This window comes from Clytia hemisphaerica, unplaced genomic scaffold (genome assembly GCF_902728285.1).
Source record: "Clytia hemisphaerica strain Z4C2 unplaced genomic scaffold, Clytia hemisphaerica genome assembly, whole genome shotgun sequence".
Classification (NCBI taxonomy): domain Eukaryota; kingdom Metazoa; phylum Cnidaria; class Hydrozoa; order Leptothecata; family Clytiidae; genus Clytia; species Clytia hemisphaerica.
The window spans coordinates 131,498-273,304 of record NW_027103497.1 but is presented as its reverse complement, the minus strand read 5'-3'; the positions used below and the strand labels follow the sequence as shown (position 1 = coordinate 273,304).

The following is a 141,807-nucleotide window of genomic DNA, read 5'->3' as shown; positions in this document are numbered from 1 at the left end:
TCTCAAATGAATGACCTGTCTGGTCATTAAAATACAACTACGCAGCTCCACTTGCAGCTCTACTCTACCCTTTTTGTTTTCATTCAACTTTGTATTTTAATGACCAGCCAGATCATTCATTTGAGGGTTATGCTTGTTAGCCTCCACTGATGCTAGTTACCCAATCTCACGGGGGGTCGCTTATTCAAATAATTTTATTGATTGAATAAGATATTGAGTAGATACTTGTGTCTTAAAAAGAAAGAAAGCGATTAAGAATAAAATGATAGAAATTGTCAGTTGGACTTTTCCAATTTTCTTTTATTCATCCTTTTTTGAAAAATAAACCCTTTGAAACATTAAGTTTTTAAAGCAGATTCCGAATTTGCTGATATATAAATTTCTGCAATAAAAAAATAAGCACCCTGCTCGAATAAGCGCCCCCCTTAGAGCCTGAAAAATTAAATAAGCGCCCGGGTGCTTATTCGAGGATTTACAATAGTTGTATTTAGTTGGAAAATATGCAAAACATATGCAAGTTTACACAAAGATTAAAAAGAAAACAAAGCATCTTATAAAGAAATATTATAATCATTAGAACAATAAAAGATAGAATTTCTTAATCCAAAAAGAAATATTTACAGAACAACAAAAGCCTTTTAGAAATATGTTTTTGAAGACATTGCGTCTTGAAGACTCGTTTTCATGCCATTAAAAAATTCCACCAAGACAGAGTACACACATCAAACTTTCAAAACACGCAAACTGAAAGCAGTAATTATGACGTCACACTCAGCGGGTTCAGATCAATGTTTTGATTTGATCATTTGGCGGTTCTATTCCCAGGAGAATAATTTACCATCAGCCAAATAAGGATTATTTTTGTACCTTCTTTAAGGTACTGTGAGTGGTCCTAAATCCGTCAGCCCTGCCTAAATCCGACCCCCCAAATAACTGCTATGAAAAAAAATTCTATGTTTACAAACATTCCCTCTCCAAGTTGAACAATAAACTATATTGCAAGAACTCTTGCTCCAAACAAAACATCTAACAAGATGACTAAAATGTCAAGATGTCAATTTGATGTGATCAAAAAAGTGCGAGTTGTAAAAATAATTACCTCTATAATTCTGAATCCATTGCTCGTATTTAAAACGTTAACAATTTTGTAATAAAAAGTTATATTTTGTATACAGTAAGAAGCAATTATTGTTTTGGTTCAATTGGTTCAGTGTATCAAATTTCTCAGTTTTGACACTTTGCAATGAAGATGCATCACCACAGCAAAAGGTTTGTTTTTATTTTAGTTTGTATCTTTGAAAGACCCCATCGGATTTAGGCAGGGCTGTCGGATTTAGGACCACTCACGGTACATCAAACTTTCCAAACATGCAAACTGAAAGTAGGGAGGTCGGGCCTTACGCGTGCGGCAGTAACAAAACATAGATTTTCGAAAAAAAATATTCAAGCTTACATATCTCAAGGAAGGAAACCTCTTTTAACATAAGTATTTTTTCCAAAGTGTAGAGAATTTATTCAGCTTTCTTTTGCAGAAAAAATCAGCACATCATGTCTTCATGCATAGCTTCAGCCAGGTTTCTAGCTCCCCCCAACAAAGTAAGGTCCCCCCAACAATTTAGCTCCCCCCAAAAAATTGCATTGTGCTAGGTCCCCTAATACTTCAGGTCCCAAGATAAACAAAAACAAAAACATTGTTCTCCCGCCCCCGTAGAGAGAAGTCAATAAAAAATATATGCGAGTACTGATAAATGAAAACTAAATTTTACTTGTTTTAATATTTATGTTTACAAGTCTTTTGCTTTTTATATTTGATTTAATAGTAAGATAAGATATCTTTTGAATTTAGCTGAACAGCCCCCAGAGTCTCAGTCAGATCATCTAGGCTCCCCCCAACAATCTAGGTCCCCCCAAATGTTTTGGTAATTTTAGCCCCCAGGCTCTTTAAAGGCCAAAATATTTCTTAGCCCCCCCCCCTGCATGAGTTTTTTCAAACTTCTTGTTCGCGGCACGGCAAAATATTTTATCCGGGGGTTCTAAAATCCAAAGCGCTAGCCGCCCGAAACAGCTATCGACCTGGAATTTTTTGCATCGTTCCCTGCAATAGTTTAGCTTTTGAGATGTACCACGTTCGTTGGTTGGAGCAATGTATATTTTTCAGGAAGTCAAATTATGTACTTAAAATGCGTTTTTTTTCATTGAAAAAATCAAATTTTTTTATCGAACATGAATTTTTTAGAAAGAACAATGTTTTTTCTTTCCAAATGTGAAAAAAGTAAGAATCAAGCTGTTTCCGGTGGCAAGCGCTAAGGGAAAGATTATGGTGTAATTACCCCCGTTTCAGCTACATCTACGGAAAATAAAACTCGCACCAAACCTCTCGCGCGGAATTTTTCATAAAACACTTTCGCTTTTGGTGCTGTAATGAAGGTACAAAATGGCTGGCGATGCGTGCACGAAAATGCTTGAAAAATTGAACTTCAAAATGTAATATCTTTGGAACTTTAAAGAATTGGAAGGTAAATGACCCCTCATTTTTCTTCTGATGGTTATGGCTTTCCATTAAACTTGGTTTGGTATTCTGCAAGTAAGTTTGAAATTTCCTCTGACCACCCTACTGAAAGCAGTAATCATGACGTCACACTCAGCGGGTTCAGAACAATGTTTTGATTTGATCATTTGGCGGTTCCAGTCAGGACCTCATTTCACTTTATCAATATTACGCAAACGGCAGTTTGCGCTAAATTATTTTGGTTTCACTTTCGATTTCAAGCAAAGGTCTTAGCAACAGGGCGCGTACATAGCAACGGGGCTAGGTAGAAAAATCTAAACATAGTATTTAAAAAAATACCGATCATCGTATAGAGCAGTAAAAAATACCCCCTTTCTATGTTTAGTTTGTTCTACCTTGGATTATAACTGAAAATATCTTCAAATAACCTTTGCCCGCTATCAGCCCGCACGGTAATCTTTGCCCGCTCCAATTCTTAGATAATGAATAAGAGAGGTATATACGCTTAGTTAAGCCATGCGGGCGATAAATTTATGTTTACTTTGCTTGTATATTTTAGTGGTATTTATCCAATGAAAAGGATGTTAACATAATATGCACGGCGCTGACAAAATATGCACGGCATTGATTATGACATCATTACATATGTCAATATCGATTCAACGCCCGTTAAAGAAAATAATTTGTAAATAGTTCTTTTTATCGTAAAATTTAGAAATACAAGCAAAAAAAGAGTCAAATTTAATATTTGTTTCCTATCTAGATTATATTAGCATTAAAATACGATAAATTTTCACGAAAAATATTTCGCGATGGTGGTACGCTCAATCGCGCCCACGGGAAAGTTCCAATTTTTAATTATCGGGAAATCGGGGAAACCGGTTCACCACGTGGATAAAAAACGCACAGAATGAAACCTGACAGAAGGTTTTTAAACAGATTTATTCAAATAAAGCTATAAGAGGTTCATTACTTGTGGATCTTAAAACCTACATAAGCAAAAACGAAAGTTGTTGGGAAGGAAAGAGTAAACGCAAGACAGAAGGTTTGGTTGTGTTGATCAGGTATGTTTTTATTCTATCCGAGCTAATGTTATAAAAGACCAAAGAGGCCCTGACTGGGCGGTTCTATTCCCAGGAGAATAATTTACTGTCGGCCGAATAAGGATTATTTTTGTACCTTCCCGGGTGATTTTTCAGCTTGAGTTTGTGTCTAATGTTATGGTTTTTTGAAGTGCTTGTTCCAAGAGATGAGCGAATTTGATTATTTCTAGTTTGTTTTCAAAAGAAGCAAATTTTAATATCTTTCTTCTACAAGATTACACTTTAAATATAATAATAATGTTTTACAGATTTCCAGGCCACCGTGCATGCACATGGGCCTCTATAAATCGCTCATACATTGGTTTGGTTTATTACAAAGGTTACTAAACCGATCTTGTTTTACAAAATATCTTTTTTAAATATAATCCTCCTTGAGGACTTCCTCGCACTCTCCATTTGTAATCGCTCTGCGGCATTGCTCGATTTCTCTCGTTTGCTTTACTTCTCCATTCTTTTACTTGGTCTCTTTCCATTATTGTTAAATCGTCTGTGATGCTCATGTTGGCGTACTTGTCGTACTGCTTCAATTCCCTTAAGTTTCTCATAAATTTGTATTTTACATGCCCGCCATTAAATACAACTTTGATTGGTCGTGTACGATTTGATTCTTTACCAATACGGGAGACGTAAGTTGGCTCTGTGTTTATTTTAACGTCGTTTAGGAGTTCGTTTACGAAATCATTTTCATCTCTATTGCCATTCTCTTCCACTCCATGGATGATGATGTTAGCTTCCCTTGATTGCTTTCTCTGTTCTTCCATTTGTTCTTCGACCTTTTCGCTGCGAAGTATTTGTTTCATGCTGGATATATTTAACTCGTCATTGGTTTTCGTGATTTTCGGCAAAACTTTTCTTTGAATTTGTTTTCGTTTTTGTTATCTGTAGGTTTCGCATTCATTGTATCTTCGATTTTAGTGGTAAGTTTAGTTTCCAGCGCTAAAAATTGAGCTTGAATTGTATCGGCAACATGGTTCCTTTCTTTAACGTATCCCTGACATCTAGCTTGTAATTCTTTAACCGCAACATTCAACTTCCTTTCATTCTCGTTTTTCACCTTGATAATATTTTCGCACGCTTCAATTTCTTTACGGCTATGTGTGCAGCTTTTGATTTTCTCTGATTGGTCCAAGATTTTTCGGTGTAGCTCTTGATCGATGGAACAGCAATTTATGCATTGGTATTTTCGATAGCCTTTATTCAGGAACATTTGTATTTGGTAAGATGGTAGTCCTGTGCATGCATAATGCAGTGTTCGTTGACATTTATGACATTCTAATCTCATTTTGTCGTCATCTTTTATGCAATTTTGTTCTGTACATCCATTTGCAACATTTTCGATTTCATCTCTTGTTGAAATTCTGCTAGGCGATACCGTTTTTTGTTGAAATTTGGTCGTTTTTTTCATGTTTTTGTATTTTATTAAAAATTCTCCATTTATAAAAAAAACGAAGAGCACGACTGATCTGTTCTGACGTCAAATTTATTTTTGATATATAATGCCAATTATGCATGTAACTTTCTTTTTGCATATGTTTTGCATGCTTTCTAAGGGAATTTCACCACCATTTCGGCCACCATAATTTTTGCATACAATTCAATATGGCGGATGGAAAGGCAAAAAGGTCTATATAGGAAACGACTGGAACATAATGCATAAAATATAATGCATATTGCATAATGCATAATGCATAATATTTGAAAAATGTCAATTTTAGACAGTTTTAGAGGCTATAATAAGGAGACTTTGAAAGATAATACTTTCAACAAAACAAATATACCATTTTCTACCAGAAAATAAAAGTTAGAAAGCTGTAAATTTGAATTTTGGATGATGAAGAAAATCCATGATCGACTGAAAATGCTTGTCGCCATTTTGATTTTCATAGTTGTATTTTACAGAACGTAGTATAGTGTAGAAAAAACACAAAAATATCTCCTCCGTAGTTTACTTTTCTAACTCGAAAACGTAAATTTCATAGCATAAGATCTTTATTCTGGGTTTTCTCAGAGATCTTTTCGAACAATTGCTAATAAATTTCAACGGGTTTTCCCTCTTACAAAGCATAAACCATGTGAATGCTTTTTGTAAGATAAGCCAATAACCAGCCAATATAAATTAAAGAGCTTCATGCGAAAGCTAAATCAAAGAAAATAAACTTCGAATCTTTTTACATTCGAATGTTTATGTGTTTACCTTTGTTAGAGAAAGAAGAAGGGGAAAAACCTTTCTGATCTGTTGCATCTTCTTATTATTTATGCTTAGGAAAACCCTTTGTTGTTATGATTCGAATGTTTTCTCTTTAGGGGTCACTCACAAATCGATTTTAGGTTTGAAGAACGCCAATTGACGTATATGGGTAGGTGGGTTACAGGTTTTTGACATTTTTGGTCAAATCCAGGAACATCGATTTTTCATTCCATGCCAAACATTACTTCTCGCCATGTTTCTGTTTGATCGCACCGTTTGTTTTGAAAACCAAAACAAACGGCCCGATGTTTATGTCTTTTCTTTGTTTGACGGCCCGAACGGCCCTTGAGTTTTTGCAGATGGCCGCTCTTTCTGTTGCTACCTACTACGGAGATAATTAATAACGGGAATTTTGTGAACAAGTTTAGAAATTATCTCCATTTCTTTTTTTTCAAATATAAAATATGCGTGCCGTATTGAAAATCAAGATAACTGACGAAACAGCGATGAAGGCAGTTTTTATAGATTTTCGGGGATATCAAGGTGTTTGACGTTTCTGGGTGTGGGTGGGTGGGTCAGCTTTTAAAACGTCAATTGACGTTCTTCTAACCTAAAATCGATTTGTGAGTGACACCTTATCGTTCGGATTCGAAAAGTAAATTATTTACTTTTCGAATCCGAACGATAAGGTGTTTACTAAATATCATGTCTGGGGAAATCCCTCTGATTGGAATGTTTACTTAAGAAACTCTTCTATAAAGAGGATTTCGCGGTTTTAGCCTCTACAGTACAAAGGAGAGTTTTAGAAAATATAAAATCGTTCTGTAAATTAGGCCGATGGAATTTAATGTTATGTTTACCGTAAGCCGCCCGCGTGTTCAAAAACCTGCCGCATCAAGTTGTCATTATTTGCCATTTTCTCGAAAAGTTGTTATTATTTTTCCTCCCACTTGAGCAGAGAACAAAAATTTTCGAAGTTGATATCAAAACAAACGGCCCGTGGCTTTTTTAGATTGTTAACGACCCGAACGGCCCACGACCCTCGACATGGCCCGAGAATTCTAGGGCCCTCTTCGGGCAATGTTCGGGCCGAGAGACCCTATCAATTCTTTTGGCCCGAACATGACCCGAGTCATTCGGGCCATGTTCGGGCCATGTCAGAAGATTCCATATTTAAATTGATTCAGCATGTCCAGTCAAACAAAATAGTACAAAATAAGATTTGTCTGTTTTGTTTATATCTCTAAAAAAACTTTACGAGCTTCCCGTGGACACGCTTCAGTCTAAAACCATGACCAGTTTACTAGCAAATATTTCCACCCTAAGTAAATTTATAACTATGTTTTCATATCAAATAAGACATTTAATATTTATATGAATTTACAACATTCATATGTTTAATATAATTAAGAGAAACCAAGTTTTTCTCAAAGAAAATGTTAAAAAAATTCAGTCCTGAAATTACACGCCTGTTTAAATCATGTTTTTAAAAATTGGCCCGAGTGTGGCCCGTGCGTGGCTCGCGTGTGGCCCGTGCGTGGCCCGCGTGTGGCCCGAATTCTCGGGCCAGCTCGGGCCATACTCGGGCTTTACGCGAATTCCAATAAAAGTTTTTGCCTGAGAATTTTCGGGCCATGTCGAGGGTCGTAACGGCCCTCTAGTAGTCTTTACCGTGTTAATTTAATTTTGTCATATTGTGGAGATAACATTATATAATTCTCTAGCGGGAAGAAAAAGATTTATCTCTTTAAGCTCGTACAAACGGGAACCAAAAGAATCAATAAAAACAGGAGAGTTCCGGAGACACAAGAGGAGACTGTGTATCTATAAGGAAAAACGAAAAATCTGGTAAAAATAAATGTTTATGGGAAAATAATGAATAATGAATAATGAAAACTTGGCCGCATCGAATTCTGAAAATTGTCATTACGGTAAACATATCATTAATTTCCATCAGCCTTACACAATACTATTATGCATTATGCATTATTATGCATTATGTTTTATGCATTTTGTACCCGTCGATATAGGAAAACTCACATTTTTTAAAATTTATTGTTAATTGATAGGTAAGTGGTTGTTCAATTACTTTGATCATTATTGATTACTTCCATAACCAAATTCATTGATTAGTACGTCTGGATTAGTTTGAAAACAATCACAATCATCTGGATCTCAGACCTCAGTCAGGTTGTCTGGAGCTGAATAGCTGGATGAAAAGTGTATGATAGAAAGGCTCGTCTTTTGAAAGTAGTCTCAAACAAAGTTCCTTGCCTTACCTGTGTAATCTTAGAAAAATAAGGTAAAAAACAAAACATTGTCAAAAAGTCCTCGAAGATTTAAATCTGTCTCGTGATGTCGCTGCTGAGATACCATCATGGGTCGAATCTATGGCGCGCCAAAAGGCTTTTTAATACTAACTTTTTTTTATAATATCAACTTTCTTTTATAATACTAAATTTTTTTTATAATACCAACTTTCACTTTTATAATACCAACTTTCATTTTTATAGTATCAACTTTTTTTTATAATACCAACTTTTTATTATAATACAAACTTTCATTTTTATAATATCAGATTTTTTTTTTAAATAGCAACTTTTTTTTTTTAATACCAACTTTTTTTATAATATCAACTTTTTTTTATAACACTAACTTTCATTTTTATAATATCAATTTTTTTGGTCTCGCTTAGTCAATTTTCTTTTTTCACCATGTAGACGGGCCTTTACAGTTCTTCACTGGAAAATCTACATGAGGCACATGGTCATGGATGTCCTGTCCTTGACTTGGCTGTTGGCTGCTTGGGTAAAGGTCCAAAGACTGCTGGTAGTTCAGCTTATTTTTATCATTTGTGTTGTTTGTTCTCTCTCTGGCTGGTGGATTGATTCTTCAGACCAATCAAATTTTGTTGCAACTTTTGTTTGGTTAGGTATAGATATAAGTGAGGTTAAGTATACCGGGATAATCACGACGACGGACGAAAAATGTAATAGGCTAGTGGAAATACAAAATTTGATTGGTTGAAACTCACTAGCCTGTTAAATTTTCGTTCGTCGTCGTGATTTTACCAATTTACTTAACCTCACTATACAGTATTATGCAATATGTTATAATTATATCCATATGGTTGTTAGATCTATATGGCCTTATACGAATATAATGTTCGTTTTATGTCCTCTGTATCAAAATTTTCAGGCATCAGGATTAGAGTCATGAAAAGGCACCAACGTAAAACCCAATTAACGCAATCGAACACAATAGAATATTACCCAGAAATATCAGCCGTTCGATTGAGGCTAGGTGTAATCGCGCTAAGACTCTTTCTACACTTGATCGATTATACACGCATAGTAAGCGAGACAAAAATTGGTGTTATGAAAACTAAAAAAAAAGTTGGTACTATAAAAAAAAAGTTGGTATTATAGTAAAAAAAGTTGGTATTATAAAAAAAAGTTGGTATTATAAAAAAAAAGTTGGTATTATAAAAAAAAAGTTGGTATTATAAAAAAAAAGTTGATATTATAAAAAAAAGTTGATATTATAAAAAAAAGTTGGTATTATAAAAAAAAGTTGGTATTATAAAAAAAAGTTAGTATTAAAAAGCCTTTTGGCGCGCCATACGAATCTGTCAACAAGTCAAATCTACAATTTAAGGAACGATAAAATTTTTTTTTTTTTTTTTTTTTTTTTTTTTGATAAAAAGGTCCAAAGGTGCAATATTATATTATGCATTATATACAAATTTTACCTCATAAATAACTTCCAAGATGTTTAAAAAATAAGAGAAACTTTATGTAAAAAAAATACTAGTCCGGAGCCAGTCCCGGTATGGATCTTGATATTATCTCAAACATAAGTAGTCAATAGTAATAATTTAGAAATTTTTCAATAAAGGAATTAAAAAGCGCAAATAACCTCACAGTCACTCGAACTTTTCGTGAGTGAAGAGGAGAGGTGGTCTTTGTTCCATGGAGTTCTGCTGCCGCATAAAATTGCAGTCTCATAGCGTTCACGCACACGTTCGGTGAAATGCTTATTCCAGAGATGTTAAACCAACAAGAGCCGCAGTGATGCAGAAATAAATTTCTTTTTCGCCAAGCCAAAAAGCCAAAAACACTTGAAACGTTGGTTGAAGTCTTGTCTCAAAAGGGCCTCAAACAGGTATGTTTTGTGTTTTTAAGGGCCCTGACCAATGAAGTATAAGCCCGAAGGGCTAGAAGTCAATCTCCTTGGTAGGATTTGAAGCCGACAAATCCTACCAAAGTTGCGCGGCCTTGAGCGGCTCGCCTGGTTTTTACACAAATGACAGATTGAAACTAAAATTTACCGCTAAATTTCGAAAAAATATCAATCGTAAACAAAGGGATTGCTAGATTCTATCTGTCGTCAAAAATTTTTTAAGGCTTCACTTTTTCTTGCCTGAGAAAGGTTAGAGATTGAACTCTAGCCCTTCGGGCTTTAAACTCAATGGCCCTGACCATAGCGAATGTTTTATATTTGCCACTTAAAAAATATAAAGTTCTACTTGGTGTAACCCAAAAAACTGTTGCAATTTACATATATTCTGTTACGAGGCAAATTATTCGTGAGTCTGAAAATTTAAGAATCGCAATGAAAAAAATTGATGAAGAAGAAAAATGAAGACTTTTGCGAAGAAGAGTATTTCAACTTTGAAGAGCTTAGTTTCGGCGAGGAAAAAACATTTTGAAAAGTTTTTTGCGGTGTGCTTTTTGACCAATTTTTCATCCTAATTTTTCATAGAAAAACAGCCATAACTTTTGATGCATTAATTTAGAAAATTTTTCCGAAAAATTTAAAACTTAGTAATTTTTATAAAAGAAGGTGATGCAACATATTAGTTAAAATAAAAGTGTTAAAGAACCTAAAACATAACTTTTATGTTCAAATACTAAAATCAATTTTCCGACTATGGTCAGAGCCCTTAACTATCTACTAAGAAATTCGAGTTATCTCAAATTGATATACTGGTCACAAATTGAAAAATTTTGATTTGGTTCCTGTGGAAACAAAAGTTCAAGAATTTAAGAGAACATTATACCATCGCGTGAGTATTGCAGCTCGATAATAAATACAATATTTTTTCTCTGAAAACTTTAACCTTCTTACACTAGTACACAAAACAGGGTGATATGTATTGTAAATTTGTATATCTTGATTGATAGGATAAACCCTACAACACCAATCACAGATGTGAATTGCTTTTCGCTGAAGTGAAAGCAAAAAACAAGAAGGAAAAAAATTCCGATAAATGCCAAATTGGTAACTCTCCCATTTTCTTTATTACACCATTAATCAATATATTTTCCAATATACCTTTTCATAAATTACTTCAAGAGTAACGCTTACCTCTTTTTCAAAATATCGCTTTAGTAATTGACTCCAAAAGGAGTTCATAAGAAGTTTATTCTTTTAAAAGTAACACTTGAAGACTCAAGCAGTCAAGGGATTTATTCATCACCTTGGTTTCAAAAGGAGGCAGTCGTTGCACTCAAAACAATTTATGAAAAGGCTTCTTTTACGAAATGCTGGATTTGTTTGTGCCGACCTTAGCTTACAAATAAGCAGAGATTGCTGGTGTGGGTAAATTAGAATAAAAATGAAAATATTTAAATTTATGTGTTAAAATCCATAAAATTAAAAAAAAGCTCTGATATAAGAGGTATAATGTGACCATGACAAGATTGATATTATGGATGGAGAAAATTAGAGGAGGTAGTATGGTAAAAACAAAATTACGAGATTAGACCTAACATTGCATTAAAAGAGCGAAAAATGTTGTAGCCTTGGGATTCGTTGTTAAGTAGTGTTAGGAAAATCCTAATACTTTATTGTGCCCATGCTCCGGTGGAACTTTTTTCCCGCTGTTGCCGGTTGCTGGTTTTTAGGGGGGGTTCAGGGGGTACCCCATTCCGCAATTCCGCCAATTTTTTCTCCGATTTCCGTCAAACCGTCTTAAATTGAACCAAAATTCCGTCACCGAAAATTCCTTTGAAATTCAATATTTTTGTCGAAAATTCCGCAAATTTTGAATATCTTTTACCAATTCCGAAATTCCGCAAATTTTTTTGCTAAATTCCGTTTTTCCGCACTAAAATTGTCTAATTTTCCGTCTCCGTCAGAGAACCCAATTTCCGTAATTCCGTCTAAATTTTCCCCAAATTCCGCCACTCCGTCCGAAAAAAGGGCCGATTCCGCTCCTCCGCCAACCATGAAACCCCCCCCGACAAGGTCTATCCGGCGTTTGTGTTCAAAAAATGTATTAACGATCTGTTAGAATTATAAGTCGTTTCAAGTATGGATCTAATCTATTCAAAACCTGCTCCAATGCCTTTCAGTGCAGTCACTGTCCTTTCAAAACTTTTTAAAAAGTTTAGAAAAGTGAACTGAGTAATTTCATTCAAACCTCAGCCAATCTTCGAGAAGCAGGGTGTTGCTACATGTAAAAGAAATAGAATGGTAAACCAAATTAAGACCAAACGGTTTGGAACATATGACAACCTCAAACAAAAAGAAAATTCAATCAGAATTCACTCGATTGAAAAACTCATTACAAAACAAAATCTGTACTAAGATTTCCATGGAACAGTCTTGAATAGAGCTTATTCAGACAGTCTGGTATACAAACGAAGACGAAGACGAAGTAAAATTTGTGAGTATAACACGATGTATCAAGCTATCGACAGCTACTTATTGGAAGGGTGAGCAGATATTGATTTCATGTAATAACAGTAAAAGCTAGTAGTCTAATGACATCCCTGTGTTACAGATCCGGTGGGACCCCTGTCCCACTGGTAAATTTGTCCAACAATTCAAGAATCCCTATTTGAAAATCAATGTAAAAAATCAAAAAAGTCAATTTTCAAATCAACTCTATATCTATATATCTAATACAATAATGACCGGTTAGTGAGGGCTGTACTGAGAAATATTGCCCGAGGTCAAGTAACGACCGAGCTTACGAGGTTGTTGCGTTGACTGAAAAAAAAAACCGAAAAGGACAAGAAAACTTGTTCGAATTAAGGAGACATTCGGGTAGTAGATGTTCGAATTCTGGAGACTCCGGTGTATTCTTATTAATACAGATAGTTTACGTAGAAATGAATTTTTTTTGTTCGTTCGGCGCTTCTTAGTCACGTGATATAAACTATAAGGGCTGTAGGATTTTAAGATTACTCACACGTCGATAGATGAGCTTTTAAACTTACTCTACTAATGTATAAGGGGATAAGAAGAAGAAGTGAAATAATTGCCCCCGCAGGAGCGTAGCGACGAGGAGGCACTCATAGTTTCACGCATAGATATTGGACTGGAATCTCGAAATTTTGTTGTTTTTTTGTTTTGTCGCCCAAGCATCCCCGTAGTTAGTCTCTTCCGTAAATGTTCGGTTTTTTTCCGAGACGGTAGTATACATATTTTCATATTACGTTATATGCTATTACCTTTATTACATATTACAATTTTAGTTTTGATTTAGCTTTGAAAAGCTGAAGCGAGTGTTATAAATGCAAATCATAACAGTGTATGATATAACACGAATTACAATATTACTTGTGCAAATCAAAACAAACAAAATGGCAGACTGGTTATGATGATGATGAGCTGATTCATTGACTGGAAAAAGTGTTTTGTATGTCAAATTTTGTTTCTTGTCTTTAAAACTGAATACTAACTACTGTAATTTAGTCAGAAGTTCACTTCAGCAATGATTTCAATTCTTTTTCCGGAATCTTTAAAGAAATTTGCTCAAGTTTTCAAATGTATATTTGATATTTTTGTTCAAACTCTAATTTATCTTTGTCTTTTATTTTACTAATAACTACCTTTATTGTTTATAGAGCTTCTCGAGCTTTAAATACCATCATATGGACCCATATGGTCGTAACTCGAGAAAGTCCTTCTTAACTTAGTAAAGCAAGATACCGGCAAAGTACAAAAAAGTTGAATGTATGCATATGTAAAGTTGAATCCAAAGCAAAAGTGGTTGAATGAATGTTGAATGTCAATCAATGTAAACAAACTTTTTCTTTTGGTCTTCAAAATAGATTTACCTCACTTAGAGTTTTTTCACTGTTTTTTCAGTGTGGTAAATTTATTTCAAAAACCTGCAAAAAGTTTGTTTACATTCGTTTAACTTTACATGCGGACCTTCCCGAAGGCATTTAACGCTGGTCAGACTAGGTACACAGACAGTCATACAGAAACACCATAAAGCGAAAGTATATATAGCTATAAACTCAAAAAGTCTAGCTTCCTGAAGGCACGCCTCTTCATTGTCTGCGCTGTATGGAGAAAAGATTGCATCATGAAAAAGTACTATGCACTTAAAAAAAAATTTAGGCGCATTTCAACTTTTCTCGACTGTACGTCTGAATGGACCACAATGGCATTCCTTTATTTTTCTTTTGACCAATAAAATAGAAGATTTTGTTTGAGAAGTGCAATCACAGCGTACGCAAGTGGAGGCCGGGCCTTAACTAGGATTGGTTTCTATGTCGCCCTATTTAAGATGACGCAGAACTTTTTGATAAATTTCATACGCAGTATCCTCTTGACTATTGTTTATTAGGCAAAGTTGCAATAGAGAATTGTTGAAATATAGCAGCCAATGAAAAAAACAAGCTATTTCTGATTGGTTACCTTGTTGATTTATTCACCACTATATATTTTGCCTACAAATCTAAGATGTCTGCGGCATTATCAGAAAAGGTCTATTTAGTGAATAATAATCACGATATATATTGTTGTAAGAAAGAAACTAGGAGAAAAAAACAAACAGGAGATGTGAAAACCTGTAAGCTAATGATACCATAATTTTTGAAATATATTTTTGAGAAGCTTTTCCAGCTTTTCCTTAAATTTTATTAAATTATCAAGCTGCGAATTCTTCAAGTATTTTGTTAATGGAATATAATTTTTTTTTTTCAAGCAAATGCCTCAATCAATCAATCAATCAATAATTAAATCAATCAATTATTCCTGATTATTTTTTAATGTTTTAATCTTTAATGCATTAAAGCTTTATAAGTGCTTGACATGATCTTTATGTGGGGGCATTTAGTGAAAGCTATGACTAGTAAATTAAGTTACGAGTTAGAAAATAAATGTCACGATGATTCTGATATGAGTTCTACGAGTGGTTATGTTTGCCTTGACAACACCTTCATCTCGCCCCTATATTAACAGGGGTCTTTATTGATCAGCTCTATAGGTTATTCAAGAATTTTTAAGAAAAAAAGTAGGTCGATCTAAACGATTAAAAGAATAGGTTTCGAAGTTAATTTTAGACTCTAATCTTGAAATCTTGAAGAAAAGGAAATCTTTGAATCTTTATATAACGACTAAATTAAGGATGTCGAAGCGTTTACCTGATGAAATTTTTTTTGCTAAAATTAATGAAATCTCTTTGAAGATGACCGACTTTTGCATAATTCGAGTAGCCTGCAAAGCTGGAGTTCTTTTTTATTGGAATAATATAAAAGATGAAATCTGAATGAAATGAAAAAATTTCCTGATGATTCCCTTATAATAGAAAATTAATCAAGAACCTTTTGAAACTGGTGTCAATTTAACAAACGTCTGCGGGATGACCTAGAATTATATCATGGTCCCAAAAAAAGCGCCAAAGTTTTATGTAAGGGAATTTCAATCATTTTACTAGCAACTTCTTTCCTCAGGGGGATGTTCCAAGGTTAAAAGATCCAGTGGAGATGGTTTTGGACTGTAACTTTAAGCATTGAATTTCGAATGGGGATGAAATCGAAGTCAATTTCCCAGTGGGGACAAAATCTTTGCCAAATTTTCTAGTTGGGCTGGGGTTCCAGCGGGTCTGTGACACAGGGGTGTCGTACGGGAATTTACCACCCAAAATGCAGGAGAGTTTAAGGCTATGACCTATGTCTGAAGAGCTTCAGGATACTTGCGCCAAAGACTAGTCTAAATCGCAGACCTCTACAAAACCACTGGAAGTAAAAGAAAGAATGAATCCGTTAGTGGATGCCAGCAAGCATGAAAGATAAATTTGATAGAAAAATCAAGATGTCGTGACATTGAAGAAAATATTATTATTATTAATATTAAGTATTAATAATACGTCCAATGAAAGAAAATGGAAAAAGGAAAAAAGGAATTAGTCTTCATTAAGAATCACTAATAAGAGTAGAGAGGGCCTAATTGACATAAAATATAGTTATCATGCGGAGAAAGACTCTGGGGAGAGGGACGAAAAGACGTTTTAGTTAATTCCTCGTTAAGAGAAAGAGACTCGAGGAGAAGTTTTTGTAGTAAAAGATTGGAGTGATGAGGGTGACTTTCGTAATCTTCATTCTCCTTTTGAAATATAGACAAATTGATGGCTCTACGACGCCGGCGACGCAAAATGGGTCCGTTATCCAACAAGTACTCCAACTTTGCACCATCAGGTAAAATAATCTACTCTATTAAAATAGAATGACCCAAGTATGAGTGTTAGAGCCAATCTTTAAATATACAGTGTGCCCCAAAAAAAGCGGCCGAATTCTTTTATAAAGTAAAATCCTCATAAATTACAAATCAACAATTAATTTATGCGTTTGATAAATTTTCACCAATGGTATTTTTGGCATGTGGAGCTTTTAAAAACCCAATAGCGCGAGTAATGATTATGTCAAGTTCAGCATGGTACGATTAATATTAAAAAAATCATTTACAGACTAAAACTTGCATGATCGTAGAGTTTATTCTAACTGAGACAATTAAGCAAAAATCTGAATACGCTATATCTATATAACAATCAAACCATCCACCCAACATTATAAAACAAATCCCATCAATGATCTCAGACAGAATCAACAAGATTTCCTCTAACAAATCGATATTTAAACGAGCTTCTGCACTTTATAACGACGCACTAAGTAGCAGCGGGTACACGTCAAAACTCGAATTCAAGAAGAAAACAATCAACAAAAAGAAGAAAAACCGAAAACGTAAAATCATCTGGTTTAATCCGCCATTCAATCTCAACGTCAGAACCGATGTCGCAAAACGTTTCCTATCAATCGTGAGCAAAAACTTTCCAAAAACGCACAGGTTACACAAGCTGTTCAATAGAAATAACCTCAAGGTCAGCTACAGCTGCCTCCCAAATGTCTCGAGCATTATTTCATCCCATAATAGAAAAGTTCTCAACCGCAAAACAGCCAATGATACCACCCATGAAACCTGCAACTGTCGTGCAAAAAATGAATGTCCTCTAAACGGAGACTGTCTGGATAAGCATTTAATATACCAATGCACGGTAAAATCCGCCCCAGACGACGAGGGTGTCAACTACATCGGCCTTACCGAAAATACATTCAAAACGAGATGGAACCAACACAAACATACTTTTAGGTATGAGGAAAAAGAGAATTCCACTGAACTTTCAAAGCACGTATGGAAACTACAGCGCAAAAACATTTCGCCCCTGTTATCCTGGAAAGTCATCGATCATGCAAAACCCTATTCAAATGGGGGCAAATCGTGCAACCTTTGCATGACCGAAAAGTACCACATAATTACCTCCAAAGACAAACTTATAAACAAAAGAACCGAACTAATCTCCACGTGCCGTCATATGAGCAAATTCTTTTTAAAAAACTTTAAAGACGTCCCTCCGGACACATTTGATGTCCTTCGTGACAATTCATAGTTTTACGATTTTATCACTTTTTTACGACTTTTTAATCAGCATTTTACCAACTTTGTAACATATGTTTTCACACAGCTTTTTAATTTTTTAGTTACATCTGATGATTGCTTAGAGCATGAAACTCCGAGTTATGGATTTTTAAATTTTTTGGTTTTGAAATATATTTTTGAATACGCTATATATATAAGATACTTTATAGGATAAAACCATTTTTTTGGTTAAAAACTAAAGCTGTATAACACTGCTTTCTTTTATTTTAAACCAAGAAGTTGCAGCTACTTAGTATCTGTGTAGCTGCTTTTCAGTAAAAACTTTGCATACAGCACCTGACCCCGAGAATGTAGGTGAAATTTGAATCAGACCTGAGAGATGTAGATTTGCATTCAAAAAAATATTGAATAGTTCAAACGAAATTTTGAACTTCCAAAATCCTTTACCAGGGGTTAGTTTCATTACCTTTTGATAGATAGGCTAATTTTTTTGGTCCTTGAAGTTGAGTCCCATTTTCGTTATAACCCCCAGATTGTAGGTTTGGTTTTATGGCTTTGAATCTAGTAATAGTAAAATGTTGATATTTTTTCGATTGAATTAATTATAACAGGAAATTTTAGAAATATTTTATGCCAAAACAATATTCTAAAGAGCTTTTGTTATTCTGAAAATTGGATTTTTTCGCTTTTTAACCCCCAGAATGTAGGTGAAAAGATTCGGTTGCTGAGAGCGAAATTTCAGTATTCATCGGAAATTTTTGTTCTCTAAGTGAAATTCATACTTTAGAAATATACTCTGACAAAAAATTAACAAAGATATTAATTTTATCGTGCTACAAATGATGAAAAGTAAAAGAAAGGACGAAAAGAAGAGAAAAGAAAGTTGTTTTTATTTTGTAGGTTGAAGATTCTATGTTAAAATATGTGAATAATGTAACAACACCCCTGCCTCACAGCCCCTTTTCCCACATCGGGTCAAAAATTTCTACAAAATTCCCAATTGGGATAGAAATTCTATTGTTTCAAACTTAGGCAAATTTTCTGATTGGGCTGGGGTCCCAGTGGGTCTGGGACACGTCGTAAAAGCTTAAAATGCCAACATTAATCATCTCTCAGGTAATACTTTCATGTTATGAAAGTACAACAAAAAAGTTTTATATAATTTGACAGACTTTTTATGTCGGTTTATGAAGGCTCCCAAATTGTAGGTCACATTTAACCCCAAAAGGTAGGTCAAACATTTTCGTTAAAATATCTAACTTAGAACAATAAATATTGAAAAGGACTATTTTCCCCATTTCCTTAGTTCATCAGGAATAAGAAAATACCCTATCATCATAACTTAATTCCAATAGATTTCGATTTAGAGAGGATTTATTTAAAAAATGTCTCAATTCGAGTAGTATCCAATCAACTTCGATTCAGATTTTTGCCTGAAAAAATCAATTCAAGTTAAAATTTTATGTCTAGAAATAATCAGTTAATTGTAACATTTTGCTCTGAAACAACTATTTATGAAGTTGAACTATCGTTAGGGCTACAATGCTAAAAAATGAGAAACCTACATTCTCGGGGTTTACTACATTCTCGGGGTCAGGTGCTGTACACTACCCTGTGAACCTTTTTTCCCAAAAAAACATGGTCCAAAATGAAAATAATTTATTCATAGGTATTCGATGCTTTCCCAATTCAAGGATTTGGTTGGATGTGACGAAGTGAGAACATTGAATCCACTGTGTGGAAGAAACCTAACAGTCGCTTCATCGTTTATGCCTCCGTACGTTTACCAGGATAATGAAAAGATTAGCGGTATCTTACCAGGTATCTATTAATGATCTGATAGAACGGAGAAAAAATAAAATATTCATTTCTCCATAGGCCCCTAATTGGAAAAGGTGAAAAATCGTAGACCTATTGGCATTTCTTTCTCTAATAAAAATATAAAAGATTCTCCTTAAAAGGAAGAGTAGAAATAAGGAATACAGAAAGATATTAACTCCAACTCCTACTCCTACTTATAAAATGAGTGAATTTTAAACTCCACATATCAAACGGAACGGTGTCGAGGAAAAGCCAGGGTCGTCTGGTACAGGCAAAATCACTTGTGCCATTGATAGCTAGCCTTACTGAGAAGCATAAAACATACCTTGAGTCAGGTACGATAGGAGAATTGGTCAATGAGGAATATGAAGAAAATTTACGAATGATGAATGAGCTTTTACAAAAATTTACCGTGGCCGTTGAAGTAAAATATCTTTCTACACACTTCTGTCTCACAGCCCCGGTGGGACTGTTTTCCTGTTCCCAGTGAGACTGAAATTTCAGGGCATTTTCCCACTGGGGACGAAATTTTTGACAATTTCCCAGCGGGTCTGTGACAGAGCAGTATTTTTTAAATCTTTACAACCATTCATTTATAGCACTGCTGAAAGAGATCATAGTCGACGTGTGTTGCTTAGGGTGTAACACTCTTCACTATCTACCACAAAAAGGCTTCATAGAGAAATACGCTGAGCAGGTGAACAAACCGGTTGATATTGTGATTCCGGTACAGAATCATATCAACCGGAAAACATTCTTCAATGCGCCATACCAAACACTAATGTTTGTACGAGATATTTCAATGTTTGGAAAGAAAGTTCATAATCCACCAAAAGATATCATGTCATCTTTGTTTTGGAGTATGTTAAGAACATGGCCTTTGTTGCTAATGGCGTTGTCAATGGCAATGGCTGCTGGATGTATCATTTGGCTACTGGTAAGTTGTGTGTTGAAATCTAATGGTTACTTTTGACGTAGGCCGGGGCTCGTACAAACCCAACCAAAAGTTCTCAAAATTGACCTATTAAAACATCGACAGACCTGTCAATCAAAAGATTTTCTACAAGACCTCATCAATTCGAAATTTAAAGGTTTCGTTTTTAAATAAGAGTGATATCGTTTGCTTACTCATCAATTTAAATTCACCAGCTTTTTCACATTGAATTGAGAGACAGATGTGGAGCAAGATTGGTCAGAAAGATGAAAAGAAAAACATTTTTTGCCTATGTAACCATGATATAACAATAGATAGACACTGTCCTGATATGAAATATGTGTCAGATATGAAACGAGAACACTTATGTATAAATAAAACCTTTAAGAGTCGAGTTATTGTTTAAACCATTGAGTTTCAAGCCCGAAGGGCTAGAGGTCAATCTCTAACCTTTCTCAGGCAAGAAAAATTGAAGCCTTAAAATATGCGCTGTAAAAACCTCACTTTTTACAGTTATTTTTTCTTATAAATAATTTTCTACTTTTTCTTTATTTTTGGCACGCGCCGTAAGCGCTCGCTTCGATGTACTTAATTTTCTTATTATTTGATTGGTAGTTTATCACGTGACTTTTGTGACTTATTTTTATTGGCTAATTTTTCACTTATAACGGCTGTGTCTTTTGTAAAAAGAGTCACAGCTCTGCTAAATGTCGAAAGGTCACAAATACACAGTCACGTCGGGATATTCTAATTAGAGAAAAGAGGTGTTTTGTTTGTTTGGCTCGTGGACATCGTTCCAATGCTTGTAGAGATAAGTACTCATGTAATAGGTGTAACAAGAGGCATCACATTTCTATTTGCGATGAAGGTAGACAAAGATCTGAAGCTGATAACATTTCTAACAATCAGATCTCGATCTTGACCGATGCAAATAGTGAGTCTCAGTCTGAATCCAAAGCTCCTTGTAGTTGTAGTTGCAACTCTGTTCCTACTCCTGTTTCTCAAAATTGTGCTCAAGTTTCTTCACGTAGCGTTTTGTTGCAGACTGCAACTAGTGAGATCTTTGGTTCCAGTTGTCACAACAGTGTGAAAACAAGATTGTTGTTCGACACTGGAAGCCAAAGAAGCTACATTACGACAGAGTTAAAAGACCGTTTAAAATTAAAGTGCGTGAGAAAAGAGAATGTAGTGATTAAGACTTTTGGGAATTTGAATAATGCGGAAATCAAACGTTTGGAAGTTGTTCAGTTCAAAGTGAAACATCGGAAGTCTTCTAAATACGTTTTAGTTGGAGCTCTTTGTGTTCCAGACATTTGTAGCCCGATTGCAAACCAGAAGTTGGATTGTACAAAGAAGTTGAATGAATTCTCTGATTTGGTGTTTGCAGATGTTTCCGAGGAGTTTGACTTGAGTATAGGTGTATTGGTTGGTATCGATTTTTATTTTCGCTTTTTTACTGGTAAGAGACGTGAGAGCAAGGAAGGTGTTGTGGCTTGTGAATCTTTACTTGGTTGGATTTTGAGTGGATCTGTTGTTTTCAAAGGTTTGACTGAAGTGACTTATAGTCATCAAATGAGAGTTGAGGTACAAACTGTTGATCCACTTGATGCCAAGCTCCATAAGTTTTGGCAGATAGAGGAGGCAGAGAGTGCCGAGGATAACTCAGTGATTAACCAATTTACCAAAGACATTTACCATGATGGTACTAGGTATGTCGCGAAACTGCCTTTCAAGCCTGACCACGAGAGTGTGCCTGACAACTTTTCGACCTGTGTGAAACGTCTGGAATCCCTTAATTCGCGTCTCGATCGTCTTGGTATCAATGCTGACTACGAGAAAATTTTTTATTGATTATGAGAAAGACGGAATTATCGAACGTGTGCCTGAGGCGCAGATTGCGAAAGAGGAGGGTACCGTTCATTACATTCCCCATAGACCAGTTATCCGTGAAGACAAGGTCACCACTAAGATAAGGCCCGTGTTTGATGCTTCTTGTTCTGTCAATGGTGTATCTTTGAATGATTGCCTTTATCCTGGTCCAAATTTACTTGCTAAGATTTTTGACATTTTACTACGTTTTAGAATGAACAAGATTGGTATTTTAGCTGATATTAAGCAAGCTTTCTTGAATATCAGCATCCATCCTGATCATAGAGACTTTTTGAGATTTCTCTGGAGAGACCCTTCGTCCTCTGATAGAGAAGTCGTTGTCTATCGTTTTTTGAGAGTTGTTTTTGGTTTGACGTCTAGTCCTTTTTTACTCAATGGTACGATTCGTCAACACATGTCGAAGTACCTCGAGTCTGACAAAGCTTTTGTTGAACAATTTTTATCTGATTTGTATGTCGATGACATAACCACTGGTACTGATACCGTGGAAAGTGGTAAGATTTTCTGTGAAAAAGCACTTTCTAGTATGTCTGATGCAGGACTTCAGTTAAGGAAATGGACTTCCAATGACGCTGAACTGCAAGAATTTTTCTCATCTAAAGAACCACCGTTACAACCCAAGTGTATTGAAGATGATAGCTATTTTGCTCAATCCCAATTTCAATCTCAGGATGAATGCAAAAGGGTACTTGGTGTTGAGTGGGACACTTCCAAAGATGTATTTGTCTTTAGGTTTGATTCATTTCTGGAAAAGGGTCGAACGATAACCTTGACTAAGAGAACCATTTTGAGTCTTGCTGCTTCTATTTACGACCCTTTAGGAATTTTGACTCCTATCACTGCTAGAGTGAAGACTATTTTTCAGCTTGTTTGCAAAGTTAAGTGTTGTTGGGACGACAAGGTTCCACCAGACATAGCTTGTGCTTGGTATGGTTTTTTAGACGCTTTGGAAAGTGTGAAGATTGTTGAAATTGATAGATTTGCTTTTGTTTCCTGCAACAGTGATACTTTAAGAGTTGAGTTGCATGGATTTTGTGATAGTTCTGAGATTCTTTATTGTAGTGTTATTTATTTGAGAGTGATTTCCGAGACTGGGATCAGTGTTTTCTTTTTGAGTTCGAAAAGTAAGGTTGCTCCTTTGAAAAAGGTGACGATTCCTAGACTTGAACTTCTTAGTTGTGTGTTGTTGAGTGATTTGTTGAATAATGTTAGATCTGCTCTCTCCGGTCGTATTTCTGTTGATGCTACTCGATGTTGGTCTGATTCGAAGGTTGCCTTGTGCTGGATAAAAGGGAATAGAAAGACTTGGAAGCCTTGGGTTGAGAACCGTGTAGTGTCTGCAAGAAAGGTTGTTCAGAAGGAGGATTGGCATCACATCCCTGGAAAGGATAATCCTGCGGATATCCCTACAAGGATGGTTCCTCAGTTTAAAGACGCTTTTTGTGAGAAATGGTTTAAAGGACCGGAGATACTCTTTGACGAAGATAAGCTTTCTTCTTTTCTTTCTAACGAATCTTCTCTTCTCGACACTGATAAGTCTGACGTTCTTTCTGAAGCTCGAAATCGTTTTGTTGACTTTGATGGTCGTTCTTCTTATGATCCTTTTGAGTGCAAGGATGAAGTTTTGAGTAGCGTTTCTTTTCTTTTTACGACTGACAAATCTGACAATGACATCGGCCTGAGCAAAATCATTGATGTTGGTAGATACAGCACCTTACAAAAATTGATTAAAGTTACCGCACTTGTATACCGCTTCGTCTCCAACATCAAAGCTAAACGCAACAATGGTCATGTTATCAAAGATGTCATTTCATCTGAAGAACAAGAAGCTGCTCTTACCAACTGGATCAAGGAGGAACAACGCCTAATGAAGTCCATCCCAACATATCGAAAGCTGACGAAATCACTTGGTGTCTTCGAGAAAGACGATTTATTACGTGTCCGTGGTCGTTTTGACAATGCTGATATCACCACAGACCAAAAGCATCCAATATTGATTCGCAACGCCACCAGCCCGTTCACGAAGCTTGTCATTTGGAATTCACACGAACGGACAAAGCATCAGGGGATTGATTCAACACTGGCCGACGTTCGAAGAAGATATTGGATTGTGCAAGGAAGAAAAGCCGTGAAGAACACCATCAGACAATGTGTCGTATGTATTCGTTTTCAAGGTAGAACATTGCGTTCACCTCCAACACCGGACTTACCCGATTTTAGGGTTGATTTCCACGAACGTTCATTTAATTCTGTTGGCATGGATTTTGCAGGTCCCCTTTATTTTAGAAATTTTTTAGATAATGATAAAACCAAAAAGGACAGTCTTAAATGTTACATTCTTCTCCTTACGTGTGCTACTTCTCGAGCAGTCCATTTAGAGTTGGTACCGGACTTGTCAAAAGAATCGTTCATCCGTGCATTCAAACGTTTCGTCGCCCGAAGGGGTACGCCTTCGCTTGTTATTAGTGACAATGCAAAAACATTCCGTTCGTCCACCGTCAAAAGATTTATGACATCGCTCAACATTAAACAACGTTTTATTCTTCCAGCTTCTCCTTGGTGGGGAGGGTTTTATGAGAGACTGGTGAGATCTGTTAAATCCTCACTTAAAAAGATTTTAGGACTTTCTTTCCTTACTTATGAAGAACTTGAGACCGTGCTGATTGAAATTGAAAGTTCCATCAACACACGGCCACTAACCTACGTTAACGAGGATGATACCGAAACCATCATCACTCCTAATCATCTTATTTTTGGAACTGACATTCATGATAATTTTTCTTTTGTTTCTGCGAACACTTTCGTTCCAGTTAAACGTCTTCGTCACTTACATAAAATTTTAGAACATTTCCGTAACCGTTTTTCGTCGATTTATATAAATGAACTCCGTCAATCACATATGTACAGAGAGATCAACAAACCGGATAAACGTAAACTCGTCGTCGGAGACATAGTTTTGGTCAAAGACGACACACACCTTCCGAGATCAAGATGGCCCATCGCTAAAGTTGAAGAACTTGTCAGTGGAAAAGATGGCAACATCCGTGGTGCAAAGTTATCTACCGTCACCAAAAATGGAAAACGAGGATCCATTCACCGCCCACTGGCCAAAATCATTCCTTTTGAAATCGTCGATAACCATCAACAGACGCCTGAGACACCTGTTTCACCCACCGCTACCGAACCAGCTCAAATGGTTGAAAACTGTGAGAAAGTAGTACATAATCGGGGGAGAACCAGTACGAGAAAGGCTGCAATCGAGGGACAGAACCTGCGAAGATTACGAAATCAATATCATATCAATTTTTCATGAACTTTTATTTCTTTGGTCGCTGAGGATGTAAAAACCTCACTTTTTACAGTTATTTTTTCTTATAAATAATTTTCTACTTTTTCTTTATTTTTGGCACGCGCCGTAAGCGCTCGCTTCGATGTACTTAATTTTCTTATTATTTGATTGGTAGTTTATCACGTGACTTTTGTGACTTATTTTTATTGGCTAATTTTTCACTTATAACGGCCTCGTGTTTAGAAGGTCGCTCTCTTATTTCAGTATTTTATAGAAGATAAGGTGCATCATGAAATTTATTGAAGATATTGTTTGAAGTGACTATCCTGATTTTCCTGAAAGGAATTAACATAAATTTCCGTTTTTACATGCGCCGTATTTTTGATGACGGATTGAATCTAGCAATTCCTTTGTCTTCGAGTGATATATTTTTCGAAATTAAGCGGTAAATTTTAGTTTCAATCTGTCATTTGTGTAAAAACCAGGCGGGTCGCTCAAGGCCGCGCAACTTTGGTAGGATTTGTTGGCTTCAAATCCTACCAAAGAGATTGACCTCTAGCCTTCGGCTTGAAACTCAATGTTTAAACCAGCTTCAAGCTTTTAGCTATACTACAAAGACTCCTTACAATTACTTAAATACAATCGTATCATTGCAAAGATATATTATTAATTCCTTGTACTTATTTTAAGGACACATGGACAAACAAAAGACAATTTCCAAGAACACTTCCATACGGTCCGTTCGAAGGCTTATGGTGGTCGTTTGTTAGCATGACAACCGTTGGGTAAGGAAATAGTCAATCATGGTTATTTATTTATCAAATTTAAATCAAGCTTTCAAATCAGTGGTTTTAAGTGAAATTGTCAGAACTTGCCAATTTTTCGTTTTATCTCACAATTCTCAACACAAAAAATCTTTGAGTGAAGGTAGATATGTATATCACCATGTTTCCTTAACACCCTGACTGGAAGTGCTTGGGATATCATTCTCTCTCAATCCGGCTAACAATCGAAGTATCGATTGACGTCAAATGAGCGTAGTAAAGATCAAATTACAGATGTAGAACGATAAACTTGGTATACAAAAAAAAATAGTCTACTACAGTGCCGTAGGAAGCATTTTCATATTGAGGGGGCTGAAGTTTAGTGACACCGCAAGGGCCAACCATGGTTTGGCCCGAGGGGGGAAATTTTGAAAATTTGAGCTCTAGATTGCTTGAAAATGCACTCAATTGTGACAATTATGACAAATTACAAAAGAAAAACTTTGCATTTTGCAAAATAACCATTTTTGAAAAAATTATTGGGGGGGGGCACTGTACTAAACTAAAAACTCATTCGTCGAAACATTCAAATACATAAATATGTTATTTTCCTTTCAGCTATGGTGACCGTACACCAACATCAACCTTGGCTCGTTCCTTTGCAATTCTATGGATCTTCGTTGGTATTTCATTATTCAATATGTACACTGGTACTATAACCTCTGTTATCACGTCTGAACTTCAAAAGACTATCCCCTTCAGTGTGTATGGACACAGGGTAGGTATTATTATTCTTGCAACTTCTTCTTCAGTTAAAGGTTGTTTTTGTTTTATAAAAGTGATATCGTTTGCTTCCTCATCAATTTTAATTCAAAAGCTTTTTCATATTGGATTGACACGGATGTAGAGCAGGATTGGCCAAAAGAAGAAAAGAAAAACATTTTTTGCTTATATCAGCATACTACTTATAGTATAGTATTGTTATAACAATAGGGAGACGCTGTCCTGATATGAAATATGTGTCTGATATGAAACGGGAACACTTCTTTCAAAATAAAACCTTTAATGGATAGAATTTAATAGTGGAGAATTGAAAAAGATTCCATAAAGACGAACGGTGAATCTTATTTTTTCGAATTATTGAGAGACCAGTAAAGAACATCAGACTGAAAGAAAAAGTACGAACAGTAGCATGTTGACTAGAAATTTACAGGTTAAAAGGCTTTCTATGCAGAGTTTACTTATAAAGATTATGATATTTTTCGTATTTTTACAAAGATTGGTGTATTGGAAAATGTGACGGCGCCGAATTCAACAACGATCATGGCTGGTGGAAATCCAATCGGTAAGACACCTTCAACAATGAATGGAATTCTCCACAATACTTTAATCGGATTAACTTTCGCAAATTTTTGCCATTTTCACGAAATTAATACTCATGAAAACACGTGAGATTTCTGACACGCGAAATTAAATCCACCACAAAATTTTTAAAATCACATTTTCGGCGGAGAAACCAGTCCAAAGTCTCCATTTGTGGATTGACTATTTTTCAGCTGTTTTCAGGCCCCTTTCAGGCTTATTCGCGAAATTAAATCCATTCGAAATTTTTCAAAACACTGACTCGCGAAATTTAATCCGATTAAAGCGAAACGAGTTAAAATTTTGAAAGAAGGTCATATAAAATGAAAAGACAAAAATTCAAAGTTGTAAATAGAGGTTAACCATCGACGACTATTTCAAATACTTTCATATTTAGTTACTTTATTCACCTTTAGTGTACAAGAATATCACTTCTCTAAAGAACGCCCTACAAAACGAAGAAATCAAAGGTAAGGCGCAAAATACCAAAATGGTGTTGAAGGCGGAAACATTATTGATCTCTTCTCGTCAAGAAATTAGATACCCGTTCTGATTAGAAGTTGGAAATAATGGGTCTAGTACAGATACTCTCGGGTACCTAGTAGCGGGGGGCGGGGGTCTGGGAATAAAAAATGTCCTGGGTGGAAAAAATTTGAAAAGGAAGCTAATACAGCAGAATTAGGACAAAAGAGGGAACTTTCAAAAACATAATTAGCGGGGGGGGCGGCTATTAGGTACCCGAGAGTAGTTGCACTTTTGGTCTAACAAATGTGACAAGAAGAGAAATCGGAAGATGTTCTCTTTAAAATCTTTAGTGAATCAAGGCGCAAAATAAAAGCAAATCCAAAATCATTTTGACTTTACTGCTGGACGTTGGTACAACCTTTCATTTCATGAACGTTATCAGAATCAGAAAAAAAGGAAACAAAGAAACCAAAATATTCCTACATTCTATTCACAATTCTAGCTATCGCAATGGAATCCTCCATGATGCAATACTACCAGAAAGACTTGGATGATCTCGGTTCCGAATATTTTGTTCAGCTGAAACTAGAAGCATCGGAAAACGGTATAGGATTTATGGCACTCGATCCACAACTTGCCAAAATGACTCGAAATTTCTATGAGGAAAATCAGGATAATATATACACGTTTTGGCATGAATCTCATAAAAGATATCTCGGAATAGAAAGTGTAAGAACCATTGTCATTTCTTTTAATAATCAAGAACTACCTTTCCTTCAAAGTCTGGTCACCTCCGAAGTAATTTTTTTATTGCCTCACTTTTTAAAGAACATCATTGAACGTATCTCCTACCATTTGCTTACACAGCATTTTCAAGCAAAAAAAAAGAACTTCTCCTTTCCCACGCCGCGCGAGCACAAAATTTGTGTTTATTCTACTTTAATTTATAGAAGTGTATTTCTCAGGACCTCTATGAAACAATCTTACATCTTACTGTTAGCATCAGAAGCACACTTCATCCTATACCATAGATTATGATTTTTAACTATTCATGATATTCATGACGTAATGTTTTCTACGGAAATACCCCAGTTTTAACCAGTAGTGGCAAATTTAAACTAGACAAAAAAAAAATATAGAATTTTCCACTAATGACAAAAACTGGGGTATTCCGTAGGGAAAATTACATCATGAACATCATGAATCACACGTTATGACGATCCAAAACTTTCAAAACATTTCATTTAGACGCTGGATTTCCACGAAGAAAATTCAGAATCAACACAGACGACAATACACGGTAAAGAAATCTTCACTCCTAATCACATTACATTCCCTATAACCATCGCTTTTACCGTCGTGGTATCTTTAGCTTGTATTGTGGTTGCACAACTGACAGACCGTCGTGTACAACAACGTAAAAAATCGATGACCTCTCAACAGAGCTCACAACGCAGTCGCAATGGATTCCCTCCAAAAGAAACAGAGAACTGCAACAACTGCAAAGAAATGACCGTTCAATATAAGATATAGTTAAACATAAACACAAATTCGTAGTTATTTATAAAAAGAAACCCATTCACCGTTCACATACTCAAACCATACACACCCAGAAAGCGTCAATAAACATTTTATCACGGTTTTGTCAATGGAGTCCTAAAAATAATATACCCAACTACTTGGAAAATTTGTACCTAATTTTACTCACTAAAACCTATGGTGCTAAATATAAGAAATAAACGTTCATCCGTCATTAACATCCATGGAGTGTTAAATGAATGTTAAAAAACGCTACGTGGAAAAAGTTAAGAATTCAAACCTGTGTTTAAAGTCGATCGTCTTTCAGTATGCATGAAACCAGGTTCCTGCAAGTAATAGTTTGACATATTAATTGGAATAGAATTCCTTAATTGATGTAAAGATCTGTAAATTTCTATACGAAAGACGAGCTGTATACAACAACCGATGAAATCAAATATGAGCTCCTAATAATAGATCTTATCGGAGTTTTTTATTTTTCTAAAAAAGCGATGCATTGTGAGATTGTTTTGAGGGTATTACAATAGAAGTCTCTAAGGAATTCCTCGAGGGAATTCTATTGTAATACCCCGAAACAATCCCACAATGCATCGCTGTTTTAGAAAAATCAAAAACTCCGATAAGGTCTATTCAGAATGAACACTTCACGACTAAAATTTTGAACTTCTTGGATTTACGGCTTACTCTTCCCTTTATATTTTATATAATAATTACATTGTCACCATTAACTCTAATTTTCCGAAATTTTAATGATGGTAAATTCAAACCCATTTCATTTACATCTGGTACGGCTGACTATAAAGAATATTTCAGGTATACCAAAGTCTTAGTGGGGGAACACGAAAAACTTTTCACAAGTGTAAAATTCATTTATAAAAAAGTTAAGATGTGATTTCTTTTCTTTTTGAATAGAAGATTTCATACAAATTCATGTCTACTCTGGATTAGATATTACTTTATTCTGCTCAAGCAATGTTATAACAAAATCTCCATTGGTAAAAACAATATTTACAGTTTCTGTGATCTGTGATCTTTGCCAGTTAAAATTTGAGATTGAACCCATGTCCTTTAGCAGAAGGTCCTTTTGTTGTTCCACCCATGTGAAAACCACCTTCGTTTCCGCCCTGAAACAAAATTGAGCATGATAAGCCAGTACCAGAACCTTGATGTTCATTAAGTATATCATTGATTCATGCAACTGTATTTTTCTATCAATTGGAAAGTGATCAATTCAGAAACTGATAGGAATCGGTTCGCAGCAAATGTATCTTTTGAAAATGGGCTATTAAGGGGTATTCCAGAAATAGTCTGTACCCACTATGTTGAGGAGGTGTGACGTCCAGGGTGGTCTGGTTTTTCGAGTGTAAAAATTCAGTATGGTCAGTAAAATGAGGTGGAAAATCCAGGATGGTAAGTAAAACGGGGTCAAATATCCAGGGTGGTCCAAAAAAGGAGAAAAGAAATCCAAAAGGTTCTGAAAAATTGAAACAAGAATCCAGGGGGTCACCTTTCCCAAAAACGTAGGGGTAACGTACCTCAACATAGAGGTTACAATTTTTTCATGGAATAGCCCAATACGGTTAAAGATCAATGTGAGAAAATAATCAAGTCGAAAAAATGAAAAATTTAATCAACTCAACTTTTCAAAAAGGAGATGAAAAGTGCTAAATATAAAAAATCCCAAACAGTATACCATGAGAGCGTTTGACTGGCCACCGCCTTCAGGTGCTTTAGGACTTGCATTCCTCTTAGTTTTGTGACCGAGTTCACTTTTGGCTGGCCAGGTTGGAAACATCGAAGGATGCACAGGACGCGGCGCTTCCTGAGGAAAATATTCAATAGACATAATTAGTCGAGGGGGTTTATCTAAAGAATCCTTCATTTACTAAAAATAGACAAAAATAACGACAAATTTCATAAAAAACGACAATTAATGTCGTCATCCACAACCCCGACCGAAAATGACTGTCTAAATAAATAAATGACTAAAACCCCTATGTTTTCATTTGATTATCACGGAAATTAACTACATATGGTTTCAAGAACGACAAATTACGCATGAGTGTTACAATGCAGGATTCTTTAGAGGAACAGACTTGTCTCCGTCTATTCGTTAAAAAACTATGCATATTTGGGCAGGGCCGTCTCAAATCAAATACCTAGAGCTTATAAGAGCTTATCATAAATTGAGCAGTCTATCAGCGTGACATACAACTGCAATATTTCCTACAATAGTTTTCAGAAAAAGGTAAATTCCCCATCGGTAAAAAAAGGTAACTATATACTGACTTTCTCTATTTCGATATTCAAGGGATAAAGCATCTTTAGTTCGAACTGAAGAAGATAAATTTTATGAAGCATTTGAAAAACTGTAAACCGGATGGACAAGCATTATAACATTCTAACCTCAAAATAACCATGCTTCAATGCGTCTTCAGCGGTAATTCGTTTGGATGGATCATATGTCAACAAACTAAAGAATGAAAAATCACTACATGATGAAACACAAATTTTATTTTTGACTGTAAAACAGCCCGCCAGATTTTCGTTGTTTTTGCCAGGTAAAAGGAGAATGAAGCAATGTTTTTATTTGAAAATAAGGGATTCAAAATCTATCATTGATGTTTGTTTGTCATTCTTAATTATATTTGTCAGCTTCATGTAGCTTTTTTGTTATTTGGATTTTAAACATTTTCTTTCAAAATGGCGACCTCGTCAAATGCTCCTATTCTACTTCACTGGACTCAAAATCATTAGAAAGCAAAATTCAGCCAGAAGTAGACTCTAGTTATACCTAAATTCTAGTTTTTTGTAGGTACTTCCATATTTAAAACATCACGTCATAACATAAATACGATACGATAAATATATATATATTTTTAAATTACCTGTTGAGAAGGTCGAAACCAACGTCGGTTAAATTGGCACCAAATCTCTTTCGCAAGTTATTGTATGGATGTTGTGCGATATTCATCTTAAAAGAGAGCGGTTGATAAAATGAAATCAAATTATCAAATTACGAATCAAACTATTCGGACAAAGAGGAAAGTGAGTAGGGAAGCCACAGTTGGGATGGGAACGGGAAAGGTGGGTGTGGTTCTTAGCCTAAAAGTAAATGTTTGGTGGACAATTAATTTTTGGCAGAATTTCTTACCTTTTTAACTTGTGGTAGTTCTGAATATGCAGGTGGACCAGGCCATATTTTGTCGTTCGGTGTTCCCAGTTCCTAAAAATATAGTAATGAAAATTCATCAACATAAAATTAAAAAAAAATAAAACCAATTGAATAAAAAGAGTTGTCAGATCCGTTTACTACTTGTAAGGATATCTGAGAGCTTTCCCGGGGTCATGAAGTGATAGGGAATAAAATCAATATCTCAAGAGAGACTTGTGCCACAAATTTCTCATTTTTTCTGTTAGGAGCAATTCAATAAACAGATGACTGTCTCTAATTCGAACTTCAAGGAACAAGGATTTTCTTCGAATTAGAGAAAGTATTTTATACTTATTTTAGTTCGCATCGTAGATAGACTAGTAAACCACGTCGTTGTATTTCGCTGCAGATTAAACTTGCAATAGGATCCATTTTTCTATATGTTCACTGAATACAACGACTAGTTCCAAGAGGCGCTTTTTACTAAATAAACGGTGGAGTGCTTTTTATATCGCGGCGGAGTGCTCACTAAAAACAGCGCACTCACTCTCGCGGATTGGAATAAAAAAGTAAGACAAAACTCTGTGCTTTTTATGCTTTATTATTATTATTATTTTTTAACTAAATTCAATTCACTCAAATCAAAACAAACTCACATCCTGATTATTTTTGGATTTTAATGTATTACTCTCGGGTACCTAATAGCCGGGGGGTTTGGAATAAGCAGGGGGGTTGGAAAAAATCTCAAAATTTAATAAGCGGGGGGGACTGGAATAAAAATGTCCTGGGTGGAAAATGTTCGAAAAGGAGGCTGATATAGCAGAATTAGGGCAAAAGAGGTAACTTTCAAAAAAAAAAATTCCCAAAAATCAATAAGCGGGGGGGGGGGGTTGGAATAAGAATGTCCTGGGTGGAAAATTTTCGAAAAATTAATTAGCGGGCCCCCCCGGCTATTAGGTACCCGAGAGTATAAAAGAAGGTGAGTACAATGTACAATGGAATATCAGTCAATTTAGAAGCTTTTTTTTGAAAAAATTGAAAGTTCTTTCTTCCATAATTCATGCATAAATGCACTAATAAGATACCAACAACAAGACAAGGAGTTAAAACTATTCACAAAAAGTATGATATTTTTGTGAATGAAAAGAATATGAACTGGACTGTACCTACCAGCTAGGTACCCCAAAACAAAAATATTCATACCGTGAGATTGGGTAACTTGCATCAGTGGAGGCTAACATGCATAGCCCTCAAATGAATGACCTGGCTGGTCATTAAAATACAACTAAGCAGCTCCGCTTGCATCTTTACTCTACCATTTTTGTTTTGATTTAACTTTTTATTTTAAAGACCAGCCAGGTCTTTCATTTGAGGGCTATGCATGTTAGCCTCCACTGATGCAAGTTACCCAATCTCACGGTATATATAAGGAGAAAAATCTTTTTCAAATGAAAAAGATGAAAATATTTTAGAAAAACGGCATCAAAAATATATAGATCAGGCCACTGCAGGCATAAGAAAACTTTTTTTTTTGTAGAAGCCAAAAAGAAAAATGTTTTCAAAAAAGCAACAATTTTTACTAAACATTAAATTATATGTATTTGTTCATATTGATCTTTAATTTTGCTATAACAATTATATAAAGTACCTACATAAAATTACTTCCAAATCCAAGTAGATTTTTTTAAATTGGCAAAAATCCAATCAAAATTTTCATAAATTTTCAAACTGTAGGTTTGAAAGACTTTCACGTATAAATTTCAGTCTGAACTTGTTCAACAACACCAGGGGACAACACAAAATTACAAGGTAGAAGTCTGCCGGGGGCACCTTGGCGAATAACCGGGACGTGCCACGCTGGAGTTTGAAAAGTGGACCCTGTGAGATATGAATGTTTGTTAAATTTGGGACCCTTTCAGAACGAAAAATGATTCGATCGAAAAAAATCAAAATATTTTCCCACTTTAACCCTGTAAATTGGCAAAAGTGACTTAAAGTAGACGAAAAATTCAAATATTTTTAAATTTCCACCCTAAAAATTGTCTACATCTTGAAAATTTTAGTAAATTTTGGGACCATATCAGATATCTCAAGAGTCTGAAAAAGGGACCCTGGTCAGCGGCATGTCCCCGTACTTAATTTTGCCTAAGTGCCCCCCCTGGAAGTCTGTCAGTAGTGAAAACCCAAAACATCCTCGTACATCTACCATTTAGAGTCAAAGGTAGTGAAATCCAGCTAAACGAAAGCCCAGGAAACCAGTCATCTCAATGTAAAATGTTGTTATTTTCATTCACAAATAGAACCAAGATGTGTCTCAGTGGTCAGCTTGTCAGAATATTGTTTCCACGTAAAAAGCATTCAATTTTTAAATTCCAAATTATCACTTCACTTTTCATCATTTCTACACCATATTGCACCACCAAAAATGTTATATAAATACCATACTTTCCATCTTAATTTTTGAGGATTTCTGTAGCCATTTCGGAGTTACATTCTCTGGGATAAGGTTATCAGGTTTAACTTGTACCCATAGAAAAAAGCAGTGATCTGTTACCCAATGAATGTGAGCATATTAACATATTGAACATTCCCTGCAAATAGTATCCTGCATGCAGTCAATCTCAGCTGTGTCATAATGTCATAAATATTGCACTTGTACTATAGATTTACCAACGTACCAAGCTGACAAAATTTCAAAGATCACAGTGTTAAAAGATGTCATGAATGTTTATAACCATACATAATCAAAAAATCTTTCAATCACAACAATCACATGAAAAAGTGAAAGTATGATCATATATGCAGATATGAGTTTGTTTGTTTTTGTGAATAAATCAACGTCCCAACCAAGCCTGCCAGAAACAATGTATGAATAAATTATCTCAGATAGAGAATGCCAAGACAGTTTAAATCTGTGTTTATAAACATTTAAAAGCATTAAAAAATTTCTCTAGCAAAAAAGTTGGAGAAGTCCTCTGAAGTCCTCGCCACGTTTTTCTGTTTTTGTGTTTATATCTTTTTTCTCATCCATAACTCCGAGAAACTCAAATATTGCGATGAGAATAGAAGAAAAAATAAGCCGTGTCCATTCATTTTATCTTCCCTCTTTTTCGAGGGAACGTTGCCTGAGATTAGATTGAAGCAAAATCCCGTATTGCACCACTTGGAACTAGTCTGTCTTTCCAATCCACTCTCCCGCGACAATTTCTATTTTTTATAAGAACTCTTTATTATAAGCACTATTCCCGCGTTCCTGTGTCCAAGGAAAGACAGACGCTTGCTAGTCTACATCGTAGAAAGATTGGAATAAAAGAGATTCGAATTAGAGAGAGTTGACTTTACTTCGAAAGGTTGGTATTCGTCTAAAAGATGGCGGACGAGATATGGAGTTTTTACAAGCTCTTATTTGATTTGGTTGGTCGTTAACCAGTAATAAAACAATTTAAAGAACGCGTCATTCTTACCTCAAATAACCAATTATTAAAGTATCTTATAAAAACTCCATCTCATCTGGAAAAGATCTGTAATGATAGAATATCAAAAGAAAAATCAGAAATCGAAATATCTAACCTTGAATATCTTGTTAATTTGATCGATCTCAGATTTTCCAGGAAACAGCGGTTTCATCGTTAACAGCTCAGCAAACACGCAACCAACACTCCATACATCAATCGGACAACTATATTCCTGAAAAACAACAAACACTATGGAAAAGCCTTGTGAGAATCATGTTAAAGTGAAGACAAAAGAAAGGAATATGGGAAGGTTTTACGTTAAAAACGATAAAGAACTAGTTCTTGAATTGTCATACTTCAGATGAGTATGTATTGAATCATTAATGTACGTTCAAATAGTCATTCTTCATATAAATTTTATTTCAAACAATATTTCGACCTCCTTAGTGGATTTCTTCATCAGGTTTATAAACGTTCAGTTGAGAGTATTGTTTTGACGTCAGATGACATCAATGCATTATAAAGAATTAGTTGGTAAAAGATTTCATCACCAAGCGAATGTCAAGGAGAAGAGACAAAAAATACCATTGATTAAAGAGAATCCCTGAAATAATAGACGAAAAATTTAGATTCCTAGTGTGCAGAAAGGTTAGACTCCGTCATTTAAAGAAAAAATTAAAAAAGCCTTACTTTTTGACCGAGTAACAGTTCTGGCGCACGATACCATAACGTGACGACAATAGACGTATACTTTTTTAGAGGTGACCCATATTCTCGTGCTAGACCGAAATCCCCAATCTAGAATAAGGATGAATATTTACTATTATAAAACAAGTGATACTTTTACGGACCTACTAGATTATAAAATCAATAATTGACAATTTGTCTGGAACAAAAGAAAAAACAACAAATATTTTTCTCGGGATTGGCTCGTTAGATTTTTTGCACACTGATGCATCAGTTGACCCCCCCCAGACATTCAAAATTACCCCTAAACAGAGCAAATTTGCCCCCAAAACAAGGCAAATTTGGCAGCTTTTTAATTACTCCCCGGATAAAATATCTAATATATCCTCTTGATTTGGAAGAAGAAATTCGGTCCTTACTTTTAATATACCCTTGTGATTGAGGAGTAGATTGGAAGCTTTGATATCTCGATGTAAGATCCAGTTATCGTGCATGTGTTGAACACCCTTCAGCAATTGAATCATCAGTGTCTTCACTTCACCTGTTAACACAGATTAAGGAGATAACAAAATATTGTATCAACTTTGACTAGGCATGCATACGGCATAAACGAAATATTATACACCGCAATTTACTTAAAGTTGTTGTAAAAAATAACCCAGGAAGGCAAAAATAACTTTGACCACTCTAACTAAATTTTACTTTAACTCTGATTAAATTCAATCCTATTTCTGGAACCTTGATCCAAAAATTCTACAGTCAAATGTTCATTGGCTCCATTTTTTCACTTGTACAAGCTTTGAGGAATGTGAAGGAAGCTAGTCAGTCAAATCCTGGATTACATTTTAAACATAATCTGGAAAATGTTTTTATTTACAGACCTGCATTGACATGATGCGATAGATTAAAAAATCAGATCTTAAGAATAAAATTGGGAACAGGAAAAACTCACCGACAAGAAAAGGTTCTTTCATGGTTTCCATAAGCGATTTCAAATCATGCTCAAGATAATCCATGACAATGTAAATTTTATCCATGTTATTACCAACTACTATTTCCTGCAAATAAATAAGAAACTAAATTTACGAATCGACACATATGAGACACCAAACTTTCAGACCCACAGAAATACTGAGCTTAGCTGAGCTTAGTCAAACAATTAATTGCGTAAACTGAAATTTTCCCGAAATGTAATATTTTTTTTCAGAGGCACAAATTTCACTGAAAAAGGCCAAAATTCGAAAATCATGAAATTTCTACAGGCAAAATGTTTGCATACCTAGGCAACATTTATCACATGTACATTTTGCATCGATTAATTTGACAACACTTTCAATGATGAAACACAGAAAAAGAATGACAAATTATTGTTTTGATATATTGAAAAATGACTTACCCTAACTGTGACGATATTAGGATGTTGTGCTTTCAACAGAGTATTGATTTCACGTAAAGAAGTGATAGGAAAGCCTTCTTTTTCTTTTTCCATTTTCAACCGTTTCAACGCCACAATCTCGTCTGAAAAATTCAAAGGGAATTCCTAAAGCCCTTGGGTTGAAACGTAAGATTTCATCAACCGATACAATAACTATTTGATGGTAAATATATTTAGCAAGAAGTCAGGCGAGTCAATGATCGAATTTTAAAAAACTATTCAAATAGTAGATTCTTTGTAAAGAAATGGAGGCATGCTAGCTTGGCAAGGCGAGGCGAGGGTGAATGGGATGAATTTTAGAGCATCACGCCTATAATCTTAAATTATTTGATTCGCCAAAAACTCGTGCAATGTAACCTCTAGACGTGATTCATACCACTGAGCCAGTCAATCCACGCATAATAAGGGTGTTTTGTAAACTTTGGCCGGTAACATAAAGAAAGAGTTTTATTCATTTGTCAATAGAAAGTACAAAGATACCTGTCCGCTTATCTTTTGCTCGATACACTACACCATAAGTTCCTTCCTCAATTCGATTCAACCATGAGAACTCTTCCACACTTCTACATCCTTCGATAGCTGGATAGTACGTCCGCTTGCGTACAGGCGTAGGCGAGCGTTCAGGTGTTGGCGATCGTGAAGGCGTCATTTCTACTGAAGAGGGTGGTGTGGGTGGTTCCGAATCTGAAGTGGCGTCTTTAGAGTCGGGTTTTAAAATGGGCGGGCTCTTTTTAAATTCAGGTGATGATATGTCATCATAACTGGGCTCTCTTACTCGTTTTCGTTTCTTAGATTCTTCGGCGTCCGGCGATTTTTTCAGTTTCACTTCGTCTTGTGTTGGTGTGTCTCCTTTAGCGTCCGCACTATCACTTTCCTTGTGTTTACGTTTTTTCTTCTTTTTGTTCGATTTGTCTTTATCTCTTTCTTTTTCGTCACGCTCACGTTTTTTATCTTTCTTTTTGTCCTTTCTATCTGACGCAGAATTTTCAGTTCTAGATTTAGTAGAAGTGTCTCTATTCACATCTTTATTAATTACGCTCCTTGGTTTCTGATTGGAGCTTTCCTCCTCTTTACGTCTACGATCATTACGATCTGACGATGATTGTTTGTCTTTAAGAGCACGCTCACGATTACGATCAATCGTACGATCCTCTCTTTGCCGATCAACGAGTCGATCGTCTTTTTGTCGTTCGGTAGAAGATTTTTCATCCTTTGTGACTTTAATCGGTCGATTTTTGTCGTCCCGCTCCCGCCTCGAATCTCGTTCCCGAGATCGTTCATCTTTCATTTTATTCGATGATTCTCGGCCTAATTTCATCAACAATTGTTTGCGAATATCCTCAGCTTCGTTTGCCGACGACTTTTTGCTTGCTCGTTTTCGGTCTTCATTGTCGTTATCCGAGGTTCTCCGACTATCATCTTCGTGTCCTCGCTTTCGACCGGTGTCAATCGGACTGATTTTACCACTCGTTCGACCGTCCTTTGATTTACTTGGACTGTTCTTCTCCTAAAAAGAAGAATTTAAGTTGCAGGGAAGACTAATTTTCTTCAGGGTCCTACAAATTAATAGTAAAAATTTTAACGATAACAACTGATTCTAAGATGGAAATTTAAGAGAAGGTATTCGAAAACCTTTGATTTTGATAATTTGGCTTTAGATTTTCCTTGAAGTGGAGCAAGAATTTCCAAATGGTCCATTTCAATATCTTCATCAACTTCCCTTACAGCTCCAACTAGTTTCTGTGTGGGAAGGCGAGGCGGTTGACTGCTGCCGCTTGAACTCGATCTAGATGATGACTTGTCTTCACGTTTGTCTGGTCTACTACTGCTACTACTTTTCTCTGATTTACTGGTGCTTTTCTCCTGTTTGTTGCTGCTTTCTTCTTTTCTTGGGGGAGGTGTGACATCCTTCTTTACTGTTAGTAGAGAGAGAAGGTAAGGATTAATATTTGGAAAAGTACTTTTCAGAGCAAGATCAGTAAAAACATAAAATTCCAACTCTTAAAGCAATTTAAACCAAGTTAATGGGGTTGTCTAATGCTGAGTACACTGTTATGTTAAGGTCATTTTCAGATATAGGAAAAAGAAAAAAGATGCAGAGATTTCTAGAATTCTCTTTGCTTAACGAACAGCGGAAAGTAAGAGTAGGGGGGATGTTATTTTGCAAAACTGGCATAAATTCTTAGCCCATTTCTCAAAAGTTGCCTTTGGGTATAAAAAGAAGAAAAAATCATGCTAAAACTTGTTAGCTTGTTAGAGTGTTTTTCACCCTTACAATATTGATTTTCTTAACCAGCATGAAAATACCTTTCAAATGAGGGGTCACTTCACTATGTTTTAAAAATTTTTGAAATCAGATTTTACTGGCAGAGCGGCGGTGGCACCCTACCCGTGGCAGCCTTGAAAAAAGTGCCACAGGGTTTTTACATGAATTTTTCTTCTTTTTATACCCAAAGGCAACTTTTGACAAATGGGCTTAAAAAATTAGTCCTAACATTTCCCCTAGTAAGAGCAAGTAGCCAACATTAAAATGACCCCAAGGTATTTAGTTCATTAGTAGTCAATCAGACCTTTAGGAGGAGAATCTCCACCGAGCAGATCTTCATCTGATGAGATACCAGTATCAGCATGTAGAGTGATTTCGACTGCATCTGCCACATCAGGACTTGACAGAATTTCACCGTCTTCTGCCATTTTGTTTGGCAAGGCTTTTTTCACAACCAAAGACTTGATACGATCTAGTGAAAAAGAAACAGGTGATAATTTGCACTACCTTAATATTGTTTAAAAATGTTTTGACTGGAAGAAATTTAAAGTTATAAAGTATTATCAGATTCCATCTCCTGTATTAGAAGTGGAGTATAGCTGCAAGAATTTATACATTTGGATTGAAATGATAGTACTTTTGATCGAATATTCAAATCAAAGAAAAGCACTAACGGGAAAAAAATTAAATATTTTATCAAGTTTTAAAGTTCGAAAAACAAAAAAACATACTTATGAGAGAGTCTTCTTTTGTTGGTGTTTCAGGGTCCAAATTGATTATCCTTTTCTAAAAAAGAGGTGAGAAAAAAAGACTCTTTCTTTAAACTTAATAGTTATGGTATAGTAATCAATTTTTGCAAACAACAATATCATCTAATTAAGAAATGCTACTACTACTTTATAATGCTCGTTAATCGAGTTAGAAATATTATCATTATTTTTTAGACAAAATTAGAAAAATATAAACTCACCTGGGAGCCAACAATTACAACATCTTCACTATCACTACTTCCAGAAAGTACTTCAATAGTCGAATCCAGATCTCTTTCCCTTCGCTCAACTCTTCTTTCAGCCATCCACCATTACCGTGTGCATATGTAGTGAAGGACTTAACTTAATCTAAAGTTCTTTAGATGTATTAAAAATCTAAAAAATAATAAGGTTAAATGTGTTAAAAATTGCCTTATAAAAATCAAAAATGTTATTTAAATCTACTCATCAAAAAGACTTTAAATTTTCACCTAAAAATTGTATTCATTAAGTGTTTTGATTGAAATTATCATCAGAAATCCTAATTATTCTTTTTTGAATTTTTTTGCTGATAACATCTCAAAAATTTTATTTAGGCAGGCTGAAAAGCAAAATATGCACATAATCGACTTAACATTAAACATCAATAAAAAACTAAAAATCTCTTGAGACCAGACTTTTTTCTTTAGTGATTTATCGAGTACCAGACATACCAGACCGATAACACCATAGTGTCAGTCTGGGTTTAGGTCCCAGGAAAAAATTAGGTTCCCCTGAGTTTTAAGTCCTCCCAAAGACTTGAATTTTTTGGTAGCCCCCAGAGTTTTTGACCCTCGGCACTTTCAAAAATTTGTTTTTCAATGTAAACTGTGTTGCAGTTCAAAGCGTAAGATAAAATTTGTTGCTCATTTTATATAAAGATCTTGCACCAATTTTTCAGCTTCATGAGCTTTGAAGCCAATCATTAAAACTGAAGTATTCAGCCCTACATTAAATGATGAGATTTCAGCTCCCCCAAGTGCATTAGCTCCCCTAAAAAAGTGGTGTACTTCCAGCCCCCTCCATTTTATGGAAAATTTTAGGTCGTAACTCCCCCCTCCCACTTTCGAAGGGGTGCTGATGCTTGGGACTCAACTGCGGTTCGAGCATTGATGAATGATGATGATGCTTGGGACACCTTGTTTGGTGCTTGCATTGGCTTGTGGAAAAAAGTCTAATTTAGCTACCCAAATTGGTTACCCTGCTTTTTAGACCAGCCCCTTGCCAGTAAATTCAAGAAAATGACAGTTTCAATTCGATTTGCTTTTAAAAAAAACCCAAATATTTTTTACATTTTTTTTCCTGTACAAACCAAAATATGGCTTTGTTGGAATACCGGTTGAAACACTTGTGCCAGAGGCATCAACATCAGGCCGTTTATTTTAGTTTTCAAAACAGCTGAAGCCATCAGAAAGAAACTCTCGCGAGTAACACTTGGCATGGAATAAACTTCTCTAAAATCAATATTTCTGCCTGCCTGTGGTTGGTCAAAATTTCTTTGCCACAAAGTAAAGTAAACACCACAACACCACAAGCTTCTATCTGACCACTCCCCTCCTCCATGTATACTTTTATACGTTTTTGATTGTGCATCTACCCTCCCCCTCCCCCTCAGAGCAGAGATGTACGTACTTTTTGAATGTAGCCCCTCCCCCCTTGCAATTATAATTGATGCCAAAATCCATAGCAAAACGATGGTATCTACCAGACCCGATCAATCGCACTTATCGAACCAATCGAACAATCTAACTAATCGAACTTCATCGAACGATTAAAGTTCGATTAAAAAAATTAATCGAACTATAAGATTTTTTAAAAGATTGCGAGTGTTCGATTAAGTTTGATCAATGGGTCTCGGTTCGATCAGTTTGATATACCAATTTTGTTCAACAAGTTTTTGTGCTGCTCCCCCACTGTATATCAGCTTCTTTTCAAAGCCAAATTCAGAATGTAAATCGGGAAATTACTTCCAATAACGGATTACACACTTTTCCTGTATCCTGTATTCCTCCACTTGGCTGCGCGCGAAATCGCAACAGAGGGGCTACAGACTTTATTCCCCAGTATGGATTTCACGAAATCTCGCGCCAAAGATATTTTTCCGTACAGCAAGCCTCACATCCAGCAAAATTTCTTTTGTACCAACATTCAATTTTTCAATATGGGTGCAAGATGGGAAAAGAGGCGCATGCGCCAACATGATTAATAAATTAACGCGAGCTTAAGCTAAAAATCGATGGATTATGGAGTCATTCACGCCGAGCTGGAATTATTACTTTACGCCAACTGAAAATCAAACAATCTTTGTAAGTACCCTGTCACAAGTGTTGCGCGTAAGCCAAATCACGTATTACGAACAACCTCTAAATTGCCGAGTACGGGAGAAAAAAAATCGAAATTCAAAATGGCAGCCAAACCCACGCTGATAACTATCAAAAATCTTCGTTTTTCAATCAGCTATTGCAGCTCAATAAACCAATGAAATAATTTGAAATAAAAAGTAAACAAACCTTGAACCTTTCATGAATCCAAATGAATAAAAGTATTCATCTAAAGTGAAGATTACATTTCAAAATAAAACGATTTCCAAACCAACCTAAAGTCAGTGTCTGCCAACTAAAAATTTCTCTACGGGGTCACTGGCAAGGAGTTACGACTTCAGACCTTAGATTCCAATTCTTGTATAGGCTGCAACTACACTGCCAAATGATCTGTATTACAAAGACTTCCAAATGGGTCCAAAAGTTAAGAAAATGAGATTATCATGTAGCACGGGGTTTTGTTTTTAAAAACAGCCGTGGCTGCAATGTTTTGCTTTAGTGAGATTGACCATTTTGTTGTGATGATTTGAGCGGGCAAAATTTCTGTACAAACCAAAATATGGCTTCGTTGGAATACCAGTTGAAACACTTGTGCTGTGCGCCAAAAACGTTTCAGTTGTACCCCGAAGATCTTTGGCGTTAGTCACACAAAATCCATACTGGTTTATTCCGAATAGACAAATATCAGGGTATATCTGGGTATATACAATAATAAACGTCAAGCTGTCAAGTCTGGGAACTGCCGAAATGTCAATCACGTGCCAGGACAAAGTTTTTGCAAGCGAGGGAAGATATGAGGATTTAATATCATCAAACTAATCAAACTGCTATTGCTTCAAAAATTGTGAGTGTTCTATTAGGTTAGATTAATTTTTTTAATCGAATTTTAATCGTTCGATGGGGTTCAATTAGTTCGATTGTTTGATTGGTTTGACAAAGTTGGATTGATTGGGTCGGTGAAGGCTTCTTCATAAAGACGAAAGACATGTATCTATTTTTCGGATCCGGTATGCGGGAATAGTGTCAGGACCTGCAGGCGACCTGGTAGGGTTGGGTATGGGTGTGGTTTGGGTGTGGTTACGTATCAGATTGGTTAGGAATTGGGTTATTATCAGTTAGGGTTAGGGTTGGAGCTCGAAACAAGCACTCTTTTGTGATTTTCTCTTAATACAGTCTGGTCTGCAGTTTGTACAATATAAATAGCCGTCAGAAGCGCTATTCTGGCATGAATCTGTGGCGCAGTGGATAAGGCAATGGGTTTCAAAACATCGGAACTTTGCATTTAGTGGGTTCAAATCCCGCCAGTGGCGATCTGTCGGTAAGTCAGTCGGTAAGTTAGAAAACATAAAAAATAGCTCACAAACCAGAAAGTCAGAAAAACTACGAACAAGAGACTGGAAAGTACGAAATAAGTCCAGATCTGTCTTTCGTCTTTGTGAAGAAGCCACGACCGATCGGGTCTGGTATCTATTTTCAGGCAGTTACCTGCAGTTACATCAATACAATACGGCAGGTCTAAAATGCATAAAACATAATGCATAATGCATAATATTTGAAAAATGTCAATTTTGGAGCTATAATATACCGTAGAGTCGTTTAATATCGACATACGTCTTGCAATCTCGACATAGCTGTAGGCTGGTCTTCGAAATAAAAAATCAAACATAAACAAATACATACCAAAGTTAATAAATCAATCACTAAATTGTTCTCTCTCTCTATCCACGTCACAGATTGTTAATATAATATGAGAAATGTGAACTGTTATTACTTATATTTGAAAAGAACACTTTAACGATGTAGTAATCACTAAAAACTAATTAGCATGCTTTCAACGAAGATGCCCAAATCACAACAACATTTTGTACGCGAGGAATTTTTTAGTAGACCTTTTTACCGTGAACCGAAAATAATTAAAATAACCCGGTTTCCTTATGAATTTGAAAAGGGACCGGGTGTGCTAGGTGCGGCGCCTAGAAGTTTAATGCGGCCTCCTAGCGCCTAGAGCGTGTGCTTGCAATAAATAAAAAGGAAATGGAAACCAGGTCGACTAAGCGCGCAAATTATTTTTATCACGTGACTTGAAGCGTAATAAAGTTGTAAAATTTTAATGATGGACACGAGAAAGTTACGAGGAAGTTTGCATGCGTTTCGTGTGTTGTGTAAAACTGCTTATAATTTGGCTGTTTTTTAATTGAAAGGATTGCAATGTTTACTGAACTTCTAGTTTGATGGATGAACTTGTTCGATAAGAATGATACCAAGAATTTCATTCAAGGTTTGTTTTGATTATTTTACAGATCCGGTGTCCAGATTGCAAGACGTATGTCGAGATTAGACGACTCTACCAGTTAGTCACACTAGGAAATCTAGCTTTCAGAAAAAACAACATCAGTCATCTACAGGATGTATTTGCACAACAAGGATGAGAGTTACCTGAATGAAGTTCGCAAGACAATTAATTAAAACTTGAAAGTTTGAAACAAAATAAAATGTGCAGCAGCCAAAATCAACCAACCAAAATTTGTCATTCAATTCCCGAGACAGCGCTTCGATTTTTAAGGCCTTGTTTATACGCTAAAGTAAAAATAATTCCGCACATGTAAATGGGTCATTGTTTGAGGTCCGGCAAAATTTCCGGGAAATAGCCTATACGGTGGTGCGCGGATCTAGGTGGGTTCCGCCTCCCCCGTAGATCTTTTTCTTGTGAAGTTGATCTTCAAATTAGTTTTCAAGGTTGGCTTGGCTCAAATTTTTTCAGCTATGGCTCAAGTTTTAGGCAATTTCTCAAAGTTTTTGGAAATGGTAATTTCATTAAAATGCGCCGGGTTATTTTTTCATGAATCCCTTTAGAAGTTTTGCGGCGCATTTTTTTGCTTGAGAGTCAAGTAAACGATATAGCGCTTTCGCAGCATTAATCTTTGATATGCATTTTGGCGGGACGCTAGTGTGGCTAACTGTCTACGGTAGAGAGTTTGAAAGATAATACTTTCAACAAAACAAATATACTATTTTCTACCAGAAAATAAAGGGTAGAAAGCTGTAAATTTGAATTTTGAATGATGAAGAAAATCCATGACCCACTGAAAATGCTTGTCGCCATTTTGATTTTCATAGTTGTATTTTACAGAACGTAGTATAGTGTAGAAAAAACACGAAAATATCTCCTCCTTCTACAGTAATTTCGTAAATTTTATAGCAAGATCTTTATTCTGGGTTTTCTCAGAGATCTTTTCGAACAATTGCTAATAAATTTCAATGGGTTTTCTTTCTTACAAAGCATTAACCATGTGAATGCTTTTTGTTAGATTAAGCGAATATCCAGCCAATATAAATTAAAGAGCTTCTTGCGAAAGCTAGATCAAAGAAAATAGACTTCGAATCTTTTTACAATCGAATGTTTGTGTTTACCTTTGTTTGAGAAAGAAGAAGGGGAAACCTTTCTGATCTGTTGCATCTTCTTATTATTTATGCTGACGGAAAACCCTTTGTTGTTATGATTCGAATGTTTTCTCTTTCGCTCGAATTCGAAAAGTAAATTATGTCTGGGGAAATCCCTCCCGGAACCCCTCTAAAGAGGTTTTCGCAATTTAGCCTCTACAAAGGAGAGTTTTAGAGAATGTAAAATCGTTCTGTTAATTACACAATACTATAATGCATTATGCAATATGCATTATGTTTTATGCATTTTGTACCTGCCGCACAATACAATATGCCAAAAACAATTTTTGTTTCCAGACGATGTCATGTCAATCGAACGAATCGAACGCCGAATCAATTGAACGCAATCGAACGCAATCGAATGATTGAAATTCGATTGCCGAACGCAATCGAATGCCAATCGAATATTACCGCGATTTTCTCGATTGATTCGATTGCGTTCGATTAGTGCCTGGATTCGATTGATTCGATTGATTCGATTGCGTTCGATTAGCTTATGCATTCGACTGGTTCGACTAATTGATTCTGTTGATTAACATTGATTCTCGTTCAACATTTGAATAGTTAAACGAGATGATATGAATCATTTTAGCCTGGATTCTAGAAAATGCAGATCATGCAGGCCCACATGTTTACTGCAAGTTGTGTGTCAAAGCCCGTTCGTTGCGTTGATTTATCTATCGTATCGCGATACTTAACCTCCCTAATAAGAGGCGCTCGAAATTGAAAGGAATTGAGGTAAATTGGAATCTAATTTAATCGACCACCCGTCGAATGCAGTCGAACGTAATCGAACATCAATCGAACGTAATCGAATATCAATCGAACGTAATCGAATATCAATCGAATCAATCGAATTTTACCCAGAATTTTACGTTCGATTGATATTAGATTGCGTTCGGCAATCGAATCGCAATCATTCGATTGCGTTCGATTGCGTTCGATTGATTCGATTGGAATTTTCGTTCGATTCCGTTCGATTGACATCGTCTGGTTGTTTAACTTGGTCATTAGTCAAAAAAGTCATTAAAATTGATTAGCCTCTGCGATGGAGTGCAAGGCTGAAAGCCACATGAATATGGTTCATCGTATAAAAGGAAGTAAGTTCATTCTATGGTGGCCTATCTTGAAGTGAAGGTGGTTGAACAAAATGTTTTTGGCATATTATTGATGTAACTGTCAGGTCCTTTCCCGATGTTGATTAAACTGAAAAAGTGATTAAAGGGGAAAGAAACACTTCAAAAGTCTCAGGAGTAGGCGATCTTATTAAAAAGAACAAGCTTCTATTCGATCCAAAGACGAATTTCTTCTCAGTATTCTACATTTTCTTCGTCATTCTTCTTCTTCCCGCTTTTCTCGCCGCCATCTTGAACTTCAGAAACGTTCTTCAAAACTATTTCCAATCTCTTTGAAGTACATCGCGGAGGGCGGTTAGTTTAGGCGGGGGCAGGTGTGTACTGCATTATGCCATAGATATTTTATAAAAAGCCAGCCCTAAGGGCGAGACGTATGAATCTCCTGCTATCTCTTACATGCCCCCTCCCCTGATCAAATCGATGGCTATGCTAATAAGTTCGAAAAGTTCAGACAGCCGACTTTCCACCCTCTTTCCTATATCTCTCTAATGCTTACTTACTTATGCTATATTATGGCATGGTGTGGGTGTCAGACACAGGTCGAGATATCAGCAGATCACAATCAATCAGCATATGGTTATCATCCAGGATCCAGAGAAGCCGTACTCCATCAGTGACAAAATACTTGGCACAAAAGGGAAATTTACCGGGGTGTTTTGAAACCACAATCGATTTGAAAGTGCTCTAACTAAAGTAAGTTGGAAGGGTAGAGTTTTAACTCTGAGTTTTAACTTGAGACTTAAGACTTCTGAGGATCCAAAAGTTCAAAAATGGTCCAGTAGCGCTTGAAATATAGCCAGTAGGTCCACATCAGTTTTTTACTGCCAATATGTACAGAATTGTGTATAATTGTATATAGTTTTGTATATAGAACCTGACCTGCTTTACCAAATAAATTAACTAGTACACATAGCTTACACTAACATGCCACCGCAGCAATATAATATTTAAAAAATTCTATAATAAATTGTATAATCATAACAATGTCAATTGCAAGATTATAAGAAATGCATGGGGACAAAAAAATAGTAAGTAACTACACGTTTGGTTAAACGAAGAAATAAAAGATTTTCTTTTTTCCTGAAAATAATAACAATAACACTCCATCTAAATAAATAAAAACGATGGCCTAGTTATAATTAAGGTTTCGACGAAGACATGAAAAAATCTAATTAAAAAGAAATGACTCTTATGTTTTGCAAGCTAAAGTTTATTCCACTTAAATTGGCATTCATTTTTGCTATCATGTGGAAACCATATCAGAGTAATTAGACTACTCGAGTACCTAATAACGTACAGTAGCGAATAAACGTACAGGGTCGAAAATGGAGGCATGCAAACCTAATTGAAGGATCTTTTTAATGAGGTTAGGGGGTAAATATTGGGTAATTTGCTTTCTTTTGACGAGTAGAACAAACCTCAAAAGTCAAAGATGGATATTTATCATTAGAAACAAAAGTAGGCACTTGAAATTGAGGAAAATTTTTTGTTAAAATTAATAAACGTACATGTACGTTTATTAGATACCCGAGAGTATCTTCCTTGAGAGTGGTTTGTACATGGTAGCAAAACAAACTTCCAATTTACATGAAATAGATTTTAAATGTAAGACGGGTTCAAGAAACGAGCTTGTCGGAACAGGTTGACGAGATAAAGCTTTTAATGCTTTAAAGATTGAAACATAAAAAATAATCAGGAATAATAATTGATTTGATTATTGATTGATTTAATTACTGATTGATTGATTGATTGATTCTCTATTGCTACTTTGCCTAATAAACAATAGTCAAGAGGATACTGCGGATAAAATTTATCAAAAAAGTTCTGCGCCATCTTAAATAGGGCGAATAGAAACCAATCCTAGCTAAGGCCCGGACTCCACTCGCCTACGCTTTGATTGTACTTCTCAAGCAAAATCTTTTATGTTGTTGGTCAAAAGAAAAATAAAGATATGCCATTGTGGTCCATTCAGACGTACAGTCGAGAAAAGTTGAAATGCGCCTAATTTTTTTTAAAGTGCATAGTACTTTTTCATGATGCAATCTTTTCTCCAAACTAAAAGCTGATTGAATCCATTAAGATGATCGCAGCGCAGACAATGAAGAGATGTGCCTTCAGGAAGCTAGACTTTTTGAGTTTATAGCTATATACTTTCACTTTATGGTGTTTCTGTATGACTGTCTGTGTGCCTAGTCTAACCACCGTTAAATGCCTTCGGGAAGGTCCCTCCTAACTTGGAAAGCCAGAATTGGAGCTATTTCAACCAAACTACTGGAGCGCAAGTTTATTACGTAGGCTATCACAACTGAAAAAGTTGAATGTATGCGCCTATACAAACTTTTTTCAGGTTTTCCAAATAGATTTACCACACTGAACAAACAGTGAAAACACTCTAAGTGAGGTAAATCTATTTTGAAGACCAAAAAAAAAGTTTGTTTACATCGATTCACATTCAATTTTGGATTCATATGCTACATTCTACTTTTTTGTACTTTGCCGGTATCTTGTTTTACCGTTTCTGTATGACTGTCTGTGTGCCTAGTCTAACCACCGTTAAATGTCTTCGGGAAGGTCCCTCCTAACTTGGAAAGCCAGAATTGGAGCTATTTCACCAAACTACTGGAGCGCAAGTTATTACGTAGGCTATCACAACTGAAAAAGTTGAATGTATGCGCCTATACAAACTTTTTTCAGGTTTTCCAAATAGATTTACCACACTGAACAAACAGTGAAAACACTCTAAGTGAGGTAAAAATCTATTTTGAAGACCAAAAAAAAAAGTTTGTTTAGATCGATTCACATTCAATTTTGGATTCATATGCTACATTCTACTTTTTTGTACTTTGCCGGTATCTTGTTTTACCGAGTTAAGAAAGATATTCCCGAGTTACGACCATATAATGGTCTTTAAAGCTTAAGAAGCTCTATAAACAATAAAGGTAGTTATTAATAAAATAACAGACAATATAAATTACAGTTTGATAAGTTTGAACAAAAATATCAACAAAATGTACATTTGAAAACTTGAGCAAATTTCTTTAAAGATTCCCGAAAAAGAATTGAAATCATTGCTGAAATGAACTTCTGACTAAATTACAGTATTTATTCAGTTTTAAAGACAAGAAACAAAATTAGACATACAAAACACTTTTTCCATTCAATGAATCGAATCAGCTCATCATCATAACCAGTCTGCCATTTTGTTTGATTTGATTTGCAAAAGTAATATTGTAATCCTTGTTATGGTGATGTTATATACTTTTTCTATAATTTGCATTTATAACACTCGCTTCAGCTTTTCAATCCTAAATCAAAACTAATGAAATGCAATATATAATAATGGTAATAGCATATAACGTAATATGAAAATGTGTATAACATTTACCGCTTTATAATTTACCGCCATATTTTTGCGGAACACTTAATTGGCCGGAGCATACAATACGAACAAACGCGCGCAAAGATTCGAGATTCCTGTCCAATATCCTTGCGTGAAGCTATGAAGGCCTCCTCACTCGCTACGCTCGTTGCTATTTCTGTTCCGGCCAATTAAGTGTTCCGCAAAAATATGGCGGTAAATTATACAGCGGTAAATGTTATACACATTTTCATATTACGTTATATGCTATTACCATTATTATATATTGCATTTCATTAGTTTTGATTTAGGATTGAAAAGCTGAAGCGAGTGTTATAAATGCAAATTATAGAAAAAGTATATAACTACACCATAACAAGGATTACAATATTACTTTTGCAAATCAAAACAAACAAAATGGCAGACTGGTTATGATGATGAGCTGCTTCGATTCATTGAATGGAAAAAGTGTTTTGTATGTCTAATTTTGTTTCTTGTCTTTAAAACTGAATTTAGTCAGAAGTTCATTCGCCAGTTGTTGTTTATTTTATTTGTTATTTTGGTGCTTTCGCGCCCCATTCGTAAACTCCTTCGTGGATTACCTTTTGTTAACATTTATTCGTGCGCTTTACGCGCCCCATTATGAACTCCTCCTGCGAGATGAGTCTCGCTTATTTTATTGTTTATAGTTTTTTTTTTTTTTTTCAAATCTCTTTAATCACCAAAATACTTGGTATAATAAAATATAAAATATAAAATATCTCTGTTTTGTTTACAATGTTAACAGGTTATACATTTTTCTTTCTTTTTTTTTTATATATACATATGGGTGTTGTGTGCGACAGTGTGTATCGGAAAGAGGGACCAATCTTAAACAAGCGGGGCCTATCCGGATGGAAAGAGTGGTCTCTCCCTCGTAAAACCCACAGACGCCACAACGCCCTATAGGAAAATCACTGAGCGGATGTGGATATCAGGGGAATCCCCTTCGAAAAAAGAAAAAAAAAATAAATAAATTGTAAGCGGACCTAGATGGAAGCATAAGAGAATAATATAAGGACGTAAACAAATCAAGGTTGATGAAAATCAAAGAGTTGCAAAGTTGACAAAATGGCACTGGAGGGATAACTAGTTTAGGCACGTAATTTTAGTGAAAATAGGATTAAAGAGGCTTACAAGAAATTTTGATATCTAAAGTAATCTATAGAAAACATCTTATAATCATTATTTACTAAAATATAAAAAGGAGATCAGACATTCCTTTGGATTTTTGCCTCAAGCAGTGATTTAAAGGCTGCTCTGTGTTCTAGGATGTGCCAGTTCTGTAAATAAAGTTTACATTGGGATATTTCAGGTTCCTCAACTTCCACAGGACTGATGGTTGAGTACGTAGTGATGTTTCCGAGCAGACCATTTGTTATGTCTAAGTCGTTTAAAATGTACTGCTGGAAAAAAGTGTTCAAAATGGAAAACGATCTTTGTTCTGAGTTCAGCGATGCGATATACAGGAGATGTTGTCGTAATGTATGATTCTTCAAAAGTTGATTTATGAGCAATATCTGACGTTTTCGAATGATTGACTCTATGTCTGGAATTCTGCAAATTTTATTCATCAAGTTGCGACTGTGTTTCGACACTCCAAGTAGAGACTTGAGGCTAGAACGTGCCTGGGCTTCCAGTTGGATTTTATCAGAAGCTGTAAGATCTAAAATTTCCATACCGTACAATAATTTGGGTACTACAATCGTCTGGAATAGGTTTGTGATGATGTTTGGATGAGTGTTCCTTACGCCAGCTGAAATCAGTGATGACGTGACTGCCCACATCTCTGCTAGTCGTGTGTCCTTGTGAGCTTTAAGTTGGAGCAGACTGTTTTTTGTTTCCCACTTGAATCCAAGATGTTCGAGAGTTTTCTTTGGATAGACTTTTTGTCCGTACAATTCAAGATGTGGGGACATGATCTGATAATTCCCTGATGTACAGAATTGGGTTTTTCGGTGGTTGAATTTAAGACCGTGTGCTTGTCCGTATTCTACGCATTCATCTACCAATGCTTGAAGCGATTTTAAAGTTGGACTAATGAGAATGATGTCATCAGCATACACGATCATGGAGGTGTTGATGTTGCCCAGAAAAGTTCCAATTTCGAGAGATTTAACACTTTTCAGTAATCCATCTGTGTAATAGTTGTACAGGTATGGCGAAAGAAGAGAGCCTTGTTTAACTCCCTGGCTAAGTTTAAAAGGATCTGATCTGTGATCTCTGTACAAAACTGAAGATTCGCTGTTGAGGTAGAGTTGAATTAATACCTTAAGCACTGTGGGTGGAATGTCAACTCTTGAGCATAATTTTTCAAATAGTTTCCCCCAATTACAACAGTCAAATGCCTTCTCCGCGTCAAGGCTGCATAAGTATATCGATGATCCATTCTTGTTGTAGTGTTTAATCGTGTCCTGTATAAGTATTTCCGCATGAATTGATGAGGATCCGGAAGCGAATCCAAATTGTGATGTATCGTGATCCTTGATCGTAGGACACTTTTGCAGAATGATGATTTCGATAATCTTTGTGAGAATGGGAATGATAGATATCCCACGGTAGTTATTCGGGTCATTTAACGATTTCTTGTGTGATTTCACTAGGGGTATAATCAAGGATGTACACAGACTTCTAGGTAGTTCCTGTGATTGGAAAATTTTATTGATAAGGTTGGTAGTGTATTGCAATGAAATGCTGTCAAGGGCGTGAATAAAGTGCTCAGATTTCAAGTGAAACGGATCACGCGTTTTGTCCTTTGATAACGTGTTAATTGCTTTTTCAACCTCGCATTCAGATATGTAGAAGTCTTGCGAAGAAGTGTTTTGAAGGTGACTTAACAGCTGTATTAGATGGGTTTCGGTCTCTTTATTATTGATGCCTGGTGTCCTTGGTTCGTTTAAAAGACTTTTAAAGTGGTCATGAAACTCGGAGGTAATCTCTGATGTGGAAGTTTTCCCTTTAATGGTGAAAAGTTTTTGTGTTGGGTTACTATTCATTTTGATATTTTTCCAGTATGTTCTTGGATTAGATTTTCGTATTTTTTCTGTGTTAATATAGTGTTCAAAGTTGGATTGATTTTTGCAACGTTTGGCCATGGTTCTAAAACTCTTTCTAGCGTACAGATATCTTTGGTACGTGACATCATTCTGGCAACGAGGGAAATTCTTGTCTCTCCAGAGGTTAAACATTTGGTTTAGTTTGGTACGTGCCTTGGTGAGATCTGGGTTCCACCATTTCTTAGCTGGAAATTGGAAAGCTGTGGTATTAAATTGATGGTAACTTTCTGAGGCACATTGGAGGAAAAGATTGTTAAGATTGTTTATGTCAGTCTGTAGATTTGTTGTGTCGGGTTGGAGTTGAATGGAAGCTGAGACTTTGTGCTTGTAGATAGAGAGAAATTGCTCATTTCGCCAGACATAATTTGGAATGTGTACTAGTTCGTGTGGTTCTTCATTCTGTATGCGTGGTTCTATTGAGGTAGAATTGCGAGGTAAGTCTAGGATTGCGGTGACTGGCAGGTGGTCACTGGTATTTGTGGCTGATGGATTTAGCACTGCAGAGTCGACTGTTAGATTTGTGAGTCCATTGGAAATGAGGATGTGGTCAATGTAAGAGTGATTGGGTAGCGATAAGTGTTGGTACGTATACTTTGGTCCATTTCCAATTGTCATATCGATAGGGGTTAGATTGTGTTCTTCTATGAATTCTGTGAGGCATTTCGAGAGTCTATTTTGTTGGGCCATGCGGGAGGTGACTGGTACTATAGGACAGGATTGGAAATCGCCAAGTATTAACGATTCACAGGAGTCCATGAATTGTTCTGTTATGCCAGAAAGTGCTGCTAATTGTGATTTATATATGTCGATGCAATCTGGGTTTGCCGATAATGACTGCAGGTAAACTCCTGAAATTAGCATATGAGAGTCATTTGGTGATGTTGCTTTTACTGTAGTTAAGAAGTCTTCTTGAATGATAGTTGTGATGGTTTTGAATGAATGTTTTCTAAGCAGTAGAGCGGAGCCTCCGTATGGTCTTCCGGTGCAGTTTTTTTTAGCCGGTTGGAATATGATTTTAAAGTTATTCTTGTAACATTGGAGGAGATGCTCCTCAGCTTTGGTTATCCATAGTTCATTTAAGTAAATACAGTCGAATTTGTGTGATAAGTTGTCAACGTATAGACTATTTGCTTTGTAACCGCCACAGTTAAGAGTTATGAAGCGATGTTTAACAGTGGCGGAAAGTTCTTGTTTATTGCCATCCATCATTAAAAGAGTCCCAGTTATTTTGATGAGTATATTGATCCCTATGATTATATCTGTAGTGTTGAATGTATTCCTGGTTGGGGTCTTGGTATGAGTTGCTGTGAGAATTGGTGTTTGAGTGAGTTGTACGGTTTCCTCCTAATCTCTGCGGTTGAGGGTTACCTTTCATGAATGTGGTTTTTTGTCTCCTAAATGGTTTTACGACAAGTCCTTGGAACCAGTTGGCTGGATCTAAAGCTCTCTCTTTATCGTTTAAATCAACATCGATACGTACTGATTTGTTGAATTTATTTTGTCTATTCAGTTCAATGTCAATGACATGTACTCTTGCTTCTTTTTCGACTGAATTTTTTATATCTGATAGGTTTGCTGATGGATGATAGCCTCCTACAAATATTGAGAATGGTTTGGGGTTGCCTATGATGGTATTGGAGATTTGGTTTGTTTTCTTTCCCCCAAATATAACTGTGTTTTTGCTTGGGTTGGTTGAATCCTTTTGGTGTGGTTCTGATTCTGATGCAACTGAGTGGTTTAGCGGAATGTCTCTTATGGCCTGTGAGTAGGTACTACGAGGGTATTGGTTCAAAGGCGGTGTCCTGCTATTTTGGTGATGTTGTTTACTGCTGAAGCTTCCAGTGGAGTTCTTTGTTGGGCTTGAGTACTTTGTTGGACTTGGGGCATTGTGTTTAATGGTATCGGGGATATTGGAAACGATCCGGTTTGGTATTTGTTTAATGTTTAATAGTTTCTCCAATTTCTCTTCGAGGTTCTTCATTCTGGAAATTGCTGTATCTGACTTTTGTTCCAGTTTGGCGAGATAGGATCTTAGATTTTTGTTGTCTTCGTGTAAGTTTTTTTTTTGTCTCTATCAACTCATGCATTTTATCAATAATTTTCGAGCTAAGATTGTCTGTAATGGCAGGGTACTTGACATATGTTGGTTTAAGGATATCGGAAGCAAGTTTTGGGGTGATATTATTTTCAAATATGCACAATCCAATATTGTAGATATCATGACATACGTTTGTTTGCTTCTTTCGTGACTTCAGATGAGTTTTGGGGTCTCTTTCGCTTAGGTTGAATCCATTTTCTATGAGAAAGTCATTTTCAAAGTTTGCAATAAACATGTCGAAAAGTTGCTCTCTCAATTTTTCGACTGTCGCGGTATTTATCTCGTCAAGCAATTTAATCAATGTTTGTTTTGGTGTCCTGTAGATAGACTGCAGCTTATTTATGAAAATAGTGGACGGTTCTTCTCCATTTTCTCCGATGGAGTGGATAATGAAGTTGGTTTATCGAGACATGTTTTTATCACTTTCGTTTTGTCGCAGTCTCGTGTTTCATATGCTATTAGGTTCTTATCGAGTTAAGACTTCCATTATCTCTTATAAGCTGTCTTACTTTAATTACGTGGTGATAGGTTCTAGAACGAACTTGGCTACAAGAAGAATAATTGCTGATACATTTATTCTGATCAAGACACCTTGAAGAAATGGCAACCTCGAGAGCTCCAAAGCAGTGGACTCTAACGAAAACTGAGACTCTTAATTCTTTTACAAATTGGAAAGAGAATTTGATATACATATTATCACTTGACAACAACTTTGCTCCTTTCCTTGAGGAAGGAATCAGTTGGCAGAAAAAGTCAACTGCCACTCCCACTCGTGGTTTCACTAATGATGGAGAAAACATCCCAGAAGCTCGTCGTCGCACAGCTGCTCAGAAATGTGCCCACTTGGAACTCATGCTTGGACAAATTGCAAATTATGCAACCATAATCTCTCGTAACACCATTGTTAAAAGTTCCACTTCATTGAACAACATTTGGACCAAAATCAGAGAACACTATGGATTTCAAACTACAGGCTCACGTTTTCTTGACTTAACCCAAATTCGTTTACAAACCGATGAACGACCAGAAGACCTTTACCAACGTATCGTATCTTTCTTCGACGATAATCTAGTCACAGAAGACACTGGTTTGACCCATCATGGCATCGCTATCGACGTCGACGAGGAGATCACACCTTCAATCGAAAATGTTATTGTTTTGCTATGGTTGGAACGCATAAACCCAGGACTTCCGGCACTTATAAAACAACGATATGGAGCTGAGTTGAGAAATAAAACACTCGCTTCAATTAAACCTGAAATATCACAGGCTTTAGATGCTTTGTTAAGTGAACTTCAAACTGTAGAAGAATCACGGGTTATGCGCTCTCAAATGAACACTCGTAGACCAAATTACCAGCAATCATCCAACAAAAAGTACTGCGTTTTATGTCGAACCGCTAACAGACCATCTGACACACACTATCTTTCACAATGCAGATTTTTACCCGAGGCTGACCGTCGTCGCATGAGCAGAGTTAGACAAGTTGAAATTGAGGACCCAACAATGTTCGACCCACAAACTGACGAATTTCAGCCAGAAGAAAATTCTTCACAAATTATCCAACGATCACATGTCATTCAACGTCGTGTTAGTACCAGTAGCTCCCCTCACATGCAATGTTTTTACAAACAATTTCCAGCAACTGTTTGTCTTGACACAGGTGCTGAATCAAGCCTTGTCAGTGAACGTTTCGCTAAATCTGTAGGCTTAGACATTCAAACAACTGTCCAAGGAGCTGTCCAAGCTGATGTAACAACACCTTTAAACACACTTGGTGAAATTAAAAACGTTTCCATAACTCGGGGTTCACATACATTCAAACTTGATGCCCTTGTTATTAAAGGTGATATAGGATCTGATATCATTGCTGGTGAACCTTTCCTTGAATTCAATGACATTGCTATTCGATCTGCAAAGAAACACATCATAATTAAGGACAAAGACGTAGTCCCTTACGCATGTTCTCCCACCACTGATCACCCATCTATGCGCAGAATTCAAACGTTTGTTTGCCGTACTCAACGACCTAGTACCGTCCTCCCTGGTGAAAGTATCATGCTTGATATTCCAAAATTTATGGATGAGAAATTTGTCGCTTTAGAACCTCGTACAGACTCAAAAACTTATGATACATCGAGATGGCCCCGACCCCAAATCACTCCTGTTGTTGATGGTAAGATAAGTCTTACAAATTACACAAATTCTGCTATTCGTTTGAAAAATAGTGATCATTTTTGCCAGATTAGAAATACGTCCGAAATCGAGCCAACCATCTGCCAGCCAATTGGGAAATTACCTAATCCAACAATCAACCATCAACCGTCAACCAGTTCTCTCCACAACATCACGATTGACAAACAGCTGTCCAATGAATGGAATGACCACTTCGATACCCTTCATGAAAAGTATTCCTCAGTTTTCGATCCTACCATTGGTCGCTACAATGACACCTTCGGTAAAGTGAGAGCCAGAGTTAACATCGGTCCAGTATCACCACCGAATCGGAAACTTCGTGTACCGTCGTACTCACCTGAAAACAAACAACTTCTTCAATCAAAGTTTGACGAATTAGAACAGCAAGGAGTCTTCGTTCGCCCTGAAGATGTTGATGTTGCTGTTGAACATGTTAGTCCCTCATTTCTTGTTAAAAAGCCCAGTGGCGGCTATCGTTTAGTAACCGCATTTACCACTATAGGAGAGTACAGTAAAACTTTACCAACTATCATGCCAACTGTTGATGAAACTTTACGAACGATATCTACATGGAATTACATTATTGCCACTGATCTCCGTGATGCGTTCTACCAAATCCCTCTTGAAAAGGGATCCATGAAATGGTGTGCCACACCTACACCTTTCAAAGGCTTACGTATTTACGCTGTATCCGCCCAGGGAATGCCAGGATCTTCGGAAACTCTCGAAGAAACAATGTGTGCTGTTCTTGGTCCCCTTATACAAGAAGGATGTGTGGCAAAGATAGCAGATGATTTGTATGTTGGGGGTAAAGATATTCCAACTTTATTTTCCAACTGGTCCAAAACCCTTGAAAGGATTCGCTCAAGTAACTTGACCCTCAAAGCAAACAAAACCGTTGTCGCTCCAACACGTTTACAGATTCTTGGTTGGGACTGGCACAATGGGACAATTTCTGCTTCTCAACATAAAATCACACCGTTAGCATCCTGTGATCCACCTAAAACTGTAACTGCGCTCCGCTCATTCATTGGCTCCTACAAAGTATTCAATCGTGTCATCAGAGGCTGTTCTCGTTATTTAGAAGACCTTGAAAATGCCATCGCTGGCAAGGCAAAAACTGATGCCATATTGTGGACTGACAATCTTCTTCTGTCGTTCAAGACGCTCCAAGAAACCTTATTATCAGCAGAACACATTACCCTTCCTCGACCATCGGATCAATTAATCCTCGTTCATGATGGATCCAAGGTTGGTATCGGCTCCGTACTTTACCTAATGAGAGACAACAATATCAAATTGGGTGGATTTTTCAGTGCTAAACTGAAAGGCCACCAGTCATCATGGTGCCCCTGCGAAATTGAGGCACTCAGTATTGCTTCATCCGTCAAACATTTTGGACCATTTATTAGACAATCTCCGCATACATCCCAGATTTTGACTGATAACAGACCATGTGTACAAGCCTGGTCCAAGATGATCCGTGGTGAATTTTCAGCTAGCGCACGTGTAGCTACCTTTATGTCTGTACTCTCTGATTACAAAGTAGATGTACAACATATAAAAGGATCCGACAATCTTCCTAGTGACTTCCAATCGCGTAACCCACCCGAATGTCATTCACCATCCTGTCAAATTTGCAAGTTTGTTGCTGAATGCTGTGACATTTCAGTAAGAAATGTGTCTGCTGAGCAAATTTTATCCGGTACCCATGCTATGCCATTCTTTAACCGTCCTGCCATCAAGCAACTTCAAATGGACTGTCCAGACCTCCGCCGCGTCCATGCCCACCTTTCACAAGGTACCAGACCAACGTCAAAGAAGAAGAAGCAGACCGCAGTCAAACGTTATTTGCAAAAAGCAACTATCAGTCGTGATGGGTTGCTTGTTGTTCGACATGCTGAACCTTTCCAACCAGAAAAGGAATTGCTTATTATTCCCGCACATGTTCTTTCAGGTATTATCACAGCCATCCACCTACGTCTGAACCATCCGACCAACCACCAATTGAAACGTATCTTCCACCGTTTCTTCTTCGCCTTGAATGCTGATGATGTAATCTCTCACGTTTCAAACACATGTACGGAATGTCGAGCTCTACAATCAGTTCCGAAAGAGCTTCACCAACAATCGTCATCGCAACTACCTGCTACCCCTGGCACCGACTTCGCTGCTGATGTCGTCCGTCGAGCCAAACAGATTATCTTTGTCCTACGCGATACCCTTTCGTCCTACACCATAGCCACCTTATACACAGACGAAAACCAAGACACCATGCTTGAAGCTTTGATTACATCAGTGTCACTTCTGCGTCCAACACCTCAAACAGCCGCTATTGTTCGAGTCGACAATGCACCTGGACTTTACGCCCTTCGTGATAATCTTGTCCTTCAACAACATCAAATAACCCTTGACTACGGAAGAGTTAAGAATCCAAACAAGAACCCAGTTGCAGAAAAAGCCATCAACGAGCTCCACAAAGAAATTGTTCGCCAAATGCCTGACGGTGGACCAATGTCGTCCATTTCACTAGCCAATGTTGTTTCTCTCAGCTTAATTCCAGATTACGCATGCCTGGTTTGTCGGCTTGGGAAATCTTTCACCAACGAGATCAGTTCTCCGGCAAAGCCATCTACACACCAGACGAAGTTATTTGTGAGACGAAAAACTAACTCACGAAAAGCCAATCATGCGTCAAGTGCTAAACACAAAAGCACGTGGCGGACACTTAGCATCCATCGCTGATGTCAAAGTTGGCTCCCTTGTTTATATCAAATCGGAACGAGACAAACCAAACCAACCACGTGATCGATATATCATCGTTTCCATCGAGGGCGATTCTTGCTTGCTACAAAAACTCGTAAAATCACAACTTCGTTCCAAACGATACCTCCTTAAACTCACCGAGATCATCCCAGTTGTTCCATTATCTGACGGTTCGCAAAGCTACCGGTTACCATCTATGGAGGACAGTGACTCAGATACTGAAACTATTCATGAGTCTGAATTATCTACTCAACAACCTGTCGCTAATGAACAACCCGCGTCGCCCTACGCGTAATCGCAACCAACCATTATGGATGCGATCTGGTGAATTTGAACTAGGTCATGAAGAATCGGAGAATGAAGAATGAAGAAGTGACCACGCCAGTTGTTGTTTATTTTATTTGTTATTTTGGTGCTTTCGCGCCCCATTCGTAAACTCCTTCGTGGATTACCTTTTGTTAACATTTATTCGTGCGCTTTACGCGCCCCATTATGAACTCCTCCTGCGAGATGAGTCTCGCTTATTTTATTGTTTATAGTGTTGAGTATATATTTTATGTTAGGTTTATCGAGACATGTTTTTATCACTTTCGTTTTGTCGCAGTCTCGTGTTTCATATGCTATTAGGTTCTTATCGAGTTAAGACTTCCATTATCTCTTATAAGCTGTCTTACTTTAATTACGATTTCAGCAATGATTTCAATTCTTTTTCGGGAATCTTTAAAGAAATTTGCTCAAGTTTTCAAATGTACATTTTGTTGATATTTTTGTTCAAACTTATCAAACTGTAATTTATATTGTCTGTTATTTTATTAATAACTACCTTTATTGTTTATAGAGCTTCTTAAGCTTTAAAGACCATTATATGGTCGTAACTCGGGAATATCTTTCTTAACTCCGTAAAACAAGATACCGGCAAAGTACAAAAAAGTAGAATGTAGCATATGAATCCAAAATTGAATGTGAATCGATGTAAACAAACTTTTTTTTTGGTCTTCAAAATAGATTTACCTCACTTAGAGTGTTTTCACTGTTTGTTCAATGTGGTAAATCTATTTGGAAAACCTGAAAAAAGTTTGTATAGGCGCATACATTCAACTTTTTCAGTTGTGATAGCCTACGTAATAACTTGCGCTCCAGTACTCTCGGGTACCTAATAGCCGTCCCCCCCCCCCGCTAATTAATTTTTCGAAAATTTTCCACCCAGGACATTCTTATTCCAACCCCCCCGCTTATTGATTTTTGGGAAAATGTTTTTGAAAGTTCCCTTTTTTGTCTTAATTCTGCTGTATTAGCCTCCTTTTCAAACATTTTCCACCCAGGACATTTTTATTCCAACCCCCCCGCTTATAAAATTTTGAAATTTTTTCCAACCCCCCTGCTTATTCCAACCCCCCGGCTATTAGGTACCCGAGAGTAGTTTGGTGAAATAGCTCCAATTCTGGCTTTCCAAGTTAGGAGGGACCTTCCCGAAGGCATTTAACGGTGGTTAGACTAGGCACACAGACAGTCATACAGAAACACCATAAAGTGAAAGTATATAGCTATAAACTCAAAAAGTCTAGCTTCCTGAAGGCACGTCTCTTCATTGTCTGCGCTGCGATCATCTTAATGGATTCAATCAGCTTTTAGTTTGGAGAAAAGATTGCATCATGAAAAAGTACTATGCACTTTAAAAAAAATTAGGCGCATTTCAACTTTTCTCGACTGAACGTCTGAATGGACCACAATGGCATATCTTTATTTTTCTTTTGACCAACAACATAAAAGATTTTGCTTGAGAAGTACAATCAAAGCGTAGGCGAGTGGAGTCCGGGCCTTAGCTAGGATTGGTTTCTATTTCGCCCTATTTAAGATGGCGCAGAACTTTTTGATAAATTTTATCCGCAGTATCCTCTTGACTATTGTTTATTAGGCAAAGTAGCAATAGAGAATCAATCAATCAATCAATCAGTAATTAAATCAATCAATAATCAAATCAATTAAATTATTCCTGATTATTTTTTATGTTTCAATCTTTAAAGCATTAAAAGCTTTATCTCGTCAACCTGTTCCGACAAGCTCGTTTCTTGAACCCGTCTTACATTTAAAATCTATTCCATGTAAATTGGAAGTTTGTTTTGCTACCATGTACAAACCACTCTCAAGGAAGATACTCTCGGGTATCTAATAAACGTACATGTACGTTTATTAATTTTAACAAAAATTTTCCTCAATTTCAAGTGCCTACTTTTGTTTCTAATGATAAATATCCATCTTTGACTTTTGAGGTTTGTTCTACTCGTCAAAAGAAAGCAAATTACCCAATATTTACCCCCTAACCTCATTAAAAAGATCCTACAATTAGGTTTGCATGCCTCCATTTTCGACCCTGTACGTTTATTCTCTACTGTACGTTTATTAGGTACTCGAGTAGTCTAATTACTCTGATTTATGGTTTCCACATGATAGCAAAAATGAATGCCAATTTAAGTGGAATAAACTTTAGCTTGCAAAACATAAGAGTCATTTCTTTTTAATTAGATTTTTTCATGTCTTCGTCGAAACCTTAATTATAACTAGGCCATCGTTTTTATTTATTTAGATGGAGTGTTATTGTTTTTACCCTGTTATTATTTTCAGGAAAAAAGAAAATCTTTTATTTCTTCGTTTAACCAAACGTGTAGTTACTTACTATTTTTTTGTCCCCATGCATTTCTTATAATCTTGCAATTGACATTGTTATGATTATACAATTTATTATAGAATTCTTTAAATATTATATTGCTGCGGTGGCATGTTAGTGTAAGCTATGTACTAGTAATAAGAATAATAATTGCCCCCGCAGGAGCGTAGCGACGAGGAGGCACTCATAGTTTCACGCATAGATATTGGACTGGAATCTCAAAATTTTGCGAATTGTTTTGTTGTTGTCGTTGTTGTCGCGTAAGCATATCCGTAGTTAGTCTCTTCCGTAAATGTTCGGTTTTTTTTCGATTTTCATATTACGTTATATAGTATTATCATTATTACATATTACAATTTTAGTTTTGATTTAGCTTTTAAAAGCTGAAGCGAGTGTTATAAATGCAAATCAAAACAGTGTATGATATAACACGTTTTACAATATTACTTGTGCAAATCAAAACAAACAAAATGGCAGACTGGTTATGATGATGATGAGCTGATTCATTGACTAGAAAAAGTGTTTTGTATGTCAAATTTTGTTTCTTGTCTTTGAAACTGAATACTAACTACTGTAATTTAGTCAGAAGTTCACTTCAGCGATGATTTCAATTGTTTTTTTCAGAAACTTTTTCTTTTGGTCTTCAAAATAATTTATCTCACTTAGAGTGTTTTTACGTCTTTTCAGTGTGGTAAATCTTTTTCAAAAACCTGAAAAAAGTTTGTTTACTCGTTAAACTTTACATGCGCACGTTAAACTTTTTCATGCAGTTGTGATATAGCCTAAATAACTTACGCTCCAGTGGTTTGGTGAAATAGCTCCAAATTCTGGCTTTCTAAGTTATAGGAGAGACCTTCCAGAAGGCATTTAACGGTGGTTAGACTAGGTACACAGACAGTCATACAGAAACACCATAAAGGGAAAGTATATCGCTAGCTATAAACTCAAAAGTCTAGCTTCCTGAAGGCATGTCTCTTCATTGTCTGCGCTGCGATCAGCTTGGAGAAAAGATTGCATCATGAAAAAGGACTATGCACTTGAAAAGAAATTTAGGCGCATTTTAACTTTTCTCGACTGTACGTCTGAATGAACCACAATGGCATTCCTTTTCTTTTCTTTTGACCAAGAACATAGAAGATTTTGCTTGAGAAGTGCAATCACAGCGTACGCTAGTGGAGCCCGGGTCTTAACTAGGATAAGTGAGTTTCTATTTCACCCAACTTAAGGTGGCGCAGAACTTTTTGATAAATTTTATACGCAGTATCCTCTTGACTATTGTTTATTAGGCAAAGTAGCAATAGAGAAATGTTGAAATATAGCAGCCAATGAAAAAAAAAACAAGCTATTTCTGATTGGTTACCTTGTGGATTTATTCACTGCGTATGTCCATATATTTTGCCTACAATCTAAGATGTCTACGACATTATTAGAAAAGGTCTATTTAGTGAATAATAATCATGACATATATCGCTATAAGAAAGAAACTAGGAGAAAAAACAAACAAACAGGAGATGTGAAAATCAGTAAGATAATGATACCATAACTTTTTAAATATATTTTTGAGAGGCTTTTCCAGCTTTTCCTTAAATTTTATTAAGTTATCAAGCTGCGTGAATTCTTCAAGTATGTATTTTTCATAATGGAATATAATTTTTTTTTCAAGCAAACGCCTCAATCAATCAATCAATCAATCAATCAACCAATCAATCAATAATTAAATCAATCAATTATTCCTGATTATTTTTTAATGTTTAATCTTCAAAGCATTAAAGCTTTATAAGTGCATGACATGATCTTTATGTGGAGGCATTTAGTGAAAGCTATGACTAGTAATAATATAGCCTAGAAATCCCTCCCAGATCGAAATAATCGATGAAATCAAGTTGAGGGCCTGAATTTGACATTCTCGCTCGATGAACTTCAATTTTCGAAAAATGGTAAATTAGCCAAAAGTGCAAATATATTATTGCACGGATTTTAAGGGATTACTAATAACGAAATAAAAACGTCAAAGATTCAATAAAAAAGAGAGACATCTCAAAACACAACATACAGGGTGTCCCTTAAAAAAGTCCTGTGTTAGAACATAACTACTACAAGTAGATAGATTTAGATAGAAAATGTTTTGTGTGTCTATGTCAGGAATTATATAGTACTCCTGATCAGGTATGTACCGCCCTTAAGAGGGTACCTTTTTGGACTTCTTATGTCCCACTAAGGGTCGGAAAAAGGGCGGAAAAATTAAATCAAATTTAAGTCCCAATAAGGGTCGGAAAATAGAAAAATTTCAACTTTTTACCCCCTGAAAGATCGAAATTTTGTCAAAATTGGTCAAATTTGTCCCACTAAGGGTCGTAAAATTACCAAAATTTTCCTTCATTTTTTCCTTTTTAGTCCCGGTAAGGGTCAAAAGTTCGAAAGTCGGGCGGTACCCCCCCCCCCCGTCAGCTTGCAACCCTAGAATCCCCCCCCCAGGCATACCACCAACCTGAAACGCTTTATCGTGTTTCCACTTCATTTTTCTTTTAATAACTTTTGTGTTTCTCTCACTTTCGTCCCTGGGACAATGGAGCAAAATTGCTTCGAATCAATATTGCTCCATTGTCCCAGAGACAAAATCAGCGTTTCTTTTGGGTATTTCCCTCACTTCACCCATAAAATAAAAAAAGAAACCATGAGACACACTCTTTTTTTCTTGCGGTTGGTAGGATGGAGCATGTTGCATTGCACCAACGCTAAAAGAACTTTTCGTGATTAGTACCCCAGATATTTTCGCTTTCGTTTTAAGAAAAAAGCAACACGGTTTATGTATTTTTGGCTGAACTCGGGCTGAGCAACCAGGTGAGTGAGCTGGGTGTGTGCTGCAGAATGGATTGTCTTTTTTTAGATGAAATTGTACCTTAAGGGGATTAATTTTCGCGGGGATTATATTTCGCGAATTTCGCGAGTTTTTCCGAAATTCGCGAAATATAATCCCCGCGAAAATTTTAAAAACCTTTGGATTCGCGAAATTCGCAAAATATAATCCTCGCGAAAATTAAGTTTTTTTAGACATCATTTCCCTTTGTTTTCAGAAAAATTATACCTATTAAAGACATATCAATCGGTACGACAAAGAGTTTTCATGAACAAAGCCTGTTATATCTTGAGACAAAAGAAAGTTTTTTATTGGTCTACTGTTCGATTTTTTAGTTTTAAACTTTCGAAAAAGCCCACTTCTCGCGAAACTCGCGAAATTTAATCCTCGCGAAAATTTAGAATTCCCTTCTTCGCGAAAATAAGTCCCGCGAAAATTTAATTATTTCGCGAAAAAATTGTCTCGCGAAAATAAGTTACCGCGAAAATTAATCCCCTTAAGGTATATGAGCGAGTCAACAATATTTCAGGAATTAATCTTTTAGCAATAATTTCTGAAGCGGGTTTGTTTTGGCTCGCAATCGAAAAAGAATATAGCTATTTTGAGGCAACTTTTAAAATTAGGCCCATATAAAATTGATGGTCAGAAGAATGAAGTTACAGGAAAAATAGGAAATAACAGTGAGTAAAAGGGACACTTTTATGCTTGATCTATTGGATAAACGTAAAACAGTCTGAACTGATATTTTCTTATATAGTCTGAACTGAAGTAAAGATATTTTAATTTTTGATTGAAAAAAATAAATAACGGAGTTTCACGTTCTAAATCGCTCAAAAAGTCTACTCTGCAAATTGTTGTCACTATCAGTGTCACAGCTCCTAAGACATACAATACCCTCGAAGACTGTAAATGTTTTAAATTACAGCCATTTCATTGTTATTTACTAGCGAGCATAATCTTCTTAGTAATAAGAGGTCGAGTAAAGAATTCCACTAAAGATATAATTCTTAAATTACTTTTAGGTAGAATCTAAATAAAAAATATTTGCAAGTCTTAGACCGTCTTAGACTATGAATAATAATTTGGTTTCAACAACTTCGCGATTGTTGTATGGAACTGAAATCATTTCCCTAGGATAAGCAACAATTTTGTCTAACGTTAAACGGTAGCATAGATAAAAATTTCTTGTGGAAGTTCAACCAATTTCCTCTTGACTTCCTGATGATACTTAACTCTTTGGCTTATCTGGTACCAGGTGTGAAGATGCTACGACACGCTTTGCTCTGATGGTCGTCCGCTCCTTTAGAGCTTTTAGCGTGGGCGGCCGCCGATGCACCATCAGAATATCAGTTAGGTTCTCAGTAAGATCTTTTACTTTCCCTTATGAAAAAGTATTTATTTTGTGACCAGGAATGTTCGATCCTTGTTCGCATAATCTCAGATCTCAGAAAATGAAAACAGTTTCGAGTTGTTTCTCCATTTTAATGCCTTGCTTCTTCATACTTCTGCCGGAGGTTTGATTCCAGAATATAATGTCATGGTAACGTTACGATTTAGACTGAATGCTGGATATACAACATCAACATCTTCCAGGCTAGGGAATTCAATTGGACCATGCTTTTCATCATTACAATAAAAAGAAAGCAAACATTGATCCAGATCAAGGTATAAACCAATAGTTGAGCCAACTTCAATACCTGAACGATAGAAAAAGTTATCATTAGCGTCACAATGAAAATGACCCATAAGGGGAGTCAACTTGACTTCAAAAGCGCCGAACATGGGCTCTTCTACAAGATACAGGAGTGGTTTTCAATTGAAGTTACTGATATCTCCACTGATAAAGTTGGTGTTTAGCTACTACTGGATCAATGAGACAGGGATATCTCCATGGTAAGGAAATCCACTTTACTTAGCGTCAAAAGCTCGGACTCGATTGCAAAATAATGATAGTTTGGCTACAGATGAGTGTCACTATAATTAAACAAATAATCAATAGCTAACAACCTCCTTCTGATCGATACAAATGAGCGTTATTATGTTGGAACCAACTTCTTGTACTGTCAACATAAACTGACCATGCTTTTGAATCACGGCCCAGAATCACATCTTTTGAACAATCTAGTTGTGCTATCCCAATTGCTGGATCGGGGTTACCTAAATAAGAAGATGTCTTTACAGTTATCGTGTTCGATATTTAAGATATATTTTACAAATAATTACATCTATCTTGGATGGAAAATACCAAGAGAAGCTTTTAGTGATTTTAGTGCATAGAGTAGTATGGTCGAATTGCATTGCATAAATAATCACTATAATTACCCCTACTGCCTTGTGAGTAGTATTTGCTGAAAACGTGTCTAAACTGCTTGACGTTGCCAAGAGTTCAAAGGAGCCTTCTATTTTGAAGAATGAAATATGATATTGTTCAACAAGTCTTGAAAAGACAAAGAAAATTCCTTTCTCTGTAATTCCTTTACCTTCATAACGAACAATGATCACAATAGTCACTTTTAATGCGCAGAGTGGCATGGTAGAATGGCATTTCATAAATCACTAAGTGACTTGTGAGTATTTGTTGAAAAGGTCTATAAACGGTTTGATATTACCAAGAATTTAAGAGAGCCTTCTATTTTGAAGCACAAAAGAGGATCCTAGTTACGTACTGTTCAACAGTGAAAATTCATTTCTACATGATTGATTTACCTTCATAACGATCAATGGTCACTTCCCAATAATGTTGACCTCGACTAAATCCAACATCAGCTATGGCAACACGATTCTCAAAACTACCAGTATTCATCGTACGATTGTTATTGCTGAGATTGATGTCGGCGTGTGAGGTAGTCGAATCCAAACTGAATACCGCAACTGAGAAGTAGAAAGTACGTAGACGTAAAGAATGGATTCGATAGTTAAAACAATAAAATTTGGGGGAAAAATAGCATGATTGTCTAAATTGAAGGTGCACTGGGTTAAACGATGGGCACAAGCAGTGGGTACAATGTAATTTTTAAAACTTACTTTCAGGAGTACTCATACAAATGACATCACTCGGAGTGCTTTCTCCCGCACTATTGACCGCGCGCACGCGTGACCGATACGTCGAGTTGAATTGTAGCCCGCCTAGTGTACAATAAGGATCAGGCGTTCGATGGACTTCTTGGAAATCACCATTTAGGCCATCATCCACTTCAATGACAAATTCATCTATTTGAGTGGAAGAATTCATTGACCATTCAAGAGTCAACGTGTTGTTAATCACTTCACATTTTGTATCGTCGATTATTGGAGTCGTTGGTTCTGAAACACACAACGAATTCACTGATACTTTTCGAGTGACGTAAAAAACTGCATCTATTGCGAAAGTTCAACTTTCCAACGTAAAATATTGAAAGATTGAAACTTTTCACGGCGGAATTCATGAAAATGCCGTGTGTGTTCATGCGGTGTGTTCTTTTCTATTGTAAACTCAACTGATGACCTGTCAATTTAACCCAGTTAAGAATCGCATTATAATATTTTGGCGCTGATTTAAAATACTTCATTCAAAGAACAAAACTCATAATCATGTGCCCCTTTTTGAAATGTTAAGATAAACTTACTATCAATGCGAATCGGTGTGACAACTTTAACAAAATCACAACGATTGAGTGCAGTTAATACATCACTTGTCTCTAAACCAAGTTCCATTTCGGAATTCTCCTCCGGTAGAAGGCCATGTCGACCAATCCAGGTGTCAAGAGTGTGGAGAAGTCTGGAAATCAAATTGACCAGAATTAAATGTCAAAACAAAATATGCGGGTTGAGATGTACTAACTAGAGTTTTGCACCCGAGCAGAGGTAAAGAACAAAAAGGCTATCTCAGATTTATCTTAAAGCCAAGAAAAGAATACATTTTTTCGACCGTAGCCGCCAATTGCCACCCGGGCACTTTTATGTATTTTTATGTATGTTACTTTTTTTTGCCCATACGAATACAAGAAAGAAGAAAAAGGTGTTAAAACAAAACAAAAGTTTAGGGTGGTAATTAAGAAATCACAGGGCACATGCCTGTCCGCGCGACTACGGTTGAAGTTTATTGAGTTGAAAAATGCAATAACTTAGCTAACCTTGACGAAAGAGCGCTTGAGATCAATAAGAAGACAGCTGGGTCTTCCTCTTTCGTTACTTCATCAACGTAGGCTAGAAGACCAGTCATCATACGATGATTACTTGTGCATTCTTCACGTTGCTTGTTTAAGATGTCGAGTTTCCCAGCTACCCGACCTCCGATGGAAGCTATAAGTTGTGTTTTCTTTTCTTCCAATGCACCAATCAGTTCGTCAATTTGAGCCACCACACGTGATTCGAAATCAACTCCATTTTCCTAAGAGTTAATAAAGAGTTTTCATTTTGCTTTTAATAAAGGCAAAATTAGTTTCGATTCACAATGTTAATTGTTAATGAATTCTAAGTATACAGGAAATTTTTCACAGCCAGAAAATTATCACGCCAAAGTAAAGCCAGTCAAACAAAGTTCCGTTGCGCGTGAAAGAAAAAGAGAAACAGTCTACAGTTGAAACCCTAATATTTTCAGAGGACCGGGCGGGAAATGATACTAACTACTAAAGCTTCTAAGATATTCAATAGTAGAAAGGCTCGTGATTGTATCTCGTCCATCAGTAATATAAAAAAAGTTGATGCAAGTAGCTCTGGGTATGAGTTGAGAAGAAACTTACTTGAACTTTACTGACATGGACATCAAGCGTTTGAATAAAATCATTTAAATTTTTCTTTTTATCTTTCAAACGATCACCACGACTCGTCATTTCCACCTAAATGTAACAAAGTTAGAATTTCAAATATCACAATACTTTTACGGAAACTATTGGGTTAGTCATATCTCCCGAGATGATAAAATTCTCTCTTTTCAAGATATAGAACACGCGCAATCTTTTTTACACAGGAAAGCACGGGAAAAACTCGTCCCAAAATTAAGGGACGAAAGCAATGTCACGAACCGACATTTTCGGCTATAAAAGAATATGTCACGAGCATTTGAAATGCAAACCTTTTGTTCTTTATACATGGTACCCAGGGCTCTTGCTTCATGACCACAATGTCTTCCTTCTTCAAAACATAAATAACAAACCGGCATTTTACATAGAACACAATACATGCTAATGTTCTCCTCTGCGTGTTCTGAACATTTCAAAACTCCACCGCGGTGTTTCAAAACACATTGATTGTTCGATGGTGCGGAGAGAGTATGTGATGCCAAAGGTCCACGCTTAGGGTGATAGATTTTCAGACAACCTTCACAATATGAGACTCGACATTGTTCACACATCGAGGTAGCTTTATTCGGAGGTACAGCTTCACATAGCTGACAATCAATCTCTGAATTCTTACACTTATATAATTCAACAAGTGATTCGAGTATTATGTTTAGAGGTAGACAATCAATTCCTCGATCATCCAAAACAAAACTCACAGCACATGATGGGCATTTAATCGAGACCATGGGACCATGAAATTGCTGATGTAAGCAAGCGTGAATTTCATGCATACTTAAATATCCACTATCATCGGAAGAGCAATCTGTCCGATCGTTAGCCAAATTGCCCGGACATAATGTCGTATTCTCGCTGATCTTTCGACGTCGATTTGGTAAAGATATTGATTTGGCAGATATTTCGTTCAGGGTCTGGGTCGGTTGCTGTTTTGTTTCGTTGACGCATTTGTAAGCACAAGCTTGGCATATATTGTGACCACATGGTAAATTAAGTGGCTTGCAAAACAACTCTTCACAAAAGTTACAAAATAATTCACTTTCCATATTCGTTTTGAACGTTACTGTGTTCGCCCTTTCGATCAAAAATATTCAATTTCGTTCTCCATACAGAAATAAGTACATCAAAAAGCAGAACTATTTTCTAAACATACAATATTATATTCTACCCCTAGAAATTTCATAAGGAAAATTAATATTTCTTTATCTTCCAATATGATTCATAATTTCGCTCTACCTTCAAACAGTCGTCGTGATAAAAATAACTTCTTTTGTCCTCGTCTACCAAAAGAATAAAAGAAGAATAGAGAAAAAACCATATGCTACCCTTATGAACTAAACGGGGCTTGATGATACTCCCCCGTATGTTCAAATTTTCACACACTTTATCAATCACAGGCAGGTGGCGTTTGTGAAAGTCATAAAGATGGAGTGCAACCAAAGGGAGAGAGAGAGAGAGAACATGAAGTGAAATAGCTGGTTGGAAGTGAAAGCCCAAAACTAAAAGCCTCGAATTTTCATCTCCCCTCAAAACGTTTAACACTATTTACATTGTGGTGCGAATTGTGTTTTATAAACTTCCAAATTCATATCCTATAGTTTGTTTATAAAAAGAGAAAATTTAAAAAATATTGATTAGATTATGTTGTTTCGATGTATTAAATTCCTGGAGGAGATGAAACCGTTCCAACCATGTCTATGAAGGTAGACCAAAAACTCACGATAAGGCAAAAACAAAAAAATATAATGTTTCTGCAAACCGACCGGGTGAACAAAAATTTATTTCTGACCCGGCCGCAGATCAAGTTTTGTACATTAGTATTCACAGGGCTTGCTTGTTTGTACACATAAAAGTTATCTTTAAAGTTCTATTTCAATTATTTTAAGTTATCAAAAACAGCAAAAAAAAATTTTTCCGTCCGGCCGCATGAGAGCTTTTTGCTTCACCCGCATTCCGGAAACACTACACTATTTTTAATTTTCGGCTAGGCTTAAAATTTGTTATCCAAAATAATTGACAACTCGCTAATTTCGGAACATTGCTCTAGAAGGAAAATAGACAGATGTACAATTAGGTTTCTTTAATTCGAAATGTTATTTCAAATTTTCCTCCATTATATCGAATTTTTTTTAAAGCTTTGAAATCATTTACTTAAAATTATCCTTCCACCAAAGTATTACTTTTAAGTAGATCAATTTCCTCAAGACATATGCTTAATTTTCCCAATATCTGAGCCTAGATATGCTTATAAAAAACATGTACTGCATTTTGAAGGGAGTGGAGTGTTCAGAAAACGTAATCTTTTATTTACCACTGTCCGTATATCCGATGTCTTTTTTACCAAAAAATGACAAAAATTAAAAATGTATAATAAAGTATTATGTCCTGTAAAAGTTTTGTTTATAAAAGTTTCCAAGCCAATTGAAAACCATGAAAAAAATACAAAAAAATAATGTATTGTTATTTATTATAGCCCGTTTGAAGGTATTAATACGCGCATAGGATGAAATAAAAATGTGATCAATGAGTCTTAATGTAAAGAATTGTTGACTTTCAATGTCAATATATGGTAAGCACACAAATTTAATGAGAATAATTTTTGCTAGCTAGATTTTGTTTTTTCAAAACTTCGTAACGGACCACAAGGAGCTTTTTCGGCAAGTTATATATTTGTAAGACAGCAAGGAATGGGAGTCAGCCCGCGCACCTTCAAATAGAATCATAAACCAAATAAGTACATTGCAATACAAACACGCAACGTTCATCATTGTTTCAAGCAAGCTAATTAGTTGAGCTCGTTTATTTACAGAGGAGTTCCTCGTAAAAGTTTCATCAAGTGTTCGAAGAAGGGAAACCTGAGGGCCAGCCAGCAGCCGTTAAGAGAGATCATCCCGATCCTCTCTATACGTTAATAACGACGACAATCTCTTATCATTCTGTCTGTTTCTTTAATCTGAATCATTATCGAATGTCAGTTTGGAGCCTTCGAATTTTTGGATGCTTCCTTTGTTTGATGGTGTACTTCCACCACGACCTCCACGGCCGCCCCCGCGACCACCTCGACCGCCGCCGAATCCACCACGTCCACGGCCACCTCCACGGCCGCCACCGCTGCCGAATCCACCACCTCGTCCTCCACGACCACTACCTGGTTTGAAATCTTCTCTTGGTGTAGCATAAACGATTGTTACAGAACGTCCATCAACATCTTTACCGGACATCCTTTTGTGAGCTGCTTTTGCCTCGTCGATTGAATCGTATTCAACAAAAGCGAAACCTCTAGAATTTCCATCTTGGTCTTTAACAACTCGAGCATCATTAGCGCCATTAAATTTACTCATCAAAGAATCATTATAAGTGTCATATGAGAGATTTTTCACAAGTAATAATTTTGTTGGGGTTTCGTTATCTCGGTTGAATCCTCCGCGGCCGCCACGACCACCACTGCGATTAGCTGAGAAACCACCACCTCTGCGGTCTCCACGTCCACCACGACCACTACCCGGCGTTTTAGCTCCACTAGTAGAGGCATCAAAGCGTAATTGACGTTCATCTAAAGTAGTGTCCTCAATTTTATAACATTTATCTGCTTCTTCTTGGCTGTCAAAATCAGCGTATCCAAATCCTCTTGATTTTCCTGTATCACGATCAGTAATAATACGGCAATTAGTGATATTAATTTCGTTATCTGCGAAAAATTGTCGAAGTCCATCTTCAGTTGTGTAGTATGATAAACCACCAATGAAAAGAGAAGTTGCTTCCTTTACTTTCTTTGGTGTATTGACATCTTCCGAATCGTCGGCTTTACGTTTCAAATTTTTCTTTTCTTCTTTTTCTATGATAATAAAAGGTCGTAAAAGTTCTTAAAATCGTTGGCAAGTTTTAGAAATATTACATTCTGGTGATATGACCCAAGCATTGCAGAATACATGCTGGGGAGCTCGTGACCTGAGAAAAGCCTTGGTCACTCAACATGAAAATGAGCCAGTGAAAATGAACCAAATCTGAAAAAACACTTAAGTTAAAGACATATTACGTACGTTTTTTGGGCTGTTCCTCTTCTTCACTTTCATCTTCAGATGAGGAATCCTTCTTTCGTTTTGGTGCTTAAAAAAGATAGAATTTCGTTTTTTTCTCATGTTGAATCATTTGATGTGACACGCATGCCTCCACTTAAACAGCACACCATAAATTAAGACAGCATGCTTATAATGACAAAGCATGATGTTAAAGCAGCCCTCTCCCACGCCACAGAAGCAAACACTTCATAGCGTCAGCCCCCTGCTGGTTGTGAAATTTTTCCCAACGGAGGGGCCTGGAAGAACACCACTTTTTTGGGGGGACCTATGTACTTGGGAGCTATCACTTAACGTGGGGCTAAAATAAATCAGCTAATTACTTTTGATTGGTTGAAAGAAATTTTAAATTTTCGTTCGTCGTCGTGATTTTACTGATTTACTTAACCTCACTAATAATAAAATAAAGACCAAGGATATTAATGAAATTACCTTTTTTCGCAGGTTTCTCTTCCTCTTCTTCTGAACTTTCTGCTTCAGAGCTGGAATCAGCTTTCTTTTTGGCAGGAGCTAAATATTAAATCACAATATAAAATCAGCTGAAACCAAACCTACAATTCAGAAGTCACAAAAGTGACAACAAGAAAACTTTGGTTTCTTTATTAAAATATTACAAAACAGGACTTCCTCGATTTGTACCTTTTGCTTTAGCTTTTGGTTTTTCTTCCTCTTCATCACTACTGTCTTCTTCTGAGCTTGATTCTTTCTTTGCTGCTACTTTCTTAGCTGGGGCTGAATTAAAAAAGAATAAGCATTTGATATGAACTTGAGGGAAGATATTTTCACGGGATTTCATTTAGTGGTTCACAGCTCAAAATTCGGAAGTTTTGCAGAATATAATTTTGCGGTTGAGAGGATGTTTTGTTTAAAATATGTCCTTTATTACCTAAAAAGACCAATTTTATAGGTTATTCTTTATTCATGAGAATATTTGTGTGTTTGTCTAAAACCGCGAAATTAAATTCTGCAAAAATAGGTTCACCAAATGCATGCTCACTAAAGCCAAAATTCCATATTTTAAGCTTAAATGACAATTTGAAACTTTTTTTCCTGTAAAACTTAAAAGGGATGTTTTCACAGTAATTTTAACGTTCTCATAGGGACCAGCATCATATTACAAGATGCTTGAACGGTATGAAAAGTGGTCTGCTCTCTCTTATTTCCCCTTATTTTCTATCAGGCCATTTTTCATGCCCTTTAAGCGTCTGGATATCAGCCGCTTCCCCTCCTGAAATTACTAAAATATTGGTAAAAACAGCCTTTTTAGTGAACGGATTGATGGGTTTGGGATATTTGGTATGCGGAATCCTTCTATTTTCCTAAGCAAACCTCAAAATCTTTTTAATTAAGTATTTCTAAAGCAAAGGTAATGATGTTACAAGAAGTTTTTGACTTTTAGTAAAAACAAAAAAATCTCAACCCATCTGATTATCCCTTTAAATGGTTGAGTTTCATAAATCTTTGGCATGTTTCAAACTATTTACCAGGTTTAGCTTTTGGTTTTTCTTCCTCTTCATCACTACTGTCTTCTTCTGAGCTTGATTCTTTCTTTGCTGCTACTTTCTTAGCTGGGGCTTAAATAAAAAATTGAACCAAAATTTGAAAATTGCAATGCTCAAAGCAAAGCCTTTTATTTCAGACAGACCTTCAAAACATCAAGGGAACAAATTTCTTTAACTTCATTTCAAAATTGTAGAAATTTAGATTTGGAGAAAAATCTGTACAATCAGATGTTGAAGCAATACACAGCTGCGTACTAGGAATATTGAACTGTAGAACCTATCCTTTAAAAAGTAACCACTACCTATATATGAAATAAGATCATTATACCTTTTGCTTTAGCTTTTGGTTTTTCTTCCTCTTCATCACTACTGTCTTCTGAGCTTGATTCTTTCTTAGCTGGTGCTTTCTTGGCCGGGGCTAAGAGATGCAATGTTTTAGGTTAGATTACGAAAATTTGGACAAGGCTATCTCAGACTTTCGGCTTTCAGCTGAAAGAGATGTTAATTGGAAACTTTAATATTTATCAGTCATGTGAGTCTCAAAACTTTAAGTGTCTAAATCCAAAGTTTGTTGTGACAGAAACTTAAGCAAAAGAGTCATTTGTGATGTACCAGGATCAATTATATGAAATAGAGGTCAAAGTTAGTTTCTTACCAAAACAACATAATCATACCTTTTGCTTTAGCTTTTGGTTTTTCTTCCTCTTCATCACTACTGTCTTCTTCCGAGCTTGATTCTTTCTTTGCTGGTGCTTTCTTGGCTGGAGCTAAAAAGAATCAAGAGATTTGCTTGCATTTATTAATTTCGCTTAGCAAAAGTATTACGATAGCCTTTTGCGGTGTCATCGGAAAAAAAATTAGAAAACGAAAGTACTCGATACGGTGGATGAACTCACTAAATTTAATTTGTTTTTCTACCTTTCCTCGGTCACACTCACCATGTATAAATATTGTGGTCGTTTTTTTTTCAAAAAGAAAAATAATAAATATAAAACGTACAATTTTGAAACAATTCAAATATCATTAATATTATTTGCTCATCTTCATTGTACTTTAAACAAACACTTTATTCTTTTATTATTTTTCTTATGAATGTTCTACTTGACATGCGTAAATGAAAAACAGAGAGTGGTTATTATGCATTTAAAATAATGCGGATTTGGTTGAGAAGCGTAGTCAAATGATATGGACCTTTCGGATATTAGTTCCTACAGAGTAAACAAAGGTTGGCATAAAATGCGGAACAGTTTATTTTATCATATAGGCATCTAATCAATAACTCTTGAAACACGGTGATATACCTTTCGGTAATTAGTTCTTACAAAGTAAACAAGGGACAGTGCACGATATGAGAATGTTTATTTTTCTTATAAGCATTTACTTTATAAGAATCTAATAAATAACTCTTGATAGACAGCCATATACCTTTCGGTAATTAGTTTTTACAAAGTAAACAAGGGATGACGCACAATTTGAGCATATTTATTTTTCTTATAAGCATATACTTTATAAGAATCAAGTCAATAACTCTTGATAGACAGCCATATACCCTTCGGTAATTAGTTCTCACAAAGTAAACAAGGGAATGCGCACAATATGGGCATATTTATTTTTCTTATAAGCATATACTTTATAAAAATCAAATCAATAACTTTTGATAGCTGGGGATATACTTTTAAGTAATTAGTTTATACAAGGTGGACAGAGGACTACTGGTTGCAGCAGTTTTAATATAGCTCAGCCTCGCTTATTCATCATAAAAAATGACCGTGTCCGAATCATTTCTCATGACTCGACCTAAACCTTTTTTTCTAATCCACCTCGTAATTTTCTTAACAGCTTTTTCAGAGCCAGCATTTAGCATACTTTTTGCAAATATTTGGCGAAATTTTCGACTTCAAGTCGTCTTGTTAATGTTTAAACACAATCAAATTTTTGAAACTTGCATGTTCAAAATTTCACTTTCAAAGGAGATTTTAGATGGCTTCAAAATTTAGGAGAATTCAGGAAACTACAACAACATTGTTCCATATGGTCCATAAAGCAGGTATTAACTCATGTTTTCTTGTTATATAACCCAATCTAGATGTGAAAATTAATCTTCAAAATTTTGCTACATCACATGATATGAAAGAGATTTTCAAACATTAAAGGAGATCACTGCATTAATTTGTACCTTTTGCTTTAGCTTTGGGTTTTTCTTCCTCTTCATCACTACTGTCTTCTTCTGAGCTTGATTCTTTCTTTGCTGCTACTTTCTTAGCTGGGGCTGAATCAAAAAAGTTGTTAGATAAGTCAAATCTGGTAAACAAGCATATCACACACCATTGAGAAATATCCACACAACATTTTGCACTGCCTGCAAATGTAAGAGTAGTCTAGAATGCACATAAAAGAAACATAGAATATCTTGATAACATTTCCCCTCTTTATGAATTCAATTGAGCGAGGAAACCCAGAACAGTTACGTGTTCTGTTGAGAACAGTTACGTGTTCTGTTGTCTGACCATTTTTAATGCCCTTTTTTAGCGCCCACTTATTAAACTGATCCTGCCCCTTTCACAGCCTTTTTGGTGGTAAAACACTACAAAAAGTACCCTTTTTGGTAACCAATGGACGCTACCTTTCTAAGATATGGCCTGGTTTTTTATCACTTATAAATTTTTTACTATTTATGACTGCTTTCTTTATATATTTGAAATCAGTTGTGATAAAATTTGTCACACCCTATAAATTAAGGTCTACTAGTGGCAGTACTAACACCTAAAATTAGGTTTTCAAAACTGTTTTTTTTCTCTCAAAAAAGCACTTCTATCTTTGATTATGCAAAAATGTGTAGTGTAGCATTTACGGGAAAACAATAAGATCTAGCTGAAACTTTCTCCAGACCTTCTCTATAGGATGGTTACGCCTCAGGAAAAATTCCCCTAAAATCCCACTGGTGGAACATCCCTTTTTTGGGACATTTCTTTTATCCCCAGGCAAAACCTATTTTCAGACATTATCAAGTATACCATTTGAAAGCTCTCGAAAAACTATATTGAAGACTTTTAAACGGGTATAGCCGCTTTCATTACCTAACTCAAGATAATTCACGCAGAAGATGCTATTTATGGTCAATTTTGACCAAAGTGTGGCGAAAAGTGGAACTTTCGCATGAAATATCTCGAGTTAGGTAAGGAAATCAGCTACAACCGTTTAAAAGTCTTCTATATAGTTTTTCGAGAGCTTTCGAATGGTATAAATGATATTGTCTGGAATTAAGGTTGAAATTTTCAAAAAATTTCGCCCTTAGGATTTTGCCTGGGGAAAATAGAATTGTCCCAAAAAAGAGATGTTCCACCAGTGGGATTTTAGGGGAATTTTTCCTGATGTATAAGCATCCTATAGAGAAGGTCTGGAGAAAGTTTTGGCTAGATCTTATTTTTTTCCTACAAACAGCCTGTATTTTTGTAACACGACCACACTACTCTTAGGTTCCAAATAAACGGGCAAATTTTCCAACCCCCCGGACCTTATTAGGACCCCCCGTTTATTAATCTCTAAGAATATTTTCAGCTGTCAAAGAGAAGGCCCCTGATTTTGCTCTAAATAGCCTGATTTTTAGGTTTCAGAAGTACAATTTCCAACCCCCCGGCAATTGGGTCCCCCCGTTTATTAAAATCTCGAAAACTTTCCAACCCCCCGTTTATTTGGAACCTAAGAGTAGTGGTAAAGTATCAGTTTGACAAAAAAAAAAGAAAAAAAAAAAAAAAAAAAAAGAAGAAGATTATTTGTGTAGTAAAGTAAAACCAACATTATCAGTGGTCAAAGCAAGATTTTCGTCTGAGACGGAAAATGGATTTTAACAGCAAATTAGCACATATTCTTGAACTTTTGGTGAATTATGCAGGATTTTGAGACAGAAAAGTCTCCCTATACACTTCTCTGAGACGGAAATCCGTCTGAGACGGAAGAACTTTTAACACTGCATTATGCTCCAGAGAATGCTGTATTTGTCCTGAGAAGACTAAGATGGGATTTTGTCTTCATGTCTGTTAATTTTCTAAATTTGGTAGTTGAATGAAAAAAATCCCCCCAAAAATTTTTAGTTTCACCAACATCTTTTAAACCCCCTAGATCTGTGTGTGTGTGATCTGCATTTTCTCAATTTAAAGGCTTTAAACTTTTTACCAGCTTTAGCTTTTGGTTTTTCTTCCTCTTCATCACTGCTTTCTTCTGAGCTTGATTCTTTCTTTGCTGGTGCTGTAGGTTAAAAAGAAACATTTTAGCTTAACTTTCCTCAAAATCCAATAAGTGAAATTAGATTGTAAAAATTCAATTTTGCCTTTTGAAAATAAATACCCCATATGTGAAATTAACTAGGTATTGCCCAGTACTGAGTATTATTTGAGATATCTATCAATTTATTTTTTGTCTTACTTACCAGGTTTTTAGACAAGTAAAATAAAAAAACTAAATTGTATAACTCTCTGTGTATGTAGTCTTTTATTCAGAGTCCTTTTTATGATGTAATTGTTAAAAAGTATCAAAAAGTTAGTAACACATATCAGTCTTTATGTGTACATTTTTTATATTTCAGTTAATTTTTAGTGTTTTTATCCATAGACTCTAAAACTAATCTATACAACATCTTGCACTTTCGTCTTTAAATCTAAAAAATCGAAACTTTAGGTAATTACATAAAATTTTATTTTACTATTTCTGATTTCAGATTTTTCTAAAGAAAATAAAAAAAAATTAAAACATTAATTTTATTTTTATTTTTTTTTTCATCCTTTTATTCAAAACTTTTCCTCGTCATGTCCGTAAACCAGAAAATAAAAAAGTAATAAAATTGCCTTATTGCACAAATATTACGATGAAAGTATTCAATGACCTTGAAATTAACACACAAAAAATTAACAAATTTTATTTGCTTCTTCAAGGGCATCACGGCTGGGTTTTTTTAACATGAAATTTTTCAATTTGTGTTAATAAAATGACTAGTAATATTTGTGTAATAAGGTATTAGAATAATTGTTTGAAATTTCAATAATCAGATCTTGTACATTTTTCATGCCCTTTTGTACAAGCATCATTTCATTTAATGACTAGGCAACAGGATAAGAAAGATTTGAGGCTTAAAGGGCCAAAAATATAAGAAAAGCCAAGCCTCAGCAAAATCTCACTAGATGATATATTTAAACAAAATTGATTTAGTAATGTGTACTGTAACTGAAAATTTTACCTTTCTTCCCATTAGCTTTTCCATTTGCTACTCCATTTTTCTTTGCTGGTTTTGCTTCTTCTTCACTACTGTCACTGTCTTCTGATGAACTTTCTTTTTTGACAGGCTTTTTGGTTGTACCTAAATCATTTTGAAAATTTAATTAACTTTATTTCCAATTATTTACAGCTGACTGCTATGTAGCATTTTTTGTATCTTTTGTGACTCAGCATATAGCTCAACAAAATATGACAGGACTTAAAATAACGATATTTAGGTGGTCGGACACATTGTCCGATCAAAAATTGATTTGGGTCGGACATGTCCTAAGGCTTTTAAAGTAAAATCGGTCGGACATGTCCGATTGATTTTTATGTGGGGTATACTTCAAGTCTAACACAAGCTTCTGATAGAATTTTACTTGATCACGAAGAAGCTAAACAAATATCAATTAATGGTCAGAAGCCCATGATTTTTACTTGAAGCATGCTTTCATTTGTTGAGAAAAAACATCACAAAAATGAATATCTAACACTAATGATCGCAACTTTGAGAGATTTTGTGTGTAAATAAAGAAGTTACTAATTCTATGTAAATTACAATTTCTTTTGGAAATTTCACAACGCATCTGACAAATTTTTCGAAGGCACCAAAAGTAATTGGGTCGGACATGATGTCCGACTAGAATCGATTTGGGTCGGACATTTCAGCAATTTGGTCGGACAATTTCCGATGTCCGACCGTTATTTCGAGCCCTGAAATGATATCCTTTTTCTAATGGAAGCTAGAAATTTCACAAAAAATGTAAATAATAAAAACAATTTAAACCACATGAAAGAAATAGTTCTATGTTTTGATAGCTGATCGAAATGCAGAAATAATTCCAGATTCCTCTTCTTTATCTTTTATTTGGACATGGTTTTGATGAGCTAGGCCTGGGTCACAAATAAGTTGTGTTCAAGTCCTCCAACTGGCTCACTTTCTATCTTAAAAATGTGACCCTTTTCCTAGTCGGAATATTTGTCAGATTTTTTAGCAATACTATTCAAAGAATTTTGTAGATTCAGCGTAGCCAGCGTTTTGAACATCAAGTGTTTTTTGTGTTAAATGATTGTCATAGAGAATTTAGGTAACTCCAACTAGGAAATCTAAAATAAATTTCAAACAGTCTTGGATTGGACTTATAGCACCTGGACTTATTTAGACATATCATCAGTGCGCCTCCATTTTTTAAATGCAGATGCATCCGGGCAGAAAAAAATGGATTTATGCAAGAAAAAATTCAAAAGTAAAAAATGCCCCTTATCTACCTATTCGCCTACACCAGGTATCCTTAAGGGTCTTACAAGCTTGCAAATTGTTAAATTCCAACGAAGTTGATAGCATAATAGGCTGGAGTCATTTTTGTTACAGCTACTTTTTCCTGAACTTCCCTGAGTCCCAGTTACTCTGATGTTATGCATAAAATATCAAATGTCTAATCTAATGTAAAAAACATACCTTTGACTTTTCCATTCTTCTTTGGTGCGACTTTGACTTCTTCCTCTTCTTCAGATGACGAGTCAGAGTCAGTTTCAACTTTTTTAGCTTTCTTGGATTTTGGAATTTCCTCTGCCTTTATTGTTTTTGTCTTTGCTTTGACCATTTTTGTATTTTTTTGAATTTAAGAGCAATTTAGAGCAAATTACACACCAAAGATTCCCTCCAACAGCAAGCCGCTCAGCAATATTTGTAAAAGAACTTAACTTAGCACATGGATGAAAAATCACGCTAGCGGACACCCAAGCGTAAATTTTGCTATTGTAAACGAGGCTGTACTAAAATGGATACAAAACTATTACCTTTTTACGGCGTCGATGAAGCAGAGAAAGGAAATAATTCTCAATAAAGAAGATCTCGTTCACCGGCAAAAGCTGCAAAGATTCCATGTGGTTTTGTTTACATTTTTCTCGAAAATCACGTGGTCCATCAAAGTTATATTTTTTTCGAAAAAAATCAATTTTTTTGGAGAGCTCACTTCTTTCGCTTACTTTGACTGGCTTCAATGGCTTAGTTGGTATCTTGAGGAAAAAATGTACTAACAGGGGTATTATATTATATTATATGATCGATGTAAACGTCAAATGCCTAGGTACCGTAAGACGGGGTGATTCGGATAGATTTCGACTGTTTTCCAAAAATTTGTTCTTCCAAAATGAGTCTACCTCTAAATGAAGTCGTTTTATTTTACCACTGGGGTCTAATTCGCGAGTGTAGAAAATTTCATTTTCAAAAGTTTCTTCTACGAGGAACAATCTTCAATCGAATACAAGAAAATCGAGTCACTCGTTTCGGGGTGAAGTGGATAGAAATTGACGGGGCGCCATTCGGAACATAAACAAACACTCTCTATATTCTGTGGTGGAGCAATACCATTTTTCAAAAATTACGTTTTGCCGAAGTTATAATTTGAATTCATGCAATTCTCACAAAGTAATTATTCATTAGATGGAGCGTCATAAAAATGTAATACTTAAGGGATATATATTTGGGTAGTACGTTTAGTATCATTGATAATAAAATTTTGATTAGTGTGCGCTATGAAAATTGTTGGTTGAATGCACGATAGAAAGTGCAATGTAAGAAAATGAAACGTCTCTGAAAGGTCTGACTACATTAGCTAAATCCAAGTTTGTTTTTTTATCTAACGTTTGCGTTTCGTTCCAGATAAAATGAAAAGGGAGAAGAAGTAAATAAATGATTAAAAAAGAAGGGCATTAGAGAAACTGGACAACTTACGAAAATATCAAATTTTCATCGAAGCATCGACCGATAGAGTCAACACAAGCACATGGTCGTTATATTCCGCGGTTACGATAGATAGCATTGAATTTAAAAGCAGAAAAATATCATACCCAGCAGGTGCGTATTTCTTTTAATCCCAGAAGAGTCTAGCATACCCACACCTCTGTTTCACATTCACTGGCTAGGTTAGGTTAATAGAAAATTCGCCCGATAAAAACCAGTGTACATATCCCGCTGTTTTACGGACGTTATAAAAGAACGTTGTTTTGACGTTTAGCGTCCATAGAATACCCCTGTCTCAAGTATCCACTGAACTTCTACTAATGCCCCATGAAAAGCTAACTTTTTCCAGTTTCGCAGCGATACTGGGTGTGATATAGCTGGGCCGATAAAAAGAGTAGAGAAATTTACCTGATCATCGTATATTTTTGTTTTTCCGTTATTTCAGGTGGTACTGAACAATCTTAGATACTTGAGAGAGGAGGAAGATTATCAATAACGCTCTGGTTGACTCTAAGATTTGTCGACAAAATGATAAGAGAAAACGTATGATACACCCCTGTATCAGTGACCCGGTCACAGATCCCGTCTCGATGGAAACCGGTGAAAAAATTACAAAGAATAACCTAACTCTAACACGTTCACTGTCAAACCATTTTCAGAAATTTGACTTCATTGAATTTCATCGAAAGTTTGACTTTCAAAGGCTCCGGTGGCCTTGGTTCTGCTTTAAGTGCGTACCGATCGACGCAGAATTTAAGGAAGATTCCAAAAATACAAAAACGAAGCAAGCAAAAGTATCTGTATCGAAGGTTACGGCCCTTGGAGAACTGTCGGTATTTTGACACCTCTACTGCAACAAGGTCAACCCGGTCAAAATCGAAAAAAATTATTAATGAATTCTAGGAATAATGCTTGAAAGTGAATTTTTCCATACTCCAGCGAGAATTGAAAGATTACAAATACAGACCCGGTGTGTGTGACGTTTTACTTGTTTCATAACTTCTCCGCTGGTCGATTTCAAATTTTCACTGAGTTACTGAGACAGGGGTGTTACAGTGGCACTTAAAGAATTCAGAACCAGCGTGGAATCGCCATGAACACAAAGATAGGAGACAGTATTAATTCTATATGGTATTCAATGTTCAGATGCATAGTATACTCGTAGTTGGCAGCAAACTTTTTAAGCTCTTATTTTGAAAATATGTATTTTTTATTCTTTTCTTAGCGAAAGAAATTACTTTATAACATTGTCTCTCTCAGTGCCCGGTGAGAACTTTTATGCCCTTTGGGAAAATGAAGGATAAAATACGGTAAGGAATATAGAAAATAAAAATTTCTCGTGTTCTTAAATATCTGGGGCATATTTTCTCACCGAGCCGATTATTTATTGCCAATTGTTCCACTAGGAAGGGGCTCCACCGTGTCATACATTTTTGCCCCTTTTCCCAATTTCCGCTTGCAGAAATATTTACACCCCTGTCTCAGAGTCAGAGATGATTTAAGCCAGGGGATACGAGACCTCCGAGAGAATGAACAGCATATGAACGAACGGAAAATTATGTCTTGCTTCATACTGTACCATGTCTCATCATCAAGCCTTTAGAGATAATCCCTTTCGTCGAAGATATTTCCTAGGAAGGACGAGAGATCGAGGCGTCCATTTCTTTAATAAACGTTCTTATCCTGGTGTTGTAAAGTGTCTGTAGCCTTACCCTTCCCACTATCTTCTTCTGGAAAATAATACATAACACATAAACTCCTAAATTATCACTATACAAAATATACAAAGACATTGTATTCATATGAACAACAATGAACAATGAGTGACTATTAACATTTGAACATTTATTCCTAGCTACTCTGAAAACTAACAAGCCTCTTGGGATAGTGTGGCAGTAATTAAAAATAACATGATGACGGCATTTGATATTTTTTAATTATTCAATAATTAACTCCTTTCCATTTCTCGGTTCCGTATCACTTAACTACGCCTTCAACTTGGGGCGCAAATGGGCGATTCGCGTTTTAACGCGAACAATTTTCCGCCCTAACTTTAGAATGAAAATACGAAGAATAGACATCGTTTTTCGTTTAGTGAACCAAAGATTGTATACAACTGGCTTTCGTAGAACACGATGCCAAAGGAATCTCCAATCACGGTCGCTTCATTATTTCTTATTCGGCATTTCAAAAAAGGGTCCGAAAATCAGAAGGTTTTCTTCTTCAATTTCCGAAGAACATGTTCCAAATCTTCGAAGCCATATTTTTCCGATAGCTTGATCAATCAGTGAACGGGATCTGAAAACAGAATGAAAAAAGACATCGTCAGTGAAGTATGAGAGGCAATTAAACAAAGTATCCGATTCACCCCGGGTATCCGATTCACCCCGTCTTACGGTACTGCTTCGTTTTTTTTTCTTCGGGTCAGAACTCGTACCAGACCGGAGCTTGGAGTCCCCAGTGGCCCCCCGTTTTCAGAGCATGTCGCATGGCTGCCCCCAAGGAGAAATTACAACATTAAAATCCTGCCCTTGAACTCTGTGTACCCACTCAAAAAAGCTGTTAAAAAGCCAGAAAAAGTGACAAAATAGGCTATTTTCCAGTAGTTTTGCCCCTGAGACTAGAAAATTATCAAAATTTTACCCCTGCCCTTGAAAATGGACACACTCTGCCCCTGAGATGTGAGAGGCCCCTATAGAGCTCTGGACTAGGCCAAGCCAAGCTAGCGAAGGAATGACATCCCTGAGAAGTTTATACCAGTGCATGGCCAGGCCAGAAGTCGGCCCAGTGGTATAAGGCGTTGGGTTCACGCACTATAGGGATCCCCTGATCGAATCGGGTCAAGGTCTACTTTAAAACTTTTATCCAGGTTCTGTTATTTCATGTTTTTTGGGTGTAGATTCTGAAAAAATAGGTCCGATATCCTGAAAAGTTGACGGAAGGGGGCTACGGGACCGTATAGGACCTGTCCGGGACCGTAAAGGACCTGTCCGGGACCGTAAAGGACCTGTCCGGGACCGTAAAGGACCTGTCCGGGACCGTAAAGGACCTGTCCGGGACCGTAAAGGACCCGTCCGGGACCGTAAAGGACCCGTCCGGGACCGTAATGACCCCTCCCCTCGTGCCGGACTGGGTAGGTCTCACGACTTTAAACTTTCTGGAGACGTCAAGCATATCAAATGGGGGCCAGGCTACAGGCCGCGCAAGGTACGCTGCAGGACGTTCCTGTACGGAAGATTGCCGGGCCGTACGGCGTTTTTAGCTGGTCAAATTTTCTGTGAGGTATATAATTAATCTAGTTCTATCTTAGTTATATCTAAGGGAAACACTCAAACATAAAATCCCAAACAACACCCCGGGAAAAAGGTGTATTAGAATGATTTTACAAGCGAGTGCATTCCTTTATATACGAAAAAACAGCCAATGAGGTAACCAACTGCTGATTATGGATGGTTATGGGTGATTATGGATGATTATGGCTGTATCCGCGGATTAGAAACACCGATGTAAAAGGTACAGCGAGATCGAGTAACTTGCATCAGTGGAGGCTAAGGGGTCAGTCACAAATCGATTCTAGGTTAGAAGAACGTCAATTGACGTTTTAAAAGCTGACCCACCCACCCACACCCAAAAACGTCAAACACCTTGATATCCCCGAAAATCGATAAAAACTGCCTTCATTGCTGTTTTGTCAGCTATCTTGATTTTCACTACTTTCGCATAGTTTATATTTAAAAAAAAAAAGAAACGGAGATAATTTCTAAACTTGTTCACAAAATTCCCGTAATCAATTATCTCCGTAGTATGTAGCGACAGAAAGAACGGCCATCTGCAAAAATTCAAGGGCCGCTCGGGCTGTCAAACAAAGAAAAGACAGAAACATCAGGCCGTTTGTTTTGGTTTTCAAAACAAACGAAGCGATCAAACACAGAAACATGGCGAGAAGTAATATTTGGCATGGAATGAAAAATCGATGTTTCTGAAAAACGTCAATAACCTTTAACCCACCCACCCATATACGTCAATTGACGTTCTTCTAACTTAAAATCGATTTGTGACTGACCCCTAACATGCATAGCCCCCAAATAAATGACCTGGCTGGTCATTAAAATACAAAGTTAAATCAAAATAAAAATGGTAGAGTAGAGCTGCGAGGGGAGCTGTAGGGGTAGTTGTATTTTAATGACAAGCCAGGTCATTCATTTGAGGGCTATGCATGTTAGCTTCCACTGATGCAAGTTACCCGATCTCACGGTATAGACCTGGCAGCCTAAGCCTAGGCAAAACCTGGAAATAAGGCTGTTGCATTTTATTTATGAAGTAAAACATCATCTCCCTTTCTATACTGTACCTAAACTTTTTCCTTATCATGGGATATTCAATTTTGACCTACCATGTCCCACAAACTGACAAACTCTAGCTACAGCCTTGGGTGAAACAGATTGAGTGAAACTTTTCCTCAAATGGTTTAAATTTGTCATCTTGAATACACCATTTAGTAGTGTCGACTGCGCACGCATCCAAACAATTTTCCATAGTTTTGATTTTAGCGATCGCTCTTTCTCGTAAAAAAAACGGTAGGTAAAATTCCGGTTCTTGTAAGGAAACCTAGCAGTAGGTAAAGAACTCCTTTTAATCATAACTTCTTCTCCTCTTGATGCAATTTTTGTGAAATTTTCAGGAGAGATCCATAAGATTATCATTAATATCATTTTCAAATATCTAAATCATTTTCTTTAAAGGAAAGAAAACAAAAAGAAATTTTTACATTCCTCTAACCTTCCACAGTACTAAAGTGTACATTTCTACCTACTGTTTTTACAGTGGAACACGGTGGAGATAAGTAAAAAGTGGGACTCCTAAACGGTGTATTAATCTATATATTCTCTCTTGTAACTAATGCCCAAAAATGTTATAAATAACGTGCCAAAAACTGGGAAGCCTTAGGCGTGGATATTTATATGTCAAAAGAAAAGTATTACAATGTAGATTTCATAAATTGCCGTTAATGAAATCAATTTTTTGTCTTTTTTGAAAAACTATGGAAGGCCTGATTTGGTAGAATTTTTATTTAACCATTGATTAATGCTGACTAATATTCTGTTTAGAAATGAAATGGCTACAAATAAAGTAGATCTGAAGATAGATTCATTGAAATTTCTCTATGAGACCCCTTTAAAGACAGAAGTTAAGACTAATGCCCAATTATTGGAAGAATATCTAAAAGAAAATGCAATAAACAGTAACCACTCTGATATTGAAAAATTGAAAGAAAGATTGCGGTTCAAACCCTTGCTGTTAGAGAAATCACTTGTTGGTAATAAGGATAAAAAGAAAAGGATAGGAAAAAGGAAAAACACCAAACTTGGCAGAGTGGCAATTAAAAAATTGAATCTCTACAAAATATCAAAAGATGAACAAAAGTATGATACGTTTTTACCTTTACACAATCTTTGGAAAAACTATGTACGAAATTTATATTTGCATAAAAACGGAAAAGTGATGATAAGAGCTGAAGAAAGAGTCTTGAAAATAGACTATCATGGTGCTAAAATTGAGGTGAAGAAATGTAAATGTGAGTCATTTGTTGGAATCTCTGGAATCATTGTCAAAGAGACAAAAAATATGTTTGAAATTATAACACAACAGAACGAACTTAAAGCCTTACCAAAGAGGGAGACGTTGTTTGAATTTCTTATTCATGGACATAAAATCAGCATATATGGAAATGCTATTGTTGGACGACCTGGCGAGAGGATGGTCAAACGATTTAAGAATACTTATGAATCAGATATGATTTTAGATAATTTGTAATAATTTTTTATTTAACTTATTTATTATTTGAAGATATTTTGAATTGGAATTCATTTCTTGTTTTATTTTTGCTCTTCCTCAACGAAAGCTTTTGTTGGAATTGTCACCATTTCATTCTTTGAAAACTTAACCCTATTCATACTAGGCTTTTAGGGGCGGTTCAATACTAGGGGGCTGTTCCTGTGCCACTCATTAACTTTTGATCTAGTTGGTCTTTTTGATGATGACGTCAGTCATTATGCCCAAAATTAACAAAAACCGAAAATCTCATTTGTTCTTTTGAATAGCCATTGTATTCTAACAAAGGCTTTAGAAAAAAGTTCCCTAAGTCTAAAATGCTTATTTTATCCTAAATAATCAATAAATTACGGTTTAAACAATATATTTGACATAAAAAATAAATTTGCATTGGAAAAGTGTCAATTTTTGTGACACCTTAATGTCAGAAATGTCATCTTGCTCAAGGTGTGAAAGTTTTAGGTGTCACAGGGTGTCAAGTTTTTGTTTTGAATCTAAATAAAAGTTAAGAATTTACAGAAGATTTCATGCCACAAAAGCTCTATTATTTCAGGAGCTATTAACAATAGTTCCACCCCGAACATAAACAGCCCCCCCCCCTAGTACGAATAGGGTTAAACTAGGAATTTCTTCATACTTAAGTCACAGGATAAGAATCTGATGTTACAAAGATGAACTGCAATGCAATGGTTTCAATATCCAAAAATTTAAATCTAACCGTTTGTTTTTGGATGACATAATCTTATGCGTTCCAGGGTACTATCTGGCGCTATCAATAAGCATAAAAAATCTGATAGAAGTGCACAGGGAAAGAGGTTGAATTTTGTCTATAAAGTGTTTGTCTTCTGGTTGAAAAGAAAATATAAAGAAAAAACTTACAGCTACAGTTAACTCTGATTCGAATAATCCAATGCATTTTTCGAGGTTTTCACCTTGAGTTAAAAATAGCTGAATGATAGAAGTTTGAAATAACCGTGAGTTCACTCTATTTTGAACATTTTTCTTGTTTTTTTTCTCTAATTTTAGGTAAAAATCTTTATAATCTTCAAATGGACTATGATGCCTTCTTATGGTTTGTGATAATCCCATTTACATTTTATCTTATACAAAAGTGGTGTAAGAAAGACAATGAATTAAATATATCTGAAAATAGACTGGATAATAAATTGGTCATTGTCACTGGGGCAAATTCAGGAATTGGTTATGAAGTTGCACTTGACTGTGCAAAAAGAGGAGCCAGTGTCATTCTAGCTTGTAGAAATGAAACACTTGCCCTAGAAGCTCAAAGGAAAATCATCGAAATGACTGGAAATAGAGCTATCGAATTCAAAACTCTTGATTTGGCATCTTTCCAATCTATACACAGTTTTGTTGATGAGGTTTTAAAAGAAGAAGATTCTATTTATTGTTTAGTCAATAATGCTGGTTTATTTTGGGTACCTTACATGGAAACTAAAGATGGTATTGAATCAAACTTCGGTGTCAATCATCTTGGTCATTTCCTGCTGACAATGCTTTTACTACCCTTATTAACCAAAGAGAAAAGTCGTGTGGTATTTGTCGGCTCGTTGATGTATATGTTTGGTAAAATCCATTTCAGCGACCTTAATTTTGTAAAACGCGGCTATGATTTTGTTGCAGCTTATGCGGATAGCAAATTAGCAAACATTTTAACAACTCGTGTATTAGCCAAGAAACTTAAGCAGACAAGCATCAAGTTTTATTGTGCTGATCCTGGTATAGTTGCAACAAATATTGGTAAAGGATCCATCTTGATGGGTTCTTTCTTATACAATTACATTCTGAAACCTATTCTTCAGTTCTTTGTATTTAGAACTGCGAAAGAAGGTGCTCTATCTGTCATATATTGTGTTTGCTCAGAGGAAATCGCGCATGATAGTGGAAACTTTTATACTATATCAGGCAGGGAAAAACCATGGGCTGCTGGTAGAGATGATAAAGCTGCTGAAATATTATTCAACAAAAGCATGGAGCTTTGTAAATTAAGCTTTGCATCATTCTCAAATTTCATAGAATAATATATATACATTTGGATGTTACAAAACAATTGTTGAAATGTTATTATAATGTGAAATCTTATAACTTAGATTTACACAGAGCTTTCATACAGTATTCAAAAGTTCAAAATCTTTCTAAAAATCATTTTTTGAGAAGAAAAAGGTGACGAGTCTGGATGAGTTCCTTCTCTTATACACGAGAAAATAGCTCAAAACTTTTCTAGTTTTTTTTCTTCAGAAATTCAAACTTGTTTACTTCTTTATTAAACACCCGGTAGAATACCCAATTTTTCAACTATTTATATTTCTGTCATTTAAAAGCCACCCTTACTTTCCAAAAAGGAAATTCGTTAATAATTTTTTAATATTCTTTTCTTTTGATGATATACAAAAAATGCTTTATTACCCTCAAAGCTTAAAGGTAGAGCATTTAAGGCACATAAAAATTATCACGATTTTGGTAGATATGTAATATTTTTTGAGAATGATTTGAATTTGATCGAAATTGTTCCAATCATCGTCTAGTTACGTTTACTTTTTTTAATGACTTTAAAATGATTTTATCATAGAATTGAAGTAATGAATATTATTGTTTAAATACTGACAGTTTCATGTTTTATTCAAACAATCCTCAGTTGAAAATATATTTTTTTTTAAATGATTTTACATATTATATTTTTTACATATATATAATCATATACAATTTTCCGTAATATATGTTAATAATAGTTATTTTTAGCATTCATGACCCATTCAAACGATTGTAATTTATGTAAAGAACTTAATTGATAAATGTTGCATTTTTATATAATTATTTTTATCGAATTATTAAACTAGAAACAATAAGTAAATTATATAACAAATTGAAATACAAGCTAAATTTCTAACGTGATCGAAATTGTGAACAAAACCAGCACTAGGTCAATGATAAATTGTTTGATTTTATTAACTACCACAATTATTTTCGAATGGATAGAACAATATCTTTAGAGGAAGAAACTTTCACGAAAAGAGGGAAGATTTTCAAGATTTTTCACGAAAATCAACTTTTGTACGAATCATCTTTTCGGAATATTTCGTGGAATCAAATTTGCCTAGAAAAGTTCCTTTTTGTGAAAGTTCTTTTCACTGAAATTTCATTGCCAGACAGTCAGGGGATTTTACTTTGTATTATATTTAACTTGAAAGCTCTTTGAATGTGTTGTAGAACATCTTTCTATATGAAGCTATGAATAGTATTTTCATTTAACCAAGTAACACTTCTTGCATAAACCAGGCAGGTATAGCTAGGACTTGTATTTAGGGCATGAACGTAAACATTAATCATGGACAATCTTATAAATTGTATATATCTTATATAAAAAAGCCATTTGGCTTTTTAGTTTGTGGTGTTGGCTTATTTTATAGTTTTCCTTAAGTTGTCCTACTCTCTTACTTATTTTCTCAAGAATAATAACAGTTTTTTTATCCATGTTTGTGTTTTCCTTTATGTAGCAATTAATATACCAATATGATCCGTTGAATGCGAAAGGAGCTCGTCGTCAAATCAAAAAAAGTGGTATCCATGGAGATGAAACATTTCTTCCTGGTGAGTGTAATTACGGATCATTAAAAGATGATTTCATTTCTCATCTTTTCTTTTATTGATTTTTATTGATCTAAATTGGAAGACTTTTCAATATTTCTGCTGTACTTCCTAGCTGTTTAGTTTTCATTTTCAGTTTATATTTCCTAACATCTGATGTCACAGAAGTTCCCCTTTCCTCACCTAGTCCTGCTGAAATAAGGCATACACGTTATTTTTAAGAAACACAATTGTAAGAAACATGAGGCTCAGAATGCCTAAAAACTAAGAAACATGCTAAGGCTGAGAATGAGAAAATAATACTTTTTAATTCGGTTTTTTAAGAACCTGCCAATCAAAACTGATTATGTCAAAAAGTTTAGAAATATGTAAGAAACATTTAAGGCTCAAAAGTTCGATTCCTAAAGAAACATTGATGCTGCCTGGTAAAACTAGTTTCTTAAAAAAAAGTGTAACCTTGTCAGCAGCCAGGTAATGATACATGTCTTTCGTTATGACCAGGTAGAATCTCAACACGTGTACATAAATGTCTAGGATGGACTATTATATGACCTGAAAGGATATGTTGGTTTTTAATGCATTCTTTCTTGTACGTGTCTACGAGATTAATGTCTCATATCATCTTTATATCGTTGTGGTAAATATTCAAAGAATAATGAACTTTCTTAAAATTCAAACTATATTCATTCCAGTACAGCTTATACATCTTTATGATGCTATTTTCAGGCTAGATGTCGAGACAGACGAATCCTTTACTTTAGTGCATAGGCTGGTGTTGGTTAGAGATTATTACATAAAATGTAAAGTTCCAGTACTTTTACATTCTATATTTTCATCTATCTTTCAAAAAAAAAATCTATATTTAGAGAATGTAAGTAAAGATAAAACTAAAACAAAAAATGGAGAAACAAAGCCCGACTTTCGATCTCACTTCATTTCTAACCACTGTTACATCAACCTTTCTCTATTGTTTATTTTCTCAACCAATCAAAACATTTTGTTCATACTGCTTTTAACCAATCAAACAACATCAAAAACCGACCAACCAATCAAATTACAGTATAGCCTTCCACCTGCCAATCATCTCCCATATGAAGGAAGTCTGTTGATCATGAAAGCTTTACTAGTTATTACATCAGGCGAACTAGTAAAACACAGTATATAAGAAAGCTCAAATCCCATCAATTTCATTCCAAAAGCTGACAAAAAACGGAATGTGTAAAAAATTAAATTTGAAACATTTTCAACATGTTACTGCCGTAGGGGCAGTATTTTTCTTTGTTTTTGTAAATAGTTTGTAATTAAATATTTTTTGTTTCTTGCTTGTATTTTATTGCTAGTTTATGTCATTAGGATATTTTAATTGTTGTTTGTTAGGGTCTCATGTGTATTGCGTGTTTTGTACGATTGTAAATGTTCTGTCCCTTGTGAGATACGTCGTATTTGTGTCGTGATTTGTGAATGTAATAAATTGTGAGCAGTCTTGTGTGTTTGTTGGAATAGAAGTATGAGAGCTGTCGTGCTAATGTTAGAGGTGTTCGCCCACAGTGTTTTAGTAAGTGTTTATTTGTATCTTTTGTATATATTTCTTACTTAACTTTGTCCTTGTATTCTAGTCTAGTACTTTTACTTGTACTGTTTTCTTGTGTTATTTTGCTATATTTAAGACTTTGTACTTGTGTTTATTTATAGCCGTTCAATATGTGAAAGAGAACGCGTCAAAACCATAATGGGTTTATCCTTGCTGTCGTTCATGCCTGACAGAGTGGCCAACGGCAGTAATAGTAAAACACTAAGAACATTCGTTGCACTAAATTGGACAGCTGTTTGCAAGTTCGTTGGATCAACAGAGGAGCCATCGTTCTTGAAATCCGTTGGGATTAATTATATTTGGATGGTTTTATTCAAGAGTGTGAACTTGAAAACCAATTTGTTGTACGTATGAGTTCTGTGGTCAACAAATGAAGTGTGCCATGTCAAGCCTGCGTATTCAAGATTATATTGTTGAAAGAAATTACTTCTTTGAAACTATTTCAGAATCTTTAAGTGTCATCAAAAGCTTTTACAATAAAGATGATGATGAAAAGCATTTACATTTACATCGTATCTGTTACACTTGGGAATATCAAAGAATCGTTCCCATTATTAATGAATTTGAGAACGTCTATACAAAGTATCAAGATGTATTGAAGTTGATGTTATCTAAAGATCAATATGAGTTCGAGTTATCGTTTGTTAAGAAATTTATTCGTCATTCATTAGATATAATAAACAAGCCACCTGATCACATCATGCTTGTCCTTGTGCCAATCATTCATACCGCAGAGCCTCTTGAAATTCAACGTGCTGAGAAGGTCTTACCAGTCCGTTACGAAGTTGTTTCCGAAGTCGTTGAAAAGGTAACGCGTGTTAGTGGTAGGAAGTCAGTAAGAGATATTGAAGTATGTGAATGCCACGTGGCCGAGTCAGTTGTACCGTTGGTCCAAGAAGCTGTTGTGGTTAAAAATCCGATGGTGGTTAAACTAAACTGTATAAAAGCTGTAATTGAAATTCAAGAAGAAAACTTTAGCTGTGATGTAAAGTGCGAAAGTGACGTTGTTTTCAATGAAGCTTATTCCAAAGATCAATTTCAAATTGGTGACAAATATTGTGATTTGTCAAAGAACTTGGGGAACAATTCAATCGCTGAAAAGGAGAGATGTTTAGAAAGTTTTGAGGAATCCATGTTTTTGAGAAAATTTTATTGTAAGATCTTTTTGCGATTGTTTTGGTGTTATTTTTTGTTTTCTGATTTTCTTTTGTTCTGTTTCGAGACTTCCGTTTGTTTATTGATTTGTTCAATGAAGCGTCTTATGTGTTTGTTATTTGATTTGGTCAAGAATTTATTCTTGACGGTGGGGAGTGTTACTGCCGTAGGGGCAGTATTTTTCTTTGTTTTTGTAAATAGTTTGTAATTAAATATTTTTTGTTTCTTGCTTGTATTTTATTGCTAGTTTATGTCATTAGGATATTTTAATTGTTGTTTGTTAGGGTCTCATGTGTATTGCGTGTTTTGTACGATTGTAAATGTTCTGTCCCTTGTGAGATACGTCGTATTTGTGTCGCGATTTGTGAATGTAATAAATTGTGAGCAGTCTTGTGTGTTTGTTGGAATAGAAGTATGAGAGCTGTCGTGCTAATGTTAGAGGTGTTCGCCCACAGTGTTTTAGTAAGTGTTTATTTGTATCTTTTGTATATATTTCTTACTTAACTTTGTCCTTGTATTCTAGTCTAGTACTTTTACTTGTACTGTTTTCTTGTGTTATTTTGCTATATTTAAGACTTTGTACTTGTGTTTATTTATAGCCGTTCAATATGTGAAAGAGAACGCGTCAAAACCATATGGGTTTATCCTTGCTGTCGTTCATGCCTGACAGAGTGGCCAACGGCAGTAATACAACAAGTTCATTTCAACCATGATTATCACAAAAGAGAGTTTATTATCACATGATACCATTTACATTTTCGGCTACGGCTCGTTGATATGGAAACCAGATATCGAATATACCAAGAAGTTCGTCGCTTATCTTTCAGGTCACGAGCGACGGTTTTGGCAAGGCAGTCCGCATCATCGTGGAAATGTACAGAAACCTGGACGTCTGTTGACTTTGAAACAAAGCCCAGGAGTAAGTTTTGTGGTTGAATCAACGGATTAGAATAGGTGGATTAAGAACTCATAGAAAACACTCCTCGTTAGGTTATCAAACTTTTTTACGAGTTTGCTAGCAATTAAAACTTGATAAGTTGTAAAAAAGTTGTAAAAAATCATTACTTTCAACATTTTCATTGGTCATTACGTATCACGTGGTACATTTTAAATAAGAAAATGCACTTTTTTAGCCCTTTCTATCCAATGCAGAAATTAGCCAAATAATTTGAAATTTATTTTCCTAATTCTAAATACAGTCTTCTTTCACCAGTATGCAACCCATTCGTGACCCATCGATAGTTTCTTAGTTATAGACCATACGTTAATTTTCACTTATCTGAAGATTGCCATTGACAAAAGATTAAAAATTTACATTAAAACTGGTCTAGCGTTTGTTGATGCTAAAACTTAAGTGCAGGATTTAAAATATTTGCAAAATCATCAAAATTGATCGAATCATAGGACAAATTCGTTTTCGAAACTGTATAAATTGGAAAATTGTTCTTATAAAAACAATGAAAAAACTAAACGAGGAGTGCGCAGAGTCATTTACAGATTTTTCTTGTAACAATGAGAAGACAATGGATCTCTCTTGGGAGCAACGAGAGAAGTTAATCCACCTATTCTAATCCGTTGGTTGAATCTATTATCACCAGCTAATACACTGCAAAATAATAATCGTTGTAAAATCGTTGTAAATAATAAGAAGCGTGGTTTGTTAGGATTCCTGCGCAGTCTTCTGAAAATAGAGTTCTATGACAAATATAATTATAACAAATGGAAACCCTAGTACTTTCGTATCTTTCTTCATGACGGGTTAATTACAAAATAGCGGGCTTGCTGCGAAGATATGGTCTTTTTTAGCTTACACGTATATAGAGTATGCAACTGACGTTCAAAGCTAATGCTTGTTTTTTCTCTATTATAAATTTCTCTTGAAATTTTAGGGGCGTGTATGGGGCGTTGTATACGAAGTCAAAGGAAAGGATAAAATCAAAACAGCATGTGATCGTTTATACGTTCGAGAACAATCCATCGGATGTTATGATATGAAAATGTTACCGGTTTACTCTAAAGATAGTGCTGCGTTCCATGGTAAGCCTATACCAGCCATCATTTATTATGCAACGCCACACAATCCGAACTACACAGGGGACGAAGGAGAAGAAAAAATTGCCAAAATTATCGCAACCTCGCATGGGGTATCTGGGCATAATATCGAGTATCTGTTCCGGCTTGTTGATTTTATGCGAGAATCTCTACCGAATGAATCGGAACCACATTTATACACGTTGGATAGTTTAGTAAGGACCAAAGTTGGACTTTGTTGTAAAACACCTCTGTCATGGCGTTTATTGTTGCAATGTGATGATCGGTTCCGTAGAATTGTTGGCTCCGGGAAAGAGAATGTCCGGCGTACTTTGAGTAGCGAGGACGAACAAAAAAAGTCTTCAATGGCCGTCTGTACTTAGAGACGTCTTTTGTTATATTTTTTATTGTACCAAAAATATTTGGGGAGGGAGCTATTTTGACATTTGAGCAAGTTTAAATCATGACCGTTTTGGCGGTTTTAAATAGCTAATTTTACTATGATGATTTTCTGAAAATGTCTTTACGAACCTTCGCTCTACCATAAATTCTTAATCTTCAACTTTAGTAAATTTAATAATATTATTTAATATTTATTGAGTATTAATTTTCTATTTATCTTTTCTATATGCGCAGATTTAATAAATAAAAGTCGGACTCTATACTCTAATTTAAACCTTACACTTTCTGCACCCCAAAATGTCGGTGAACCGCAAAATGTAGGTTTTGGGTTTGACGTCCACTGAAATTTCTTCAGTGTTGTACAGCCAGCAAAAACTTTTAGAAATGGATAGCCATGAATATAGTGCACCGGTCTATTGATGCACATCACATCGATCTCCTAAATCATTGCCCATGATTCACCCCCTTCTCACACACCCGGTAGGATTTTTTCAGCCAATGGGGATATTAATGACAGACTGAAACTTGATGGGGATTGATATTCCCATATTTTTTATTGACTGGTGATTCGTATTCTTTTGTTTTCAAGTCAGAAAATTAGGTGGGGATGGGAAAAACGGGATAATATTTTGCAGTGAGGATTGGTTTGTTTGATTATTTTAGGTGGGGACAAAAGTTGGAGCATAATTCTCCACCGGGGACGATATTTTGGCCAATTTTTTCAGTGGGTCTGTGAGAAGGGGTGTCATGATTAGGTCGATAAAACTAACTGATAGAGCGAATTTTCAAACTCGACAAGTGCCCTGATGAAGCAGAGGTGTATTTGGTTTGTATAATCTCTACATATAATAGACCCTCCTAGTTGGTTAGTTCACAAGTCCTTTGTTCACCGGGCATCCAAATAAAGAACACGCTATAGAAACTCTATCATTAGTAGCCAAAAACCGTAGTCTGCTGTTGTGTTGCATTCAAAAACGGTTTTGTAAAGGTCTGCTATTCAGACTACCGGCGAAACCGTTGTTAAACAGTATCATGCACACAATCAATAAAGACAACCGTGCCAAAACCTTAGTTTGCTTTCTCAGGCGTGAGTCAAAGCAAGTCCAAAACCTATTTCTCGATTTCCCTACCGCTTCCCATTGTTACTTAAAGGCTCTGACCATAGTGAATTTTCATATTTTTTGTGTGTAAAACGTGTTTTTCTGACTGATCTACGCAGCAAAACCATGACTTATTATATATTTCTGTTAGGCCAACTATTCCTGAATCTAAAAAGGTAAAAATCGCGATGAAAAAGATTGATGAAGAAGAAAATGAAGACTTTTGCGAAGAAGAGTATTTCAACTTTGAGAGCTTTCGGCGAAGAAACAACATTTTGTAAAAATGAAAATTTTTGTAAAAACTTCTTCGTCTCAAAATTTGAGAAAAGTGGTTTCTGTGATTTTTGTGATTTCTGGTACAAAAGTGTCATAACTGTTGTTACATCAATTTAGAAAAATTTTCCTGAAAAAATTAAGAAAGTTCAATTGTTTGCAGACAAAAGCACTTTTTGTAAAAGAGGGTAATTTAAAATTTCATTAACGTCTTTTTAAGATCCACAACGTCATTTTTGTAATTAAATTGCCAATTACTCTTGATAGAATAAATTCAGAAACAACTTATAAAGACAGTTTTTTGTTAAAAGTGTCAAGGAACTCAAAACAAAAGTTTTATCTTCTAATCTTGTAACCGATATTTTGACTATGGTCAGAGCCCTTAATTTTTGCATATAGCTCAGAAGAATCGTATTAACGAGATTTTTACGGAAAGTGCTGGGTCAAAAATTTATATTAAGCCGTTTTCAAGATATCGGCCAAAAACTGATATTCACGTTATGTAATTCGTCGAAAAAACACGACATAGATAAGATTCAAGGGGGGGGGGGTTGTAGGGGTTCGAATTACCGTTTTCCCGTCAAAATTTTTGCTGAATCCCGGAATCCCGAAATTTGAAAAAATAATAACACCGTCACACCGGCTTGAAAAGGGCAAAAAAAATTTACCTAATTACCGTCACCGTCTGTTTTTAAAATACCGTTTTCCGTCTCTTTTTTCTTCAAATCCCATAAAACCGTACTAAAAAATGGTCGATCCCGTCACACCGTAAAAGTACAAACGCCCCCATTCAAATGACGTCATTATTGAAAAACGACGATAACTTCAAATCTATTAATACAATCAGCACCAAATTTTGACTGGAGACGTAGATTAACGATCCTACGAACATAGATTTTAATTTAAAGGACCTCCGAGGTAGGTCCAAAAAGAAGTTTCATTACTTGTGCACTATTTTTTGCTTCCATGTAGGAAGGCTTGTCAGCGTTTTGAGAGAGTGATACCCGATTGGTAGCATTATGCTGAAAGCGAATAGACTTTACTTTAAAATTGGATTCAAGGAATCCATAAAGCAAGGAAGAGTAACAGATTTTCATAAACGCATTGAATGAAAGTGGAACATATAATTCACGGTAAAAAAACATAATATTGGTATCATATAAAAATGTTGTTGATAACGTTAAATTTCCTTTTTCTGTTATTTATTTTTGTTTATTGGCGAGCATATTACCAGCCAAAGTGGCAGCATTCAAAGTCCAATTTGCTGCAAGGTCTTGGTTGTCATGAACAATGTTTTTGATTTTGTTAATGGACACCATAATATATTCATCAATTTTTCGGACAGGTATGATTAATAACGGACGGACGATATGGTAAGCGTAGTAACATCCGTTTTCGTTGAATGGCACTAAACACCAGACGAAGAAAAGTCCTTTACCAAAAGCATATCCAGGCATGACATGAAGAAATGGACCGATAAATTGTTCACTGAAAAATAGAAAATATATACACATAAGGGATTAAGGCTTCACAATATAGTTATCATTTACTTAAACCTCCTTTACAGGCATAAACCACGAAAATGTGTTTTGAGCACAACCAGAAAACGAACATTGTTAGAGATTTCCCCATTTTATGAACGAAATATTTTACAATATAAGAAAGCGAGAAAGACAAAGTGAGAGCGTAATTGTACAAATACAAACTACACGAGAAGTTTTTAAGCTGCCAGTATCTTTAGTAGTAAGTGTTATTTTATAACAAAAGGGATGTTGAGAAAGCTCAGACTGTTGCTTTTGCACACTGACAAACCGCAAGAGAACAGAACAACACCCATACCTTAGACTGCCAACGGTACCCCCGCTATTAAAATGTTTTGTCATAAAAACTATTTCAAGGATATAACCCGCCGAAACATTAAAACGACAACAAAGTATATACCTTATAGTGATGGCGTTATAGAAAAGCCAATAAATGAGCCATCTAGTGCGTGCTTCTTGTTTATGCTCGATCGCTTTGACTGACATTATCATAGGATAGATCAATAAAAGCATTGGTGCCAAGATCGGTGACGCCAAGATCAACCCCAAAACAAAAAATGGAGAGCAAAACTATAAAGATAGAGAGTAAAAAATCAAGAATTTTGGATGAAAAGTATTCAAAACAAAATATCGAAACAGTCCAATAAAACCTTGGAGAAAACCCAAGCCTCAAGTCAGTCCTTCTCACGAGCAGAGCTTGCCTTTGTCATCATGAAATGTAATTCAATAGCAACTTATTCAAAAAGGAGTTCAAAAAGGAGTTTATAAAAGAGCACTTGACTATGAAAGGCTATGGTTCAGGGGTTTGCGAAAATTATGGACGGGTTTCCTGTTGCGTGCGAGAATATCTATCCTTTCTTATACATTTTATGTATCTTTATACATGTATCCCTTCTCTTTGGCTAATAAATCCAGTAAAAAAATGGGAAAAGAAATTTCAACTTACGAAAAGAGCTAAGATGTATCTTTTACGCATACCAGAAATATCCTGCATTTTACCAACTAATCCATCCCAAACTGGAACGAAATCAGCAATTTTGTCTGAAACTTCTTCACATTTTTCACAAACCATTTGAAATAAAGGCAACGATTGCTCATTAACATCGTATTTTGTGGGTCTTCGCACTTTCGGTGTATTGTCGTTCAAGGTTTCTCTACTTATGACATATTCTTGAGAGTTATCGGCAGGATTGGCATTCTCGTAAACATGTTTAGGTAGTGGCGCGGCGTCAGTTTGAGCCATTTTGAAGTTCCAGTGCTAAGATGTTAATTTGATTGAAGATGTCAAAACAACCAATAACTGAACTCAAAAGACGTGATCGACTTGTCCTGTGTTGATTTTTCTTCTGTGTAATCGAAGTCGTTGCATTGGCTTTTTTAACGTTTATAGAATTCTTTTGACGTAAGTGACGTCAATTTTTTTATCGAAGCTTGAGTCGAGCTTGGTGCGGGTACCAATCATCCGAACGACTGAAAATCATAAAGAAAAAACACACTGTTTTTAAGCCATTTACAAAACAGCGTAGAAGGTTCGAGGACTAATAACCATGTTTCAAAAAGAAAATCCAAGCAAAGCTACAAAATTTTCCTGCCATCAATAAATCCTAGTTCAACTTAGACAGCATATTTATTCACTGTTTTGTGTTTATTTTAGATTTTACCATCATGAAATTAACCGTTTTTCGATGCAAATCATTATAAAAGATTTCCAGTTAACAGAAGCGTGATGACGGGGGGGGGGTACCCCTCGCCAGCCTTCTTTGGTGGGGCGTCGTAAATACATCAAACGCTGCCTGGAACACTAACTTCGGTGACGCTGGTTGTGCTTCCCTACAAATAGCAGTTCTCATTATTCAAAATGAGGAAAAGTTACCAAGTTACTTGTTCCGCGCAAGTCCTTCTTCAATAACTTTTTCCCTTGTACGAGGACGCCAAAAATCCTAGCTTCCTCAATTACCCCTCCTTTTGATAAAAAGCTACCACGCTATTGCTAGTCCACAGTCTTTTTTGAACATCAAATTGCAACTTACGACATTAATGAAGGAAATTTAAGTCTCAGAACAGACCATTTCCTGAATACGATATCATTTTAACTCATAAAATTAGCGGGAAAGTCGAAAAGTTGAAGGATTCGGGACCATCCAATATACGATTTTAGGTTGAATAGTAAAAAAAACTCCAGCCTCGAAGCAATGATACACTGACAGTCGGAACCACTACATAGAAATGGCAACTATTGCCTTAACGGGAAATATTTCCCGAACGGGAAGGTGAAAAACTTCCCGAAATGGAGTTTCCGAATCAGGAAGTTAACCAGTTTCCCGATCGGGAATGTGACCTCTGCGCACTCCGGAAATGGTCGTGGAAGGTAAATAACTGATTCCTATTGTAAAAGAGGGTAAATAGATATCTTTCACCGGGTAGTTGAAAAATCCACCGGGCAATCGCTTCTTAATTCTACTTTCCCCATTCCCAATTGAAAACTTCCCTATTTGGAAACTTCTTCTCGATCGGGAAATAAAAATCTGCTTTGTTTACAAAAATTCAACTTCCCGTTCGGGAACAATGAAAAGTTATTGACCAAAACGGGATATAGTAAAGTAATGAAATTTTCAATCTGGAAACAGTTTCCTTTTTAGGTTATTTTTACCTTCCCGTTCGGGAAATATTTCCCGTTTAGGCAATAGTTGCCATTTCTATGTAGTGGTTCCGACTGACTGATGCATGATAAGTGTGTATTGTTTGTATTATTAGTTTGTCCAAAGATTTATTATACACTGGATAAACGACTCATAAAACGATGGAGAGCGATCATTGTATTTTCATTGTTTCAGAAAACAATTGATGTTATAGCTTTGTCCGCAAAGGACAACAACTGTCATGGCGGCTCGAAGATGTCTGATTTTTAAAAATGTTTATCAGTCTTGTTTTTAAAAAGTTCTCTAGCTTTTTTTTTTGTACATTTGCGTAAAAAAAGTTTGAAAGTAAGGCTAGCATTCCGAGCTGGATACATTTGTGAAATGTAATGTGAGAAAAACATCGTTAGACAAGAAATTCAGACAAAATGCTTATAGTGACACGAAATTTTCAATTGGAAATATCTTTCCAAGACTTTTCCAAGAAGAGCTGAAATTAACATACATAAGACTTGAGTGTCTTGGCTCCACTGTTGTATGAAAATCCTTTGGAGGCACGTGGTGGCAAAGTGGTTTTTTTGAGGTTGAAGTTTGAAAATTTCTGGTGTCAACATTCAATTTCTTATACACAACACGTCTTTTGCATCTTTCTCACAGCTTGAAACATCATAACGACTTATAATTAGCAATTAAGTGAAAAAATCTGACTCTCACAGGAAAGTTTAAAGTCTCTTTTGGGAATTGGATGAATAATTTTCGATAAGAAATGTGATAAAAATGCTTCGAAAAATCATTTAATGAGGGAAGGAGAGTGAACAATAATATCATTACTGCGGACATAGCTAGTACACGAGAAATCGGCAAAAATCTGTTACTTGTATATCCAGTGTATAATAAATCCTTGGTGTGTCACTTCCACTGCGATCTTCAGAGTAATGTTTAAAAATCGGGGAAATCCAAAATAAAAGTGATGATTTTGTAAAAAGTGATGTTCAATTTCCTAAAAGAACCCCATTCTTTGGGTCAATAAAGCCCTTATGTGTACAATTTGAACACAAAAGTTTGTTTATGAAGCTTGCTCAAAATCGGGTAATTTTGGAAATGTTTGATTTTAGATCCCTCAAGATCCCGCCATATCCCGCGTAAGATCCCTCAAAATCGGAATCGGAATAATTCTTGTTAAGAAGGAGTAGAGCTATGAATTTTTCACTGGATATCCGTTTTATTGGTATGTATCGGATAAAGAAAAAATCCTATCTTTAAACATCATTAAACTTTCTTCACAACCAAAATTGAACATTTTTTGAATCCGGAAAATCCGATTAAAGATCGCCGTGATTCTTCGGTACTGGAGTTTTTAACTGTTCAAAAAAGTCTATTGTTCCCGGGGGCACTGACATTGACGGCCGAAAGAGTCGTGCTGCCGGAGTTTGAAAAGTGGACCCTGTCACATATAAATGTTTGGGTAAAATGGACTCTGTCGGGACAAAAATCGAAAATATTTCCATTGTCACCATGAAAAGTGTCAAAAATGACGTCATGTATAGATGAGATTGAAAAACTGATTTCTACCCTGAAAATTGTCCAATTAACCAAAAGTCGACCCTCGGTCAGATACAAATCTTGAAAATTAATAAATTTGAGACTCTGTCAGATATCTTCAGAGCCTAAAAAAGGAACCCTGATCAGCGGCATGTTCCCGCGTTTCTAATTTCATCTGAGTGTCTCTCCCAGGTAGTTGGCATTCTAAAAATCACAATCGCTATGTATAAAAATTCATAAATTAAACAAAAGTTTTGTAGTTAGAGAGACAAGAGAATTTGTTGGTATTGAGATTAAAAAACTGAATGAAATGGTAACCTAAATAATTTGCATCAGCAATTGTCAGAATCAAAATCTGAATATGAATCAGAAACCAGACAACATATTCTCAAGTTCAATGAAGTTCAAATCGAGCTCTTACAACGTTACAACAAAGTTCTTTTTCTAGAATGGAGATGGAGATGGACTCAAAGCGAACCAATGTTTAAAAAAGCTGTTTTCTATTAATTGCAATATTAAAAACAACAATTCCCAAAAGACTCGTTCTGTAAATCTAGACCAATTACCGTAATTACCTATAACAATCCAAAAGCCCCCTATCAATCAAAAGCGCCAAAATCACAAAAACTCGGATATTTCTCAATATTTCTACGATATAGCCACCTATTTTGCGATTTTGGCACTTTTGGTTGCTAAGGGAGCGTTTGTATTGTTATAGGTAATTACAGTAACGACCGTCATTTTGCATAAAATTCCCTTTCCCACACTACTATACTCCTGACATTCCGGGATTTGCCGCTATTTTTTGTGCGATAGCTGGCATGAGATTGGAAAGGGTTTTCTTCTAAAAGTACGGGAAATCTTGTGTCTCTTACGAAACAGTCTAACTTTCCGAGCTTATTTTTCAACATCCCGGAGATCTGGTATTTTTCCGGTAGGAAAGTGGCAGTGAAATCTTAGTGTGGGAAAGGGAATCTTATGCAGAACGACAGTATTTCATGATGATGAGACAGGCTTTTATTTTCAATGAATAAATACTGTACCGTAATTACGGCTTACTATCCAAAAGTCCACAAAACAATCAAGTCAATCTGATTGGTTGAACGCTCAAAATCATGATCTAATTGAGTTTAATAAACCTATCAGTGCTCGGAAAATCGTTTGAATTTTTGAGTGGACTTTTAGGTACAGTAGAACCTCCAATTAGCGGACACTCTAAAAGGTGGACACCTCTGATTAGCGGACAGAATATTTTTCCCCGGCCGTTTCCTAGTCAAATCCTTATAAAAAAGTCTCCAAAGGCGGACGCTCATTTAGCAGACACCTCCATTTAGCGGACAAAAATTTTTTGCACGGAATGGTCAAAAACCTGTTTTTTTTCCCTCCAATTAGCGGACACCGAGGAAAACATAGTTTCAGATACAAGTAATAAGTGATTTTAAACCATTTTTTTGCTTTTTTCGAAATTTAGTTTACAAAGATTCAGTTTTTTCCTTTACCCAGTTGACTTACTTTCCTGTTCAAGCTCTTTCCCAACCCTAAAGTTGACGTTGTTATTTTTAGTATTTTTACACTTTTGTTGAACAATTGAAAAAAAGTAGTTTTCTGTGTTTAAATAACTTTCTCGAGTCCTTTCATGTTCCTATGTCTATGGGAAATGCCTAAAACCATAATTTCATGTTTGCAACCCACTAGTACGGTTTAATTTCGAAATTTGAGCCTGAAACTAAAAACCCTCCAAAAGGCAGACACCTCTAATTAGCGGACACTAATCCGATTCCCCGATGGTGTCCGCTAATTAGAGGTTCCACTGTAGTTTACATTAAGTAGAACGGCTAAACTTACTATTCCCAAGAAACCTTTTAAGACCCATTTCTGGTACCAGTCCACTGAAAAAAAAGGCTGCAGTTTTTTTAATGAAGCTACTTTTTATCTAATCAAAGTCTAGGTATTTTTCTATTGTATAGTTGAAATGAGAAAGTTTTCCCAGGAATGTGAAAAATTATCCGTTTTACTGTATTTTAATCGCATTTCAATTTCAACAACACCGTTCATTTCTAAATTGGAGGTAAAAATAGACAAAACAGTTTTCCCTAATTTTTGCTGAAAAGAGAATGAAGGATTGTTCTTTCCACAGTACCCAGGAGACCGGCAGTTGGTTTGTCAAAACTATTCTCATGACCGGCGAGTATAAAGAATATATATTTACAATTAATTATCACCCATGACATTATTTACAAAATTTGTATCAAAATTATTATCTTATTTACATCACCGGATATTTTACGGAATATTTTGAATAAAATTTCCGGGACAAGAAAAACTAGTACATTTTATAGATGGTGTGAAAAAATACATGTTTAAATAAAGCTATGGTACAGAATAACATAAACATGTAATATAATCTTGTGCGAGAATGAAAGTTGTTAAAAGTAAAATTTGAGATGTTCACTAGTACTTCTTAACGACAAGCAAAAGTATAGGCTTGCCTCCACACTTGAGCATGAAGGATTTCTTGACCATTCAATTTTTGACAGTCCGTGTTTCGTTGGTCGATTTTTGATCTTCCACTGAAACTCCGTGCCCGTTGTCCGCCGTTGAAAATGGAGAATCTTGAGGCTGATGATTTCTCAGGTTTTTGTTGCTGAATTTTGATTGGTGTGAACCCTAATTGTTTATAGGAAGTCTGAGACGAGACAGCTTTGCAGTCTGCAGGTGCACTATGGGATGTGATGTTTGACAATGTACGCGGCTTCCTCTTGATGATTTGTTTGCGGTCGCGCGCATCACATTGTGACTTGGAACGATCTTTCTTAGTGAGGGCTTGTTGGTGTTGCTTTCGTTGTTCGGTTCGCTTGCTGAGTGCTGACGTGAGGGATGACCAACTGTTAAACATGGCTTCGTGGTGCGTTTTGAAATGTCTATAATAAAAGAAATATAATTTTTTGATTTCTATAAACGGAAATATTTAACCAAATAATCAACCACCCATATCTTAGTACGACGAAAAAACTGGTCAAATGAGCAAGATTGAAGGCAAATCCAATTTACAGTACAATGCACAGTCCTCTCAAAGCACGAAACCGTAGAGGCGAAAAGTGACTAAATCTTTGTAAGAATAAAAAAAACACAGCTCCAACAACCATTTGCAATCGGTAACTTACCTTCTAAGTCGTAAAATGTTTGTATGTTCTTTCAATTCTTAGATGTTACTGTGTTGCTTTACTTCTAATTCTGATTTGAATTGAAAACGTTCGCCGTCTTATTTATATCCTTTCGTAAATTATCCCAGATGCATTACTTCATGAAAAATGATCCTCTTTAACACTTTTGGAGGGACTTTCTCTCTCTTTAAATAAGATGAAAGATGGATGATGCGTTTTGACAAACCACTTCGAGCCCAGGTCTTTTTTTTTTGACGTACAACCTAGACACACCTCTGAAGGTACTCATTTGACCAGGAAGAGTAATGTGAAGTGTTTCAGCGTTTTTAGTAGTAACTATCAGTTCCTGTTATCGGTAAATGAAATAAGAACTGAGTTGGAAGCATTTTTAACTAGAATATTGTAAGGTACAGGCGCAATGATAAAGGAAATATAACCAGGTTCAGCCAGGGAAGGTTTATACTGAGGCAAAGGGTATATTCAAGAGCGTTTCTTTATTTTGAGCATTATGTCAGAACAGAAAACAGAAAACTCCAGGAGGGGGGGTACTACCCTCGGTGACCGACGGGGATGTGCCGCTGAAGTTCGAAAAATGGACCCTATGTGGGACTCTTTTTTTAAGTGGGTACTTGAATGGGACTGAAATTCCAAAATTTTCTAAAATTTTCCAATTTTTTTCCAAATTCCCTCCAAAAAGGTACCCTACGAGGTACTGATTTTTTTATTTTGGTGTTCTTGCTGCCCTACCTGGGACTCATGAAATAAGGTATCCCCCCCCCCGGGAGAAAACTATTTTGTATATGTACATTATTAATAATTCAAGCTGAAATTCTGAAAATTATAGTTGCATTTATCTCAAAAGTTGGGCTAAGAAGAAAGTCAGGACAAAGTCACAAGATAGAAGGTGTTGAAAACCCAATTCTTTTGTCACTTTCTTAAATTTCAAAACATGTTGCATTGTTATTCGATACATTTTTAAGAATGAAATTCTGGAAATAATTTCTAGTTTCACATCGTAAATAGTAAGTTGTAAATTTCATTCACACTCATACTGATAATGGCGAGCCTAAAAGAAATTTCGTAAATTCACTGGGTCATACACCACACCCCTTTTAGAAAGCAGAGAAATAGGTTTACAAGCTGTCCCAGGGGGGGGGGCATTCGATCTGAAATCTACTTTATTTTCGGCCTTTAAAATCGGACCCTTACAGTGCAGAGAAAATTTAATCAAATTTTGGGTACATTTAGGCGAAAAATTGACTGATTTTTCAAAATCTTTCCCAATTAGCTCCGGTTTTCCCAATTGTTTACACCCTTACAGTGCATTTTCTTGCACTTTCAGTGTGCACTTTTACGGTGCATTTTGGGAAGCTTGGAAACTATACCCTTAAGGGCCGCAACTAGTTAGGTCAGTTACCTTGAGTGCCGCCCAGAAGCTGTCAGAGGAAAAGGAAAATATTAACATTTCTAACCAAAGTTTCATCTATCGGGTATATAGGGTGAGAGCTGTAAGGATACCTTTTCCACACCTCTTTCACACCTTTCAGAAAATAAGTCCTTCTTAAAAAAAACCCTAAATCAAGAAAAAAAACTGATAATTTTCATCAAGGAATTCATAATCACACTGGATAAACGACTCAAAAACGGTGGAGAGCGACCATTGTTCTTCAATTGTTTTAGAAAATAATTGATGTCCTAGTTTTGTCCGAAAAGGACAACTGTCATGGCGGCTCGAAGGTGTTTACTTTTTGAAAAAGTTCCCTAGCTTTTCCTTTTTGTACTCTTGCAGGTAAGTATTATTTGAAAATAAGGTAAGAATACCAAGTTGGATGCATTCATGAAATCTGGGCATGAAGACATATAATTGGCAATTAAATAGACGAATCTAACCCTCCCAAGAAAAAATTAAGTCTCTTTTGAGAATTGGATGAGTGATTTTCGATGAATTTTCGATGAAAAATGCAATTAAAATTCAAAAAACAAGTAAGATGCTGAATGAGGCCCCCCAGCGGCACACCTAATCACGCCATCACGCAAAAAAAAATTCTCCATCACACATCACAAAAATCGCTAAAATTTGTCATCACGCAAAAAATAGCCAAAAATAGCCAAAATCACGCATCACGCCTCAAATTTTTGCCCTATCACATATCACGCCAAAATCTCTAATCACGCCATCATGCAAGAAAAAAGTCCCAATCAAGCCATCACGCAAACCGCTGGGGGGGCCTCCTGAATGGACCTACCTGATGATGAAACTTAGATAGCAATAAGAAGAAAAATAAAAACAATCATTAAGAAAATATAGCGGTTAGCGAAAATGCATTAAATTTCATCATTGATTGTTGATGGGGAGAGGGAAGGGGAGTAGGGAGAAAAGAAATAGAAAGTTCCGGTTGCAAAAGTGCAAAAGTTTTATTGACAACTGACTCAGGCATTGTTATCAATAATTTTTTAAAGTGAAAAAAACAAAGAAATATGAGGAAAAAGCCCAATTCAAATCTGCAAAAACGGCCATTTTGCATCTTTGTGCCAAAAATCAGAAAAAACAAATGAGCCAATCTCGAGAAAAGCTGGTAACAGACGAACGGACGAACGGACAAAGGTTAATTTTTACTTAAAATCAATCAAAATTTAGGGGGATTAATCCTTCAACGACCCCAAAAATTATTTGTTATCTAAATTCCCTTGGCCAACCCTTTTATCAATACAGTAAAGTTTTAAGAAGAATGGCATTATTGTAACCCCTACGGGGTAAAGTTCTTGAAAACAATAAAAAATCTTCTTGGAAAAGAGCACTAAAGTTATGCAAACTTAATGTAATCTTGGTCAGTGCCAAAACCTGTGCCAAAAGTCCAATAAATCCATCCATCATCAACCAGTCAACAACCGAAACCAACTGCTGATACTACTACTGCTGATACGATGAAAAGTTCTCAGATTTCTTGTCACGCAATATTTTATAGTTACGCTAAATCAATAATAAATCAAAATCAAAGAGGAAAAATTTCTTGTGGATTGCTCTATTCCTCGGTATACCTTTTTCTTTCGCTGACCCCGACACACTCAATGTCCACTTCAACACAACAGCCGGGAGACTTCTTAACTTAAAACCTAAATCAGAGCAAATCCTTCATCAACTCATCAACTAATTACCTGAACAAGACAATCCATTCGACATAAACGAAGTATCCTACGCTGACGTTCGTAAAGCCTTATGTAATCTTCGAAACGACTGCTCAACTGGCCATGACCAGATACCGTCGAAATATATTAAACTCGCCATCGATGAAATCTGTAGTCCCATTGGCCATATTATCAACTCTTCCATTCGACAATCCGTCTTTCCTAGCCAGTGGAAGATCTCGAAAATCAGCCCTATTCCTAAAATTGAGTCACCCGCTGATCCGAGCGACTACCGTCCAATCTCCATATTACCGATCCTTCAAAGTATACGAGAGACTGATTATGACACAAATGACAAACTATCTAGAAAGTGAAGACTATTATCAAAAATCAATCTGGTTTTCGAAAGGGTCACTGCACAATAACCACCTGCATCAAAACAAAAACGAATCCTGAAAGCGATGAATCGAGGCGAATCACTCTGCAGTTCTCGCTGACTTTTCAAAAGCATTTGATACAGTTGATTTTTGAAACTCTTATAAAAAACTTCACACACTACGCTTCTCAAAAAAGTCACTCTATGTTATCTCCAACTATCTGAGCAATCGACTTCAGTACGTACAGATCAACGACAAGAAGTCATCCATTCTCACAGTTACTAATGGCGTACCCCAAGGAAGCATACTTGGACCCATTCTCTTCAACATTGTCGTGTACGACATGGCAACAAAAACCACAAAACCACCGCAAAATGTGTTCAATATGCTGATGACACGACTATATATCGCCACACCAACCAAACGAGCTTGAAAATGTGTCACTGAAATGAACTCGGATATTAGCGTAATTGAGAATGGTCGCTGGATCGAACTTGATATTTAAACGCCAGAAAACTAAATCGATTGCTCTTGCCACATCTCAAATGGCAAGGAGGCATAATTTTTGGAATTCAAAATCAAGTAAATAACGAAAATGTGATTGAGCGTGTTCCCCTATTCAAGCTGTTAGGAATCATCTTCACCGAAAACCTAACATGGAATGAACATGTCAAAAAAATCGTCACTAAGCATATGGTACGATGAAGAGTCTATCCCTCATCAAACGATATTTACCATACCGTGTACGACGCCAATTGGCAGAATCTCTTGTATTGAGTAAAATAGACTATGGTAATACCGTAATTCACAACGCACCACAATATTTTCAACCAATTACAACGAGTCCAAAATGCCACAGCTAGCTTCGTCCGGAAGAGCTACTCTCGCAAGTCTGACGTAATAGATATGAAATGGCTACCTGTCAAAGAACGGACCGAATACAGTCTGGCTAAACTTGCGTGGAAATCAGTGAATATGAATGACTGGCCCAAATTCCTCCCTATGGAGAAATATGTGCAAGCCAAGACTCGAACGGTAGTCTAGCAAGCTAGACGACTAATTCAGACATATAAGAAATAAAGCAATAAAGTAAATTTTAGTCGTCTAGAAACCTTTGTGCACTAACTCCAAACAAAAGAAAAGTGTCAATATCGCAATTAAAATTTTTTCCTGCTCAAAAAAAATTCTTTAAAATAAAATGTGTGTGGATTTGTGTGTTAAAAATGTTTTATTTGGTGATTTATTTGAGAGTTTGCTTTGCTAATAATTGTTTCTCGCTACGCAAGTTTCTGCGTAGCTAGGCCCGGTATCTATAAGGCTGGGACACCGGATTCTTCCAGTCGTTTATACAAACTGAATCCCGTATCATTATTAATTTCGCTTAGCGAAAGTATTACGATAGCCTTCCGTGTATGTATGTATGTGGCGAGACATTTTTTGGGGCGCAAATTATGGCGTGGGCGTTTGGCTGCGGGCGTACTACGGCCAATATTCTAAAGGTGGACTCACTCACAAAGATAAAAAGTGATAGAAAACAAGACTTTTCTTAATAAATAAAATACGCTACTGCAAGAAGTGTAACCAGCCTTTTGTAACATCATCTCGTGAGAATTTAATGGCTGTTGAGCACATGCTTGCTGAAACTTGCTCTGGTATAAATTTTTATCATGTTTCTGGTCTTCTGTAGAGTTCTAAAGAGGTTTAATATTTGTTTACTACTAAGTATTTTATGTTTGTGTAGTTAGTGAATGCACCAACAAATTGATCATGCTCAGTAAGTAGTACAAAAAGAGTTAATTTTCCAGAACAACAACAACATTATTAACCCTCTCTTCTCTTCTTCCCAAAACTACAAACAGCACAGGTATGATATTTTTCCCTTTTTTCACCAGATAGTTATTTGTTAATAGTGAAACCAGTTGTGACAAACAGTCAGTTTTAGCAAGTACCGTGAACTGAAGTCGGGTAACTTGCATCAGTCAGTCAGGCACATCCTGGAAAATGAACGGGGTGAGCATTTGCATGGGGTATTCGTCACCCAGTGTAAGTGAGATAGGACGTCTCAGGCTAAAAGCGTAAAAATAAATAAAAATGAACTTCAAACTGAAAAAGGGAAAAAAGGAAGAAAACTGGGAACTTTATTTTTTCGTTAAAAGTTTCTTCAATCTTCGAAGACAAAATTGACCCATGGAAAAAAAATTTCATCTATGCAGTTCTTTGAAATGAAGCAAAATATTTCCAACCCGGTTCAATTAAACTGGGTATTCGGCTCTATTACGTCACTTTCGTTTTCAACCCCGTTCATTTGCCAATGGTCGCAAGTGAAAAATACCCCGTTCATTTGCCAGGATGTGCCTGACTGTCAGTGGAGCGGAGGGTAACTTGCATAGCATTTGACCAATCAAAGCAGCAAAATTTCAAAACAAATGAACTACGCAGCTCCGCTTTCAGCTCTAACCTACCATTTTTGTTTTGATTTAACTTTGTATTTTAATGACCAAACGGGTCATTCATTTCTTGAGGGCTATGCATGCCCTCAAATCTCCTGCCTCCACTGATGCAAGTTACCCGCGCCCATCTCATGATATTTCTTAGAAATCATGTCAAATTGAAATTCAGCAATGATTTTTGTATAATCGAAACGACCCTGCCTAGACACTGGGTAAGGTGGGTAAGGTGGGGTGTACAGTACAGCAGATTTCAAATTAACCTATTTTCACCCCCGTACAAAGGACATTTAGATCCAGCCCACCATAGACCTTTTTTCAAAGAGGACGTCCTGTTGAATAATTATGTACTCCAGCCATAAAAACAATGATAGAGCCATGCATAATTACTGTATCATGCATATTGTAATAATTATGCATGGTTTTATCATTGTTTTTCTGCTGGACTACATAATTATTCAACAGGGTGGGCTCTTTGAAAAAAGGTCTATACACCACTGCACAATCAGTTAGGAACATTTGGCGAGTTCCTGTACGCGGCCGCAATCAAAAAAATCATAACGTCACTCAATAAAAAATGGCGTTCGTGTCTTTTCGCACTTTTTTTAGCCTAGACGATGTAGCAAACATAGTAAGTATAAGCACACTGTGCTTTTAATTGGCTGACAATTTTTTTTGCGTCGGTAAAACTTTTCAAACTTCAGCGATGATTGATCAACTGTTCAATAAAATCCAGCGCATTTTTTATCTCTTACCTTCTTCATCTTAATAAGCACTCGAAGTTTACTGAAAGTAGCACATAAGAGATTCTTTATAATTAAGATATTCATTTAAACACGCTTCGTTATGCGCTGCGGTGGAGTACATGACGTAACTCGCGCGGCAACTAACTCGCCTTCTGTTGGAAGATCATACTGGGCGTTTTGGCGTTACCACCCTCGACGCAGCGAGCGCCTTTGTCTTTCCGCAACTCTTTCCACCATTTTAAATGGCCTTAACAATAGATCCAAAAGGGCGCCATAATCTTGGAAGATAATTTGTTTTGGTCTCCGGCTTTGGGAAGTAGCATTGTTGTTGGTTGTTTTCGATGGAAAATGGTAAGAAACTTAAGTTTACAAGTGTCATTTAGTTTTTGCTGGCTTATAGAATGGCAGGATCCTGGATGGTTTCCCTAACTGACAATGTGCAGCAGTCCCTCTTTAAAATGATGACAGTTTTTTATCGGATGAATTTTGATTGGTGCTAGATGAGTTTGGTTAGTAAAAGTTCCAGCTTTTCCTTCCCGATGGGATGATAGATATTGGCTCGCTCTTTAAGCTTTAGCGTGGGCGTCTGCTAATAAGCCGTCGGAATGTAAAAGGAATGGGTAACAAAGTAATAAATCAAACTAAGAGAGCTTCAATCAAACTTCACCGATCTTGATACACCTTTTGCTAATTAGGATTTTCATTTTGAATCATGGTACCGTTGTTTGTATAAGATTCCCATTTCCGCACTAAGATTCTTGTTACTTTTCTGGAATCTTTCCTCTATATATTCTTCACTGGATGAACGGAAGAATTGGGAAGGGTTTGTTTAATGGGATGCAGTTTAAAGCAGTTATGAAGGAGTCAAAGTTTAATCTCAAGGAGTATTATTTCTTTAAAGCTTAAAGTTGGCTAGTTTTTACCCTGCTTTTCTAGTCAGAAGCGGAGCTCAACTACTCAACTGCTTTTGCCTTTAATTGGCTCTTCCAGAAAATGTCCGTACAGGGGTGGGGGGATAAGTGTCTAGGGGGGTAGTGAAAAATCTCAAATTGCCTTGTCCTGGGGGGGGGGGGTAAACTTGCTCTCGAGGGATCAACTGATGCTTTGTCCGGGGCGAGGGGTTAGACCTGTTTGTTCGGGGGATCAAAAGTCACATGTCCATGGGGGGGGGCGGCTTTCCAAAAAATGTTATCCCTCCCCCCCCCCATATCAATTTTTCTGGAAAAGTACAATGTGAAAGTGAAAGAAGTCTTTATCACAAGTTCCTTCAAAGCACAAAACGAGGTTTCTGGCATCAAAGAATGAAAAGTTCATTTTTTCTTTTTCATTTTCAAAAAAAGATTTAATTATTTTTATCAAGTATATTGCAGTTCTCTGAATTATTCTGAATTGAAAGATTTTGTTTACGCTTTATAGAATGGAATTCTTTAGTCGCATTTTTGAAGGAATCTTTTTTTTAATGGATTGAGATTTTTCATTAAAAAAAACAGGGTATCTATGACCTGTGTGTACAATACATTGTGTATATTTTGTGTAACGCTTCATTCAAAATGCATAATGCTGCAGGAGTCACGTTTCACGCGTCTTCGTCGTTGATGTTCGAGTATTATGCGAAATTTTCGACTTTAAGTCGTCTTGTTTGTGTTTATTATTAGTATTACATGCATTATAAACGACTCCAGTCTACTCGAACGGATGTAATTGGTGGAACTAAATTGCGTGAAACCTGTAATGTTAGTGGTTCCTTTGAATCTGAAGCTTCTAAAATGTTTAATGAACTACCTGTTAACTGTCGTGACTCAGATACCTACAAAGCCTTTTGTCAAGAAACAAAAAAATATTTTTTCGACAAGGCCCTAGCTAGGAGCTTGCAGTAGTACCTCTTCTACCAACTGTAGTCCCTGCATCACTACTCGCTATTTCCTAGCTGGTGCTTTCTGTGTTATATTATTATTTGTTATATTTATTAGTTTTAGTCTAATTCTCGATTTGATTCACGCGCCATTTTAGTTTCAATTTAATCTTGACTTCAATTCTTCAATATCGCTACTCGTAGCCTTGGTTCTCTAGTCTCCATTCTGATCTTAGATTTAGCCTATCTGTTCTTAGGTTTACTTAGTTTGTATTTTCTTCAGTACATATGACTTTATTATATTTCTAGTTCTATGAAGTTTTTTTTCTTTTCTATTTCATGTTTAATTATTTTCAATTAATTTAATTTAGATAGTTGATAGCTCACTTATTTATGTCATAATACTGGTCGTGTTTTGCAAGGTCCAGTACACTTTTACACAGCCTTCGGTTTGCAATCTATGCTAGTTTTGCTCATTCTATCTTACGCTCTGTCGTGATTCTATCTCACCGAGTTCTTAGATCTATTTTTTCGCTTACTTTACCTCTAGCCACCAATAGTACTTGAACCTTAGCCTAGTCTAGCTTATAACATTATGTTAGTATTTTTTTTTTAAATATATTCGTTAATTTTTTATAATAGCACACATTGCGATGGCCTCAGCTAGCATACTCAGATACTCGGATTTGTTTAGGTTTTAGTCTAGCTCTATCACTATTCACATTTTACCCCTCACACTTCTCAATCCTAATCATTTTATTCGTCATACTAGCCCACCGCTTCGTCCCTATCTGCTTGTCCGCATACGGCCCCAATTTTTCTTCAGTATACTACCAGGATATTTTTCAATTTTTTTTTTCTAGACATCGCACATATATTATATACAGAGTTTCAGGGAAGAGCCAATGTAAATTTTGGAATGCCAGAAATATAGCAGTATTAATTATTATTATTATTATTCATTTCTTTCCTTATAAAATTCAAAAGTACAATAGAGATTCCTGTTTATAAATCATAAAGTACATCTCGTACTAAATAGTAGCAACATAAATTACCCTGAGTGTTTTGATCGAGAGAAAAAATCGGAGCTTAGGTTTGTACACATCAGTTTAAAAACGTAAATTGATTAATTTGATTTCAAGAAGCTATGGTACTTCCCTGATGCTAAAAAGCACACTGTGATTTGAAAAGCGAATTGGGAAAAATTCCGCTTTAGATCGTTAGATAGTTTCGTTCCTAATTAAATAAACTGATATAATATAAATAAACTAAAAGATATAATAAACAGTATATATTAGATAATATTTTCTTATTCAGGACTATAATTTCAGGATTTTGGACTAGATTTATGTTCAAAAAGACGCTGTAAAACACTGAAAAGATTCACAGAATATTCATTGGTGACTCGATAAGGATTCTGAACAAGCTTGATTGCGTCTCATGATTTATGATTGTCTCATACGAATAGAATTAGTTTTAATAAATTCCAATCAATAATATAATTGTTTTTTTTTTTTTAATATTTTCCTAGCCTGAATCCTTCCTCAGGCAGGCTCTCAAACAAAAAGAAATTTTGCGTGATATGGAGTACTGTTAGATAAACTTCCCCCATTCACTTTATTTCTTCTTGTTATAACTTAAATTTCACATTTGTCTCGCGCTTGTGGAGAGAATTGGAAATTGAAATTATATCAAGAAGAAATGGAAAAAATCGCATCTCAAAGAGAGTTCTAAGTGAATCCTGTACGTGGATTCTCCCAAAAACTCTGTATTCATGTTGCAATATCAATCTATTGGGCTCACGCTTGTGGAGCTGTTCAGAGATTGAAGTTACATCATGAAGCTGTGATATTTCTGAGAAATTAAGAAGATTTATTTAGGAGTATTGAATGTGGATAAGATTCTAATAGTAGTATAAAATTAGACTAAGTTAGTGAGAAAAATTTCGCACTATATGCGCTGTCCCTAACAAGGCTATTTTTTGAGCTTCAAATTTATCAAATTTATGTACCTCAAGATTTAGTTTTTCAATATCCTTATCAAAGCATTTAAACATACAACCCATAGCACCAATAATGACTGGAGTGATATTAACTTTTGACAATCGCCAGAGAGTTTTTATTTCGGTGGAGAGGTCTGAGTATTTTCTTAGCTTCTCTAGGCGTTTTTGGGCAACACGGTAATCGATCGGGATGGCAACGTCAATTATGTTGGCGGTTTTATTGATTTTGTCTATAACAACGATGTCCGGTTTGGTTTATTGGATACGGTGGTCAGTTTGGATCGGAAAATTCCACAGTATCCTAACATGATCGTTCTGTTCGACAATTTTTGGTTGATGTTGGTACCAGGGAATCACTTTATCGAGGATACCGTACTCGTTCAGGAGAAGCATGTGGATGTACTTGCATACATTGTCGTGGCGTTCAAGATATTTGGTGGGTGCTAAGGATTCGCAGCTGCTTATGATATGGTGGATCGTTTCTTTTTCTTTTCGACAAACTCTACAAATGTCTGATTCTTCCGTGTGGAAGATGTGTTTTTTATGTAATTTGTCGTTATCGCTTGTTCTTGTATTGCACATATGGCTGATTCGGTCGCACATTTAAGTGAAGCTGCAGTTAGCCAATGCATCGAGGCTTGTTTGTCTATGTGTGGTTCGTCAAGAAGCTTAGCGTACTGCCCGTGGAGATTTTTCGATTTTAGAGTTTCAACTTTCATATCAGTTCGTTTATTTTTAATTTTGTTTTTCCGTTGTTGTTTGTTGAGGGTAGACATTTGTTCAATTTCAAACTCGAGCTCCTGGCAATAGATTTGCGCCCTTTCGTGTATCGATTTTGCGTTTCTAGAGGTCTGCCAATCAGAAAACAAGTTGAGGAGGGCTTCATTGGTTGATAGCAAATAGGTACTGAAGTTGATGATCGAGTTTTGGAATTGTTCGGTTAAGTTTATCAGACCTCTACCACCCTCCTTTCTTGGGATGTATAATCTCGTTATGTCGCTTTGGCTGTGCATTGCGTGGAACGATTGCAGCATCTTGCGTGTCCCGCGGTCGATGATTTCAAGTTCGGTTATGGACCAATCTAGTATTGGAAAGCCGTATGACAGTGCCGGTACTGCCCACATGTTGATGGCGTTGATTAGATGTTTACTGGAAAGTTCACTTTTTAATATCATTTTAAGTCGGGAGAAATATTCCTTTTTCAATGACGATTTCGTTTCTTTATCAGTCGTAAAATGTTCTTTGAACCCCAGATATCGATATTGTTGGTTTGGTTGAAGAGATGTTAGGAGCTCGCCGTTATTGAGAGTGATGTCTTCTGATGGTTTGATCTTTCCTCTGATGATGGTGGTTTTGTTGCATTTATCGATCCCAAACTGCATGCATATGTCATCACTAAAGGTTTTGACGATAGCAATCATTTGACGCAGTTGTTGGTCGTTTGATGCATACAGCTTGAGGTCGTCCATGAATAGCAGGTGGGATATGGTGTTGTTGGCGAATCGGTATCCGAGGTTCGATCGTTTTAACAACCATGATAATGGTAGCAGGGACATGATGAACAACATTCCGGACGGGCTGTCTCCCTGGAATAGCTGTGTTGATTGAAAATTCGTTTGTCGTAATCGTGCTTTCGTGAAATGGAAGTGTGATTGAAGTTTTCCATTCTTTCATGGTTGTTTCGATAAAACTGATTGTTGTCGAGTCGAATTTATGCATCTTCAGGACATTGATGATCCAATCGTGCGGGACGGAGTCGTACGCTTTTCGATAATCGATCCACGCCGTAGATATATTACGCTTCTTGACTTTGGCGCTCTCCATAATCATCTTGTTGATTATTATTATTGATTATTATTATTATTATTATTATACCTCAAGTGAATTAATTTTGGCGGAATTGGCGATTTTAAGCATACTTGGATTTTGGTATGTTCAAGCTTATCTAATCGCCGAATTAAATCCCCGCAAATTTTTTTTATTTATTTATTTAACATACTTCGGATTCCATATTATACAACCCCTATAAAAATACTTAAAATAAATAAATCTATAATATTTTAAAAACTTATTTATAAAACAAATTTGTCGGAAAAATCGACCAAAATACAAGGCAATTTTACAAATATGTTACTCGTCAAATCAAATCCTTGCTGAGAATCGTACTTTGGTCAATTGAACCCACACTAAGCTTAATCTACTTAGATTAGAATGAGAGGGGCTTGACCAGAACCCTTCCTATAGTTAATCCATTTCTTACACACGTATTAATTTTGTCAAAATTTATAGACACAAAACAAGTATGATAAGAAAAGACTAATTAACTATTATTTTCAAAACAAAGTATTGGGAAAAAATCGGGTAATTTCAGCTACATTTAAATCCTGCTCAAATTCAGATAAAATTTGAATAACAGGAACTCGACGATCAGAAACTGGTTACGCCATGACAAAAATTCCGGGTTTGAAATCTTAACAGTTAAATTATTAGTGGTACATGCTTGTTTGGTAAATTATTAATAGAGTCTGGGACGTAAATTGTGTTTGACGATTTGTTGATGAAAGATGGATTGACAATGCGAGAAAAACATCTTTTTGAAAAATGATCTGAGAATCATACAAAATTTACGTCTCTCTCATTTGACGAATTTTGTGGTCTATGTGACGCATACGATAACCTTCCTGGATTGTAGTTTGTTATGTCATATACAATTTTTAAGAATAAACTATTCTATGAGAACATTTAAACTCAACTTGGCAAAAACCTGAGAGTGAGAACAAACTACAAAAATCCCAGCCTCGCAGAATTAATAGCTAGGAAAATGGTGAATAAAGCAAGCATAAAAAACAATTTAAGAACATTTAAGCTTGAAAAATCTAAAACAAAAGTAAGAGCAGCCAATCCTCAGTCAAAATTCACTTGTTCTTCATGGCAAAAACGTGTATAATTTAATGTATAAGAGAATGAAGCGAGCTGTCTTTGATTAATGGTGGATCTCATCACTCGTGTTCAAATCACAGATTTATAAAGCCCGAATGGCTAGATATCGTGCTCTAGCTGAAAAGTGTGCCGTAGTTAGGTAGGAAATCCTACCTAGGTCACATGACATTACAATAGAATTTCAGCGCGCTTGACCAATAAGAAGCTTCGCGGGCTTTCGAAACCAGTGCCGTAGCAACTGGGGGGGCAAGGGGGGGCTATGCCCCCCACATAATTTTTTCAAAAATGGTTATTTTGCAAAATGCAAAGTTCATCTTTTTTAATTTGTCTTAATTGTGACAATTTAGTGCATTTTCAAGCAATCTAGAGCTCAAATTTTAAAAATTTTCCCCCTCGGGCCAAACCATGGTTGGCCCTCGCGGTGTCACTAAACTTCAGCCCCCCCTCAATATTAAAATGCTTCCTACGGCACTTGAAAACGATAGCAGCAAAATATTTTGCGAAATTCACTTTTTTTTTGCTTGGAAGAGCTTAAAACACGACATCTAGCCCTTCGGGCTTTATAAATCTGTGGTTGATATTCTCCTTAGTCACTGATTGAATCGATTTAGTAGTGGGCAAAAAATTGTGATTATGATTTTTCAAAATGTGTTTAAGTACTTATATCTCGAGATTCCTTTCTAAAAGGTACCTTCTGAAGAAAATATTACAGCAAACAGCAGATTTTAAGAAAAAAATCGCGAAAATTTTCCTTTAGAGTAGTTTAGGTCTGAATTATAGAACGGAACGAATATTTCTAAATCCTTTGAATTTCAAAAAACTGATCGGGTAAAATTGAATCACGATTCTTGTAAGAGAAAACTTGTAGGAAGCTATAAGCTCAGTATATGGCAAGATGATAATTATAATGGTATTATTTTGCAGCCATTTATTTGAACGATTTCAAAGTTATAAAATTCGAGGAATATCATAATGGCTTTGTGATTGTAGAAAATCGGTTGTGTCCTTTATTACACCAGTGTGTCACAGACCCACTGGGACTCAATCCCCACTGGAAAATTTGGTCCCCGGTGGGAAAATACCCTACTGGAATTTCAGCCCCACTGGGAAATTGACTTTGATTTCATCTCCACTTGAAAATCAATGTCTAAAAATTGCACTTGATTTTTTGACCTTGAAACAATATAATTTCTATCCCCATTGGGATTTCGATAGGGATTTTTCTCCCCACTGAAGAAAAAAGTTCAACTGGGGCTGTAAAGACAGGGGTGTTCTATTGAACTATTCATTTCTTGGGCTTTCATACGCCACTCTTTAATTGTCTCCCTTTCATTTATTGAAAACCAAAACCTTTAAATTTGAATTCCAAGGAACGCGGACTGTGGACTATGTTAGGTGTGTGCAATGGAGGGTTATTTAAACACAGTGACAGAATGGCTGAACATCCAAAAAAACCTTCTCCCAAAATATGCATTGAAGAGGAATTGAAAGAGATTGGACAAAAAAAACGACAATGCACTTGAAGAAGAGAAAGTCACCAAATTCAAAGCTGAATTGGAATTGGTTCAAAGGAGGTTTTTTCTAGGTCAGCTGTACCAAATTTCAGCAACATGTTGTTTTCATTTTTTAAGCTAATCATTGCCAAAAAAAAAAAATTTAACGGGGGAAAATTAAAATACGAAAATAACCAAGTTTACTCATGAGAAAATAAAACTTCACCTTCACAAAAATAATATTGTCATGACTTTTAATGTTTGTAAAATCTCCTCCAAGGCACCAACAAACAAAATTGATGTGATTTCATTTGAGTGTATTTACTCACATTTTTTAAAATTATTAAAAACGAAGATGGTATCTTGACAACCTCAATTAAAAATAATTCACCAATATGAGAAGAAAAATGGGTTCACAACCTAAAATAGAAATCTAATTGTATTTTAACAAAAGATCCTATTGTTTGAAAATTTAGTAATACTTGTTGAAGATTTTCAAGAAAATTACGATTTTCTTCATTTCACACGTCGTAACGAATTGAAGTATACTTGTTCGAGTGAAAAGCACACTAACATCAGAAAAATGAAGATTTATCTTTTATTATTGTTTTTCGTGGCTCTGGTACACAATATCCATTGTAAGTCTCTTGTATTATACGATATACTTTTCTCTCCCGGGGGGGGGGGGGATTTTTAGAAAAAAAAATTGACTTTGAGAGAAAAAATTACAAAAAAGTCTCACTAAGGGTAGGAAATTTTTGAAAATCAGAGAAAATTTTTCGAAAAAGTCTCTCTAAGGGTCACTTTTTCACTAAAATTTGGTATCTTTAAGGGTCGGTTTTCGGAGGTCCCGTCCGCACATACCCCTCATTCACCAACCCTAGTACCCCCCGGGTTTTCTCTAAAAAGTTTTCGTTTTCTAACATCTGCTCAACAACTTCAAATTTTCTTTTCGTCGCTAAAAATGACGCTTAACTTTGGATTCCCATAACTGTATACAGTTGACGCTCTCTAATTCGATCTTCAAGGGGAATTGGATTTTCATCGAATAAGGGAGCTTATCGAATAAGAGAGCATCGTTCATAAGAGTTTCTTGTTGACGGGGACTTTAAATTTCATCGAATAAGGGAGCTTATCGAATAGTAGAACGTCGAGTTAGAGAGCGGCAACTGTAACTGCATTACCATTCATAAACGAACTGTATAACTGTATTTTTCCGAGAAGATATTCAAATTGGGAAAAGAGTATTTCCATAAACCTTGAGTACCAAATTCAAAGCTTCTGTCTAAATTCCCTTCGTCGTTTCGCCAAAAACCATACTCAGACTTTGAGTGAGCTCAACACAAATGAAATATGCTGAAAGAAAAATAGCCTACAAACCATCGTATAGATTTTATATCAACTAACCTTTTTAATAAAACTGCATTATGTGACTCTTGCCTCGTTTTCGAAAGCTTCTAGTGACGTTATTACCTTGGACAGTGCTTCAAAATGAGACAAGGACAAAGTTCGTTATTGGTGAAATTTAGTAAAATGCCTTTCAATTCAATCTTTCTTTACAGGTAAGCACATGTTGACACCAAGGGATAGACACGACGGTATGGAAGATGAAATGTTCGATGAATTCGCTGAATTTATGCAAGATGAAGGTTAGTGATTACTCGTTTCCGAGCAGATTCTGCTTACTCCGCACAACACGCATTCGCTCTACAAATGCTTGGTTCCGTCCATTGAGTTTCAAGCCCGAAGGGCTAGAGGTCAATCTCTTTGGTAGGATTTGAAGCCAACAAATCCTACCAAAGTTGCGCGGCCTTGAGCTACCCGCCTGGTTTTTACACAAATGACAGATTGAAACTAAAATTTACCGCTTAATTTCGAAAAATATATCACTCGAAAACAAAGGAATTGCTAGATTCAATCCGTCATCAAAAATACGGCGCATATTTTAAGGCTTCAATTTTTCTTGCCTGAGAAAGGTTAGAGATTGACCTCTAGCCCTTCGGGCTTGAAACTCAATGGTTCCGTCCTCCACCCAGTTTGATTTTGGATTTATTGAACAAATACAAAGAAATGAGCTTTTGAGCGCAGTGATTGGCTGAAGTAAACCAATCAAAAACATTAAATCATCATAAACATTTATTAAGAGGCGGGGGTTCTAATTGGATTGTGTTCCTGCTACTTAGATTGAAAATTTCTAAAGTTTAAGGATTGATAAATTTCTTAAATCTGAGAAAAAAACTCCAGTCCTTTTTTCGCACCAATAATCGTAAAATAGAAAAATGCGTCAAAAAAGGATTGGGACGGTTTTAGTCGGATAAAACGGACGAAAAAATGCCCGCACGACTACGGTCGGAAAGGTGTATTCAACAAAATTTCCTAGGCTGAAGTATTAAAACTTTTCATCATATCCGGATTCACTTTAAGAAAATATGTTATTTTATATATCTCTCACCATAGAAATGGCCGATCCATCTGGTCTGTTTTGTGCTCCATTCTTTCGCTGCTCACAAATATTGACTGATGGATACAACAAATGTCGATATTGTCTTCGTTATCCTGTTTCAGTAAGTGGCAAAATGATGTGCAGAGTAAACGGAATGAAGTGTGGCGATGTCAAATCATACCCACTACCGACAAATGGCGCTTAAAGACTAACGTTTTTTTGCAGCAAAGAACTTGAACTATAATTTTCAATTTTGAAGCTTTGTACAGATTTAGAATGGGCTTTTCCAGAAAAAATTTAAATATGGGGGTGGAGGATATAACAATTTTCTGTGATTTACCCCCCGGACAAAGTGACTTTTGGCCCCCCCGGACAACGGGTTTTACCCTCCAGACAAGCATCAGTTGACCCCCGGACAACCCAAATTACCCCCGGACAGAGTAAATTTGCTTCCCGGACAATAGGCAAATTTTGATGATTTTTCGCTGCCCCCGGACAATATATCCTCCACCCCCATGTACGGAAATTTTCTGGAACAGCCCAATGTTATTTCTAGTTTTCGATAATAAAATGAATAGTCTCTATTGATAAACATCTTTTGTGAAAGTTGTCAATTATGTTTAAAACTGTTAATAAGCAATTCCCGGTGGGGGTTACTAGTGGCCGACTATAGCAGTGCCTATAGACGAAGAGTGAGGCCTTAAAGCCTAGAGCTGTCTATTGTGCAAAAGCCCTGTTTAGTAATGTATTTTCGAATGTTTATTCACTCAGGTTTATTCCGTCAATTTCTCCAATTTCCATCACCTCGACAAAAAACCCTCACCCCCTCCGGTCCGAAAAGAACTGTGAAATTCAAAGTTTTTTAAAGAAAATTTTAAAAAAGGGCCAACTTCCTCAGTTTTAGCTCCTCCTCAAAAGGAGTTCGGGTGATTGTCAGAAAGAGCCTTTGCCGCATCTGGCTGTTAAAAACGATCCACTTTCAATATCTCAGTTATGTAGGCCACAAGACATATCTATAAAACCGCATTCCGTATACATGTATATCTGTAAGGATCACAAATCTATTATTCGATGCCAGCAGCCTAACCAACCCATAATCAATTTTTCATATTTTGTAAAATCTAACAATGCATCGTTAGAGATATTCTATCGTTTCCCAGGTTTAATATAGGGATGGATTATCATATGTATAATTCAAATTGTGATAGAGCTCTGAAATTTTGTACAGAGATTCCTCACGAAGTAAAGAAAATAAAAATTGAGAGGGACACTCTTGAAAATGATGTTTCTGTTGACGTCAGCACTTTTTTTTGCAAAAATTCATCTCCGAAAAACCCTAACATATTAAGGACAAAACCTATGATAAACACATTAAAAATGAAAGACGCCATCACATTGAAGTCACAGAAAACACTCAGCTCGGGGGGGGGGGGCATTCAGGCGAAATTGGTACGGGCAGTCAGGGTCCCTCTTTTTAGTAGAGGGCATTTTGTAAAATCGCATGACTGTTTTGTTAGAAGCACTTGTTATACATTTTTGGAAAGCTAAGGGGTAGGGGAATCGAAATTACTGTTTCCAATTTTTTTTCGGACACTTTGGTGTGATTTTCGGACAAATATGACGGTCTCAGGCAAAAATCATAGGGTTAAAAATAAATGAAAATTTTAGCACGAAGAAACGGAGACATGTTGTATATTTTTGGAAAGCTCTCAAAAAATTAGGATTAGAGATATATTGCAAGTATAGGTGATTTCAGTACCTAACTCGAGATATTGAGCTCCAAAAAGCGCAAAAACTGGACAAAATAGCTGTTTCTGGCTGAAAAACACGGTTTTCAAGGGTTAATATCTCGAGTTAGGTACAGAAATCACCTATACTTGCAATATATCTCTAATCTTAATTTTTTGAGAGCTTTCCAAAAATATACAACAGGTCTCCGTTTTCTCGAGCTAAAATTTTCATTTTTTATTTTTTTTATGATTTTTGCCTGAGACCGTCATATTTGTCCGAAAATCACACCAAAGTGTCCGAAAAAAAATTGGAAACATAGTAATTTCGATTCCCCTACCCCTTAGCTTTCCAAAAATGTATAACAAGTGCTTCTAACAAAACAGTCGAGCGATTCCAAAAAATCGAACAAAATTCCCCCTACTATTTAGACTCTGAAGATATCTGACAGGGTCCAAAATTTACTAATTTTCAAGATACGACCGGGTCGACTTGTTCGGTTCATCATTAATCCAAAATTGGTAAAGACAAGAATGGGTTGTTGCAACTCTGAAGCATTTAAATGAACAATAGAGAGAAATGAATGCATTACTTTTTTTCTCAAAACCTTGACAAATAATAAGCATACACAAAAAATTAAAAAGAATATTTCGAAATCAAAATAATATGAGGGGGCGTACGGGACTTCGTTATACTGATATACCAATCACTTTTTAACCCAATTACCGATAAACCGATAACTTTTTCGCTCAAATATCGATACCGAACGATTATTTTGTACCAACATTAATGTAGATTTTCTACATTCCCCTTTCTTATTGAAAATTTCAATATTTTGTACCAACATTCAAATGGAGATTTTCTAGAGTCTTGTACATCTGTTTAATGTATCTTTTAAAAATTTCATTGATGAAACATGATTTCTTGGTTTGGAAATACAGACATAAAAAAAAGGTCTTTTACCGATACCGAGCTGCTCTTGAAATACCGATTTACCGATCTAATAAAAGGCCAATACCGATGTACCGATATCACGTACGTCCCCCCAATAATATCTTTCCTTTCTTAGTGTTGCGACCAAATAATAAATAGAACAAATAAAATTGCCTTGGAGATGTTTGAAAACTCAACGGTAACGTTGAAATCAAAGATGAATGGTTAAGACAAGAAAATTGGTAGTGAAAAGTAAATAAAAAAATGAAAAAAATAAGCTGTTTAACGAACGAACGTGTTATTACAGAGCAAATTGGCGTACTGTTAACACCATATCACACAATGATGTTCAAGATTCTCTTGCTGACTGCAGCAGTAGCTGTACAATCAAGCAGTAAGTATTTCTAATTATTACACCAGAGTATACAAAAATATAGATCTAGTAGGAGACACTGTATATAAACTGATAATCTGCTTTTTAAAAGCTAACTATATGACAAAAGGTTTTTCATCGTATTTTTATAGTTGACCTAAAGACCCTTACAAGGTTCAGACAGATATCAAAAAACTATTTGGAATAAAATATGGCTAACTTTTCCTGAAAAATTTGGGTCTGCCTGAGCACTGCTTCATCGTATGATTCCAAATCAAACTCTTTAACCCCCTCCCCCTCTTAAGCGCATGTTTATAACTTTTGTTATTTTCTCCCGTTTATTTTCCCTGTGCGTTTATTAACTATGGCCTAAATTTTGAATCAACCTTATGGATTTATACAAAGCTCAAAGAATTCTTGCGCTTTTTGATCAATTAAATATTCCACTACACAATTTCCACATTTCACAATGAAGATTGTTAGGCTTACCTGCTGATGTGTATTATATGTGTGTGTTCCAATAGCCGACCTGAAGAAATGTCCATAGTAGCCAATTCTGAATAGGATCAAAAATGAAAAATGTAATTTTATCTTCATTCATTCATTAGGTGCATACTATAAAGATCCTCTATTGGAAGACTTTCATCCATCGGAATTTGAAGAGGAAGATTTCTCACAAGAAGATATGACGAGAGGTGAGATGGGAGAATAAATTAAACTTCATATTTTCATATTTATTTTTTAATGTCAGGCGATACAGTTGATCAATACAGTGCGCGTCGACTTCACGGCTTTTTTTATACAGTAACACCTATAATCCCGGTTGCAACTTTTTCGAATGTTTGAAGGCTTGGTTTTCGGACTTAAGCATATTCAATTCTTTGACGTCACTTTTTAAACTTTCGAAGCTCCTGCAATAGCGAAAAACTGAATTTGTGTCAAAACACCGTTTAAAGGCCGAACTCCACTTTCGCGCGAAATGGGCGACAGTTTTTTTTCTTAACCTTTTTTGCCTGAAGAAAAGATTACGTCATAAAAAAGTTTCGGCGCGAACAAAAAAGAAGTTGAAGGAAGTTCTACTTTTTTCATCCGTTACGTCAATTTCGACCAATGGAATTGCTTCATTTCTCAACCGACCAATGACCTTACAATAACGTCAAAAAGTTTTCGCTTATGTCGCACGAAAGTGGAGACCGGCCTTAACTCACCAAGGATCGGAATAAAAACCACATTTTTTGGTGAGGTACTGGCTATATCTCACCCTCTTAATGCCCTGGTATTAACTCACCTTTTACTAACTTGCATTTCTTTAAAGAAAGATAATTCTTCATCTGTTATTATTTAGATACAAGTCCACACGAGTTTTGTTATCCCAGAGTGATGTGTCCTAGAAGAACAACAGACATTGATGGTGTCAAAACTCACACATGCAAAATATGTCTTCGAAAATATAATGCTGCTCGTGGATCGTGTAGAATTTATCACTGCTTCGATTACTCAATTAAGCAAGATGCGTCTATGCAAAAATATTTGGAGAGTTTGACACGGAAATAGGACGGAGTATCATCTCCCATACGATTATTCTTAACAGATACAGTTCTATAACAATTTTTATGATGTTTTTATGTTTTGATCAAAGATTAATTTATTGGGTTTAGAGTTCTAATTGCAAGTGCAATCAATGACTTCTTTGACAGGCAATAGCGAGGTTAATCAGCAGGATATTTTACGACGTATATGTATATCACCAATATCACGAAAAATTTATGTCACAGTTTAATATACTTACTATTAATATTTTGTTCATTTCATTTCTTTATTTTTAATATTCTATTATTTTTATTTCAATATTTCTAGATTCCCTGAAAGAAAAACGACGGAGAAAATTATTATTCTGACTTTTTATCTAAAAGGGTTATGATTTGTTACTACGAGAAGAAAAGGTTATCTGGGGAGTCCTAAATGGTAAGTCAAAATCGAGTATTAGCTTGCCGTCTTCGGATAAAGTTTTCTATAAAAAAAGCTCAACCAAAAAGCTTGTTTTGAAACATTTTTCACAGGCTTTGTGCAATTCTCGATCGAGTCGTGACTCAGATAAATATTAGTATAATATCTGATAATATAAGAAACATAATAATTAATCATTTTCTGTCAAAACGTGAAGACGAATACACGCTTTTTTCATAAGAATGGTGTAAATTCATTTCATCATGGATATTCTTAACTTTTTGGTCGTCGAAATCATCCTGTGTAAACCTTTTTGGGCAAAATCAACGGTTTCAAAGTTCCGAAAACTACAATTAACATCAAAATATATTGGAGATTTAGGTATTTTATTAACGCTTTTCAAAATTCTGAAGGCAGTTCCCCTTTTCTCTAGTATTCTAAATTTGCACACATAATCGTTTTTTTGGTAAGTTTCTGGTAAGAACAATAGTAAGTTTTTTGCAGACTTAACAAAGAGGACAGCATCGGATTACAAAAATCTAAATAATTATTTTCAATTAGATAAACTGACTACGATAAATACACCTTTTCCACCGTAGCCGCCAATTGCCGCGCGGGCATTTTTTTGTCCGCTTTATCCCACTTAAACCGTCCAAGTCCTTTTTTCGCACCTAATAGGCAATAGAAAAATGTGTCAAAAAAGGATTTGGTAGAGTCTAGGGGGAAATGGCACGCGCCTGACCGATCGAAAAGGTGTATTCAAATATTACAACAATGTTCATTTGTTCCAAAAAGAATGCAGCGTGTTCTTGCTCTTTTTCGACTCTTTTTTCTTCAATTGTTCATTCGATTTCCTTTTTCCTGATGAAACAGTACTTTTCGCTGGTGACGATTTCTGAGTTTTTGCCTCGATTAAATCTTGCTCTTTTACTATTTCTTTGATAGTTTGTTTGGTTAAGCAAGCATCAATGTGTGAATTTAAGGCATCTAAATTAGCATTAGATTGCAGGGCTCCACATACAGGACAGGGTACAAGTTTATCATCTGCTTTAGTAGATGGTCCTGCACAAGCACCACCCTGCTTTACAGGAGAAATTTCTGAATATTTAGCAGTAAAAAAGTCTTCCACGACATTTTGCTTCAAACTTGAAGATTGTTTTTTATCATAAAAATGCGCACCGCGGACACCCATTAACCTGAGCTCGAATCTCTTCCCCTCTTTTTGAAACTCCTGAATTTCATGCAGTAAAATCTCTTTAGAGAATCGAAAAAGTTCCTCTGCTTTGCAAATTGAATAAGGAATACTTTTAGATCGAGTCTTTGTTACAAAGGAAGATAGTTTATACTTTAAAGTGATATTACGTATCTGTAACGATTCCTTTTTTAAGTCGTTAGCCAGTTCTTGGCAAAGTGAATTACAAATTTTCAGTAGTTGGTCTTTATCCTGCTGATTGTGAAAGGTGCGCTCGACACTCATACTTTTACGATCGTCATGCATAATCCGATTGCCTGAGATTCCTAACGCAACTCTCATGAAGTAAGCAAAAGTCGTTGTAGAGAATAACAAATACAAAATATCTCTTTGTGCCAACAAGTCCTTTACATGAGTAACTCCAAGAGCTTGTAACATCTGTTCAGTAACTCGACCAATACCAAATACTTTACGTATAGGTAAATCCTGTATGAAATTCACAACCATCTCTTTGTTCGGCTGCAAATAATATTGCCCATTTGGCTTATTGAAATCAGAACAGATTTTTGACAACATCAAATTAGGTGCTATACCAGCACTAGCAGTCAGTTGTGTTTTATCGTGAATTCTGGTACGTATTTCTTCTACTACAATCTCGGCAAGGCATCTGGTATCATTTTCATCCACTTTAAGAGTCAATTCCTCACAATTAGTTACCAGATACTCAGTCAGGTCTAGGTAAGCTTCATCAAGACTCATGGGTGAAAAATTTGGATCATACTCTTTGAAGATCTCACGGATCTCAGCACTCACTGCACGATATTTATCAAAATGAGATGATACAATTACAAGATTTGGACACAGCTTTTTGGCAATGAAACCCGGCATAGCTGCACGGACACCGAATTTTCTTGCAAGGTAGTTGGAAGTAGACAACATATCATTCCCACCTACCGCCATCGGGACATCCTTCAGTTTCGGGTCATCTCTCATCTCAACTGCAGCGTAGAAAGCATCCATATCAACATGACAGATCGTACGAGTAAAATCAAACTCATCTTCAAGTTCCTTTAATAATTTATCACTTTCGACAATGGCTTTCTTTTTATCGGTTTCCGTAAATTTAGCAAGATCACGTTTCATTTCACAAACACGCTCTTGTACACGTTCATCCTTACGTTTCTCATTCTCATAAAATTTTGATCCTTTACTTGCTTCGTGAATGATTTTGTTGATTTTTTCTTTATCCAGACCTTGCATTCCAGCTTTTCCATCATTTAATGACATTCTTTGTATGATAACATCTGAATTTGTCTCCTTGGATGAAGATGCCCCTATATAATAAACAGTATCAATTATGAAAATAACATAGAATGTATTGAAATTAACAGGTCTCAAATTTCTTGGTAGATTCTAAACTTGCACTGATAATAACTTTTCTTTTTTGGATTTTTTAGAATGCATTCATATATCAATATACCTGTCTCTTGATTGACTTCATCATCCCGTTTCACTTCTTTTTCATTTACATCAATTTCATTTTCTTCCTCCTTATCAAATTCTAAGCCCCAATCTTCTTCTTCTTCATCAATACAATTTTCACTTTGATCACTGTCAAATAATTTGATACCATCACCTGAATCATAATAAATATTGCTTTTTTCATCCATAATGTTTTTACTTATTTGATCTGTGAAAAAAAGTAAAGTGATTATTTTTTAGTCACATTGAAATGACTTTGAAATAGAAATAAATTTTTAAATTCACAAAAGACAGTTGTTGCTTTTGGAACTATAATAAGAATAAGTAAAGTGCTAAACTATGCGAAAAATACTTCATTCAATGAATAGTGATTAATCGGAATTCCAAAATATGGCATGGATTTAATTTTTCGAAAGTTTTATTTTAAAAATTTTGTGTGAATCTCACAAAAAAGCTTTATCCTATAAACCTTTTTTACCGTATCCGCAAATTGCTGCGTGGGCACTTTTTCCCCCCTAAACTCGATCCAATCCTTTTTTAACACCTGTCTATAGGCGCGAAAAAAAGACTGGGACGGTTTTGGGGTGGTAAAACGGACAAAAAATGCCTGCGCGGCAATTAGCGACTACAGCCGAAAAGGTGTATTAAAATTATTTTAAGATGTGCTAGTTTTTGGTACCAATCATTAATCTAAAAAATAATCAAAAAATCAATTCTTGTAAAAATTCTATTCAAATTATATAACTCTAAATTATCATTTAAAAAACAATTTTTCAGTATTTTCAAACATAATTTCTGCGAGTTCTTTAGGGTCTTCACCCCTGACAGCTGCCATTATTTCAAGAACTTGTATAATATGACAGGGCTCATTGCGAGATTTAACACAACAACCAGCTTCCCATTTTTCTTTCTTTTTAGTTTGGAACTTAGTTTTCACATACTTTGAGCCAGCATGTGTGTTTTTGACTTCACACCATGGAGCGTCTGTTTCAACCATTAATCTTTCTGAAGGAATTGTTTTCAAAACTTCAAGATTTTCTTCCGTTTTCAAGGAACAACCTGTTATTCCTATGTACAAACCAAGATCAAGAAGTGTTTTTGCTTCTTCAGCAGTTCCAGTGAAACAGTGAGCAACACCACCATTAACTTTATCCATATTTCGCTTATAAATATCCACAAAATCATCACCTGCATTTCTCATGTGAAGAAACATTGGCAATTTAGTTTCAGCAGCTAAATCAAATTGTTTTTCAAAATATTTCTTTTGAGTCTCTCTTGGACAGAAATGTTCCCTATCATAATCTAAACCACATTCTCCAATTGCAACAACTTTATCTTTGTTCTGTGTAGCTATTTCAAGAAGTTTTCTGTAATATTCCTCAGGTGTTGTATCTTTCTCAAATGCATTACACCTGGTTGGATGACATCCAATGGTACAAAATAAACTCTCGTCGGTTTTTACTAAATCAAGTGCAGCAGGTGCTTCTTCAAGATGCCCAACCGTTATCATCATTTTTTTCATACCAATATCTTTTGCTCTTTGCATCATGATAGAGAAGTCATCTTCATGAGCTTTTTTCCCATGATAAACACCATTGAATACTGGATCGGTCAAATTAACTCCAATATCAATGAAACGATGCAGTTGTTTTTCAGCCATTTTCAAAAATGTTCTTCTTATCATTAAGTCTAAAACAAAGGTAAGCACAATAGTTTTAAAACTTTTACAAGTATTAAATTTTGCCAAATTTTGCAAATTTTCACAGAACCTCCAGAAACTCCAGAAATACAATCCTCGCAAAAATTAATCCACTTAAGGTATAATGATATAAAAGATCATTCAAATAGCATGAATTGCAACTGTGTGTTGTGTTATAGACTGTAATAGGCTTTTCATACAAAATTACAGGAAAAAGTGTGGTGGTTGGATTTAGTGGGAAAATATGCAAAACATATGCAGTACTGGATTTTGGCTCTTTGGAACATTGACTCCAAAACCTTGGCAAATCTTGATTTCTGTTTTGTGGGTACTGATTAGCTACATACATTTTTTCTAATAAAGAACAAGAGTTTGTCATTATTTTCTCTTTATTGCAGACAGTTGCAAATTGGAAGCATTTCAATCATGCTAGCTTTTTATGATCCTTGAAAGGATGTTACTTAATTGGCTCCAAAATTTCCCTGCCTGAAAGTAAAAAATTACATCGTCAAACTTAATAATATGTTTAGTCTAACTTAATCAAATATTTACGTACAATTTTAGGAACTGGTTTGATTAAAAAATTTTTGTCATTCGACAAGTTCAATTAGTTTGGTAATTGATCTGTTTAAAAGAACTACTCCAATTAAAAAATTTTAATCTCTAAAATCAAGTGGATACAAAGATGAAATAAAGTTCGAAAAACAAAATAAACAGTCAAAAACATCAAGATCCAGAAAAGTTATTTGGTTCAATCCCCCTTCAGTTCTAGTGTTACAAACAATGTCACTAAATGGCTTCTATGCCACCAAAAACTTTCCAAAAACTCATAAATTTCATAAAATATTGAACAGGAATACTTTAAAAGTCAGCTATAACTTTACCCAAATATATCTTCAACTATCTCTTCACATAACAAGAAAATCTTGGGAGAGCAACAACCCATTGTTAAAATAAAAAGAATGCAATTTTCGGGTAAAAGCTAATTGCCCACTATAAGGGAAATGCCTGGATAAAAGCATGATCCATAAAATGTTAAAGCCAACAAAAATGATGATGGTGTTACAAAAAGTATCCAAAATAGCAATCAACATCCTAATTAGGATACTAAATAACCAAAAAAAACTGTATCTTTTACCAGGAGACATCTGTGCCATCTTATCACTTCCAAAATATAAATAATAAGCCACACTTGTTTGCGTAGGGTAAAAACAGGAAATCCGATAATCGATTTTAGCAGAATAAAAATGACCCTACTACAAGATTTGACTGTATCTTTTTTTTATTCAGTTTTATTCCATGAAGCAATTACTTTCAAATAAATATATTGACAATGAATGGGTAAGCTTTCTAGAAATCCAAACATGAATAGCATAACTTTTACCAAAAAATAGCACTTTAGGATCAGAAACAGTCAAAAACCGGCTTTTTCTAAGTTTCTAAGTAAAATCTAAAATATCATCTGAAAAAAGTGCCTTTTTTTGCCCATATCTTTTAAATAAATAGTCCCAGCCTTATGCCGTCTTCAGTACCATATTCAGTAAACCTTATACCTTTTGTCCTTCAGAAAAATCAAAAACATTGGCCTTAATTGTTTGCTTTCAGCTCCTGTAGCTATTAGTATGACCCCCTGTATACTTCTCTTATTTCAATTATATTTTGCGCGAGTTTTTCAATAGAGATGAAAGTTTTTGTCTTCAATCTTAAAATATGATTATTAACGAGTATTTCACTATTGGTTATGATTTTTTCACAGAACATGGTAAAACTAAGAGTTTGAACTTTTTTACAGAAGTTCAAAAAGTCTGTTAGTTCTGGATATAGCTATATTGAAAAGTTTAGACATCAGTAGTTTGCATTTCTAAACCAAACGGGTGTGGCAAGTGAGACTATGTGCTGAATTTCATTGAGTTTGGCTGGTGGAATGTAAAACTTTAGCCTAAAACCACTCAAAATGTGCTGATTAGCATAACACTTTTTCCCGCGCGAAAAATACCCAGGCCCATTTCAAAATTTGGGCCGTAGCGGGCTGTTCTGTGAAAAGATAAAACTTTAGCTTGTGGCGTTTTTTCTTACAAAGCTTTTTTGTCCACAGGCCAGCCTGGAAATTACAACTTGTGCGCCAGATATCTCCGGCGTAGATTTCAGATTTGAGATCTGCTTCCTTCAACTTTTCCCAGTTAAGTTGGCACTGCTCCGGCGTAACATTTCCCTCCTTTCCAGACTGGTGGTCCACAGGTAGCCATTTTTTATTTTTTTCGAAAAAATCCGGTTTTTTCGTGTGCTTCCGTGCAAAGTTGGATCTTTCAGATTCTACTCGTTCTTTACTATAATTTTTTTTACACAGTACGGGAAATAGCTCAAGGCCAGATAACTACCAAAAAAAAATTCTCCAGAGGTTTGTTATAGACCTTTTTTTAAAGAGGCAACCCTGTTGAATAATTAAGGAGTCCAGCATAAAAACAATGATACAGCCATGCATTGTAATTACTGTATCATGCATATTTGTAATAATTATGCATGGCTATATCATTGTTTTTCTGCTGGACTACGTAATTATTCAACAGGGTGGCCTCTTTAAAAAAAGGTCTATTGTATGACTTTTCTGGGTTCAAAGACGTCCGGTTGCCAACTAGACCGGTTGCCAACTAGACCGGTCGCCAACTGGGCAGGGGACTCTATCATGTGAAAAGGTAGCGACTCCAGAAGATTTTTCAAATTTTAATTTTTTTTTCAAAACCTATCCTATCTTGTAGAGCTTTGAAAAAGAAAGAAAATGAGGGGTCATAGGCCTCCAGAGAATAAGTGGTTGTAAAGATATTCAAATTTTAGTGTCAAAAATTTGACTAAAAATGTCAAAAAAAAGGTAAGGAAAATAGCTTGGAAAAATTCGAAAAATGTGTCAAAAAAGAAAAAAAAGAAATTTTCCAGTCATGCCTCTTCAATTTTGCATATCTCTTTTTCTAGTGTAGCTAGAGACCTGAAATTTGGAGGGAGAATTCTTTGATGGTGTTAGAATATTATTATATAAAAATATTTGTAAAATAGTAATAAAATAGATAAACAGATAAAAAAATTCACTCCATTAAGAATTAGTGAATAAGTTGTTCTTATAGATCAAGCAACTGAAAAAAAGGGTGTGGTGGTGAACGATAATCCTCCATCACAATAGGAGGTGACCCACCACGCCCAAAAGAATACATCAAAGACTCACTGATGATGATGGTTTGAGATTTTTTATTCGTCTCGGGACGAGGAATTGACCACTCACGACTGGATGTGGGTTCCACTCACGCCCTTAAATATTGGTTGAATATCTTCCAAGATCGATGCCTAAAATTTATCACCAATGGAAAATTGGAACTGTCAATATCAGAACTGGGAAAGACGACTCAAAATTAGAAAGAGTTGTGAAGGAAATCGACAAAGCTGGTCTCTATATCTGTGGTTTACAAGAAGTACGACGTCTTTGTAAAGGATCTGCCATTGTAAAAACTGAAACACGTCACGAATATGAAGTTTACTGGAGCGGTTACCAAACTAAACGACACCATGGCGTTGGAATTGTTATCAAATCAGACCCTAATATCGATGTACTTGATATTACTCCAGTGAACCCTCGCTTAATTGTAGCAGATATAAATGTATACGGTTGTTGTCTTCGTATTATAAACTGTTATGCTCCGACTGAAGAAAGTACAGTCTCAGCTAAAAATGCTTTCTATTGCCAGTTGAAAAAACATTTCAGGCCTCCCCGAAAAACGTAAATGATCTGCATAGAGACTTCAATGCTACTTCATCAGTTGTCTTTATTTCGTCATTGAGAGAGAAGGAAGATAATCGAAGTCTTGTTGTAAATGATAATGGGAGTAGATTCATGATCTTGTAAACACTCAAAAAATGTCTGTATTGAATACCTGGTTCAACCATAAGTTATGTAGGAGATTACAGGCACTCTCCAGATGGTAAAACAGAAAAGTACAGGTAATGATTCGTTCTATCATGTTGTTGGATTAGAAAGTTCACAACAAACTGTCGTGTTTACAATTCTTGATTTTGACACCAGGCTCGTTATAGCAGTCTCAATACTCCAGTCACAAAAAATCGCCCGCTTTATTGGTAGAAAAAAAACTGTTATCAAACAGAGAATAGACTTCTCAGCTATTGACGGGTAGCAGAATCTAACTTTCTTCTACTTAACCGAGAACTTTTCAAATTACAATTTGGATGAATCGACCAATAATGAAACTTACTGAAAAACTTGTTACCGTAATCAAACGTAGCGCAGACACTACATTACCGAAAAAAGAATCGTGTCAGACAAACTCAACCCTGGCATAATGATGAAAAACTTAAACAATTATTTCAAACGAAAGACGAATTAATGTCAAATAACAGCGATCATAAAAGTCTGGCTTCCATTCGCAAAAAGATCAATCACGTGTCAAATATTTGAAAAATGAGCATTTTAAACAAGAAGCTGAAAAGATAAATGTCTTAGCGATCAATCGTGAAATAGAGAAACTGTTTTGCGCGAGCCCAAAATC

At 35.8% G+C, this 141,807-nt stretch overlaps 15 protein-coding genes across 23 annotated transcripts in view; 7 read left to right on the top strand and 8 right to left on the bottom strand.

Moving 5' to 3' along the window:
• The window catches only part of LOC136798732 (N-acetylglucosamine-1-phosphotransferase subunits alpha/beta-like), a 37,991-nt gene extending 8,114 nt beyond the window's left edge, over positions 1-29,877 (bottom strand). The window contains exon 1 of the mRNA XM_067055388.1: positions 29,824-29,877. The gene's annotated coding sequence lies outside the window, so the exon portion shown is untranslated. The remainder of the gene's footprint in view (positions 1-29,823) is intronic.
• Positions 16,037-29,825, top strand: LOC136798735 (uncharacterized). The gene is made up of 9 exons (XM_067055398.1): positions 16,037-16,242; positions 19,149-19,300; positions 19,900-20,237; positions 26,104-26,198; positions 26,796-26,955; positions 27,456-27,522; positions 27,956-28,009; positions 28,507-28,733; positions 29,253-29,825. Exons 1-9 carry the CDS (start codon positions 16,121-16,123, stop codon positions 29,535-29,537), a joined length of 1,500 nt encoding a protein of 499 aa, XP_066911499.1. The 5' UTR covers positions 16,037-16,120; the 3' UTR covers positions 29,538-29,825.
• Positions 29,878-30,408: 531 nt separating the features above from the next.
• LOC136798733 (cyclin-dependent kinase 11B-like) lies at positions 30,409-41,687 on the bottom strand. The gene is made up of 15 exons (XM_067055390.1): positions 41,511-41,687; positions 41,272-41,326; positions 40,845-41,012; positions 39,907-40,190; positions 38,755-39,781; positions 38,236-38,357; positions 37,792-37,897; positions 37,259-37,380; positions 36,843-36,950; positions 36,268-36,384; positions 32,698-32,769; positions 32,432-32,517; positions 31,950-32,016; positions 31,237-31,365; positions 30,409-30,667 (listed from the first exon to the last, which is right to left on the bottom strand). The coding sequence occupies exons 1-15, from the start codon at positions 41,613-41,615 to the stop codon at positions 30,584-30,586; spliced, it is 2,652 nt and encodes an 883-aa protein (XP_066911491.1). The 5' UTR covers positions 41,616-41,687; the 3' UTR covers positions 30,409-30,583.
• A 26,561-nt stretch (positions 41,688-68,248) lies between these two features.
• LOC136798731 (E3 ubiquitin-protein ligase TRIM9-like) lies at positions 68,249-73,142 on the bottom strand. 2 transcript variants are annotated; one of them, XM_067055386.1, is made up of 8 exons: positions 72,315-73,142; positions 71,983-72,078; positions 71,374-71,630; positions 70,867-71,018; positions 70,286-70,564; positions 69,968-70,132; positions 69,269-69,418; positions 68,249-68,958 (listed from the first exon to the last, which is right to left on the bottom strand). In XM_067055386.1, exons 1-8 carry the CDS (start codon positions 73,080-73,082, stop codon positions 68,759-68,761), a joined length of 2,067 nt encoding a protein of 688 aa, XP_066911487.1. In that variant the 5' UTR covers positions 73,083-73,142; the 3' UTR covers positions 68,249-68,758. The 2 variants fall into 2 exon arrangements, with proteins under 2 accessions (XP_066911487.1, XP_066911488.1); XM_067055387.1 differs by lacking the exon at positions 69,968-70,132 and having other exon boundaries at positions 68,683-68,958; positions 72,315-73,129.
• A 1,179-nt stretch (positions 73,143-74,321) lies between these two features.
• Positions 74,322-84,629, bottom strand: LOC136798734 (uncharacterized). 7 transcript variants are annotated; one of them, XM_067055391.1, is made up of 11 exons: positions 84,324-84,622; positions 82,845-82,964; positions 81,788-81,859; positions 79,791-79,883; positions 78,289-78,381; positions 77,943-78,032; positions 77,597-77,686; positions 76,752-76,844; positions 76,545-76,622; positions 76,077-76,142; positions 74,322-75,871 (listed from the first exon to the last, which is right to left on the bottom strand). In XM_067055391.1, the coding sequence occupies exons 1-11, from the start codon at positions 84,466-84,468 to the stop codon at positions 74,985-74,987; spliced, it is 1,827 nt and encodes a 608-aa protein (XP_066911492.1). In that variant the 5' UTR covers positions 84,469-84,622; the 3' UTR covers positions 74,322-74,984. The 7 variants fall into 7 exon arrangements, with proteins under 7 accessions (XP_066911492.1, XP_066911493.1, XP_066911494.1 ...); XM_067055392.1 differs by lacking the exon at positions 81,788-81,859 and having other exon boundaries at positions 84,324-84,629; XM_067055393.1 differs by lacking the exon at positions 76,752-76,844.
• A 6,096-nt stretch (positions 84,630-90,725) lies between these two features.
• LOC136798760 (ribonuclease P protein subunit p29-like) lies at positions 90,726-91,424 on the top strand. The gene has a single exon (XM_067055429.1). It carries the CDS (start codon positions 90,726-90,728, stop codon positions 91,422-91,424), a length of 699 nt encoding a protein of 232 aa, XP_066911530.1.
• A 1,051-nt stretch (positions 91,425-92,475) lies between these two features.
• LOC136798729 (retinol dehydrogenase 12-like) lies at positions 92,476-94,349 on the top strand. Its single transcript, XM_067055385.1, has one exon. It carries the CDS (start codon positions 92,492-92,494, stop codon positions 93,479-93,481), a length of 990 nt encoding a protein of 329 aa, XP_066911486.1. The 5' UTR covers positions 92,476-92,491; the 3' UTR covers positions 93,482-94,349.
• Positions 94,350-94,766: 417 nt separating this feature from the next.
• On the top strand, positions 94,767-100,492 carry LOC136798708 (putative glutathione-specific gamma-glutamylcyclotransferase 2). The gene is made up of 4 exons (XM_067055363.1): positions 94,767-94,772; positions 94,955-95,048; positions 98,619-98,710; positions 99,681-100,492. The coding sequence occupies exons 1-4, from the start codon at positions 94,767-94,769 to the stop codon at positions 100,203-100,205; spliced, it is 717 nt and encodes a 238-aa protein (XP_066911464.1). The 3' UTR covers positions 100,206-100,492.
• Positions 95,932-98,500, top strand: LOC136798728 (uncharacterized). 2 transcript variants are annotated; one of them, XR_010845429.1, is made up of 2 exons: positions 95,932-98,253; positions 98,391-98,500. XR_010845429.1 is itself a non-coding variant. In XM_067055384.1 (2 exons), exon 2 carries the CDS (start codon positions 97,007-97,009, stop codon positions 97,997-97,999), a length of 993 nt encoding a protein of 330 aa, XP_066911485.1. In that variant the 5' UTR covers positions 95,932-96,600; positions 96,738-97,006; the 3' UTR covers positions 98,000-98,500. The 2 variants fall into 2 exon arrangements, 1 of the variants encoding a protein (XP_066911485.1); XM_067055384.1 differs by having other exon boundaries at positions 95,932-96,600; positions 96,738-98,500.
• Positions 100,493-102,701: 2,209 nt separating the features above from the next.
• Positions 102,702-107,672, bottom strand: LOC136798723 (receptor expression-enhancing protein 5-like). The gene is made up of 4 exons (XM_067055380.1): positions 107,635-107,672; positions 104,085-104,608; positions 103,539-103,708; positions 102,702-103,085 (listed from the first exon to the last, which is right to left on the bottom strand). Exons 2-4 carry the CDS (start codon positions 104,379-104,381, stop codon positions 102,800-102,802), a joined length of 753 nt encoding a protein of 250 aa, XP_066911481.1. The 5' UTR covers positions 104,382-104,608; positions 107,635-107,672; the 3' UTR covers positions 102,702-102,799.
• Positions 107,673-109,504: 1,832 nt separating this feature from the next.
• Positions 109,505-110,500, bottom strand: LOC136798725 (uncharacterized). The gene is made up of 2 exons (XM_067055382.1): positions 110,481-110,500; positions 109,505-110,237 (listed from the first exon to the last, which is right to left on the bottom strand). The coding sequence occupies exon 2, from the start codon at positions 110,210-110,212 to the stop codon at positions 109,778-109,780; it is 435 nt and encodes a 144-aa protein (XP_066911483.1). The 5' UTR covers positions 110,213-110,237; positions 110,481-110,500; the 3' UTR covers positions 109,505-109,777.
• Positions 110,501-125,975: 15,475 nt separating this feature from the next.
• LOC136798706 (uncharacterized) lies at positions 125,976-128,498 on the top strand. Its single transcript, XM_067055359.1, has 3 exons — positions 125,976-126,101; positions 127,026-127,112; positions 127,921-128,498. The coding sequence occupies exons 1-3, from the start codon at positions 126,047-126,049 to the stop codon at positions 128,109-128,111; spliced, it is 333 nt and encodes a 110-aa protein (XP_066911460.1). The 5' UTR covers positions 125,976-126,046; the 3' UTR covers positions 128,112-128,498.
• A 2,346-nt stretch (positions 128,499-130,844) lies between these two features.
• Positions 130,845-132,732, top strand: LOC136798726 (uncharacterized). Its single transcript, XM_067055383.1, has 3 exons — positions 130,845-130,961; positions 131,549-131,635; positions 132,286-132,732. The coding sequence occupies exons 1-3, from the start codon at positions 130,910-130,912 to the stop codon at positions 132,492-132,494; spliced, it is 348 nt and encodes a 115-aa protein (XP_066911484.1). The 5' UTR covers positions 130,845-130,909; the 3' UTR covers positions 132,495-132,732.
• Positions 132,733-133,258: 526 nt separating this feature from the next.
• LOC136798717 (DNA polymerase kappa-like) lies at positions 133,259-135,765 on the bottom strand. The gene is made up of 2 exons (XM_067055373.1): positions 135,560-135,765; positions 133,259-135,413 (listed from the first exon to the last, which is right to left on the bottom strand). Exons 1-2 carry the CDS (start codon positions 135,747-135,749, stop codon positions 133,666-133,668), a joined length of 1,938 nt encoding a protein of 645 aa, XP_066911474.1. The 5' UTR covers positions 135,750-135,765; the 3' UTR covers positions 133,259-133,665.
• Positions 135,766-136,274: 509 nt separating this feature from the next.
• LOC136798716 (deoxyribonuclease TATDN1-like) lies at positions 136,275-137,279 on the bottom strand. Its single transcript, XM_067055372.1, has one exon. It carries the CDS (start codon positions 137,243-137,245, stop codon positions 136,316-136,318), a length of 930 nt encoding a protein of 309 aa, XP_066911473.1. The 5' UTR covers positions 137,246-137,279; the 3' UTR covers positions 136,275-136,315.
• Positions 137,280-141,807: the final 4,528 nt, after the last annotated feature.

What these genes read in the sequence shown, in the direction of transcription:
- LOC136798708 (XM_067055363.1), top strand. An exon ending in AGATGAAACATTTCTTCCTG is followed by an intron (nt 95,049 to 98,618) that starts GTGAGTGTAATT and finishes CTTATCTTTCAG; the next exon opens with GTCACGAGCGACGGTTTTGG. An exon ending in CTTTGAAACAAAGCCCAGGA is followed by an intron (nt 98,711 to 99,680) that starts GTAAGTTTTGTG and finishes TTGAAATTTTAG; the next exon opens with GGGCGTGTATGGGGCGTTGT.
- LOC136798728 (XM_067055384.1), top strand. Translation starts at nt 97,007, where the DNA reads ATGAAGTGTGCCATGTCAAGCCTGCGTATTCAAGATTATATTGTTGAA.
- LOC136798723 (XM_067055380.1), bottom strand. Translation starts at nt 104,381, where the DNA reads ATGGCTCAAACTGACGCCGCGCCACTACCTAAACATGTTTACGAGAAT. An exon ending in GATACATCTTAGCTCTTTTC is followed by an intron (nt 103,709 to 104,084) that starts GTAAGTTGAAAT and finishes CTATCTTTATAG; the next exon opens with TTTTGCTCTCCATTTTTTGT. An exon ending in TATAACGCCATCACTATAAG is followed by an intron (nt 103,086 to 103,538) that starts GTATATACTTTG and finishes TCTATTTTTCAG; the next exon opens with TGAACAATTTATCGGTCCAT.
- LOC136798733 (XM_067055390.1), bottom strand. Translation starts at nt 41,615, where the DNA reads ATGGCTGAAAGAAGAGTTGAGCGAAGGGAAAGAGATCTGGATTCGACT. An exon ending in AGCAAAAGATAAGCGGACAG is followed by an intron (nt 38,358 to 38,754) that starts GTATCTTTGTAC and finishes TGAATTTTTCAG; the next exon opens with ACGAGATTGTGGCGTTGAAA. An exon ending in ATCACAAGGGTATATTAAAA is followed by an intron (nt 36,951 to 37,258) that starts GTAAGGACCGAA and finishes TCCTTATTCTAG; the next exon opens with ATTGGGGATTTCGGTCTAGC.
- LOC136798729 (XM_067055385.1), top strand. Translation starts at nt 92,492, where the DNA reads ATGGACTATGATGCCTTCTTATGGTTTGTGATAATCCCATTTACATTT.
- LOC136798760 (XM_067055429.1), top strand. Translation starts at nt 90,726, where the DNA reads ATGGCTACAAATAAAGTAGATCTGAAGATAGATTCATTGAAATTTCTC.
- LOC136798735 (XM_067055398.1), top strand. Translation starts at nt 16,121, where the DNA reads ATGAGGGTGACTTTCGTAATCTTCATTCTCCTTTTGAAATATAGACAA. An exon ending in GATGTATCATTTGGCTACTG is followed by an intron (nt 20,238 to 26,103) that starts GTAAGTTGTGTG and finishes ACTTATTTTAAG; the next exon opens with GACACATGGACAAACAAAAG. An exon ending in ACAAAACGAAGAAATCAAAG is followed by an intron (nt 28,010 to 28,506) that starts GTAAGGCGCAAA and finishes TCACAATTCTAG; the next exon opens with CTATCGCAATGGAATCCTCC.
- LOC136798706 (XM_067055359.1), top strand. Translation starts at nt 126,047, where the DNA reads ATGAAGATTTATCTTTTATTATTGTTTTTCGTGGCTCTGGTACACAAT. An exon ending in TCTGGTACACAATATCCATT is followed by an intron (nt 126,102 to 127,025) that starts GTAAGTCTCTTG and finishes CTTTCTTTACAG; the next exon opens with GTAAGCACATGTTGACACCA. An exon ending in TGAATTTATGCAAGATGAAG is followed by an intron (nt 127,113 to 127,920) that starts GTTAGTGATTAC and finishes CTCTCACCATAG; the next exon opens with AAATGGCCGATCCATCTGGT.
- LOC136798731 (XM_067055386.1), bottom strand. Translation starts at nt 73,082, where the DNA reads ATGGAAAGTGAATTATTTTGTAACTTTTGTGAAGAGTTGTTTTGCAAG. An exon ending in CACACCGATTCGCATTGATA is followed by an intron (nt 70,565 to 70,866) that starts GTAAGTTTATCT and finishes TGTGTGTTTCAG; the next exon opens with AACCAACGACTCCAATAATC. An exon ending in TTGTATGAGTACTCCTGAAA is followed by an intron (nt 70,133 to 70,285) that starts GTAAGTTTTAAA and finishes TCTACTTCTCAG; the next exon opens with TTGCGGTATTCAGTTTGGAT.
- LOC136798717 (XM_067055373.1), bottom strand. Translation starts at nt 135,749, where the DNA reads ATGGATGAAAAAAGCAATATTTATTATGATTCAGGTGATGGTATCAAA. An exon ending in TGAAGTCAATCAAGAGACAG is followed by an intron (nt 135,414 to 135,559) that starts GTATATTGATAT and finishes TTTATTATATAG; the next exon opens with GGGCATCTTCATCCAAGGAG.
- LOC136798726 (XM_067055383.1), top strand. Translation starts at nt 130,910, where the DNA reads ATGATGTTCAAGATTCTCTTGCTGACTGCAGCAGTAGCTGTACAATCA. An exon ending in AGTAGCTGTACAATCAAGCA is followed by an intron (nt 130,962 to 131,548) that starts GTAAGTATTTCT and finishes TTCATTCATTAG; the next exon opens with GTGCATACTATAAAGATCCT. An exon ending in ACAAGAAGATATGACGAGAG is followed by an intron (nt 131,636 to 132,285) that starts GTGAGATGGGAG and finishes GTTATTATTTAG; the next exon opens with ATACAAGTCCACACGAGTTT.
- LOC136798725 (XM_067055382.1), bottom strand. Translation starts at nt 110,212, where the DNA reads ATGTTTAACAGTTGGTCATCCCTCACGTCAGCACTCAGCAAGCGAACC.
- LOC136798734 (XM_067055391.1), bottom strand. Translation starts at nt 84,468, where the DNA reads ATGGTCAAAGCAAAGACAAAAACAATAAAGGCAGAGGAAATTCCAAAA. An exon ending in ACCAAAAGCTAAAGCAAAAG is followed by an intron (nt 77,687 to 77,942) that starts GTATAATGATCT and finishes TTTTTATTTAAG; the next exon opens with CCCCAGCTAAGAAAGTAGCA. An exon ending in AGAGGAACAGCCCAAAAAAC is followed by an intron (nt 75,872 to 76,076) that starts GTACGTAATATG and finishes TTATTATCATAG; the next exon opens with AAAAAGAAGAAAAGAAAAAT.
- LOC136798716 (XM_067055372.1), bottom strand. Translation starts at nt 137,245, where the DNA reads ATGATAAGAAGAACATTTTTGAAAATGGCTGAAAAACAACTGCATCGT.